The 139,737-nt window shown below is 31.0% G+C and overlaps 4 protein-coding genes across 6 annotated transcripts; all 4 read right to left on the bottom strand.

Moving 5' to 3' along the window:
* Positions 1 to 22,043: 22,043 nt before the first annotated feature.
* LOC136969510 (vertebrate ancient opsin-like) lies at positions 22,044 to 39,705 on the bottom strand. Of its 2 annotated transcripts, none has more exons than XM_067263684.1 (4): positions 39,337 to 39,705; positions 30,245 to 30,573; positions 22,330 to 22,566; positions 22,044 to 22,256 (listed from the first exon to the last, which is right to left on the bottom strand). In XM_067263684.1, exons 1-4 carry the CDS (start codon positions 39,644 to 39,646, stop codon positions 22,077 to 22,079), a joined length of 1,056 nt encoding a protein of 351 aa, XP_067119785.1. In that variant the 5' UTR covers positions 39,647 to 39,705; the 3' UTR covers positions 22,044 to 22,076. The 2 variants fall into 2 exon arrangements, with proteins under 2 accessions (XP_067119785.1, XP_067119786.1); XM_067263685.1 differs by lacking the exon at positions 39,337 to 39,705 and adding an exon at positions 35,752 to 35,843.
* A 4,312-nt stretch (positions 39,706 to 44,017) lies between these two features.
* LOC136969509 (uncharacterized) lies at positions 44,018 to 46,011 on the bottom strand. The gene is made up of 2 exons (XM_067263683.1): positions 45,785 to 46,011; positions 44,018 to 45,491 (listed from the first exon to the last, which is right to left on the bottom strand). Exons 1-2 carry the CDS (start codon positions 45,969 to 45,971, stop codon positions 44,308 to 44,310), a joined length of 1,371 nt encoding a protein of 456 aa, XP_067119784.1. The 5' UTR covers positions 45,972 to 46,011; the 3' UTR covers positions 44,018 to 44,307.
* Positions 46,012 to 63,251: 17,240 nt separating this feature from the next.
* On the bottom strand, positions 63,252 to 102,427 carry yata (N-terminal kinase-like protein yata). Of its 2 annotated transcripts, XM_067263680.1 has the most exons (20): positions 102,303 to 102,427; positions 94,650 to 94,768; positions 94,474 to 94,533; positions 88,614 to 88,694; positions 88,285 to 88,407; positions 84,847 to 85,064; positions 84,669 to 84,759; positions 84,444 to 84,599; positions 84,189 to 84,347; positions 77,936 to 78,043; positions 77,747 to 77,860; positions 77,557 to 77,649; positions 72,251 to 72,313; positions 71,976 to 72,164; positions 67,538 to 67,613; positions 64,384 to 64,539; positions 64,195 to 64,310; positions 64,005 to 64,115; positions 63,822 to 63,933; positions 63,252 to 63,600 (listed from the first exon to the last, which is right to left on the bottom strand). In XM_067263680.1, exons 2-20 carry the CDS (start codon positions 94,761 to 94,763, stop codon positions 63,461 to 63,463), a joined length of 2,280 nt encoding a protein of 759 aa, XP_067119781.1. In that variant the 5' UTR covers positions 94,764 to 94,768; positions 102,303 to 102,427; the 3' UTR covers positions 63,252 to 63,460. The 2 variants fall into 2 exon arrangements, with proteins under 2 accessions (XP_067119781.1, XP_067119782.1); XM_067263681.1 differs by lacking the exon at positions 102,303 to 102,427 and having other exon boundaries at positions 94,650 to 94,787.
* Positions 102,428 to 110,333: 7,906 nt separating this feature from the next.
* LOC136969508 (cell division control protein 42 homolog) lies at positions 110,334 to 132,338 on the bottom strand. Its single transcript, XM_067263682.1, has 3 exons — positions 132,030 to 132,338; positions 117,982 to 118,040; positions 110,334 to 111,748 (listed from the first exon to the last, which is right to left on the bottom strand). The coding sequence occupies exons 1-3, from the start codon at positions 132,211 to 132,213 to the stop codon at positions 111,266 to 111,268; spliced, it is 726 nt and encodes a 241-aa protein (XP_067119783.1). The 5' UTR covers positions 132,214 to 132,338; the 3' UTR covers positions 110,334 to 111,265.
* Between the last annotated feature and the right edge of the window lie 7,399 nt (positions 132,339 to 139,737).

Below are 139,737 nucleotides of genomic sequence, written 5' to 3'. Positions count from 1 at the left end.
TTTTCAAAAGGTCTGTCAAATCATTTATATATTAATTTATATATTGATAATAACGACTGATGAGTCAACACGTTAAGGCTAAGAGTGTACGGTACATACACAATGTCACTTTTTACGGTCGGGGTTATTTAATATATAGCCTATACAGATATGTATGTGTGTTTATGTGTATACAAACACATGCAATTATTACAAAACATAAAAATAACTTTTAAACTGTTAATAAATCCCGTTTATTGTAATATAATAAACATTAATTCTACGAGAATTGATTTTATTTGTAAATTATTAATTGATATTAATATAATTTTTCATATATTCTATATTAAATTGACAGTACAGTAAATATTTAAAATGTTTATTTGCTCGAGATGCATTCAAAACTATTAATTAAATAATAATAATTATTATTTTATTTGAAATTAAATTAAACTTATAACAATTTTACGCTGTAGTAAATGATTATAATTGTTTTATTAACTTGTGACAAGAGAAACTGTAAAAGTACGCTTCTTCGATATATCGAATTTCACTCGATATAGCGTAAAACTTATCTAAATATTTGGTAATAAGTTATTTAATAATAAAATTTTGAATTTATAAAATTAAATTCTAGTTTTTGTTGTTGTTTAGCCTAGAAATTTCTAACAAAGTAATCTAAAAAGTAAATATTTTTTCATTTTAACTTTATTTCTGTAATCTTTTAAGGCCTAAGTACCACAACTCGTTTTGTAAAGGCTTAACAACGATTGTTAAAGCTAGAAATTAACAAGACTTATCCATGTACTGTAAGGTACAATTATAGCAGACAGATCCCACAGATTTTTGACAATAATCGCAGTTCGATCCCACAGATTTTACAATAATCAGAATATAATTATCGTCTCTCATCATAGCAGCTTAGCCTAAATGCTTAATCCTCGATAACAACCCGAAGAGTTCCCATGATTTTTGTCCAGATAATGATACTTCTCACATACTACAAAAACATACAGAATTGCGGTTATCCCCATTTGTACAGTACACAAGAACCGTTCGACAGTTGTATAGGCGCACAAAAACTCTCTACAGGAGGGTGAATCCGCAGTTTTGCCTCTATTTTTTAATCGCATGAAATATTCATATGCAACAGTATTATATGTAGATATTTTTTATTGTTGCTGCAGCCGCTGCAGTGTGTGTCGGTTTTTCATTCACCTATGTATGTCACCGAGTGGGTTTGTTAATAAAAATGCGACCAGAAGGGGATGGGTGGCCAAACTGTCAAAAGAAAGGTCGCCGTGTGTCAATAGTGTGCGTTCGCCGGAACTAAACTGTAGTCACGTTTTTAATTTACTTTACGATATTCTTAAGAAGCGCAAGAAACCAGGAGAATGCCACAAAATTCGCGGAACATTACTCACACGCGCTTCGTACACTTTCATAGCGAACTGCTCCTTTTGCTCCTTACAATGTCGTAATTTATGATATTACAACGTATATAAATAGCTGGCTCTTTAATTTTTTTTTATTTACAAAATCGAGGTTGAACAGGATAATACGGAGAGGAAAAAATGAAAAAATTATTCATAGATTTTTGTTGAAAGTGAATTTGAGTCTCCACCTAGTATCTTATCCTTTATACCTTCATAAATATCATTGTGAGCTTAAAATATACTTAAATAATAATAGTAGTAAGCCCGTAGCATAGGATTTGCTGCCCGCGGCATTAGGTTGAAAAAGAAAGTTAATTTTGATTAACAGGGTCGGGCTCGGTGCCGGCCATATAGGAAAATGGCATTGTTATTATCAACAATACTTTCTGTGGACAGTGCATTTGCACACGCCATATTACAAAGGAAGGCAAAGTTATGCTAAGTGCAGACTTTCGACTTTTGACAGGCGAGATGATCGATTACTCGACTGCAGGTAAGACAGGCGTTCTTCGACATGGCGTCGATGGAAACGCAATGATAAAGCATGGAGTAGATGCTGTGAACATGATTAATCTCCTGGAGAGATGAAAGAAAGTCTTGACAAAAGTTATCTGCTCCAGAGAGTGATTTGACCCGAGCCAACGTTGTCCACCTGCCGAGTTATGAAGGCCTAAAAGAAATCAAAGTATTTACCAACATTATCTCGCAATGTACAAGACAAATAGTCATCTATCTTAATAGCCCCCTTTGTCTCTGTCATTTAGAAATACGAATTTCTTTAAGAATTCTTTTGCTATTTATATATTTTAATCGGGGCGTGTTTGTAATAGAAAGAGTTGGCAACATTCTGGCTATTTGTAAATACCAGACAAAGTACGACTACTTCCACGAACGGCAACATTTTGTTGACACTTTATACCAACCTGCTAATTAGACGGTGCGTGTCGCCATTGATGTCTTTTGGGCAAAGAACCTAGGGTCGTGCTTTTTACTCGGTTTTCTAGATAATAAAAGTTTCGCCCCAACTTGCACTCCTTACAAGTCGAATGTCCAAACAGCTTGTATCTTGACAAAGGCTGTAATTTCCAACTAACAAAATGATTACCTGGCTACTCATTTCACGCATCTAGATATGTTTCTTAGGTGTGCTAAATGCTACTTTTGTTCGTTTACTAAGAGATACTCTACAAAATAAAATCTTTACTGCTTCCCTTCTAGAAAAATAGATAAATTTCTTAACAGACTCTTACGACCCTCAATAATAGGAGTCAAAATGCTCTACGCAGCTTTGACCCAACAGATTAAAAAAAATAGTATATAACTCTAGTTTTAAACTCTTGTAGTTATATGAAGCTCATAATCAAATGAATTGTAAGATTATGGAAAATTTGAATTGTATAATCAGTTAAATGAACTAATGTATTAATTAATATCTTGTCTATTTTGTACTCTAATTGTTCGTATCGGTCTTGAAGTTGAATTGATAGGCCGTATCCGTGACGTGATTTTTACGAATTTATCATTGAAAATTTATAAAATATATTGTAACATTTGATAATAATAAGACAAAGTTTTGGTTATCTGTAAGTAATGAAGGTATGTTGTGTCACATCCTTACACATGTAGTTATAGGAAAAGCAATAAAAAATCCAAATACCTGATGACGGAGTCAAGGTAGGGTAGAAAAAGGATAAATCTTCCAACCACCAAAAAAGACACCGGTTTTGTAACCCAGTGTCTGGATGGAAATTACATTAGAGAAAAGAGAGCAACTGCCATTTACGACTCTTTCCTTTGTCCCTGCGTTATAAATCTCGAGCAAGGGGGACTTCTAACACTTCTTTCCCCTTGAGTCAAACGAGAGGCACTGGCACAAACTCGGATGTTTTAAACATTATCGAAAGTGCGATGTGTCCGAACGGGGAAAAAAGGTAACAATTTACCGTTTAAAATGAAAAAATAAATATATAATTATTTATAAGAGCCATTTTGAAAGTCTCGATTCATCGTGGTCGAGGTCAATGTTCTTTTGACTCGTCGGAAAGAAGAAAAAACAAAATGGTTACCAATTTGGGATGTTGGGAGGTGGGAATGTCAGTTGTCAAAATGAGGCATCTTAACCTATCTCGTAGGGGGGTTGTTAGTATGCCAAACCAGATGGTGCAAGCCACGTGTGAAGAGCGTATGTGAGATGGATGTTATCATTTAGCATGTGCCAGAAAATGGGAGGTTCAACTTTTATGTGATTCTAACAAGATGGCAACAGATGATAAGCTAAAGAATTGTTGACTAAAAACACTAACGTGCTTAAAATGCACTTCTTTTTTATGATAATTAAACGCTTGGTTGAGTGTATATATGTTTAAAATAGATATAAATTAGCGAAAAACTTCATTTCTGAACGGTAATTAGAACGGCGTGGTGTAAAATGCCGTATCGATAAGGAGCAACCCATCCTTTTCTCGCTGCTACAAAACAAGCAGCGTGGTTTTATAGTCGTATGTCAGGGATTCGGGGCATCATAAAAGACGAAAAAATACCTGAGTGGTGGCCCCTGCAGGAATACAAGCCATAGGGAATAAGAGGAATGTGGATCGTCTGAGATTTCGCACACTTGTCTCCCTCTCTGACAGATTACTATCGGTTCGGTCCTTGATACTATCACAGTTATTATTCTGTTGTTCACAGATAAATGGCGTTTATTGCTCCATGCGTTGTTCTTACAAGTGTTGCTACACGACTTTTCGGTAGCTCTGATAAAACACCACAAGACGAAAGTCAGATAAGCACTCGACCAACCTAAATTTAATATTCTATCTCGCCAACTTTCGATTTAAAAAACCCTTGTTTATTATATTTACATATGTTACAATTATTGTTACAATGTTAATTTTAGAAGCGATTTAATATTAATCAGATAGATAGGAGAGATTTTAAATAAAGTATGGCCGATTGTTCGGGTGCAGATGGTAACAGATGGTTAGTGTCAATACATCTCCAGACACAATAGCAAGAGGGAATATTAACATTTGAATCGTCCATTTATGTATTATTATCTCCCCCTTCTTATTGACTAGCTGCAACAAATTGTTCTTTTGGTAGAATATCTGGCGATGAATCATCTACAGATCTAACTTATGCGTCTACTTAAACACATTTACACAATCCGAATCGAATTTTTCAATTTTCTCGAGAGTTTATTTAATAATAGTATTTGGAATTCGATCAAACCTTACCTTTGCTGATGGAAAAACTCTGATAGATGCATCAATATGCTAACGATGGATGTTGTGTTGGCAATAGACTGCTCTTCGCTATCACATCAGCGGACTGGTTCGGTAATAAAGTTATGTATTACCTCATAACGCAGCCGAGGATAAGAATTTCGAGAGCACTTCACTCTCTACCAAACAATGACTGTAAAGCAATTCAATTTGCTTGGACTGAATCAAGAGATCTCTTGGTTGGGTGAAATCGTCGAAAATCTCAATGCGACAACATCAAAAGTTAAAGAATATATCAAATAATTAAAATAAACAATTAAAATATCAAAAAAATATTTACAAAATGCAATTAATCAGTAACATTTATTAATGGAACAAAAAAGTCGTGCAGATGTTAAACGATTTCGTATTAAATCAAATGCGAGTCATGCAGGAGAAAAAAATAAAATTATGATCCATAATAACGATTTCTTTTGAAATAGCAAAGATAGGTCTATCCAGATTTTTAAATTGGACTTTCATCGAGTGTTGTTCATTAAATAAAGACATTGTGCCAGCAGAGGCCAGAATAATCATCTGAATCGTTATGTCAGCTGTAATTAATGGACGATTCGTTATAAATACGACGAAGACAATCGCACCAAGTTTATATCAGTGATATGTCATAGATTAATCATCATGCAACAGAAGGAGAAACAAATGAATATGATAGATGGACGCCCTGACAGCTTAAGAAGTAAATTCTTTACTATCAAATACAAGAAATTGTGTTTGTCCTGTTATGCAACGACAGTATTCCGATGATTACACGAATTGCTATTATGCTTTTAAAAAGAATTTAAATTCGCTAGTCATAGTAAACAATGTAATTTCAATAATATTCGTCATTAGTAAAACTTGCATAACCGATACAATTTTTCTTATAGATTTGATTCCTAACAGAAACCACTTACGTTTCCTTTTTAGCCAAATAATTACGAAGGCGTAACTCATTTAACATCTTAACCTTAACTCGAACTTAAGAGGATCAAAAAATCGACAATAACGCAGCGGGAGCCATGACTAAGTCGTGGTGCCAATGTTTTGTTTCCAACATCTTAATTAAAGTGATGGTGTAGTCTTCATCACCTTAGCGTGTCTGTCACAGTGGGGTGGTGGAATGGGTGTGGATTGTGTCCTCCACCACTCGTTGCTAACCCCTCGCTCTTATGATTAATGGTGAGACCCGTACCTTACCTTCTATAATTGCCAGCTAACAAAACTACTTTGATGAGGGTTGCGAGACCTTAAGGCCATCCCCCTCATCCATCAACTCAGGTTGAGGCGAAATGACAACAGCTACCTGATGCTTCACACTCCGACGAAACAACTTTTTACTAGCAAATGTACCAACCGTTGAAAAACCATAGAAAAAAATGACCTCCAAAATATATATTAAGAACGGAAATTTTAGGAGAGTCACCTGGCAACTCTGCGATAGTTTAAGTTTTCGGACGTGTCATTCATTTACATTCCATATATCCTTTCTAGTTATGGATAATTGCAATATGATAAAGAAAGAGGCGCGAGAGGGTAGCGATACGCGCCACACCTAGATTCAAACTTGTGCCGTTCTTTATAATAACAAATTGAATATTAATTGTGTAATAAAATCACATTAATCGATTTTAGTATTAGGGAGAGAGGTAGATGCCTGAGATTATGCGTTCTGCATGCCAAATTAGCCACCGTATGCCGAAAGACCGCCTACAGGCCAGAGAGGGGCGTGTGCTGCGTCTTATCTCTCACCACCGCAACCTCCCCAAAGGTATTGGTTAAATTAAACCTAAAATTACTAATAAAAATAAAAATAACTCTTTGTACGCTACAAATATTATCTCGTCTCTAGAAAAACAAGTCGAGGAAAATCTTTCGTTTCGATTCTTCCTGATTCTATCGGACGGATGGCTTGTTCCTGCTTAACCTTCGAAGATCGGCGCCGATAAACAGTGTTGCACCCGCTTCCTACATTAAAAAAAGGAGAAGAAACTTTTATATTTGAAACAGAAAGATTAAAAGAGCAGTGGCGATGGTAACCATCTTTGAGCATCAGGTTTTATACTTTTAAAACGATAATTAGTCCGAGCTTAATAGTGATTGAGTTAGGAGCAGAAATATACTAATAAGCAAACTGGTCGGTTAATTAGATTAAGGTTGAAAGCGAAGCTTTGCCATCTTCTCGGCAAGAAACGACTAACTCAGCATTCGACATGATGCTGAGATCTGCGAGTTCTGGTCAAGTGCTCTTCAGGGCTTACCGACGCATGTAGTCGAAATAAAAAACAAGGGCCCATTCGGTCACAGATTCATAGTTGATTAACTCTAAAGAGATCGAAAGACGGTCAGTCCGCTCGGATTTCCCAGACTTTTCTTCTCTACAATTTAATTATTTGGGTAGTATTTTGTAAAAGACGAAAATTCCAACATTTCTCTCTCTCATTTTTTCTATATTTATGCATTTTCCAATTTCTCTTATTTATAATAAAAAATTGGACTGGAGATCTCTTCAACGCTGTTGTATCTTCTTAGTTATATCCTACAATTCATTTTATACTTAAAATTACACGAATATAATATCGTCAATAATTTAAAAAATATATAAAATCTGTTCTGTTATAGTAAGGAAATAATAAATATTTTTATTTTGTCCAATTTAAGACGAATATACAAAGGCATCTGGTCTGTAAATAGGAGCAGTGAAAAATTAACATTGTGATAAGGTTTATCATCACCAAATCTTCTAAAGTTAAAAAACCTAACTATGATTTATAATTGCTATTCTGTAAATATATAAGAATACATCAAATATAAACTTAACTTACGTAATTCGCAATAAGTTGTGTTTTATACTGGCTACAATACAATTACAGTATAGGTAAGTAGGCCTATGTATTTTAATCACATTAAGCTAAGTAGGATTATACATTATTTTTTAATAAATATAAAATAAATGGCTCTTTTTTCCGTAAGCTACGTCATATTATCTTATTGTTTACCGAGAGATTAATGATTGTTAAAATTAGTGAAAAATATTTTGAAATTAAAATGGCAATAACGCGGGTAGGTTAAACGATATTAATTAAAGTTCTGGTGTTGTATCTTTTATAAAGCGGGGATAAATGATTTCTTGACCTCTCACATATTGTATATTTACATTAGAATAGATCCACATCTAGCTGACGGATTAATTTGCGAAAAGCGACATAACCGTCTTCTCTAAGGTAGATAAAGTAATTATATTTTTCTCCTCTCGCCTCCTGCTTTAATAGGCATAAACAAATCTAACAGCCTAATATCGTTTATAAATGCATAAATGACAGCATCCTCTACTGAAAATATTTCTGCCGGTGATATATATAAAGTCAAAGACCGCATAAAACATTTTTTTCCTAAAGCCGGGCATTCTATTCTCACATAGAGTCCAGCTTACGAATTGCTACCAATAGGATTTCTTTTTTTTTCCTCTTCAGTCGGCTTTTTAGTCACAGTACGTGCTGTAGAGAGAATACCGCAGCCTGTGCAGAGTTTGCCGTGCTGTTAACATGACTTATTGGGCGAACATAAGATCTGTAGGTCAGGGACAGGATCACTTAGCCCTATTGTTCAACTACTGCGCTGCTTGTCACACATCTCTGCCGTCCTAACGAATCGCGGAGGGGTGAAAGGTCAAAGCAAGGACATATCTAACCCTGTCCTCTTATCTCACAGAAAAGAAGAGCATTCCCTCCCCTCCCGATCACAATACTCCCGTTTTCTAGCATTCGCCAACTGAAACTGCCTTCAATAATGGTGCTGCATGACAACGAGTTCATTAAAGGACACACTTGTTTGACCCGACGGACACAAACCGGTCTTGCGGCCACACACAAATCTGGGTGGTATGACGGCTCTGTGCTTTTAAGTCACGATCCCTATTTTGATTGTTACGTCTTGCTCTTTTTTCTTCTCTGACTTCACACTAATCGATAATTACCCCAGTTTCAAACTTCCCTCGTTACGTTTTTCTTCGTCTGTTCGAGGCTTTCGAATCTAGTTTAATATTCAAAATCTACGAAAAAGTCGAATTCGAATTGGGTAAAGTCACTACTTATCGATTTAATAATCGTTTAAGCGCATAAGTATTGATTCGACTAACACATTTATATCTGGAATAAGTGAAACAATGATTTTCTCTTATGCCTAATGACTTTCCTCAAGTTAGAGTTTTCACCAAAAAAGACATAGTTAAGCTTAAAACCCGTTTAAAAATAATCAGTGTATTGTTACATTGTATAATTTTACATAAATTTAGTTCATACGTAGTGTAATTGACGTAGGAAATAATAAAAGCTTAAGAAGTTACAGAATTTTATAATTCAAATTTTGTTAGAATCATAATAAACAGAAGATTCATATAAAGTAGTTGTTAAAAAAAAAAAAAAAAAAAAAAACAGCGCATTTTATACGTGATGAGAAAAGCAAAATGGCTTTTTAACACTTTCAATTAGACGACTAATTGAATTAACAAATCTGACAAAAGCGATTAATATTCATTCAAGGGCTTTGATACCGAGAGTGTTATCTACTCCTCCATTAAGAGCTCTCTTCCTTTCACCTCCTTCCATTAACTTTGAAAATAAAGAATTAATTATCCAAAACAGCGTGAATACAAATTATTTATGTTTTCTAATAAAAATTCGATATAAAAATCAACAAGTTATTAATTTATTATCTGACTAAAGAGGCGAGCAACCCGCAGATTGTAAATGGACGAGGAAGCGCTGGACGTGCCTATATCAATGATAATATAAAGAAGATAAATCGGTTGATGCAACCATAAATAAAATGATTGATGCATTTAGATTACGACCGATGCTATCTACTCTTTAATACGTGTTTGTAATAAATATGTAAGAACAATAGAACTAGTCCCACCTTAGTGATTATACTGTCACCACTACAGAAACCCCTTTTATCCATTTAGAAAAGAAGGAAGTCAATATTTATCTCTTCGAAACAGAGTAACATGTGATGAAGTGAATAACACAGATCAACATCCTTCTCCCTGTTACTTTCATTAGTCGTAATCACTGCCGACCAGAGAGGAATTGCTGAATTGCACTGAGATTTAAACCCATGGATTAAAATCTAACGAGCTACATAAGCCGCTTAAGATACGCGGAAAGAACTCTATATTCAGTAACGCACATTAATGATTTGTATATTTTATAAACACTAACTGCAGCCGGTCTTTATGAGCACTTTTTTCTTCTTTGATGTTATAAGACAAAGCTGCGAACTGTGATTCCTCTCAGCAATCTTCCATCGACCGCCCGCTGTAGAAACAGGTGGAGATGGATATAAATGCCACTGGCTCCCGTATTTATTGCCCACTTACAACACTAACCCTCCTTCTATCCTCTAGCCATGTTTTAGCACCAGGAGGCTACCAATCAAAGCCTACTTACTTGGTTTCGGTTTCATTTAATGGCATTTTATACTTGGCACACATCATTTTATTTTTAACTGATCGATCGATTGATAATAACTATATAGAATATATTTTTCATTCATTTATTTACCTTATTTCCATTAAAATTATTAAGTATATTTATAAATTTTATCGTCTTAAATAATAAAAAATAAATCAAATACTAACAACAATAACAATTTAAATTAGACATAAGAATTCGGTTTCGTACATTAAATACACATCGTGACATCTGGTGGAAGGAAAATCAAATATTATCCGAAAACAACCTAATGAATAATTTAAGGTGCTCTGGGGTCTCCGGGATCGAATCCGGACGGGTCGAAAAACCCCAGGAATTTTTGGGGGAGACTATGTCCCATCATGGACCCATAATGGGCTTGCTAAAATGGGCCCACAGGACGGAGAGTAAAAAAAAAATCTTTTATTATATATTTTAATTGTGCTTTTATAATAGACTTTTACATATAGAATTAGGGATGAGTCCCCTTCTAGATTTGTTCCTGTTGCCCCTTAAGATTTTTTTTTTTTTTATAGCTGTAAGGAACTTCGTTAATGAGTGGGGCAATGTGGAATAATACTGTATAAGCAAACGCCTTCAGAAATCATTAATACGATAAGTTCTGGAAACCATCAACAGGTGGAAGCACTTTGCAGACGGTACAGTCATGCTAATCCGAACTAATTGACACCAGTGATAGTTCGAATTGACGGAGATGTAATGCTTACGCTTTGAGGCCATTGTTTTTACTGTTGTAAGATACTTTACGACAGCAAATAGAGATTAAAACTGTTGTTACGTCAAACCTATAAATTCCCACTGACCGTCCTTCCTTAATCTCGAGAACGAAATTAGATAGATGAATGTTAAGACCAGATATAGAAAGCGTAAGGGCAGGAAACTACGATTAACCAGGTTTAGAGAGGAAGTCACGTGAATTGAACTCATACATTTCCCCCTGAATGAAGTTACATATATGACCGGCACGACTCTTGTTATCAGGAAAAGTATGATGTACAGGGGCAAGCCGCTCCTAATTTGAAGTGGAGAGAATATATTTTATATTAAATAAATTAAAAATATGATTAAAAATTGCTTGTTAGGGGATAGAAATATACTGTCTTAAGACATTTCTAATTACATGTAAAATTTAAAATAATTAATTTTGTTTTTACAAGCAGAAAATCCGTGAATGCTTCATATCACCACATCCTAGAATATATCTTTAAAATAATGTTTATATTTTAATAATTTTATAAATACTTTTAAACTTTGTTACATTTTAAAGTTTTTTTCGGTTGATTTAGTTTATTTTAAGTAATTGCTAAAGCAGTAAAAGTTATAGGCTAAATGTTATTTATTTAATTAGACGAATAAAAAATCTCCCTTCTAAGATTTGCTCCTGGATATTCTCCGTTGTATAGAATATTAAATAAGCTGATTAAGAACAGTTTTATTAAACAAAAAGAGCTGATAAATATATAGTTTTAGCTTTAAATTGATCCCTCTTAGTTTTTTTAAATTTCCATGCTCTTCGGATAAGTTCATTCTAATAGTTTAGATCTTTTTTTAAAATAATATAAGAAATTTATATATATATATATATAATATATATATTATATATAGGATCTCTCAAAAAGAATGCTACCATTTTAAATTACTGTCAATTATTATCTGAGAACTATGCGATATACACCAATCGATGGAGTAACTGTCCGAGTTTCTTCTCCCTTATGAATTAGAATGGCTTGTTGTCTACTGCCTATGGAAAGAGCCTTAAACAAAACAAGAATGGCGACTCCGCAAAATGAGTAATCTGCAGAAGATGCATATTTCTGTAGCTTCACAGTTGCAGGAGCCGTGGAATTGTAGAATTGTGGCTGCTGCGAGTGGATATGCTGTAGCGAGTTTAGGAAGAATTTCGAGTATCGGTTAGATGTGTAACGAGTGACACGAGGTGCACATCTAAAACATTGAAAAACTGTCCAAGTTTTTCAATGTTTTAATGTACTGCACATTACAATGTTCTCAGATAATAATTAATCGTGTTTAACAAGAAGAGATAAGTATCGTTGAAAATCGAGACCAGATATGGAAAGCTAAGTGGGCGGATGCCCCAATTAACTATATAAGAACTTCCGTTATTGGCCGATAGTTACGTGATTTTTAAAATTAAAATATGATTAAAAACTGCAACCTGGCATTGTGACGATGTTAAAATAAGTAACTGCTCGTTTATTTCCATACTATTATTTAATTAAAACAGTTATACATCTCTGTTTGTGCGTGTTATAACCGTGCAATTCAATGGTTGCACCATAAGATTTAATCCAATATTATAATCATAGCAAATAGGAGAATTATATCCTGAACATTTTCTCTTGTTCTACTTAATATATGATGAGAATATATTAATTATACTAGTTTTTGGTTTATCAAAAGATTCCTGGCAGTCCAAGAAAACCACATTTGACATCATATTCATATGAACGATGGAATTTCATAATTTTTAAAAATTTCTTTTTAAGTTTATAATCCTAAAATAACATTTAGAATTTCTAAACACCGTTCTAAAGTGCTCAAGTACCATGCACCACATTAAAATTCGTAAGTTTATTAAGGATGAAGCTTTTATTATTTTGATTATAGAACCTAAACACAATGTCCTATTATTATATGTACTAGAATTTAAATTTTATATACTTTCATTAAGTATATATGAAAATTTTCCATGTATACAGTGAATGGAGAAAATCTACCAATACTTTCGAATTTTAATGCTTTCAGAGACTGAGTTTTTGATGTAAAAACATGTGTTTATTTTATACAAGAATGTGTTGAATTATTTAGTTTTTAAAAGCTTTACATTATAAAAACCGGGAGAATTTGTAATGATTATAAAAGTGAATGCTTTGATAATAATCATCGCCAATCAGTGATTTCTGCAGTTACGTGTGAGAAGAAATTAGCATCTGCTTGACTACTGACGGGTTAACATAGAAAATCACTCTGTTCCGAAGAGTTTTTCCGTTTAATTCAGGTTCCGTTTTAGACAGGTTTTACTGTATATAACTCTTTTCTTTAAACTTGTTATTGTAATTGTTTTATATTGTTATTTGTTCGATTTATTTTATTTTATATAAAAATGACTTAAATAACCATTTTCTTTTACTTTTTAAATCGATAGTCTCTTGAATAAAATATATGCTTTCAGGCATATAGGCTATATTTATTTCAAATTGAATTTACGGATTTAAGAATCGTATCGAACATTAAGGAATTTGCTTATTACACAGATAATTAGCCGAAATTATCCGAGAAAAATTACAACTTTGATGTAATTTACTATCTTCTTAGCGGAGGAAACCCTTCAGAAGCGGAAACTTCAAATACTTTTTTAGTAAAACGATTACATTAGCATTGCCTGGATGCTTTTAAAAGTTTAATAAATGTAATTAATATATTTAAAATTACATATATAACTATCAAATAGAAATTATTTGTACAATATTGAAAGACTTGGAAAATTTACCATTTTCATTTCTCTTAGATTGATGAGGACGTCAAAATTGGCTTCAAAAATATAGTAATGTATTGATTGTTAGTCTTCATTTAAAAGAGTTTAGATTACGTTAGAATAGTCTATAAGACAAATCTATTTGTGTGTGTCGAAAGCCTGACAATCTCTAAATTTTTCTGTAAAACGATAATATAAAGCCAAACGCCATTTTGAAGAACAGCATAAACGTATTATTTAATAGTACCGAAGAATTTTTGACACACGACCCTCTTTATCTTCTCACCTCTTTGACCTTTAACTACCAAAATTTAATAGCATCGATTTCCCTAATACATAAACCTCCTTGCAAAATTTCAGAAATTTTCGATAAATAACACGGGAGTTATTAAACTTCAAACAGGGTGAACAAAATTACAATACTAAAGGATTGCCTTATTTTCTTCCAATATTATAAATGCTACTTTACTCTCAAATTTTACGTGAGTTAAACAACTTTTTAACTTATATTTACAAGCGAGAATATAAAGTAAGCTTTATAAAATTAAATTTAACTGTAATTAGCGAAGGAATTGGCAAGAATTTCTGCACGGCACTTGAACACACAACGTTAAAGGGAGACTACGAAGGAAGTCCGATGATTTTCAATCGTAATATCAAAGAGTTAGAAAATAAGGCAAAACCCTTATTTTAGGAGATAGAAGTGAGTTTTTTCTTTATAATCGTAAATACCAAACAAAATTTTCATTCAGTCTCGCCTCTACTGGAGATAATGATTCCCTGTCCACTCTATAGTTTCTTTTCTTTGACTTATACCTCTAAAATGTAATAGCATCAATGCCTTGTATAAAAGTATTCTTAGTAAATTTCAAAATTTTAAAATACAGGCCAACACACGTATATAAATATCCATAGAATTCTTCCCTTTCTTTTTAAATTTTGGGTTCAGAGGTCACAAAACGTCGAGATTTGTGGAGGGTCAAAGTTAGCATTACTCCAATACTTTCCCGTGTTTATAAGGAACCGAAACCAATTAATGTAATAGGATACGTTTAACAAAATATTTCAATTTTAGTTAACAAATCAGAGGAGGGACAATTGTAATTTTAAATTTCAGAAACGGGAAGATTTTAATCTAGTAAAGCGCTCTTGTTTCGAATAAACAATCGAGTTCGAATTATCGAGAGAATTTTACATTGATTTAAATAGGAATCAGACGGGGACTAGCAACCAATTCGAATTACACGAGTTCGAATTAACGACAGATATTTAATTCTCTCAAATTTATTTTATTACTTTTGAAATGAAATATATAATTGAAAGAGCAAGTAAATACGTTTCGTTTCTAAATATTTGAAATAAAGATTTATATATCAACTAGATAGAAACTTCGTATCAATCTCTCTTCCAGAGATTGTGAGTCAGTCCAAAGTCTTCTCAAATCTGTTCGAGAAAACACTTACAGTATTCTATCTCACTGTGGATGATCTCGACGGTTGCAATGGATTTCAGCCTGGAAATCTGTACAAAACAGCAACGTTTCTGATTACATATACTAACAATTGTTTGCAAGTTAAGCATCATAATGCAAACTGCATATTCATCTGCATTAATCGGATCAAAAGTCAGCGCTCGAAAAGAATCCGTGGCGTCCTGTCACCACGAAATTGGTAACGATAAGATTATACCTGATGCTTTCATGTTAACTACAAAATTACAAGCCTCATATATAAGATCTAGCTTTAAATCACGTTCAGTTCAAAAATTGTCGTCGCTGTAATACCGGTGTTTTTCTACCCTTAAGTTATTTTCACATTCTAATCTAAATTCTTTATAGAAAAGAATGTGATTGAATATAATTCTTCCCCTTAATGGCTATCATTCTCTCGCAAAAATAGAAGTGATGGAATAAGGCAATCTAACGTTTGTTCGAGCTGCCAAAAGAGTGTGCATCTTGTGATGACTTTCTGTAGCAAACTGCCCCGTATTTAGGTGTTGCACACGTGAATAAAACCAGGAAAGTCTACTTTGTCGATCCGCTGGTCAGGTACTCAATGGTTTTATCCACTCGGCTATTGATAGATGTAAAAGAGAAACAGGATGGGGGTGAGAATCTAATTATGCTCTTCTTCTATACGACGACTACATTTTCTTATCCTGTGATAAATTATTTAAGATTCACTTGAACTGTTCGTAATCTATATATTTTATAATTTTTTAAGGGTTATTTTTATCTAAAGAAATCATTTACTGTCTACCCCTTTCTAGTTCTATAATTGCCTCAATCAAGCGTATATATTTTATCTTTTGATACATTGAAAATTCTTAAAATGTATCTTAAAAAATTCAAAGATAAATGCTTGGACAATTCTTTTTTATACATTATTATTTTACGAAACTATTTTTATCTTCTAATGCTAACATAAATTGAAAATATTGTAAGTTATAGATTTTGAGTAGACCCATATTCATTTTCTTTATTCGAAACGTTTATATTAATATTTTCCTTAAAATTTAAAAGTTTCGGATGAATTTTATTAACATTTCAGTTAAGTAAATTTTATAAAACTATCAATTCTTTAAAAACTCTTTTTGTCCTGTGAGCACTAAAGAGGGCCCATAACTATCGTGATTTCAGCCAGGCCCACAGTGAAGGTAGCCGGGTGCAAGTTGTCTTACGGACAAAAGGGGCGATTGCTTCGGCCCTACCAACAGGAGGCCCCAAACCAACGTTTTATAAGAAAAATGTCTGAAGTCAACACTGTACTACATGGGGCCCTCTAATTCAAATTTGCCTGGGAAATTATACATTTATCAATAAAAGTAAGCAAATAATACACATATAAATAGTACATAAATCATATTCTACCCGAGGAAAGAACTTAAAATCCACACAGAAAAATGTCCTATTAGATGAAAATGAAATCCAAACTCAGCCTGGGTCGTACAGAGAAGGTTTTGGAAGCACTTGCCTCTGGGTCCATGGGGCTGGGGGCCCATCCGATTGGATTTTACACGATCGTGAAATGATCGCGTATAATGGAAAACTTGATAATGCGATGCAGTTCCGTATTCTCCTCCTGTTTTCCCCGTGACTGTGAAACAAGGTTAAGTATCCGAACACAGAGATAGTTTAATGAAAGAACACGAGAAGCAGATTTGAGTGCCTTTCGTAGTTTAGCTTTTTAAACTTTTTTTTTTTTAAATAAAAATACTGTAATTTATTACTGTAGAGTGCCTATTTTATGTGACAATATGTGCAATTTGAAAAACCGTACTGCTTGCGACAAAAAATTCCTGACCTGATAGAAATAAACCAATATCATATTCTACGTCAGAGTAGTAGAATGTGCTATTTTTATCAAGGTACAATGCCTGTGATAGACATAAAAAATTGTTTTTGTTGCAGTGTTATTATATACATGGAAATAATAAAATAGTTCAATATATTAAAAGATCTTTTAAAGATTTTATCATTTTGTTTTAAATAAAATACTTTTTCTACATACGCATATAATTTATTGTTTATTTAGTTTTAAACATTGAATTAATAAGTGATTTATCGATTTAAATTTTTAAATAAATTTAAACAGCGCTGAAAAAATTCTATCGATTTTCTTTTTCAGTTCATTTTTTTGCGTAAATAATTAATTATTTATTTGTATAAAAAAGACTAATTGGAATATATTAAAAATCACTAATACTTTCTATTTTATATTCATTTTAAATTGTATTGGGCTTAATTTCCTGTTATATATATATTTTAAATAAGTTGACAAGGATTAAACAACTGCGTAAACAGGTACAGAATACATTTTAGTATGTTTCCGTTTTGAACAGGTTATTTTTAAAACAGAAAATTGCTCCGTTTAGGCAGGTTCCGTTTTGGACAGGTTTCACTAAGTTCTCACTTAAAAGAACTTCAGATCCATCTTCCTGTAATTTTTAATAATTTTAATGGGATAATGTACTGTAGATATAACCAGTTTTATATATTAATCTTCTTCAATATCGGGTTTCTTATATTTTGCTTCGTAACTTCATTATTATTTTGAAAGAGTGTGATCATAATTAAAGGTTAGATACAGCACGATATTTAGAATTCTCTATAGAAAGAACTATTGGTAAATTAAAAAGTAAATTTAGTATACATACTGTCTGAATATGCGATTTCGATTTTCGGAAAACAAAAATTTTACTTTAAAATTCAGCCGCCAGAGAAAATTTTAGCGCTGCGATCTCCCCAATATGCATATTTCTACAGAGAGATTTGAATGTCTACTTTTTAAATATGATCACCCTGTAGGACAGTATAAAATTTTATTTATTTCTTATTATTCTGAGTATAGTTTAATGAGGTTTTAAAAAAAAACCGATTGGAATTCTATTTGGTTGGCTTTGGAAAAATAATACAAGTTGAATTAATATGTTAATCATTAATGAATGGTATGAGACGATAAAAAGTTGCTGTTTATCTTATTTTCAGCCTTCGACTTTTCATTTGATCTCCTCCAGTTTATGTTAAGAAAATTGTTCGGTGGTTTTTGCATTTACCGCACCATGATTGATCATCTAATCTATTAAAGTGTCTTTTCAAATGTTGTGGAGAAAGATAAACTATTTCAATCTGGACGTAAACACCATAAAGATGTATCATAGCTTAAACATGTCACACTCTACAATATTTTTGGGTTTTCCACCCTTTTATAGATATTTGTAAAATATGAAATGAAAATATTCTAGAAATCTATAAGCAATTTATCTAAAAATTTTAAAATATCAAACTCAATCTTACAGACGTTTATAAAAATTTCGTAAATTAATAACGAACCCCAGAAGCAAATATGATTCCTGACAAAATTATATTAGAATTTCCGTATTCTACGGAAAATATTGTTGAATATCATTAGTGTATTTCATTAATTCTTTTCTTATAGTCAAATTCCCTGAGCAATTCGTAGTATCTTAACGTTAAACCTCTCCCCATCGAACGATATCCTCTAATTGGATAAAGCTCTGTTTAGCGATATATACATATACTTTACTCGTAAAATACACAGTATTTTTCTTCCTCTAAAACAATAATAATGCAGTAAATTAAAATGTAATTAGTTTTAATTTATCGCTCTGGTTTTTGGAATTAAAATGTGGTAATCTCTTAACACAACGATTCTACCTGAAGTCAGTAGGCTTCAGTACAGACGAAAGCAGAGTTGCCAGATTTAGCGTGTTATGCTTAAAAGTATTTTTTACTTATAGAATTAGTGTAATTTTAAACACTAAACAATCCTTATAGGCCTATAATTTTTGGAGGAGTTCTGTTATGTTAAACTCGTTTAGCATAATACAGTTTTCTTACAAAGTGTACAGCGATATAAGGTAAAGCGGGAGAAAATATGAACACCTTAAGAGTAACGTCGATTTTCTCCAAAATTAAACGACTCTTTTTCATAAACTTATTTTCATACTGCAAACACTTGGGTACCATACTCCACTTTGCTTCTGAACTGCAGCAATTTTTCAAAAGGATTTTATTTGCTCATATTACCCGGGAATGGATTAAATAATTGTACTAAAATTGAATTTAAATTGTACTAAATTATACTAAATTGAATTTAAATTGTACTAAAATTCATAATTGAATTAAAAATAGTAATATGAGCAGTGCTTATATTACTATTTTTAATTCAAAAATGAACACACTTTGTTACAATTGTACTAAATATAAGCACTGCTCATATTACTATTTTTAATTCAAAAATGCAAACTTAAAAACAATAGAAACACAACCGAACTGAATGCATTATATCCTCTATGTCATAAGATTACTCTAACGTGTAGTTATTATATACAGTACTTATAATTTGTAAAGTTTGTATGCATTTTTTGCAAACATAATGTATTTGGGTTGGAGGAAACATCTGTGCACTCTTCGTGTGTTCATTTAGCTCATTTTTCACATCTTATCAATCCTCCTCGTGTTTCCTGTTCTTGAAAATAATTCTTTGCAGTAGCCTATAAACCTTCATTCTCAATGCTGAAGAGTGACGTGAGCAGATTTTTCTGTCAATTGGCATAGATAAACTTTAGCTGTGAACGTCGACAGATTTATTTTTAATCCAAAAGAACCAAAAATATCATACTACAGCTAATCTAGAGCACAATTCAAGTTTACAATTAGCGACTTGTTACGTATCTCGACAGATTCCTCTTACAGATTATCGCTGCAAAGCTTTTTCTTCTGATAAATGTATGCGACCACGTTGTTAAAAATGACACCGTGGAAGAGTCTTATATATATGGCACTTCTTATTCACGAATGTATGCTCATTTTCCCCGGTCTATCCTACGTCTTAGAGTCTCGAATTACCTTATTAATTAAAATAATTACAAAAAGTATTCTTCTTAAAAATATTATACTTTAGAATTAGTTTAGTGTTACTTTTCTTAGTTTTAGTTATATTTAGTTCATTTCTGCTTAGAAAGATTCGGGTTCTGGCCGATTTTAGATTTGGATGTTTAACATAAATACTGTAGAAATAATATGCGATAAAATCATTTAAATCATGTACTGAAAAGAGGCTAATAATTGTATATTTTTTCCGTTCTAACATTGTAGAATGAACTTATTTGTAGTCTGATAATAATTGAGGAAGGGGATACTTTTTAAAAAACTCTCGCTATAACAATAAATCTCTCAATGACAATTGTTTTCTTATTCTGCTAATATCGCTATACAGGAATTTACCTGTAAATAGATTATTTCAAGCGTTATCATTAATAGAATTATCATCATATATTTTTAAATTACTTAGATTTATAATTAATATGTAATATAGGGGAGACCGGGATAAGTTGTCACAAGGGGCATGTTGTCACAGTGCAAATATCTCCTATATAATCAAAACTGAATGATCACGTCATCTAGGAGTAGGTTCATTTACCGCTCGCCTACGTCATTACAAAATTCGAATAATATCCGTTGCATTGTTTTCCGTTAATTAGCAGTTAAAAGATTTACAGCAAGTCGCGTAAATTTCGATGCATCATGTCTTGTGCCGTTTGAAAACTTGCAATTAGTAAAAGGTGAGTAACAACTGTATTTCCTATTAGATAGGTCCTTAATGTATATATACATTACGAGGAATCGAATTTTCTATTTTGAAATTAAAAACTATGAACAGATTTGTTAAGGAAGTTCATTTGGCGCAACTTGTCACTAAGACTGACTCATCCGAAGAAAAAGAAAAGACCTTCTGTTTGGTTTGTGATGAGAGTTTGGTCTCACGAGCTATGTACAGATGTAAATCCATATTGTTTGTCACAACTGTGACTCTGAAGACAATATGTAAAGACTCGAAATACTTGTCTTTCGCAGAATAAATAATAGTAAATTATGAATCTATTTTCTTTATAGAATTGGCACGAGTAAATGTCATATTACGCATAATTTAACATAACCAAACTAAACTCATGAAATGTGAGAACTTAGACTACATATATCCTGTGACAACATACCCCTAGACGGGGTATGTTGTCACAGGGTGACACAGTTTCTAAAATAATTAATAACTATGACAAAAAAATTATTGAATGTTCATATATTTATTATAAACCAAATCAAAAGATATGTAGGTGTATACATTTTCACTTAAACCTAAATAAATTGATATTATAGACCCTAAAACTAGACACGTTCTAACCTAACCTAACCTATTCTAATAAATTACCAAATTATTAGTAATTTATTAGGGAATGGAATAGGTTAGGTTAGGTTAGCACGTGCGTCCTCGGGCCCACGAAAATTAAAAATTTGCATTTCTAATCGCAAATGCTATCGAGATTCCGGAAGTGCGGCCGTTGGGGTTCCCTATGTAAACTTTAACCGCAATGAGCGTACTTTCCACCGAAACGATGTTATATATTTCTATAAAAAATAATAATGTCCATAAAAATAAAGATTATATATATATATATATATATATATTATATTATATTCATCCTTTCTATTCTTAATGATTTTCTGTAAATTCTTCAGGAAGATCTAAATCATACTTGATGTCATTTAAGAATACAAGACCATAAACCACACCATAAGACTTAAATCAATGAATTTAATACTTCATACAAACCAGAAACCGAGATTAATAGTTTGATTTCTGGTTTTTATGAAGTATTAAATTGATTTAATTTGATTTAATTTTTTAACGGGTTAAAAATACTTTATAGTATGCTAAAAAGTCCATAATGCGCTAAACATATCCGTTTAATAATTTTCGATGGCATCAGTCATAGAATAATGCTAAATATTTTATATTTTAATGGAATTTCTCCAATATAAGGTAAGGGAAACATAAATTTCTTAAATTCTTATTTTTTTACTTAATTTTGTTTTATATTTAATATTTATTTAGACTTTGGAAGTGTCAATTTTGGCGGATTTCTTGGATTTAATCGGAACACTCGTTGCTACTGCTACAGTTGGCCTGATGCTATCCACTGTATAAAAATAATTAGTAGTTACAGAAAAATCTTCATTTCTCTCTGTTGTAGACCTTCTTTGAAACTTTTTCTTAAGAGCTTTATTAACCTGTAAAAATAAACTGTTAAACATTCGATAGATTAAAAAAAATTCTATAATTCTAAATTGTAAACATTTTTACTTGAGTATTTAGGAAGAAATACACAATTGGATTGTATATAACGCTAGTTTTGGCGAATATGGCCGGTGCTACTGACGCTATGGGACCTATGATGTGGGAATATCCTGTAGTTACCATTAACGATACCACTGCGTAAGGTGTCCAAGCAGTTAGAGTACAAACTACCATAGCTGCTGCCATCATTGTCACTCGTTGCTCAGCTTTTGCTTTCTTTTTATTCTTTATCATCTTTGGACCCTAAAAGGACAAATAATAATATATGGAACATTGTTATTTATCAATTTTATTACTTTAATTGCCCCCACACTGAATAACAAAATCAAAGAATAAATTAATAGTAAAATAAGTGTTTTGTTAAATAATAATTTAGTTTACAGCTTCACTTGTACAGTACGTGTCAGCCAAAATACTATTACACAGGTGAAACGGGTAGAATGTTAAGAGAGCATATAAGGGCTGTGAAGCGGGATTACACCACCTCAGCAGTCACCACATGCCGGAGGCGAGATTTCACTCGACAGCATCAAAATTCTTAAAAAAGGGAAAAATATTATTAAAAGAAAAGTTTTTAAACACGTTGAAATTATTAAAAATAAACGAAATTCACAGAATGAATTCAAACACTGGCTTGGTCATCAGTGAGATCTGGCAGCCACTACTACCGAAATAGAAGAGTCCAATGTAAGATGTTCTTCCTCTCCCACCCCATTTTAATTCACTGTATCGTATAAAGCATCAGACACTCTAACACTCTAACAAACATACAGTGAATATTTTTAGCCAGTTTTTATTGATTTTAGAGGTTTTAGTCAAAAAAAACTTTTTATACATTTTATTTATTTTTACAGGCATACCCTCTTATTAATTTTATAACATTTTATTATATTCTTTTATTTATTTCTTTATTTATTTTATAATATCTTTAATCACTGTAAATCAGGTATGCGAAATTGGTGCTATACGAAACAACGTGAAAGAAGGTAGTATAATATTTTAATCCTGTTGGCAAGCGTACCAAAAAGACGAGATAGGAACATTTGCATAATTTTTTGCCGATATACTTAATAAAATAAGACTGAAGAGGGGCATTAAACCCGAAATTCATATCGTTTCTAAATTATAGAAAATAAGCTTACTTTTTCCATAAAAAAAGAGAGTTCCTGTGTGAGTTGTTCACACAGCAACCTTGTAAGAAATACAACTATTTGAGAGAACAGTAAGTACTACGATTGTCGGTCGTTCAGCTGAGTTATATTATCTTTCGTCAACTCAGTTTTCATCCAGTACATTGGGCACGTTACCTGCTAAAGCGGTTTTAATACAGCTGGATAAGCAAACCAATGACATAGTTCGTTTCAAATGAAACGGACTTTGTCATTGGTTTGCTTATCCAACTGTATTAAATCCGCTTAAATAGACAATGTGCCCATTAACTTCGCATTAAATGACAATGATTTCTTGATCCGAATTATTCTTCTGGCTCGAAATATCGGATGGTGTAATAACTTCTTTAAAAATAAATATTATAAAAGACAATCCTCAAACATTGATAAGCAGGAACGTATTGAAATTTCCACTAAATATTGTCAGTTTAAGCTCTAAAACAACATTTTATCAACCGACATTATAAAAAGGGAGATTTATTGATTGTAGATGAATTGTGTTTAGTTTTAAATTAATGTTTTTAGTTTATGTGTCCTATTATTTTAAAACTGAGACTACTTAAAGATACACATCGGTTATTATACTGTGATCAATGGAATAGCCAATAGTTAAGTCTAGTAGATGCTAACAAACAAACTTAAATTACAATAGTCATAAATGTTTTTGTTTTATTAAAACAAACGTTTATAGAACAAAAAAATCAATAAAACAACAATTAAAAATCGATAGAAGATTCAATATTACTGAATCTGAATCCCCTTAGATATGCCAGTGCCATTGCTTATGTTTTCTATAGACTTTCGCTTGGCATTTAACACTTTAAGATTGGTAAGGAAAATTGTCGAGACTTCAGTTTACAAGAAATTATAATTGTAATTTTGATCTTTGAGGATTTCGAAACGTCAAGATATTGCCTTGTTGATATTTTTATCCGTTGGGACTTGGGAGTTTTAAACTGTCGTCGTTTTAATTTATGAGATTTCGAAGAGATTCCTGTACACAAGGGAAAACCAATGTAATAAAACTGTTTGAAATATCCGATATTACGTTTTAAGTGAATAATCGTAAATATTCTAATAAAATTACAAAAAGGACTATTTTAATCTATTATAATTTTTGTGTTACTACACAATTATACTTTTAGGGCTTATCAAACTGACTAATTTGACAAGAGGAGTTTATTAATTAATCATATAGCCTACACACCCATTTACATAGAGGGGCTATTATACAGCCCGAAATGCATTTTAGATTGGTAATTGTCGTATTTTGCGACATATAAGATGCAACGTTTGTCCAAAAAAAAAATAATCAAAAAATTACGATCGCCTATAGCAGTGATTCTCAAAGTGGGGGTCGCGCCCCCCCAAGGGGGTCGTGAATAATATTTGTGGGGTCGCTGAAAAATTGATGCCAGATCAATTTTTTCAAATATTTTATAAATTTAGTATGGATTCATGTTTAGAAATAATAGAAATAAAAAATGTATAAAATAATTTTTACTTAAATAAATTGCACATATAAATAATAAAAATAATATAAATATTTAAATACGAGCCTAACCCCTCCCTGCGGGATGTTTTTCGACACATACTTATTCTTCGGGGGTCCTTTGAAATTTTTAAGTGCAGAAGGGGGGTCGCAGTCCAAAAAGTTTGAGAAACACTGGCCTATAGGATAATGAATTTCCCAAACCTTTCCCAGGCCTTCTTTAGGCTATAATATATCCTCTACCTAGCCTAACACTTGAATAGAAATGTAATTATTTAATTGAACATATTATTATTATTCCATTACAGTGGTGCATCATATAACGTACTTAATCCGTTCCAGGTGCACGTCCGTTAAGTGAAACGTCCGTTATACGAAACGCATTTTCCCATAGAAATACGTGTTAAAACATCTAATTCGTTCCGCAGCATAAAATAACCGTACTGTATCATAAAAAATGAACGTGGGGTGCGTTCTTTTATTCCTCCGCGTAACTCTGCGCGAGCGACATAAGTTTAAAAATTCCTGCGGAACGCGTTCCTAAATTCCGGTGGGAGTGCGCGCCGTCGAACGGCAAAAACGGCCGCTTGTAGCAGTAGTCTACGGTGGAAAGCAACATGGCGTCCTCCATGGCTCAGATAGTTTCGTTTCGGGGTCCATTATGTGGTTTTATGAATGAAAATTCAGAAGTTGTGAAAGCGCAAGTTAGTGCACGCGGTGATGTAAGTGTCTTTACGATTTTTTTCGAATGGTAGCCGGCATTCTAATTTTTTTCGTGGCTATTTTGAATGCTCTTTCAACAAATAATCCATTTTATGGTTAAATTTTACAATTGGGACCCTTCTTTTGCCTTTAAAAGCTCATATTTTAGAATTATAGATTCCTCCATCACGATACTATCGATAGTGCGAGCGCTGCCATCTTTCTTTCACCGTCGTTCCTAAATGCCCACAAACAGCAGCGCACTCCCGTAGTAGCGGAGACGCAGATCGACCGCTATTAAAGAACGCACCCATGGAGCAGTCATCAATTATGCCGGAAAGTCCGTTGTTCGCAGCCAGTCCGTGGCTCGAGTCACGTAACGGCCAAATAGAAAGTCTGTTGTTCGCAGCGTCCGTTATTCGAGGCGTACAGTACGTTATACGAGGCACCACTGTATTTAGAAAGGACTTATTGTAACTGTTAGTTAGATAACGCGAGACGATTATCGATCGATCGATCGTCATACGCATCCAACTATTCGAAGTTAAGCAGTAACTTTTTCACAACACTTACACGTGTTACTACTGTATTTATATATGTCATATCTTGCCACAGTTACCTTATGATGCGGATGGCTTAAACGCACTACTTTTTCTTAAATATTCTGTGCCAAGATGGGGAGCATCTTTACTTCCTCTGACGTAGTGTATATGTCGGGTAGCCTAATACCTGGTGCATAGGACATTGTCTCAATTTTGCTCTAAAATATTAATTCCGGATCCCTTTCCACTAAGAGGTCCGAAAGATAATGTTCATGGAGGCTGAAGATCAATGACAGTGAAATAGGAAACAGGAATAATGACATTGAAACCTCTGAAGTAGATAAAAGTAATGAAATATTGCTGCAATGATTTTCCAAATTTTTAATGCAAATTGTTAATATTGGTATACAAATAAAATTGATAATAAAAGAACGACTTATATTCGGGTTCTAATCTTTTTAAACAGCAAGGATTCCAAAATTCGAAGTCGACTATACAATTAGGGATTATAGGGATTTATAGATCTGCAATTTCATAATTGAAGACCTATAAATCCCTACTGTCGCCCGTCTTTTTGTCTGTCCGTCCTTTCTTAATCTCGAGAACAGTGTTAGAGAAATGAAAGTCAGAGATCAGATATGGAAAACTTATGAGCAGGAGGCCCTTCCGGTCTAGACTGGAAGTCACGTGAATTCAGTTCAAAACTTTTTCCCTGAATAGAGCATGAATAAAGAGAAACCCCATTGAAATATTTAAAAATCGAAAAGTTAAATCTAGTAATAGTGAAATAAATACCTGAATAATATTACATAATTAATTATAGGTTTCAATTATCGAATTATCTTTGGTATTTTAAACTATGAATAATTAAAAAATATCGGCGTGTATAAAAAGATATTTTGTTTAAAGAAAAAACATTTCTTAGCGGTTAAAATTAGCAATTCGTTTGTTTCTAATTTATTCCAATAGAATTAAGGTTTTATACGATTGTAATTTATTTAGATTCGTTTTAAATATTCTGATTACACTATAAATAATTTATTTCTAAAAGTTTTATATAAACAATTTAAGGATAAATAAGATAAAGACTTGAGAAACAAGTATAAAGAATTTACAAGAGAAATAAAAGACGAAAGAATAACAATTGTAAGGAATATTTTCGGTAGAATTTAATTCAAATTCATATTCGTTTTATCATTGATATATTAATTATCAACGGCTTTTCCGATATTGTAGTAAATAAGCTGTGATTCTCCTCCTCAGTGATAATAAATAGTGATTCTTCTCCTCAGGGATGATAAATTGTGATTATCACTGAAGAGGCTGAAGCATCGTCACTTTGGGAAAAACATTTGATACATAACTTATAATCGTATGATGAAGTGTAAGAATTAAAATAATCCATAATTGGGGTTAATTAAAACATTAAAATAACACTCTAAGGGTTATTTGAGTGTTTTAATCACCTCTGAAGGCAGAAGAGGCTTATAGTTTTATATATTTTAAAATTTTTCGAAATTGTTAGAAACAAAACTCATAATAATCTCCATTTATTGATATTTTCACAAACAATATTGAAAAATCGATTTATGATGTCAGTATAAGAGAAGTTCGAAGTGACATTTTACGCAGGAATTGAATCTGTCACTACAGTTTCTCTGTAGTTCTATACAACTGCAATATTTTGCTACCAGATATAACTAAATTGTTATTCTCTCTCATTAAAGTCTGTCAAGTTAATATACCGAATAAAATTCAATCAGATATATTTAAAATGGATATTTAAATAAATTATAATTCGGTTGGAAGCTTACTGATATTTTAAATTTATTCCGTTAATAATATTCAAATTCCAAAGAAATTTATATAAAGAAGACAATTTTGAAGAGATATTTTTGAATATTTTTCTTCTTTAAATGCATATTTTCAGATGTTTATGTCCAAATGTCCATTTATACGTGTCAAATTTTACCCGTCATTTCTAATCAATAAATTCTAATATTAAAATATGGAAATATACAATCGTCTTAAAATTACTTTTATATGTTAATATGAAAATATTTTATTATCTTTATATATCTCGTTTATTTATTATTTTATGTAATCAGAGAATTTTTCTGATTTTAATATGATTTTTGATACTCTAACGCTTCGTTTCCCATCATTAGAAACCAGAAACAGAATCATTAAAAAAATTTGTTTCAGTTGTTATTCCGTTTCTGTTTTATATTCACTACAGCAGGAATAGAACACAGAATTTCTTAGCGAACTCTCACGACTAATAACAAGAATAATAATTAACAAAAATGACGTCCACCAGTGGCCAAGCTGTTCCGTTCCCTGAATAGCTGGGTTCGCACCTCGCCAGGAGTTTTCTCCACGTCTGTAACCCCTGAATAGGGGCCAGTTACCTTTAAAAAGACCTCCCGAAAGGCATCCCCCTAGGCAGATCGTCCAAGTGTTACGTTGCCACAACTTAATAAAACAATCAAACAATTGTAATCTATAATCAGAAACAGTGGACATTACAAAACGAGAGAAAATAATGAAATATATTCTTATCAAAGGATCCGTTTTCTGCATTATATTGTCCAAATCTATCAAAATCTGAGTGAGTAAATTACTGTATGTGCCCTTAAAATGATCTGATGTTTCTCTTATTACAAAAAAAATTCAATTTCGTAGTCGTAAATTTTGCAGAAAGCACACACAATTTGTTTCTTACAATATTTTAAAATTAATACTAGGAAAAAAACGAAACGAGCAATTGTTTGTAAAATATGAAGATATTAGTTTAATTATTTGAAATAGATTCTAGATTATTTATATATATTATATATTCTGGTTATAGGGAAAAATCACATAATCAGAAGCTATACAGTCCTGGAAAATCTATATTTTTTTTGTAATATTTTGCTACGAATATTACTACGCGATATTTACTATATATTCGAGTCAAATACAGCAAAAACAATTTCCGGATATAACCGCATTCTGGATTTTCAACAAGTATTATATAACTAGAAATTCTTTCGTCAAGCATAACGGATACTTTTGATGAGAAAGTAGAGATTGAAGAATTGAGCAGAGTAGAGATTTCAAGAAATCAAATAGCGTTGCTAATATTTCTACAAATTAAGTAATTTATACGTTGTGATGCTGTTTCTGTAGCCCTTGACAAAGCCCTTCTTACTCGACGTTGCTCGAGTCGCACTTCACGACCTTCAGGGACCTCAGTTGTTCTTATTCTTTTAGACCTGACCAACTTTACTCTTATAAAACAAAGATGAATTGTATGTACTGTACGTTATTCAAATGAGCGATACTTCCGATTGGATTGAGGAAGGACAGAGACAGTGAGAATTTATAGTTCTACAGAAATTGCAGCCAAATGATTTACAACGAAAGGTTTTGTTTGGTGTTTTTTTATTCCGAATATTTTCGTAACGTATTACAGAAATAACAAATGAAATTATGGAAATTCAAAGAACTTCATTACAATTTCTGTTAAGAAAGACAGGTTCGTGTTTTATCTCAATCTTTCTAAAGACTCGGAGATAGGACACGGAAACTATTCTTTAACACTATTGATAATAATCGATTCAAGCTTGGTAATAGAAATCTATATTATAGGCCTATATCGGTCTACTCTACCAAAATTGGTTCCAAATTATATTACAGAAAAGGAAAATTATTTTAGCTCTACCTTTAAAAGAAAATGTTTTAACTTACGTACAGACTGTGAGACATTTATGTAAATAAATATAATTCCTCAATACACTGATGATATTTCTAATATAATTTGCTCTAAAAGCTAATTAAATTGGAGTATACGAAATATACGAAATTGATTTTCAGCATCGTTAATCTATCGAAATATTTATAGTAATTAAATTATATTTTTATTAATGAAATTCCGTAAAATAATCGATTAAGAATAAGGTAAAAGTAATACAATTACATTTTTGTTTTGAATTTAAAATACCCAAAATAAGATGATCGATCGGTATACTCACCTTACAAACAATGTATATGACTTTGCCGTAACAAGATGCCATGATCAGGATGGGTGCGAAGTAACCCAGAATGAAGATATAAATGATGTAGGAGGTATTGGTTACAGATTTCGTTTCCCAGTCCACAGAGCAAGCTATACCCGGTGTTTCTAGTGTATATCTATTCCAGCCGAAGAGAGGAGGTAAACTCATACTCAGTGCATAAATCCAAATGCACACGATGCACGCTACAGCTTTTTCTTTAGTTAGACCCGCTGACTGATAATGTCTAGAGAGGATTACGTATCTTTCCACAGCTATTACTGTCACCGTTCCCACCGCTGTCATTCCTGTTTCAAGAAAACAGTTCGTTACCATTATTTAATTTACAATCGTTACAGCTCGTCCGTTATCTTCAGCTCGATTAAATTCTCCACGACGTAGACTAAGTAATTATTTATTAATAATTATTGTAATTTCGGTAATTTCCGAAGAATCAAATGCTATACGTATCGTTCTTCATATTCTAAGAACTGTGAAACATTTGATTAATGAAATTTCGTTTTTACTTTCCCGGTTGTTATATTTCACAGAGGGAAAGTATGGCGATCGGTTAAAAATGACCCCCCCCCAAATTTTTGGACTCGAGGGACTTTGAAACGTCGAGAAATGCAAGAAAATTCGGGGGTAACTTCTGTATGTGTAGACGTTAGTGTGTTTGGGGGGGACACGATTTTGTTTACCCTGTTTGAAGCTTAATAACTCGTGTGCTTTACGTCAAAATTTTCTGAAATTTTGTAAGGGGGTTTGATTGTTAGGGAGATTGATGCTATTAAATTTTGGTGGTTAAAGGTCCAGGGGGTGGGGGATAATGGAGATCGTGTGTATCTCCAGTAGGTCGGACTTAAAAACGCTTTTACTCGTTATTAGCATTTATAAATTTTTATAAAACCCGTATTTACCTTCAAAATTAAGCTGTTTGCTATTTTATAATAGTTTAAAATATAAAAAAGTTTTTAATAATAAAATATCGTAACAGATGGCGCCAGCAAATGTTGTCGGGAAAGTTAACCAACTCATCGCTGAATTATTTTTTATAAATGAACATATCGTTAAGTTTTTAATACTTCCAAACTTTCGTCCATTAGATTTCTTCGGTATTTATTTTAATAAAATTAATCGACCAAAATAAAACGAATTTTACTAACGATTAAAAACGGAATGCTCGTCGTTATAACATCAAAAATTAATTTTTTTTTTTATAAATTTCGCTGAACTTTCAGGAAACCTTCGATCTTTTTCGGTGGAAAGTTTCCTGCTGTTCTGAATCTGCCATTCTTCCATCTCTGTATTATTTACACATATCGGGATCGATACAATTTATTTATAAACTTTTATATGTCAAAGTTAAATTATATTTTTAACACAAAAAATTAATAATAAACTCATAAATTAATGATACCGTCGGGCTTATTGATCGCATTACGAACTGTGTTATCTTATTAATAATTTTTATACGTGTTATTAATTTGTGTTGAGTAATTGTGGCTATGTAATTTACCGTATATCTCGGCGGATAAGACGACCTTCAGATAAGACAATGTATAAATTTTCGTCAAAGTTTTATAGTTTTAGCATATATCTGTCCTATAAGACGACGCCGGATTTTCGGGGCCATTTTTTATGGTTCAACTATCGTCTTATCCGCCGAGATATTATACGTTATATTAATAATACAGTCTTGTCTCTAATGTTATTTAATTGTTATCTAATGTTTTATTTCGTTTATATAAATTCGGATAATTTTGAAATAAATCCTTGCATATCGATTGCTTCCATTCAAAAATATTAGTTGATTAGTTTGAAGAATTTAATTTTCTGCTACATTTTTCTTAAAATGATAAATTATAAAGTTTATAACTATAAGTTTTTATATAATTGTAATAAAAATTAGTTTGAAATGTGTATAAGCTTATACTCTCTTCTCGAACTGCACTTACAAAAAATAACTACACTTTACCAACCTTTAACATGCAGGACACTCAAAGGTTTCATTAACGCGCACATGCCTCCACACGAATACAGCATAAAACAGCCGCCAGAATTGCTCCAGAAAATGAAAAATTTGAAATTAAAAGAAAAAAAGGGTTAAATTTACCTATGGTAGTCAAAATGGCGGCTCATCTCTGATTCAAGGAAACATAAGAAAGAAAACAGTGGGGACGCACGTTCTAACCTAACCTAACCTATTCTAATAAATTACCATAATTATTACCAATCAAATTATTAGAATAGGTTAGGTAGGTTAGAACGTGCGTCCCCACTGTTTCCCTTCTTCTGTTTGCTGGAATTAGAGACGAGCCGCCATTTTGACTATCATAGGTAAATTTAATCGAAAAAAGTTATATGACAGTACTAGATTTCAAGCCTTTATACCCCTCAATTAAACTTGAGCCATGCTTTTGTCATCTGAGAGACTTCTTATTCAACAAAATCGGAAATACGACAAAGATAAGAAAGGAGATACTGTAACTGGCACATCTAGCTACATATACGTCAGTCTTCAATTTTAACGATATAACATACACTCAACATAGAGGAGTGGCAATGGGAAGTCCCGTATCCGGGCATTATGTGAGATGGTACTAAGGACATTAGGGAATTCCATCTTAAAGAAATATGAAATGCGTATGCTATTATATGCACGATATGTCGACGACGTCTTGATCATATGGAAAGAAAAACCAAACATACAACAATTTTTCAGAGACGTCGACGATAGCAAGTATGGCCTAGAGCTCGAGCTAAAACGACAGAACGATCAAAAGATACACTTCCTAGGTATATCAATAGAAGTAGAAAAAGAAGGGAAAATCAATACTAAAGTTTACAGAAAGCCGACTTATAATCCGTTGTTAATACCATGGACCTCCCACGATCCAGAAAGTTATAAACTGGCAGCTTTCGGGGCACTTATAAAAAGAGCGTACACACATTGCAGCAAAGTGCAGGACAGACGTAAAGAATTAGAACACATCAAAAAGCTAGCATGGCATGTCGAAGTTAATCAGAATAAAATAAAGGCCTTAATCAATAAAACAAGACAAGACGATAACGAAGGTAATGAAAGGTTGAAGAGTAGAAGAATACACAGTAATGGAATACATAGCACCCTTAACCAACATTTACAAAGAAATAGGAGCAGCTACTAACAAAAAGATAGTCTTTAAAAGGAATCCAACAGTATACCAGATGCTACGTACGAACAAGGAACCTATAGACCAGAATCTTATTCCTGGAATTACAGAACGCCCAGAGGCAGCAAAAAGAACTCTATATGTAAATATCCACATGTAAATAAAAAGCATTGTTATCGAACTTTTTATATTTAACATCATTTACTTTATGTATTGAATTCTTGTGGAACAGCATTGAATTCAATGCTGACTCTTAAATTATTTACATTTTATATTGAAAACGTAAGACTCGTTTTTAACAAATTAAAAAAGAACTTTTATATTTATTTTATCTTCAGTAGTTTGTTCGAAACTGAAAGAGGTAAACCCATTAAAAAGTTTATATAACGGCTCCTTCGAATAATTTAATTCCACTTTTTACACATGTTCTTTGAATGTTTTTAAATGCAAAAATCCTAGATTTTTAAAGAAATTTTTTAAAAAAAGATTGAACAAATTAATATTTATATTTTATAAGACTTAAAATTATTTCGAATTTTATTTATTCCAATCGATTGCTCCATCAACACACTAAAAACCTTTTTTTATATCCCAGTTCGAATAGCTTTAGATAAAAACTAACGTCTTCGTCAGGCTATCGAACAGTATAAAATTCGAACAACGTGTTTAAAATTATTTAAAAATTAAAAACTAATTTTCTCCGTACATGCTACTGAAGTGATAAAAATATTGTTACATCCCCACAAATAAATAATACGACGTATTTGCTGGTGTAGAAACGTTAGCAACATGCTAGTGTTGTTTACGCTTTTTCTCATAGCACCACTTCCATGCATACGAAATATTGGCGGCATCTTTCGCATTAATACAGTTTCCGGCCAGGCCGGCTTTGTATATTTCCAACGCTTTAAGGTTGCGAAGGTGTTGAACCTGATCTGACATTTTTACCAATTTGGCCCTATGGAGGTCGGCTAGTTGCCTATGCCACAGACCCTGTGGCATAGGCAACTAGGGGTTTTGATTGCTCCATTTATTTACTCCATTATATTTTGAATTTACATTAATAAATGTGATTTAAATTTAAAATTAATTCAGTATTAAGCTAAATTATTTGTCTTACTATCAAAATGAATGTTTAGTTTTAAATTGAAGGTACAAAATTTTTAACATTTGTTTAACATACAAATTAACGTTAAAAATTTCAGTCTGCTTTATTTTTTTTAGATTTATGTAGATTATGATATAGAAATGTCTCCTATTACCACAATAAAACAAAATGGTGGCCATATCGGTTATTCATAAATTTAATCCGAATCAAGTCGAACCAAAAACAATTGTGGTAAATCTTTTTGCACAGAAAGTGATTAATATGGCTCGCGTTTGCCACATGCTGCATAACGATTACTCACGCTGTTATAACGTCGTTTATCGGCTCTGTCGGGAGCAAAGTCAACGAACATCTTCACGCTCCTACAGTGTTCTTGGTGGAGGCTAACGGAATTATATTCTATAGGATTTAGATCCAGACATCCTGCTGGCCATTCCGTGCAACGAATATTTCCACTGTCAAGAAAGTCATTGACGAGTGCAACCTTTCATTATCGTCCAAGAAAGCGAAATCTGCACCATAACCAGTGGCGGATTAATTATCACCCTAGCCTCTACGCAGCGCAATAGTAAGGCTCCCCTAACGTAACCCTTTTTTGAATAGAGTAAAATGATTTTAAGATAGGTTAAATAACATATCAATAAATTTTTTTTGTTGTTTTGCTCTCGGACCCCTAGGTTTTAGCCTGCTCAGTATAATGGTTAATCTGCCACTATACTCGTACACGGCACTTTGAAAAATTTTAACAAAGGGGGTTCCGAAATGTCGTCTTTGCGTCTTCTTGCAGTAATGGTATCCCTGGTAAAAACGTGGAGTTCAGTGCGATCATTAATCATTATGATACCACCTCTTACAAACTAATCTTTTTCCACCATGTTATAGCTGATTATCCGCTCTGTAAGATTCTAATCCGACGAGAATCATTCTGTGGATTAATTCATAAATAGGAGTCCAGGTATAGAAAATTATACGTATGTTTTGGATACAATACATCGAATACAAGTAATAATAAATAAATTTAATGTGAAATATATCAGCATGTATTCCGTGCGAAGTAAGGGAGGAATTCTTAAAGTAAAGAGCTCGATTTTCGAATTCTGAACTGTACCTTAATACAAGAATTGAATAGGATCCTAAAGCAATAAACTGTTTGGTTCTATCTGCTTCCGTTTCTAGAATTTTTACAAAAAGATTTTCCCATAGGAAAAGCATTAAATTCTTACCGTCGACTGCTGGAATAACCATAAAGGTTACGATTAGCTTTAAGATGGATTGTCTTAAATAACTTATAAATTGCCTTTAATGTTTCAATTCTCGAATATTTTATTGTTATTTAGAGCACTAAAAGGTTTTAGATCAATACAACTATCAATATTAATAGCAAAAACATATTTAATCTTTCTTCTAAAGCATACATCCATTTACGAGAAACTTTGCACTTTTTTTATTAAATTTTATCATCTAAAATAAAGTTGCAGGATTAAAAATTTAGAATTTATTCAATTTTTTAATGCTAAAGCGGCAATACTTTTAGAATAATATAGAAAGGACAGAATAATATTCTGTTCTTTCTATATTATTATAATAATATTCTAATAATATTCTGTTCTTTCTATATTCATTTTATAACGGAAAGAACAGAATAATATTCTGTTCTTTCCGTTATAAAATGTAATGTTTATGTCATTAACTGCATATTCTTCCATTTTTATACACGCAGAACATAATATTCTATTGAAATTTAATGTTATCTTATTGGACAATTTGACTTTAATTAATAAAATTAAATATAATACATATTAAAAATCAAAGAGCTCGGTTCTTATAATTTGTATTTCGAATTTAAATTAAGCATGAATTCATAATTAGATAAAGTGTCTAATTAAGTAAATGAATCGGTTTTAAGAAGATAATTATTGTAATCAATTAATTAATTACCACAATTAAGTTTTTTTTAAATAATTATGTCAAATATCATAATTACGAAATTTCATCTCGCATTTTTCGTTACATAATTAACTTAAAAAGAACACGATGATTAAATGATTAGTGATTTTAATTAATTAACTAATTATTAAGTAATTAGCACATTTTATGAAAAACTCCAGAATCCTATTTATTTTTTCTCTATTAGATTTATTGTTTTTATCTTTTATCCATTGATAAATATAGATAAAACTAGCTGCTTGTGCCGGGTACTGCTCAAGCTTTCGAGGGGGCGAAAGATTGATAAGGTTGAATTTAGAGAGGGTGATCAAAACAATGGTGTTAGTAACTAAAATGTACATTTATTGACCTCAGTATTTTCAATAATTAAACTGTAAAACACGAAAAAATCGCTTGGAATAAAGTTAACAGGAGGTGGGACCCCGACCTATCTCTGACCCCTGTTTGTCCCATTGTACCTCGGCATCATCTACGGGATAAGAGCTTTAATTTGATACCTGAACCGTATTTTTAGCCCCAGCCGTTTACTCGGACAAACTGAAACCGAAATTAATATATAGTTTTATTATTTTTATACTCTTAAGCAGCCTTTTCTTTATTTTCTCGTCTTCAATTCTTATAGATTTTCTAATAAATGCTCAGACGTCATAAGAAGAAGCTTTCATGCTAGAATTAATAATTTTAATTGATCTCGGGAGAATAAAATACTTAAAAAACTAATAAAATAGTTTCAATTATTTATAAAACTTAAAAAGAAATTAATAGAAAGTGTGTCGTATATTTTATAAAATAGAATTTTACTCGCCATTGAACTTGAAGCAATTAGACTATTTACTCGAGGTAATATCCGCGATATATGTCTCTGTCAGTTCTCGTAGATTACTTCAACTAGAAATTTAATCCTGTACAAGTTTATTAAGTACTCTAGACAAGTTTTTCCCCATTGACATTGAATTTCTGATACTCGATATCAAATTTCAACGTCAAGAACGATGGCAAAAATACTTTTATACCTTTCCTAAAATCGATACCTTTTTACTTATTTAAAACAATTACAATTTAAATTAATATTCCACATTAAATGTTTAAATTATTGTAATTATCAGTACAATTAAAAGACTTGTCAATTGACTCATTACTTAGCCGAATAGATACATTCAATTTATTAAATCTTTAATTGAATTTTAGTTTTGTAAATGGCTTTATAATTCACTTTTTAATATCCAAGTACTAAATTTTAGGGATTTCTTTCAGAAAATACTTGAATAATTTAATAATTTCATCACTGAACGTAATAAAACTTATCGCATTTTGAATATTATCATCAATTATTATTTTAATGTTAATTAATTTAATCCCTGTCTTTTGTTCTTCAAGATTTATAATTATCACTTTATTTTCAGTATTATTCCATTAATGCTTAATTAATAAGGCTGTATACAATTTATTGTATTATTTCTAAGCGATAAATCATCGTATTAATCTATTGTTTTCGGTTATAATGGCATATGAAATATTTATTTATTTAAAAAATGTTTGTATTCGAATATATATGAAATACGATACTGACATAGTTAAATTAAATTAAATTCGTTAATTAGACTTTTAAACAAACTTTTAACCTTATTTTCGTTTCGGTCACAGTGAAATTTTTTATGAAATTTCAACGTTATTTAAGCGGAAAATTTAATAAAAATTCTCGGTAGTCGCCAATTAAAATATTTCGTGTAGATCCCTGGATGCATATTTTTCGAATTATTCTAAAATATTACCTTTTCCCAACAGAAAAATACTGTAATAAAGTCGATAAATATTTAAATATATTTCTCTTAAAACGAAAAAAATGAATATAACTCAGTAACGAGATGTTAAAAAGAACACAAAATTTAGAGTTTTACTTTATTTTTTTCTTTAAAATTTAAAGAACGATGTTAGTGGTAATTACAATTATTAGGATATTAAAATGCCAAATCATATAATTAATGTAAATAAAATAAAAGTAGAATAAACAATCTTTAAATCGTATTTTATATCAAAGATTCGAAAGATGTTTTGTTCAGAGGCAGCGTTAATTTAGCCAAACTTTTGTAAAACAAATTGTAAATTAAATCTTTTATAATTGAAATTTTAATAGAAAACTACAGATTTGTATTTTATTTTTTTTTTAAATCGATTTCTAAAGCAATCATTCTAAGACACGCGTGAATTAGGGTGTTGATAACGGAGGTTATCCCTCCCTCCTCCTGGATCTGCCATTTTAAAACAAATATGTTTATTTTTGCGAATGATTGAGTAGTAAATCGATAGGCAATCTTATTAATATTAGTTCAGGTAACGAAAAGTTAAAAAGATAATAATATTAATAAATAATAAATAGTTGAAAAGTAACCTCTACGTATAACAAAATTCGAATATTCTCCGATGGATAGAATTTGATTTATTCATTAAATAAACGGATTATATTTTCATAAAATTCAAATTTGAAATAAAAAAATCTGTTTACGTATTTAAAATTCCTTTAAATTAAATGCATCGTCCGCGGAGAAGACTAATCAATTATTTAATTTAATACGGTTAATAGTTTTAACTAAATTTCTAAAACTTTTAATAATATAATTTATATTAAATTTTCTTAACGTTCATAATATTTATAAAACTTTTTAAATTTTAAATCTTCCCGACTCGTTTATCTCCAATCATCTGAAAGAAATTACGAGAAAAACATTAAATAATGACGGAGAATCGGTCTCGTTACAGCTAAACGACGACAAGTTAAGCTTCGATTTTCTGTCCGACGTGGTGAAAAATATTATTAAAACTCGTCAAAACCTTCAGTGGAAAGTTAGAAATGGTCGACTCACCTGTTAATGTCATAAAAAAGCCATAAGAGTAGCAGAGAAATTGTCCAAAAGGCCATCTCTGATTGAGCGCAGCTACAAAAGACAAAGGAGTTCCCAAAGCGGATATACTCAAATCACTCAAACTGAGATTCAACAGGATCCCATTCATCGGAGTTCTCAAACATCGATTGGAAACGATGGCTAAAATGGCAAGAAAGTTATTAAAACATCCGAAGAACCATACGAGAAAGAGGAACGATGCTGCTATATAGAAACCAGAAGGGGAGAGCGAATCGGAGTTGGTGTAGTTGGGATGATAACTGATGTTCATGCTGCTCAGTTGGAGAAGCGAATGTGTGGATATTGAGGTTTACTCCATGTTATAATAGTGGTGGCGCTTGTCTCAAATTCCCATATCGATTTCTATGCATTATTATGAGCACTCATTATTCTAATACAGCATTTGATCATCTGTTCGTCTGTAAATCATTAAAGTTCATTTTAATTACGTGTAATTATTTTAATTAGGAAAACTTTAATTAGTATCAGAATTAAGTTCTCTTTAAATATGTTTTCTAATCCAAATCTTCCGTATTACGAATTTTATTTGCGCAATAAAGCTGACGACACAAGCGAATTTCCCGTCTTTTCGGTTTGTTTAATGTAATTGAATTAATAATAGAGTTATCCTATTTTGAAAATAAAAACAATTTTTTGTGAAATAAAAAAAACAAACTGTCAATATCAGATATTCCTGAAGCTGTTTTACTCAATTTTTTTATTTATTTCGCCTTAAGGTTTTCTGGAGTGTTCTTGATTAAAAATATAAATGTATCAATTCTGTATGGTCTTATCCTTTGTTATATATCATTAAGATATTTAGACGATGATAGAATTTTTAAACACATTCTTCTAATTAATTTTGCTGTTGTTTTTCTATTTTAAAGTAAGTAATAATATATTTTCTCACAAATTTCCATCGTAAATTGCTAATAAGTGAATGCGTTAAGTTTTAACTTTAAAATTAATTCTATTCAGATTATTTTACTTTTTAAATATTATCAAACGTAAATTTATCTTCACTTATTATGGCAATTTTTAATCATATTTTAATTCGTTTAATTTAAAATATACGCTCCCCACCTCAAATTATCAGTGTCTTGCCTCAGGGGGAAATGTTTGAATTCAATTTACGTGACTTCTGGTCTAAACTGGTAGTTCTCGTAGTTAATCGGGACCATCTCCTGCCCCAAAACCGTCCATGCCTGGCTCTACTTTCTCCTATCTAACTCCATTCTCGAGATTAAGGAAGGACGAACAGACAGTCACGACAGTGGGAATTTGTCTACAAATTTTTTTTTTTTTTCCAAATTGTAGCCCAATAAAAAGTAACTTATAAACAAATTTAAGGTGTAAAAGAATAATTTTATCTTACTCAAATGTATTAATTCATTAAGAAAAGTCGATGATGATTCTTCTCATTCTGTACGATCTTACACGATTTTTTAAAGATTATCTAGAAAAATTGTATTATCTTTAATCAGTTTGGATAATCTATTAAAAATTACTATGTTGCAGTATTTCGATTGACTTAATTATTGTTAAAACCAGATCATAAGATTATATTTAAGGTGTCCGATACAAAAAGCCATCAAGCAAAGATTCAGAAAGGACGAAAAATCGATATTTAAAGGTGAACTCTCCCAAAGAACGGATAAAGAAACGACGGACGAACAACGAAAGGCAGAGAAAAGTAATGAGAAGACACCCAAAGGATACATAAAGATAACGGACCGACACTCGAACGTACACAACGATAATTGATTTGGCATCGATGATCAAACATATTATTGTCGACGTAAATCCACAAAATTAAAAGAAATTTCGCTAGTTTACCTTGTTTTTATAAAAACAGTATTCCCAAAAATAGCCTATGTTAAAAGGAGCAAAAATTTTTAATTTGTTTAATTTAAAATGTATGATCTGAATCTCAAATTATTAGTGTCTTGCCTCTGTACATCATACTTTTCCTGCCTGTCATCTACGTTCTGTGGGAAATTTTTGAATTGAAATCACATGACTTCCGCTCTATACCCGAAGTTTCTATATAGTTAAACGGGACTTCCTGCCCCTAAGCTTTCCATATCTGGTCTCGATTGTCGTCTATGTAATAGGGGAAAAAAGTGATCACGTGACATAGGTGTCGCGCATATCGATGCGGTTGTAAACAAGCTGTTCCGTTCGAAGGATAGCTTACTTTATAATAATGGAAGAACGAAAATATTTTTTAGGAAGGTTAACAACGGTACAATTAAAGGAAGAATTAAAAAAGTACAATGCCAAGTTAGCTGGTAGAAAAGCCGATTTAATAGAAAGGTAAGTTAAAATAATCTACATCTATATTTTTATCGTTAATTATTACATTTATAATTTCAAGTCCTTATAACTATTACATGATAAGGTAACTTACCAGTAGATGAAAGTTTTAAGGATAAGATTTCACAAAATGCACATTTTTCGTCGATAAAAACATTTAAAGATCAGTAAAGTTCTCATTGATTCCTTTCACATTTGCCTAACCAAAACATAAGGTCAAAACTTTAAAATGAAGTTTTTTCCTCTTGGAATATGGTCATGTACTGAACCTGATATATTATAACCAGTTTATACCAGTATCTGAAATGTTAAATGTACCAATAGGTTATCACTGTAATTTAGAACAACAATCGACACAAACAAAACTACTTTCTATGAAGTTCTAAGACAATATAAGAGATATATATCTGAATCTTTTACCAAGAGAAAACAATTTTTGGAGTAATTAAAATAAATATAATCAAAATGTCTTTTTTATTGGTCACAAGTCTTCTTACTTGTTTCAATAATTTAATGCAATAAGACTAATTTCTTCACCAATAAACTTTTTGTACAAGTGAATTTTTGCCCATTTTCTTTTACTAAATCTGGCATACACTATATATATATGCCATATTTAGGTGCTTGTCAATACTGTTCAGTTACCTTATACTGTTTATTTTTATATTATATGTAATATATTAAGGTAAGAATATAATATATAATAATAATTTTTGCCTTTCCTGTCAATGTGACAGAAAAAACTGAATAAAATATTGGTGATCATATGTTAACTAGTTATTAAACTTGTTTACAATAATTTTCAGGTTACTGGCATATGAGAGGAATCAGGAAACTCATAATTTTTCTATATCCTGTGATAGCTCTCCTGAACTCAAACTTCCTGATTCATCTGAATATAAGGATCTCTCTCCAAGTTTACAAATACCAGTTTTGACTATAGATACAATTGATGCCTACATGGAGATGTCAGATCAAAGAATGCCACTGTCTGCTGTGCAGATGTATTTTAATGAATTCTTATTAACAATAAGAGGAACAAAAGAAAAAAAATTTTCATATTTTAAAGGTAATGTAAAATCTGAATTAACCAAGGGGAACACATATTATACAGATTTAGTAATTACAGATGATGGGGATATAGAAAATGCAATATGTGAATGTACAGCAGGCAAAGGGCCTAAAGCATATTGCAAACATGTATGTGTAACACTATTGGCAATAGAAGAATACGGAAGAACAGGCAATTATAAGTGTCACAAAACATGCACTCAGGTTCTGCAAACATTCCATCAGCCTACCCGCCAACATAAAGGTTCCCCAATTAAGGCTAGTGAGCTTCCATTTCATTTATTTAAGAAGAGAGGAATGAAAAGGAAACGATTGGACATGAAATTTGACCCCAGACCATCTGGCAGTTCAATCTCTGATTATACAAACTTTGTTATTAATTTGGCAATGAACATGCAAAGTGGTTGTGCAATACCGATATTACAATTAAGGCAACCAGCAAACATGAGGGCTTTAGAGTCAGATCATGATTATTGCAAAAGCACAATGTCCGAAATGTTTTTAAAAGCTTTACATGTAACTGAAGCAAGTAGGGAGTACATAGAACATTTGGAAAAAGAGACCCGATTACAACGAAAAAGTGCAGTTTGGAAGAAGGAACATTTGTTGCGTTTGACATCTTCAAACTTTGGAAAAGTTTGTAAATTAAAATCAGCAGACAGACTAAAATTGTGTGACTCGTTACTGTCAAGTAGGCCAATAAAAAGTAAGGCAATTTCTCATGGCTTAAGGTATGAAAAAGAAGCAATTGAAGCATATTCTTCTTTTGAAAATACTCCTGTGAAAGAATGTGGCATGTTTCTTCATCCAAAATACCCATTCTTAGCTGCAAGTCCAGATGGGCTAGTGGATGATGATAAAATATTAGAAGTTAAATGTCCTTACTCCAGTTTTAAACTTCCTGTGAATGTGCAAAATGTACCATATTTGGAATGTACTGATGACAAAATTACTTTAAAACGGAATCATGATTATTTTTATCAAATCCAAGGTCAATTAGCAGTGACAAATAGACAAGTTGCTCACCTGTTTATTTACACAAAAAGTGACTTCAAAGTTTTTATCATTCCAAGAGATGATAAATTTATTGCAGACATGACTGAAACACTAATTATGTTTTTCCATGAGCATTTTAAGCCAGCTCTTTTAAAAAAGATGTTCTATAAACATTAAGTTTATAAAATAATTGAGCTAATTGTTATTTTTATTTTACAATTTGAGTTTATGTAAAATTTTTCTAGATGGTAAATTTTTTAAATAATAAAAAGAGATTTTGTTTTAAAGATTAAAATTTTTTATTTGCTTACAAATTTACAAACATTTATTCAACTATAGTACAAATTTTAAAACCACTATATTACTTTGAATTGAAGTTCCATAATGAAGACCTTACTGTGTATGCTAGTATACATTCTTAATCTTAGAATTTATAAGCAGACAAAAATTTAAAAATACTATAAATGGAAAACTTAAATTAGGCTAGGGTCTAGAATGAAAAAAACATTATATACAGAATTAATAGAGCTAGACTAACAGTGAAACAAATTAAGCATCTCTGCCAACAATGCATGGTCTAAAATTGCATAACATAAAACATATAAATATAATTTCACTGCCAAGTTTGGTTACTGTCGGATGCATGTGTTGCCTCAAAATCTTATATGTACGAGCCATTCCTATAATACGTTCAATATGTATTCTTTTACTAGATATTTTTCTGTCTCGAGATAACAAACTGCTGCTCAGCTGTGCTTTTCCTCTCATAAAAGTGGGTGTATTTACCACAACATCTTTAGTAATTAGCAAGTCCTGAATGTTAAAACCTCTATCAGCCATTACACAGTCTTTTGCCTCTGTTATTTTACACAGTGAAGACCTTTCTGCAATCTGTCGATCACTTGCAGAACCACCATAGGCTTCTGAAACAAAACTTACTAGACCACCTGGTGTGCAACCTACAACTGCTTTTAATGTGTTGTCATTTTTATATGACGACCACGTAGCCTGCTGTGCAACAGGATTTTTTGGTTTGCTTATTTTGCATTCTAGAGAATCAATGATAACTCTAGTATTTGGAAATTTCATTTTAAAATCTCTAGGCATGTATGTATCAACAAGAGATCTTTCACTCCATATATCCAACTCTCGCCATTGTAAATACATGAAATTGATCCAAGTAATGAAAACGTTTCGTACTGTTTCTTCAGATACACTAAACATCCTACTCAACTCAAAATTTGCTGTATTCAATCTTAATTTTATTAAAGTCAAGAACAACTGGTTTGGCACTGCAAGTGTTACAACCTGAAACTTGTAATATTTTAAGCTGTATGCTGCTGGTCCCAAACTTTGTAGTACAAAATTGAAAGAATTGTAGTTCTCTAACCCAGTATAGTAATGTATAGCATTGTTGTCAAACTCAAATCTTTCAACTGACATTGGGACTTCAAAAGTATGGGTCTGTGTAGTTACACAGACCATAGTGCTTGCCACATTATTTTCAATAAGACAAGTAGCCTTTTCCTCCTCCTCATCTATTATTACTTCTCCTCCTATTTCTAATGTACCAGTATCCATTATATAGCATGCATCATGATTATCTTGAACTTTGCGTTCACGGTTTTCTCTTCTTGCTCGTCTGCTCGCAACCGAAGGTGCCTCTTTTTTAGACCAAAGAAATACATTTGGTACAGCATCAGCCTTCAGTTGTCTCTTTGCTGGGATGTTTCCTAATAAAGTAAAATAAATCTATTTATTTTTCATTTAGCATAAAGAATTAACAATTAAATCCATGGTACTATATATATTTTTTATCCTTTGTTAACTTAGCATTAATGCTATGTAAGTGCTCAAAACTAGCCTCTACTGTTAGGGCTTATCACGCCTAGATATTAAAACTAAACAGAGACTTTTGATGTAAACATCAAGTATTTTTCAAGCGAGGTGTTTGAAGCTTCTTAATTGCTAATAGCTTGAAAAAAATATTGTACAGTTATTATAATTCTTTAAATAATGTGCTTACCAAAGATATTAATCTCCTTATACTGATCAGGTGTGAAGTGATTTTTACACACGAGACTGGATGAAGTTGGTTTCCAATTTGCTCTTTTAACGGCGTGAATCCATTTCTTTCGCAATGCTGGATTTTTTGGAAACTTGTGACCACCACTATTAGAACAATGTGGTACACAGCACCACGTACTTGGCATTTTTGAAACTTAAAATATTTATTAGATTTTCGTTTAAAGAAAAAACAAATGGTACTTTACAACCGACAACGTATCGCTTAGTCTGTTTACGACCTCATCGATACTAGCGCCGCGTGCGGAGTAGATTTCACTTTTTTCCCCTATTCCGTTCTTGAGATTAATTTCCCAAAATAGTCAATTATTTCGCATAAAAAATTGTTATCTGCTGAATCAAAGCTTGAATTCAAACAGAAAATAGTTTGTTTCCTTTAATGATGTCACAATGTTCTTATAAAATAACTAGACAACATATATTACAAACGAAAAAAGTGTTTAGCGAGCTTTTCACTTACTGATTCATGTAATTTTAATATATTTTTTTTAGATTACAGACTCCACAACAACATAAACCAGTCAAATATATTTTAATTTTAAAGCTTTGCATTGACAATAATATTATTTTTAGGGAATTGATGTGGATTTCGGCGTCAATAATTGTTTTTTATGATGCTCGGGCTACAATTTGGCCTATAAATTTCTACTATCGTCCTCTACCTGTCCTTCCTTAATCTCGAGAACGGAGTTAGATAGATGAAACACAAGCCCAGATATAGAAACCTTAGAGGAAAGGAAGTTCCGATTAATTATATACGAACTTCTAATAAATACCGGAAGTTATGTTATTTCAATTCAAAATTTCCCCCCAAAAGGAGTTGGATAGATAACCGGCACGACTATATTGCTAACAGGAAAAGTATGATGTACAGGGGCAAGCCACTACTAATTTGAGGTGGAGAGCATATATATTTTAAGTTAAATAACTTAAAAATATGATTAAAAATTGCGGCTCGACATTGTGACGATGTCACAATAAAATAATTGTTCGTTGGAAAATAAATTCTTTAGACGTTTGTTAGCCGTTCGTTTGTCTGCCCTTCGTCCAAGAGAAATTTTCGAATATTCTCAGTAGGATATTTTCCATTATTTTATTGATATATTATTTATGATTTTCGGTTTATATTTAATATATATATTTTTTTTCATTGATTTGAAAATATAAATTGATGAAAGATAGCATTGGGTGCATTATTTTATATTTTCGTGAACGTTTCCTGTATCGATTAAGAAGTAAACTTGTAAAGCAGTTAAGCCGTAAATTTAATTATAAAATCCAGAGCAAATCACTAATCATTATCTCTAACTGAATTGAACTTATAACATTTACTCGACGATCTCAGAAGGAACGAAAGAATTTATTTTTAGTCACTTAACTTCCAATAAAAATGATTGAAAATTTATCTTCCAAGAAGTAAAGCTTATCCGGAAAATTCATAATTTAAAAAAATTAAAACAAATAATTTAAAATTTCTTTTTAATTGAATCTTCGTTCGAATGAATTTTAGCTGTTTAATGCATTTTCTTTTACAATATCACATTTATGTTGTCATTTTTAAATTTTATTTTCTTTAATTTTGTTTTTATACGAATCGATAATGGAATTTATTTTATTCTTTCTTTCATCTTCGGAGATTTAATAAAAAATTTTTAAACATTTCTTTATAGTAGATATTCTGAATAAGTTCCCTATCAACTAAATTTATTTATAAAATATTCAACCATAAAAATGTATAAAGTTGATGTATTTCTTATTCTTATTCCTCGTAGAATTTAAGGAACCATTTAAAAACAGGATATGAGAATGGGGAAAAGGAGTTGATACAACAAATTCTGCGTTTTTATTGGAGTTTCCCTGATCTTCAAAAGATCGGGGAAACTCCAATAAAAGGCATTGTCTCTCTTCAAAAGGTATTGTCTTTTCAAAATCATCAATATGCAAACTTCCTTTAATGAAAATCAGATTGAGTTCATGATGAGTGCCTGAGGATGTGAATACATTTATTTGCCCAAAGTGCGAAGGACATTGAATGGGCCTTGAATTTCAATCGCGGTCCTCGTTTGGAACAGTAATAAAAAGGCCCAATACGAAGGTTTTTTTTCTTAAAAGTCTTTCAGTCATTTGCTGAATAATAATACTAACCACTGTTTTGTTTACACACGGTTTAATAAATACAAGTATCTGCTTTAATCGTTGTAACGCCACCTTACTTTCCCTTATACCTTTTTAGTGTATTAAGCGAACATTATTTAGGCAACGTACAACCGTCCAGGGAACGGAACCGCTTGGCCACTGATGGGCCTCGATTCTTAATCATACTAAGGAATAATACACAGCATGGAGGTGCTGAACGTTACATTATTTTATTAATTACACTTATAACGTATAGGTACAGTGACATAAACAGTACAGTTCTCTATGCAACACTTTAGAAACAAAAATGAATCATTATGTTATCCCAGAGTTTCGACCTTTGTAAACATTCATACCCCCTTTGAATATCGTAACCATTACCTGTATATACTTACCCACCCACCCACCCATATATGTGTTACATAATTTATGGACAGCTCCTTATTTATTTATTTAATAATAATTTCTGCATAAAACCATGTCTTTTGGCAAGAACTACAGAGTGCATCCCCATTAATATAAAAACATAAACTACATAAACGTAAATAGCCTACACAAAAAACTAGTTACAGAATAAACAAATATAAAATTAATTTATTGAAGTCAAAAATTATAATTATTTTCTGGAAAATCAATTATAAGTACGAAAGAAAATAATTACACTGTAGTCTGCTGCTGTATTCTATACTACAATTGAATTCTACTTGAGTTATTTGGATTTAATCTTACATCATTATTAATCATAATATAATCTTGATAATAGATTAATAATTTCCATTTCTCGAATTATCGATATTGTTTCCAAATGAACGTATTCTGTCGAATTGTAAATACAGTATTAAAGTAATTTGTTCTATTTATATCGAACCGAGTTTTGAAGTACGAGTAAAACTTTCGGCTTTATTTTATTGAAATTATATAAATAGAATAGCTTAATATAAACATTTTAAAATGCTTCTAAACTGATAACAATAACCGACTGATAACAAAGAGAGGATAAGTGAATAAGGCAACAATTAGTGAAAATTCTGATTTTATTGATTTTGATATTAAACAGGACACGTTAAATCACTTATAAAAAAAATCAAGCGATGTGTTGCGTAACTTTCCCGGCTGTTATGAAATTTTATTTAAAAAAATAACTTTTACAGTATATCTTTAATTATAATAAATAAAATTGTGTGTGGCGCCATCTGTTATGAGATTTTGTTATAAAAATTTTTTAATTATTGTAAAATGGCAAAAAGCTTAATTTTAAGGTTAGAGACGAGTTTTTGAGCGGACTTTTTTGAGATTAACTAAAGATGTATTCTTTACATCAGCTTGATCTATAACAGATTCATCTCTCTGAGAGCATCCTTTTATTTTTAAATGATTTTGTGTTGTTCTATTATTTCGAAGACAAAGAAAACAACAGTATTTGATAAAAATCACTCTAAAGTCCAAGTAACAGCACTATAACCTTTAAGTCTCCACATGTATGTATTTTAACATTAAGTTTCTGCATCAAGTATCTTTAAATTCCGTAAGATAATAACTCAAAAACCTTACGTGGCAGAGAATTTTTAACTTCATTTTCGTGTTCAGCGCATAGGAATTAACAAAAATAAATAAATAAGGGTCGATTTACACACAACAGTGACGTGCCAGCACAGTGCAGTAAGCATCGATAAATATCACACATAGGTAATCAGAATTTCATGTACGACACTTGTATGATCGACAGAATACAGATCACGTGTCGTAGATGAAACTCTGATTGGCTATGTGTGATATTTATCGATGTTTATGCACCAAACGGTCACTGTGCCGACACGTGACTGTTGTGTGTAAATCGACCCTTAAATACCTTTCCCCCAGTCGCAAAATGGCTGTAAACTAGTGTATTCGTGGACTATTGATTTAACACTTCCTTTCCCGCAATCCGTATTGATAAAAATTATTTCTTCTTCCTCTCTTCAGGCTACAAAATTTTTTCAAATATATATAAATATCTCTTTAAAATTATATATAAAAACCCCAAATTTTTAGAAAAAAAACAATAAGCATAAACCTTACGATACATTAATTCAACAGTTTCTTTGCTATCCTGTCTTGTTTGTACATTATTTTTCATACTTAATTATGACGTCGTACCATACGTCATTGCTCTCTACTCTTATTTAAATTAAAGTTATTCTCAGAATGAATTATTGCGACATGTTATTTGAATCTTCTCAAATATATAGAATCGTTCCCCCATACACACAGAAAAAATACCCGAATTCTTTTGCATTTTTCGACCTTTTAAGGTTCCCTGATTCCAAAAATGTAAAAATATAGAGGGTCATTTTTTGACCGCTCCGCCCTCTGTTATAAATAACAGCCAGGAAAATGAAAAGTAACGCAATTAAATGGAATAAAATGTATAGCCAGATACGCAGATGATATTCTAATAATTTATGATAAAAATATTAAAGCAGAGTCAAAAATTATAAAATTCGCTGAATTAGACCAGGATTTAAAATTTGAACACGAATTAGAAAATAACAATAGAATTAATTACTTAGATATAACAATTTTAAGATTAGAAAATAGTGTAAAATTTAGAACATATGAAAAAAATGTAATGTGAAAAAACAATTATAAATCTACTGTTTATTATAAATAAAAAAGGGAATAATTTTATTGCAGCTTTAATCAAAATCTGGAAAAAGACCGTTTAAAAGGCAGATTAAAAGAACAAAGTCAACGGAAGTAGAAACTTTTAGTTAACCACTTAAGTCCTTATTATGTGCAATTATTTATTGTGATGATGTCACAATGCCGGTCTGCAATTTTTTTAGATATCGATGCACAATGTACAGTACTTGACTTTTGTAGTGTCTCGCCTCTCTACACCATGCTTTTCCGGTTAACAAACGAGTCACGCCGGTCATCTATCTAATTCTGTTCTGGAGAAAATCTTTACTGAAATAACCGTTTACGTTATTTCAATTCAAAATGAAATACAGTTAAACGGGTCTCTGGCTCCTAAGCTTTACAAATCTTGTCACGACTTTCATATATCTAACTCAGTTCTCTTAAGGAAGAACTTATTAAATTGCAGTCCAATTAGATAATTTTTGAAATATCGATGTCGTGTAAAATTTCATAACGTTTATGTAGTTTTTTTTTTTAAGTCAATGTATTGAGTACACCTCAACTGTCATGGCCACCGTCCGTACGTCAATACACTTCACCTGAGTAACTGGTTTAGCCCTGTATGTTATTGTATCTCGTTAACTCAACTGATTTGATGTAAAATGTCTCCAAGTCAGAAAATTGTTTTCACATTGAACACATCCAAGTCAATCAGTCTGTGTCCAGAATTACTTGAAGATGGACGTACAGATACTAATTCAACAATAATTATTCGTCAATCGGTCAATTATAAAGAAGAAAAACAACAAAACAAAAAGTATTTTGGGTTTATCCTATAAATACTACAAGACCTACTTTTGAGGTAATTCAGTCACTTGTTTTCGCATTTATTAGATAATCCGAACTAATTTTTCAACTATTTTCGAATTAGCCCAAATTTATTTTTTAAATTAAAAAAAGATCTTATATTTGAAAAAATGCGGAAATAAAATACAAATTACAGAATATAAATTTTACCAGAAAAATGATTAGCAGTTTATCTCAGGTAAGGAAAATCACACTGCAATAAAATCAGATACTTTACCTAATTATTTTGTAATTATGTAATCGTTTATTTAATACTTAATCAAAGATATACAGTAAAATTGAATACGTATAATTATTGGCTGGTTCTGTGTCATAAATAGTTTATTTCGAATGTACTGTACACTGCCGGCTAAACATGTACAGTACTTGGAACATTGTAAAGTGAAGCGGCAACTGACAGACGATTAAGATTAAAATAGCAACGTATATACGGTGACGAAAAACAAAGGTTAGTAAGAGTCTACCTCTTCCTTTTCAGGCAGTTAGAAACAGGAGAATTATTCACAACTTTTGTCTTCATTACATGTATCATTACATGACAAGTGATGTAATGATACTAATTAGCATTTGTAAATATTTAAACTGATAATTTCAGTATCATTAGTGTATTAGTTAAATAAATATAATATTACTTATGACTTGCGTTTAATTCTCTGTCTATATTTCTCCAAATACCAGCAATAAAATATCGATCTCGATGTTTGGAATGCTCGAGATTGTAGATTCTGTACTAATACAATTAAATCTTCCACAGTCCTGTTTTAAAAAAACACAGAATACATCTTTTTCTAGTGTTGACTGATCAAAACTGATCTAAAAACTCGGCCGAGTCACGACCAGTTTTGATTTGACGTGACGTGCTCGACTGGACGTGACACGTTTTGTGTCAAACCAAATTGTCACATTCCCTTTATCTTCAATGACAACTCAGTCGATTGAATGCACTTGACTGACTTGGTGTAAAATGGCCCTTATACTTATTTATTACCAAGTATATATTTGAATACGAAGAGACTTATTTGTTTTCACGTTATAGAATCGTGTAGGTTCGAACGTAGAAATAAAAATTAATATTTCTAAAATGTGTTTTCTTTGGATAAAAGTCTTTTATATTTTATATTGTTAAAATCTTTAAAAAAATAAAATAAAAGATATAAGTAAATTTGAATTCAAATTTTAAAAAATCCAGCAACGAGTTACGTAACTTTGCCGGCGAAAAAATTGTGTGCGACTCCATCTGTTATGAAATCTTATTTAAAAAAAAACATATATTATTAATTATTATAAAATGGTTAGAATATTCGCTTTGAGGGTAGAAATGAGTTTTATTTTTAGAAAAAATTGCTAATAACGAATAAAATCTTAATTAAGTCCGACCCAACTTGAGATATGACACGTGATTCCTTATATTTTCCCATCCCCTTTAACCGCCGAAATTTAATAGCATCAATCTCCCTAATACGGTTTGTGTATTAGGGAGATTGCAAAATTTCAGAAAGTTTTTACAAAAATCACAAGAATTATTAAACTTTAACAAAAGAGTCCCCACACAAGCGTCTAGTTGCAGTAATCACATTGGCTGAAACCGAGTGTAGCGCCTCTAGGGAAATATATTGAACGAATTCGTAACCAATAAGGCAAATTAACACTGGTTAACACAAACTTAGGAAAGAAGCTACGCTTTGTTTTATTCAAATAAAAATTTATGCTTTAATAACTCATATTGAAACTTGTAAAATGTTTTAATATAAAATTGTATTTTTCATAAATAATGGATTTTAAATATGAGTTTATTATAATTTCATGTATTGAATTAATGATAAATTGATTAAAAATAATAATTTTTCTGGAAATTCATAATTCTAAAGTTATTTTATTAGATAAAAAAAAATCATTTACTGTATCAAATGTGAGAGTTAATTTGAAATTTTGACTATTTAATACTGAAAATATTACATTACTACTAAAGAAATACAAATTTATTAAATACATTTATTATAACACAATAACATTATGGCACAATAACACTATATAATCATCAATAGAATACATATTGTAGGCCTATAATCTAGGCCCTAAGTTATAGGCCTATATGGTAATCTGCAATTTGCAACAACCAACAGAAAAAATTAAAATCAAGGAATAAATTGAAGGAAATTTAACACTGTTTCAATGAGCTGAGCTGAGGACAAAATAATAATAAAAAAACACAGTATAAAATTTAAAAAAATTACAGGCATGAGATTATTGTATATCAGTGCTTTTCAACGTTTTAGGTGATGTGACACCGATGAAGTATGTAAGAAATCATAACATACTTCAACGAAAGAAATCAGACTTTCATATATCAATATTATGAAGTAAAATAATACACATTTGCAATATTCATTTTCAATTTTAATGATTAACATAAATGCTTATTTAAAAACAATATTCTATTTATGTTTTACAAAAGATAGCTTTGTACAATAAATGTAGTTACGGGGTTTAACATTTGGTTTTAAAATTCCTTGATACTCCTTTTGGAGCTGTCATATTTTCCCCAGACTTTCGATATTTGTAAGCTCGATGACAATTACAGGTACTCCTCACTTTACGACCTATCTGCTTAACGACCACTCGCACTTACGACCAATCGAGTTTCGATCTGCAATTCGGGGAATCCCCTTTCTCAACTTGAGTGTCGGTCAGTGGCGCATGGTGGCATGAGCACTAAGCGTACTATAATAGTCTTTTTATGAATAAATTTGAAGTTTGTTGCATACTTTGGATAATTTTACAACGATCCTGTATTCCCGGCGCAAACTCCTCGCTTATCGGCCAATTCGCTTAACGACGTAGTCGTCGGAACGGAACTCGGTCGTAAAGTGAGGAGTACCTGTATATTGTAAAAGACTATTGCAATATAGTTATTTCTGCTGATATGTTTAGCGCTCTCTATTATGTAGTAGCATAATCACTGGTTACATTATAACATAAATCGCCAGAAATGTACTCTTTTAATTATTCACATCGTGAATAATTAAAAACATATTAGAAATCCAAAAATGAGTGACCAAAAGTACGATAGTGGTGGTGATAAGATTCTAGTACCGATGTTACTAAAAAAAGAAATATGAACAATTCTACAAACACGAGTGGGAAGCCCTGCCAGAGTTCAAAGAGTGGTTAACCCAAAGTAAAAAAGGACGATAATTTGCACCGCAAGCCTTGTGGCAAAGACATAAACATTTCAAGTGGAAAAGACACTTTACTTAACATAGTGTCCGGAAATTTCACATAAAAAGACTGGAGACAATTTCAAGTAAACAAGTTTCGATGATGAAAACTTTTGCTATATCCGGATCGAGGAAAAAGCAATTGGAGGCATCAATTAAAGAAGGTACGTTTTTGTGACAGTTAAAAAATAAAAAATTAAACTAATTGATTCGTTACTGTTTTATATTTAGTATTACTAATGTTATTTGTTATTCAGGGGAAATACGCCTTTCAGCATTCGTAGCAGAGTACAACCTGCCTTTCTTGGTCATGGAGCATTTGCCGAAATGAATTATGAACATTTGTCCCGACTCAAAAATTACTCAAGGATTGGCATGCAGCAGAACCAAAACAACAGCCATTATGAAGTACGTTACTGGTAACGAGAGTTTTCTTCAGGTTTGAGAAGATTTACGAAATAAGAAATTTTCCCTTATCGTGGATGGATCAACGGATCGGAACACAATAAAACACTTATGCTTAGTTGTAAGGTATTTAAAAAATGAGGTTATTCAAGATAGTTTTTTTGGTCTTGTTAAATCAAGCGCTTCTGATGCAACTACCTTATATAATCACATTGCTGAAATGTTTAACCACAATAATATTCTCTACGAAAACAATTTGATAGGGTTTGCATCCGATGAGCTAATGTTATGATGGGAAGTCACCATTCTTTGATGACACTATAAAAAATGACATACCTAATTTATATGTTATAAAATGTATATGCCATTCGGTTCACTTGTGCGCATCATATGCGTGTCACAAATTCCTTAGGTACGTCGAAGATCTCTGCCGCGATATTTACAATTATTTTAATTCTAGCCCAAAAAGAGTTTGTGAATTCAGCCGATTTCAGCAATTTTGCAATATTAAGACCCACAAAATTCTATATCCTTCGAAAACCAGATGGCTTTCGGTTCATGGTGAGGTAATTCGAATCTTAGAACAGTACGCTGCTCTATAACTATATTTTACTGATGCTGTCAACAGTAATGACGTCCTTGCTGCAAATGATATACTGCAGAAATTGAATGATTCAGTTTCAAAATTATTTCTAGAATTTTTGAATTATGTGTTGCCTCTATTCAATATTTTAAATATAGAAATGCAATCCGAGTCCCCAAAATTGCATGTTTTGCATGATAATGTTTGCCTCGTTTTGAAAACAACTTACGATTGCTTCCTTCAAAGAAATTATATAACAACCACTCCAATCCAAAGTATTGATTTTAAAAATCCAAGAAATTATTTTGCTATAGAAAACGTGTATTTTGGAGCAAAAGTCGTCGCTTCAATGACGCAACTGAACCTTACGGATGAACGCATTACATTTTTTCGACTACGTCGTTTGGATTTTTACATTGAAGGTTGCACCCAAATTACTGCTAGACTTCCTCTTTAAAACAACTCTATAAAATTTTAGTTTTTTGAACCCAACCGCTGGTAAAAGCGGAATTATACATACAGTTACAGGTGTTGCCTTGTTATTTCCTAATCTCATAACTGATCGCGAGCTTCAAAATTTAGATTCCGAATGGAGACTACTAAGAAATAATCAAGAAATACAGTCGTTTAGCAATGATGTGCAAGTTTTCTGGCGAAATATTAAAACTATTACTCTGGGCGATGAAACACTTGTTTTTCCAGTGTTGACTCGTTTTGTTGAGAATATCTTGTGTCTGCCTCATTCTTCAGCTAATACGGAAAGAGTATTTTCGTCAATAAATCTGTTTGAAACGAAACAAAGAAATAAACTGAGCTCTGAAACAATCACTGGCTTACTTCTTACTAAACTATTAATTGGAAAAAATTACTGTTACGATTTTCTTGTAAAAGATAATTTAATTTCAAAAATAACAAATAGTTTTAAAAAACATACAAAGGAAGATATTGAATAATAATAATTATTATTATTATTATTAATATCCGAAAAATAAGACAAAATGTACTGTACCTACTTAATTAAAAGCGGCCGGATGGCCGAGCGGTAAAGGTGGCAGACTACCGCTCTGGGGGACCCGAGATCGAATCCGAACGGGTCGAGAAATCCCAGGAATTTTTCGGGGGGTGGTCCGTTCGGCTATGTCGGGCCCCGTCCCTCACCACCCGGTCGCCCCATTGTGGGTCTGGCCGAACCCATAATGGGCCTACTAAAAGAGGCCCTCTTAGTGCCCACAGGGCGGAAAGAGTTAAAAAAAAAACCTACTTAATTAGTAAATTATTATTTTTTACGTAAGTGTTCTGTGTTAGTTTTTTTTTGTTTTTTTATTGTTTTATAGTTTATAATAAAATAAATGACGAAAAAAGCACGTTATTGTTTATGCGCAACCCTCTTTCTGCCACAAAAAGTCGATCTACCGAAAACTACCGAAAATCGCCTAAGGAATCTACCGATGGCAAGCATATCGGCGTGGCAACAGTAGCTACAATGCTCATTGGTGAAGCTATAGTGTAGAACAAGGGTGGGCAACCTTTTTTATAACATGGGCCAGAATAAATTTTACGTGTCTTCCGCGGGCCGTAGTAGTTAATTGACGCCTTCTTGTGACCTGTAATTTTTTTAGTCTGCAAATATGAAATAAATAAAAAAAAAGAAGTTAATTACTACATTTATTTCTCTTATCGTTTTCGAAAAATTACAAAGATTTAATAGTTATTTTTCCAATTTAATAAATCTATTAAAGTTCTCACGGGCCGTAGCTGGCCCGCGGGCGGGGGGTTGCCCACCGTTGGTGTAGAATAACATTTACTTAAGTTCAACACACTATTACAAATAATACATTTTTCTACTCTTCTAGGTTTTTCTCTGTACTGTCGAATACATGTTACCATTTCAAATCATTTAATTCAAATCAGATTTAATCATTCACTTCGAGATAAAATACAGCAATTAAATTTAAATGTTGTGCATTGTCGAACGTTTAAAGTCTAAATTCGATTAAATACTTCGAATTTGATAGTTAGAAATCGAATTTCTTAGTTTAAAAGTCAAATAATTAGTTTTATTCCATTAATCTGAATTACTCTGCCTGCATTTCGACACAAGCAGAATAATTCAGTTCCCAGAGCTAACATAAACTCGTGAAATCCGCAAATATCCGCGAATTTTTCTCGAAAGATTGCAAACATCCGCCGATAGAAAAACTATCGAATAGTTTTGGATCGGAGGTCACCCCGATTGTCAGCAATCTGATGGGAAAGTTGACACACAGGTGTCAGAAAATGCGTTGTTGTCCCTTTCCCACGACAATCGAATAAAAAAAGCACGAGCCCTCGGAAGCTCAGGGTCATCCAAAGGAAGTTATACTTGTCAATGTGATACATTCGTCTCCCGGCTCAACGAAAGAAGACAGATCACGGCTTCGAACTTCCATACAGCTCGCCATATCGTCTAGGACTACGATTCCAACGAACTGATCGACGCATATCGTTCGTTTCCTCATACAGGTATTTTGTTAGCGAATTGTGAACTCTCTCTCTCTCCAGCAACGGGAATAGGCTTAGTCTAGAGCGGCCCTTTGTATATATATTCAGTATTTAATCGCATTTAACCGAGTTAGCTTTGTAGACCTTCTGTATGTTAACTTTAGACATTAATAAATGCTTAGTTATTTTATTTCGCCTGTCTCCTGTCACTCCCAACCATCTGTTGACTTGCTCACCTCCATCGCCATTCGATAAAAGACAAAGTGGGCGAGTTTTACCAATTCGACGTGTAAGTGGCAATTAGGGTATTGACCCTGTCTCCTCGTATTCTCACACTTAGATACATTTTACAACCCTTTTGTTTCCGTCCAAAACGCAACACCAAAGATTGACAGGCGCTAATCAATCTTTCTTCCTTAGAACCAGTGTTACCGAAATTTTTTGATTGTCGGGCCAAATTCGAAGAGTTGCCATCTCGAAAAAAGAAATCAATTGTATTCAGGGCAGCCGAGAGACTAAGCTGGAAATTTTTCCCGGCCCCAGAGAAAATTTAAGGGCTCCTAGTAATTCCTTACTGAATACTTTCTTGAAAAAATACTAATCTACACATTTCAATTCTAAACATTGTTTCCTGCCCATAAGCAATAAGAATATCTGTTTAATTTGCACTCTTCGTTGTTTCACAAATAACTTTCACGACAATTTATACCCGGACATCGCTGGGCTTACCTGCTAGTATTTGATTAATTTGGATTAAACGTGGTAATAAAATGCTGTGTGCATAATAAAAGTGATTTTACTATAAAAATTAAGGCAACGGTGTGCCATTTAATATCGTTTAAAGATAAAAAGAAAAAAAAAAATACTAAAATCTGTTTAAAATGGAGGCCTGCCGAAACGGAAAAAATTTCAATACTATTTCCTCATTGTTTCTACAAATTATTTCTTCCATTTCACGTGTTTCTCGTGTATTCTTAATTTCTTAAAAACGTTTGAAAAACCGTCATCTATCACAGTTTCTCTCAACCGAAAGTCACGTAACTCCTTTGAAATGTGGCTCCTTTGAGCCACAGGCCAAAATGGGCAATTATGGGCAGGGAAGAAGTGACAATTGCCCATGAAATTTCTAAGGTTTCTCTACCGATCGACTTCGATCCTGAGTCCCCTAAAAGGGAACTGACGCTTTAACTGCCTCGACAATCCGGCTGGCTGTAGATTTGTATACGGAGCAATTATAATATTTATTTCTACTGTAATATAAAATGCATTTTATATAAAAATAGCGATAGAACTTAAGACAAACGATTTTAAACCCATTAAAATTTAGTCAAATGTTTCCGAATTTGTGAATTATGACTGTAAATTATATTAAAACGTTAATAATAATTTAAAAAACTAAAATTATTTTTAAAGATCTAAAACAAGGAATTATTTCTTTACAATAAAAAATCCGCAATTTTGCCAAAATAATTGCGCTTCTACTAGTAATTAATGGACAATTAGGAACACGAATTTCATACGAATAGACAAACAGTCGGTCTGTAGAAAAGAAACTTAATTCTTTCACGTAGTAACATTGTTTCATGATCAATAATAATACTCAAGAAACTTTCCACTTCTGGTCCAAGCAATGAAAAATTCGGATCATTTGTGCTCCGATTAGTTAATATTTTATTAAATGTAATAAATTATCTGTACTACAACAAACAATTTTTAATTTTATATATTGTAAAATTCTATTAATAAATAAAATAAGGACGGTCAGATGACCAAAACTGTTAAGGCGTTAGCCAAACCCAAGATCGAACATTAATTAGCATTAATTAATGTTCGATTAGAACATTAATTAATTAATTAAACCCAAGATCTGAGCATTAATCCCAGGAATTTTTCGGGGTTTCGAAGATATGTCGGGTCCCTCGCCATCCGGCTGGGCTTACCCGTAATAGGTATGATTAAAGACTCTCTTAGTGCCTTCAGGGCTACAAAGATCCATCAGATTGCTGATGGATCTTAACTTCAAAAGATACAGTATATTAATAATTATAACCACATGATATTGCTATGGAGATTCAGCCAGTTTGCCGGCTAAATCCTATGGAATCTGATGGTGTGTGTCCTTTCTTAGCATAATATTAATATATGGTTATAGTCAGGGCCAGCGCTACCATTTAGGCAAACTAGGCGACCTCCTACGACGCAAGCCATGAAGGGCGCGCAAAACTTCAAGCTATGCTTTATTCACACTTTTCTAAAATACAAAATCAAGTGGTTATATATGGTTTAGGTATTGATTCTTTTTCCTTATCCCTCACACATCACACTTTTACTATTAAACTCTTGGTTCTCTTTTGTTCCTTACCTAAATGATTTGAACTTACCGGTATTTAAAATTCAGTTAAGATAAATATTTTAAAACGTTAATTCATTTTTAAAAAGTATTGAAATTTAATAACAGAGAATTTTCAAATTAATTAAAAACTATACCTATTAATTAATTTAACCTGAAAGATAATTTTATTTCGTTTAATGTCGGTTAGAACCATTTTAGTTTGTGTGTATTCGGCATTTTCCAAACAATGTGTGGGGAAAGTGGGAATTTTCGAGGAATGATATGGGGAAAAAGGGAAAGAATTCGTCTGACATGTGGGAACATGGCCGGTCCCAGGCTAGGTTAGTAAGCTCCTGAAACAAAAAAATATTTCTGAAAAATATTTATTTATTATTGTTGTTGTTTCAGGCGCTTACTAATGCGTCTTTCAATATCTCCATAAGTTGTTCCAAGTATGGAGCGATTGAATCAGGTGATTTCATTTCATTTTCAATGATAAATTATTAAAAATTAATTTATTTTAATGATTTTTCGAATTTTAGCGTCCAAAATGAATTAACGATAAATTAAATAACAACAACGCGTGAGTAAAACTTCTTAAAATATACTTATGCTCAACAATATTCCAAAACAGGTTAACAGATTTGGCAAGTTTCAATCGAACACGAGGAACTTTACACTAGATTTACAGGAACTGGTAAAAAATTTTGCAAAATTGAAGAAAAATTTGATTTTCATATATCATATACATTGTAATTATTAATAAAGCATACAAAAATAATTTTTATATATCTTTAAAATTTCATTTAAAAAAAATGCAACTTTTGAAACAAGGGGCACACTTGTAAGCTTTGCCTAGGGCGCAAAATAACCTGGCACCGGCACTGATTATAGTTCTAAATTCAAATACTTCTGGAAATCAAGATCCTCCAGAAACTTTTCCTCCATTAAATACGTAGCTGCTTTTGTTTAAATTAAACAAAAAACAAATAAAAAAAAAACCTGAAAACTAAAGGATTTTTAGCGTGACTTTCCTGGTATCAGTTTAATATTGAAGCCGCTAACTAGTTATTTGGCGAGTGTAACTGTGCACACGGAACCTCAATTTTTTTAATAATATAAAACTATTTCTAGAAACAGTAGTTTAAAAGCCATTAAATAACCATCTCTCCTGATATTACGGTATAAATACAAAGCGCTTATTCTATTTTGACCATACATTTGCTTTAATTTCGTATTATCCTACATCACCGTGAATGGTGTTCACTAAATCAAATGCTTATATTTTCATATCGCGTTAAAGTGGAACCACCTCCGGTAACATGGAGGCACGAATTCTTCGATCACGTAACCAAAGGCCTGTGATTGGAACAGGCGGACTGATTACAAAGAAGCAATTTCAAAATTACGAGATAAGCCAGTGATGACTTTGGCGTTTTCAACTGGATTTGATTTTTTAAGACAAGCATCTAAATTTTGAAATTCCTGTTAGTGTTAAATATTAAATCGGTGAAAATTTTTACTTTCTAAATAGTTTTGGATCTACAAGGGCGGTTAGTCAATCAATTCCGAAAAATTTGAAACATTGTGTGCAAATATAGTAGTTCGTCCGTAACACTCAACTGTTTTTCGTTCGTGTGGCGTAAAGTTCGTGAGGGCGAAATCACGCTTTTCGTGCAAAACAGGTTATTCATTTGTAGAATTTCTAATTATTTGACTAGTTAACAGCGCAGAAAATATCCGACATGTTCTCGTCGACGTGTAATTCGCCATCGTACTTTAGATTTCATATTTTTCCTTCTGTTTTTCGATAAGGGACACACTCAAACGTTGACACTAAATATAAAAAGATTTTAATAATGAGCAATAAAATATGAAAATTTAATTTGATAACAAAGTTTTATTAATTTATGAATTTCAAACGGGAATTATAAAAGATAACTTTTATTAAAATTACATCCATTTAAGTTGTAATTTATATTCAAATTTCTCAAAAAAATAAATTTATTTCTTTTACTTGTCCATAATTATTAATTCTCTTACATTTTGTCATTATTCTGACAGTTAAAAATGTAATTAGTGACCTGTCAGCTTCCGTTGTTGTTATTAATTCGACATAAAGTAAAATATAATGATGAATTAAAGAATTAACTTATTTACGTTATTAAATAAAAATAAGTAATTACTTTCTCCTAAGAAAGCAATTACTTATTTTTATTAAATTTAAACTTATATTTCGGATAATTAATTAAAAACGATCGGAATTTATATGTAAGCTATTTTAAATTAACATTTTAATCTGTAAACAAAAAATACTTTTCAAAATATTTAGCAATTAGGCCTATATCAAAGTTTTATATTATTACATAATAAATTAAAAATTTTAAATATATGATTTTCCAATTAAAACTCTATTAAATAATCTTAAAACTTTTGATGTGACAAAACCAATACCTCTGTTGTCTATCCATGACTTATAAATAATACTGATACGAATTATTTTCTAATTTAAAAATATTTCATCTTTCATTTTACAAATTAGGGTTTACCTAAAAAAGAAAAAGGGGAGAGAATTTAGCAAACATTAAAAGCATCTTGTAATTCAATGAGAAACTTTTATACAGCAGATTCTGTATGTATTTATTTCTAATTGGTTGCTGTGTTTCTGAGGTCTTCTTAAGTTGATGAACATACCTTTAAATCCAACAGAAAAGCTACAGTTTTCATAAAATTAAGTTTTTAAGACAACATTAAACTTTACTCGTTTAAAAAATAAAAACCTTCTTTAATATACATTAAATTCCTGTAGTCATTAATAATATAAATTATCAAAGAGAAACTTCAAATAAAATATACACAGATACACAACTGAACTGGATTTTCCAGACAATGATTTGACCACTGTGCATTTGGAAGTAGCCCATTGGAAACTTAATTATGATGGCACCATTATTACATGGGATATGTTTATTTTCAGGAAACTTTTTGAGCTCCAAGTTTCATTGGACCACTGGAGGACTGTTTTCTCTTCTGTCTTTCTTGCATTGCTTTCTCTCTTTGTTGTCTACGTTCTTCCTTTCTTCTTTTCATTTCTTCATTTTTATCATTATTTGCTAAAAAATAAAACTTTTATAATTCTGATTCTACATTTGCAATGAAAATTTTAAAATCAAACTATCAGAAATAGCAAATAACAAATTTAATATTTTTCTACTTCGTATGACTTTCAGTCCTATTTTCTGTGTATTATAAAAAAAAATCAAAATTTATTTACTCAAAATCATTTTTTAAAATTAAAATCAGAATTATTTATAAAGCATATGTATATAATTACTTGTCTTTATTGGTTCTTGAGACCAACTTTCCCATGAATTGTCATCTTTACTGAAGTAATCTTTCAGTTCTTTATCTTTTCCAGATACTTCTTTCTCAACTGACATTTCCGACTGCAGGAAAATTTATATTCATTTATCAAAGATAGTTATAATTTAAAATTTATTAAAACTTATAAACATACTTTGAAGTTATTATCTTCAGATTTAATTTCGAAACTATCCCAGTCATCACATTCCCATCCTTCTAACTGATCATTCTCAGATGATAGTGGTTTATCAATGTTTGATTCACTCTAAAAATATATTTAAATTTCTTAATAATCAAAATTAAGTTAAAACAATTTATAAGCATATATTAATATATATATATACTTCTATATTTCCCCATTCGGTCTCATTCCATGCATCCTCATAATCAGAAGGTGTATCACTCGTATCCATATTAAGTTTTGTTTGATCATTGGAAGTGTCAGAAACAATTTTATTATCTGAAATTATTTATTAGATAAATAAAACATTAAAAAATTCAAAACTTTAAAGTATTATATTTATAATGAATACCTAATTTTTCATTCTGTTCAATTTGTTCACTGGAACCAGGCTGAGAAGGTGTATAGGATCGATAAAATTTAGATGTCAGAGAACTGACTGCCCAACCTGCCCATTTCATAGCTGATGCGGAGGTAGAAACTGTTTGCTCAGAATTCAATTCTTCTTCTGTTGAAATATATAATCAAAATATTTAATTATTTTTAGAATAGCTAAATGTTAGAAAATAATTGATAGACGAAATGTCAAAGTGAATGCAAATTCCAATTTATTAACTGCAATAATAAAATAATTTCTACATCCTAATATTAAGAGGTATAATATTTTAGTAAAGTTACAAACTTGGGATGGAATTTATACAGATAAAAAAAATAATAATATGGCACTTGTTACTTGATGTAAGAAATTTCAATAGTACATGCTAAATGTACTATTGAAATGCTGTACCAACAAAATTGAGTGTGTTGAAATTAAATCAAATAGCATTACATAAGATACTTTATATGATGAGTTATAATTGCATGGTAAAATAATATATTTTAACAGTAAATATGATAATTATATTTTCTTTTCAATAAATTTCAATTTTTTCATCATTTCAACATCACCTGATTAGGAAATTATGGACTTGATTTCATACAATGACTATAGATAACTGAAATGTGTCAAACAGGTCTTACTTGTTGTAGTGATACAGAAGTTTATCTTATGAGAGAAAATATGTTTGAATTTCAGAAGAATGAAAAGATGTAAATAACAATCTAAAAATATTGGCAATTCATATTTAACTAATTGTAAAATTCAAAAACCAGAAATGATATTTAATGATCTTCAGTGTGAAGTCCTACATACATTAAATCTTTAAAATTTAAGAACAGGTAAGAACTTTTAGATTATATTTCCATTTAAAAATCAGGCAATTGAAATATCAAATTATATTTAAAAATAAGTAGCTGTCTGCTTTTACAACTTAACCGGTTCCAGGAAAACCATCAACAATTGTAAATTGGTTCTTAAGCATAGTTTGAACTATATAATACCACATGGTGGGGGGAAAATGGTTCTTAAACATTGACTTTCCAAAATCATAATTTATATCAATTGTAAAAGTGAGACAGTAATAAACTTTACTTTCTTCTTGACTTCCTGCTGGACAATCATAATTAGTCCATACTGGATGGTTATAATTAAAATTTCTATCATTTATTAAACATAATCTAATAAATGTATTAAGAATAAGAATTATGATGGAATTTGGAAAATATATTCTCCAGAACATGCAGAAAGCAATCTTTGCAGGGGAAAAAAATCAGTTAAATTTTTATCATAGAAAAAAATGACAGTTATATCTCTGAAAGAAATTTAAGATTCTCAATAAAATATATGATTAAAACTCAATATCCTATCTTGCTATCTTAATAAACAATTATAAACCTCAATGTTTTTTTATGAATTCACTGATTTAATTAAATGTAACATGTTATTTATTTGGACTATAAGAAAATTAAACTGAAAATGATTGTGTATTCCTACATTATAATACTACTACTTAATCTCAGTTTAAACCATTCCAAAATAAAGTAGAAAAAACAGATATCACTTCTCTTATTTTCAGGAATTATTACATCATTTAAACTGACATTTTTAAATAGTAAAAAAATTAAAGATGACAGCTTAAGTCAAAATTCATGAAATATTTACATTACTAATTTTTGCAATAATTTTGGCTAATTTCAATTGCATTTACATTGCATTAATTTTGTGAACTTGGTACTTGACATTATTAAAACATTAAGTTTAGTAAAGGTTCCATACTTAAAATGGTGACACATTAAAAAAGAGATAATCTTCCTTCTTCTGAACTCCAACAATGAACCTGGTATTGATTACCACTGATGTGTATTTGAACAGCCACACATGGCAAAACACATGGCTGCTTGAGCATACATCAATGGTGACTGCATGAAGCTTTTGTTAATTTTAAAATCTCCACCTATTCCCAAACTGAAGGCATGGCTCAGATTCAACAATATATAGATATAAATATCTTGATGGAGTGGCATTCTGGCAAATTGGCACTCAGGTGAATTCCAATCATTGCACCTGAAGTAGGCACACCCATGATTAAAACAACTAAATTATTTTTCTTTTATTTTTTACAAGTAGCCTAGATTAAATTCTATTGAAAATAATATTTTACGAGGCGTGTTTTTAAAGTAAGTACCGTTTTAATATAACGCCGCTGGAGCGCTGCAGTCGGCACTTAGTGTATGCGCGCTGTGTACCTACATCTGTTGGGAAGCCACAAATGCCATTACGGAGCCAGTCGACTGTGTTTACTGTTGTTTGCGTATTATTGAAATGCGGCCGCTCATTGAGAATCCCGCCGACTGCGAAGTGCGTGCCGTTATTCGTTTTCTCAGTGCTAAAGGCTCAAAAGCGGCTGAAATTCATCGCCAAATCAGTGAAGTTTATGGTGAAAGCGTTATGAGTGATGGAATGGTACGAAAATGGGTTAGGGCCTTTAGTAATGGCCGCACAAACATTCACGATGAGGAACGAAGTGGGCGACCTTCAGTCATTATCGACAATTTGATTGAAAAAGTGGACTGTAGACAGTCCACTTTTTCAATCGTGAATTGTCTGTTCTCTTTCACTAGAGTGAAAGAGAACAGACATCTGGCAGGGCAGCGCCATAACAATCACGACGAAGTCAAAACGACCGTTCTGCAGTGGTTGTCTCATCAGGCGGCAACATTCTTTGAGGATGGAATACAAAAGCTGGTCCCACGATATGATAAGTGTCTCAATATTAATGGGAATTATGTAGAAAAGTAGTGTAAAATATGGGCTTTCACATAAATAAAAGTTTTGTTAAAAATGTTTGCTTGTTTTTTTTTATATTTCAAAATGGTACTTACTTTAAAAACACGCCTCGTAATTAAAGTCTATGGCATATAATGATATTATATACCGTATTTTACGGACTATAAGACGCACCTGAATTTTGGAGGCAATTTTTTTAAAAAAAATACCTATAAGACGCTACGGACTATAAGACGCACCTGAATTTTGGAGGCAATTTTTCGAAGAAAAAAGTACGTCTTATAGTCTGTAAAATACGGTATTACTATATATAGTTTTCCAAAATAAAGTAAATGCTTACCCATTTGCTCTAATAGTGATGGATCTTCTGATACTTTTTCTAATTTATTTAAAAATCCTTTTATAGCTTTAAATGCCTAGAAATTACAATTATTTTCATTAAAAATACAGTATTATACAGTAAATTCTGCTTAATTGAGCCACCGGTTAATTGGGGAAGCCATTTATTTGGGCCAAAATGCAGAGAACAGAAACAAATCAATGTATTTAATGTAATGTGTTGCTTATTAAGACCTATTAGTCACTTATCTGGACAATGACAACTGTAATTGGACAGCAAACTATAAACAATGTGCCCCTAGTCACACCACAATTATGACAATTATCAAAAGTTGTGTAGCTGAATATGTTTAAAGTAGAAAATAATATTCTATAGATATTCTTTGCTAGACCTGAAAGGTTGGGACAGAGACAAAGCAATTTTGATTACGGAACAAAATGAGACAAAACTGTTGAAGACTTTAAAAGTCTAAGAAATTTGTGATTATGATGATGATGTGCTTAAGAAAGTGACTGAGCAGGGTGCTAGAAAACATATTGCTGAATTAAGACAATCAGAATTTGAAAAAATTGTAGACCTATAAATTCCCACTGTCGTCCATCTATCCGTCTGTCTTTCCTTAATTAATCTCAAGAATGGTGCATATAGAAAGCTTAGGGGTAGGAGACCCTGATTAACTATATACAAACTTCCAGTCTAGACTGAAAATCACATGAATTCAATTCAAAAGTTTTTTCCTGAATGGAGTTACATAATGACCAGCATGACTCTTATCAGGAAAAGTATGATGTACAGGGACAAGATACTACAGATTTGAGATAGAGAACATATATTTTAAATTGAATAAATTAAGAATATAATTAAACATAGCAGCCTGGAATTGTGACAAAGTCACAATAAATAATTGCTCATTTTTGATAAGTTATCATTCAAATACAACATTGACAAGTTAGTTAAAGCATTAGCAATCTGCTAAAATATATTAAGATGATTTTTGCCATACTACACTGGAGGGAAAAAGTCAAGTTACAAGTAGTTTTTGCCTCAACTTTTGAAATAAAGAACCAAAACATTTTGAAAATGTAGACACACATGCAAATTTACATGACGAATAAGAAAATAGAAAAATATCTTGTCAATATGCAAATTACGTACATTTAATTCAATCTTTAGTGGTTCGCTGGTTAGAATGCTCCTTTGACTTTGCTGTTTTTTGTAATCAAACTTTATTTAAACTGCTTTTTTTTAATTAAGGCATATTCATTAACATTCTAATGGCTTCTAGGCATTGTTTAGATGATTCTTTAAGATGGCATACTATTGGATGGATAAAAATGGGGCTTAGTCAAGCTGATGCAGCAAGGCGCCTAAAAGTTTCAAGAATGGTGGTTTCATGACTCTGGGAACAGTTTACAGTTAGAGGGGATACCTCCAGAATTCCCGTGGAAGGACATCCAAGAGTTACCACACCGCAAGCTGACCAGTTTTTGAAAGTAACTGCCAAATGCAATAGAGCAGGGGTGGCCAACAAGTCGATCGCAATCAACCGGTCAATTGCAAAGCCAATTTTGGTCGATCGCTCGCGATGTCTTTACTTTATGTGTTACACTTGTAATTGAACGCAACGCCGGTACATAACACGCAAGCGCGACAGTATGCATGCAGTTATGAGTCGACTCATAGAAAAACACAGCCATTTAGCTTGAATATTTGGTACTGTCATACGGTAGCTTCTTTTCTTTAGTACATGTATTAACAATATTATTACTATTTCTCCCATTATTATTAAGGTAATAAAATAAATTCCAAATCTGTCTTTATCTGTAGCTAATTCGAATTAATAAATATTGTTAATAATTACTCATGTTGTTTTAATTCCCCTGGATATGAGTTTTTTGGCCTGTTAAATAATTATGTTGTTTTTTACGTAGGTAGATATACAGAGTGTTTCAGTACGACGTGCACTCCCGCGATAGATAGATTAACAAAGAATAAATCTAAAAATCTTATATCATTCTTCCATGATAATCTTCAATCAAATTATCAGCCATACTGTACTTTTTCATATTTACAAACAAATAGTACCACAACTTATACATTGCAATTGATAAAAAAATTTAATTATATTTTAAGTTACTAAAAATCTATCTTGAAAGATTTCTTTAGGTACCGCCTGTACGGAATGAACTGGTAGCTGCAAATATCAAAAGTTGGGTCTGGAAATTTATTTTTTTATGAGCCTTATATCTCAAAACTTTAATAAGTGATTTAAAAAATATAAAAATAGTTTTGAATATATTTTGCTTATCTACCCATAGCTCGCGTGAGTGCACCTCGTACTGAAATACAGTGTATAAACATAGTATGTAATACACACCTCTCCCTCTCCACTTAGACTATGCCTATGACAACAAGTCGATCGCGACACATTTTTAAGATAAAAAGTAGATCTTATGTACACAAAAGTTGGCCACTCCTGCAATAGAGGACTAACACACAGGATGCTTGCTTCTGAGCTTGAATCAACCATAGGAAAAATAATTTCTGTCAGAACTGTATTCAGAAGGCTTGCTGCTGTTGGTCTTTATGCAAGACACCCAGTTGTGTGTATTCCATTGTCACCGTTCCACAAAAAAGTGCAATTCAATTGGAGTCATCAACATCAAGACTAGACAGAGCACAACTGGAGCAAAGTTCTCTTCACAGATGAATCCCGCTTTAGCCTACAGAGTGATTCTCGATGATGCTTTATCTGGAGAGAGGCTGGAACATGATATATGCCATCAAAAATAAGAGAAAAAGACAATTTTGGCAGAGGTGTGACAGTCTGGGCAGGCATCTCTCTCACTGGGTGCATCAAGCTCCATGTCTTTGAAGGAGGTTCCTTAACAGGTCAAAGGTATTGTGATGAGATCCTCGAGCATTATATTTGTCCAATGGCTCACACAGAAGCATGGATTTCGTTTTAATGGACGATAATGCTCGTCCCCACAGAGCAAACTTGGTGACTTGGTATCTTCAAGACGTTGGAATCCAAAGAAAGGACTGGCCATCCAGGTCTCCAGATTTGAACCCAATAGAGCATGCTTGGGATGCCCTCGGAAAATGGGTGGGAAGTCTCTGTCCCCCATCCAGAAACCTTGATAAGCTCGGGACTGCTCTCGAAAGAGAATGGACTTTAATTCCTAATGAACTGATCAATAACCTTGTAAAGAGTATGAGAAGCAGGTGTCTAGCATGTATTGCTGTAAAAGGTGGTCACGCACCCTATTGAGTGAATAAATTTATTATTTTAATAAAGTTTCTTATTTTAAATGAAGAATAAAAAAAAAAACACTTGTAACTTAACTTTTGCCTCCAGTGTATTTTTTCCAAGAGTATTTTACAATCAAATGTTTCAAATGCTTATTTTTTGGCTGATCATCACACTTTCCCTCTGTTATATATAACAGCCAGGAACGTAAAATTTTGTGAATATATGCTACATATTACATAATTGTTTAATGTTTGTTTATTCTTTTGTCTTATGTTTTATTTGCAGATTTCATCTTTTCCTGTTCAAAATAACAAAGGTTCAAATCATTTCTCCTCATACATTTTCATTTGTAATTCAAATAAATAAATAAATATTTCATGCAGGAAAGGAATGAAGATAATCCTTTATCTACTTTAGACATATGCACTGATTTTGTTCAGAAGTCAAAAAAAAAAAAAAAAAAAAAAAAAAAAAAAGACATCAGAGTTCCTTGATAAATTTTTCAAAACTTGTAATAAAAATAAACATTCTGTCTTTAATTAATTAATTTTTCAGTAGATACCTGCCCCATGGTAGGAGGTATCTACTGAAAGAGAGGGGGGGGTTTGTCAGATTATTGCGATAATATCCACATAATTGGGCCAAATGATCTATTCTCTGATGTGGTCCAATTAAGCAGAATCTAGTGTATTATTAAAAATCACACAATTGTTATTACAATATAACTAAAATTTATTATAAAATTTTAGTTATAAAAATAAATAATTTATAACAACAACTTATAATAAATTATATAAATTATATTAAGAGAAAGACTTACAAATTATTAAGACTGACTGTAACAATCTTCAACAGATGACAGGATTTAACTATGGAAAAATCCTTTTCAATAAATTCTTAAAAACTGAATTAGATAGAACCAAACAATTCATTGCATTAGAATTCTATTTAATTCTTCTGTTAACATCCAGTTCAGAATTTTGACAATCAAATTTGTTAAAGTTTCTGTAAACTTTCTACAACTTATCTTTCCTCTATAAAAATTTTAAAGAATTTTTTGAAAAGGATTTTCCCACTAAAAAAATTAAATTTTTGTTGTCATCTACTGGTGATTGTGTGCATAACCAAACAGCTTACAATCAACCTTAATATATAGTAATACTTTAACAACTAACACTTTACCTGATCTCTCACAGATTTATCTGGATCAACAACTAATTGACATAAAGCAGGAAGAACCTTTATTGCACAGTCATTTAATGTATAAAATCCTTGTGTGGCAGCAATGGCTAATATACCAGCAGTGCGAGCAGGCGGAAAAGGATCTCTCATTGCTCTGATGAAAGCTGGAACAAGTACTCTTTGCCTAGTCTGCGAGGCATTATTATTATTTTATATTAAACAATAATTATTAATAATATAACTGTTTCATTCTATTTAAATTTTCCAGCACCTACTTGTGGATGAAGATATATTGCAATTTTGCCCAGACAAACTGTTGTGTTTGTTCTAATTCCACCCTGAAAATTAGTATAAAAGGAAAAATGAAAATATTTCATTTATTAAGATTTTAAAATATACAATTTTATAAAAGCATAAACATTTTAAATTTTGTTTATAAAATAATTTATAAACAATTAAGTTATTCTTTTTTTGCCTTTAATATTAAATATATGTAGAATTTATTCGAATATAAAGTTGAACTGTTTTTAAAATCTACTAAACTGCTGAACTTAAATTGTTATTGATTTATTTTTTAAAATCTAGCAACAGATTTATAATATACAATGTTCAACAAAATTCAATATAGTGTGTTATAAGTAGAAATTTACAGAGTAAATCCAGAAATTTTAGACATAACAGTAACAGCATACGTTAAAATCATTTAATATCTGCTATTATACCATGTTTATGATTACTGCTGTAAAAAGTAGCAGTGAATATTCAATCTGTATTTATAATTCATTTTGCATGTGTAATTGTAATTGGTGGAAACTGCCTAAGTTCACTTTCCATTTCTACCAATGCACTATCAGTATTGCATTGTGCAGCCAAGGAATGCTCAGCCGTGTTTCATCGGCTAAGCTTATCAGATTCTGTAGCTTGGCAGCTAATAAGAAAATTGCAAGTGGTCAAACTTAACAAGCCATTGCACATACTGTTGCATATCACAGAATATCATTAGAGACTTTAGAGTAGATTCCAAAGTATAGGATTGGTACAAAAAGGTTGTAGATGAATAACTACTTCAAGAGAGGATAGTAGGAAGAGGACAACTTGTATTAACACAAACCATTAGCCATCATCTTCATGAAGCAGAACTTTGTCCTGTGTGTCCAATGTTAACAAATAATCAATGCAAAGCTTAAAGACAATGAGCTATAGAACATAGACAGTGGGATACTGAGCAATGATAATCTGTCCTGTCCACAGTAGAGTCAAAATTCAGCATACAGCCAGATAATCAATGAATTCTAGATGGTGTGAGAGGAACCAACAATAATCCTTTCCTTCTACAAGAGTGGGATCTATTTTGTGGAAGAGGAATTTTGATTTGGACAGATTGGTGGTTGTATAGACTTCTAAATAATCAGAAATGGCTCACTGATGGCAGTAAATTACAGGGTAGAAACCATACCTTAAGCTGCCTAAATTTTCTTCTTATGGATGATAATGTGCATCCACATACAGCACAGTCGATTACAGATATGCTAAAAGTGTGGAATGGACAGACTTCTATGCATTCCACAGACTCTTCTTTTGCCATAGTTCAGTAGATTTAAATCCAAATGAGCATTCTTGGGACATGCTGGGAAGATTAATTGCTGCCCATCAACTGAGTTGGATTATAATTTCCTATCAATTGGATTATGACCTTCAACAGGAGTGGATAAAAATGCCACAAAAATTCCTTCATATTTTCATTTTATAAATGCCATACAAACATCGGATGATTATAACAGATCACAAGAATCATATATACTACAGATGTTTTTCCTTTCATCATCACCTCTAAACCTAATTTATAGTTAAGTCAAACCAAATGATCTGCAAAATTATTGGGCTATTATATGGCAATATTAATGATTAGAAACTAGATAATTTAGAAAATCATTTGGTTTGAATTAACTACAGATAGTTTGGTTTGTTTTTCTTTCTTTGTCTGTCCTTTAATATCAGAAATCTTTTGCTCATCCTTGACAAGTCTCCAGGTATATATAAATTTAAATAAATGTAAGTTTTTAAGACTTGTATCTCATATCAAGTTTCTTATCATCTTCTTGGGAAAAATTCATATGCAACAAAAGCAAACCTATGGGTTTGCTTTTGTTACATATAAATTTTCCCCAAATATCATATTACATTATCCCAATTTTGTTGAGCAATGTAGTTTCATTTTTTAAATGTTCTATACATATTAAGTTTTAGAATAAAATTCATATTTCACTATAAATAAAATAATGTTACTCACAAAAACTTTTAACTGATGTGTAACACACTTATCAAGCACTACAAATGTTTTCAAAACCCCTCCTGAGTTCTTCTTCAGGTAAAAAACTAGCTAGAACGATTTTTGAAGGTGAAAAAAGGAACCAAATCAAGAGACGAACAGCATCAAACGTCAAATTCTTTTACATAAGAGTGAACGTTATTTACCTGAAGAAAAACCCAGGAGGGGTTTTGAAAACGTTTGTAGTGCTTGATAAGTGTGTTACACACCAGTTAAAGGTTTTTGTGAGTAACATTGTTTTATACACCCTGGTGTGCAGTTGTTCTTTATAAATAAAATAATTTGATGATTCACATATTTGATAACTACATTCTTCTTTTGAATGAATTTTACCCAATTAATTGATTGTTTAAATATGCTTCAACATCTCTAATGATTAACAACTGTTGTCTGGAAACACCAACTTGTATAGAAATTTCTTTATCAACTATTCAAAACATTTATTTCCAATTAAATGGACCCAATGCTTCTACAGAAAATGATCTTTCATAGCTTCAACATAATTAATTATATACACAAATATAAGAAAATACAAATAATTATACATATATAAGGGTTTATTGATAAAATAAGGTCTCCTACAACAGCATTATATGAAGTATGGGAATAGAAACACACACAGTCACAAGTATCTAATCTCTTTAGTGAGTTTTGTGATTTTATGAACTGCGGATGGTGCAAACAACGGAATGAAGGACTGAAGCAAAGTTTAATTTTTGTTAAAAGTTGTAATTATATTTATTATATTATTAAACATAAATTACCGTTGGCCATGTTAAATTTATTTTTAATTTTACTTAATATCTAATCTCTGTGTACGCAATATCAATTCATTATGATGCATCATTACACAACAATCAAATATTAACTCATCTTTCTTATTCATACAAAGAAGAAATAATCCAGCAAAGGAAAACACAATCAATTTAATAAAATATTGTAATCAGTCAATTAAGAGCACTAAAGAAACATATTTGCAATGCAAAGTCAGAAAGAACCATCTTTTTCTTGCACCATAACAATATAAGACCACACTGCAATAAGAAAACAGAAGACATTAAAGAACTTCATGTTACAGATTATTCTATAACCTCCTTTGACCTGGTTTGACCATCAGACTTCTGGTTGTTCCCAAAATTGAAGGAAGTGTTGAAAGGTCAATGCTTTTCTACAGATGCCAAAGTTCAAGCTGCTATATGGGAATGAATCAAGAAAAAAAACCAGAAAGTTTTTCTTCGTGCACAGAATGAAAACTGGGTTGGATGTTTGGAAAAATGTGTTACTCTAAATGGTTATTATGTTAAAAAATTAACATGTGATTAAAATAATTTTTACTACTTTTTTAAAACTGATCACATTATTCTAATTTTATAAAAATGGAGACCTTATTTAGCAATGTACCCTCCTCTTTTGTTATATTTTAGAACATGTATATAAAATATGTAATTTATAAAAAAAAAGTTTAAAAATTAAACTGAAAAATTAGTACAGTAGAGCATCAATTATCCGACTTAATTGGAGACTGGGGTTGGTCGGATAACCGAAAAGTATGGAAAAATACATTATTAGTATAGTGTATTAAGCCTGGTTTAAATACTAGCCTCCCTTTCATGGCCGAGCCAGTGCTGCCAGCTAAAACATGCAAAAATTTAACAAAAATAATATTAAAGTAGCCAAGACATAACCAAATATTGTAGCGCCACATCACTAGCGGACATTTGAATTTGCCGACTAGAACGCGGTCGGTTAACCGAATAAGTTGGTTAATCGGGGGTCGGATAATCAATGCTCTACTGTATTTTGAAATTATCTATCATTTTTCATTTGTAATCTATTTTTAAATTATAAAACTCATTTGCACAAACTTTGCTTTTTTAATATGGTAATATAAACTTATAACTAGTCTAACTTTTCATTATCTACTACAGCACATTAAATCCTCTACTATATATTCTACTAATTTAAACTATAAATAATTAATTGAGCATCAAACACAAGACCGTGTTATTTATTAAACACTTGGCACTTTTCCACTTCTATTAGTTGAGACGAGATTTTATTTCACTCGTTTCGGGCATTTCGCCCCTCTTCAGTCAACTAATAAAACAATATACAACATTTCAAGTAATATAACACACACTAACAGATACCACAAAAATTAATTTAAAACGTACCGTTAGTTCCTCGAACTCAAGGGTGCGCGTGCATAGCACAATTTGGACCTCAAAGTTACAGCAACAAATGTAAATGTTCTACGTACGGCTAATTAAATTGTAAAATTTCTTTTAAAATATATAAACATACAGGCTTATTTTATACATATTGGTATATTAAACATATTCGGTATCTTACTTTTTTAAAATCGAACGCAATAGATCTTTAATCTTCTTTTTACTAACTTTTTTCTTTTCTTCATTGGTGTTTTATCTTGACATAAAGCAATAAACGTTTGGACCTGGTTGCTTTATGTCAAGATAAAACACCAATGAAGAAAAGAAAAAAGTTAGTAAAAAGAAGATTAAAGATCTATTGCGTTCGATTTTAAAAAAGTAAGATACCGAATATGTTTAATATACCAATATGTATAAAATAAGCCTGTATGTTTATATATTTTAAAAGAAATTTTACAATTTAATTAGCCGTACGTAGAACATTTACATTTGTTGCTGTAACTTTGAGGTCCAAATTGTGCTATGCACGCGCACCCTTGAGTTCGAGGAACTAACGGTACGTTTTAAATTAATTTTTGTGGTATCTGTTAGTGTGTGTTATATTACTTGAAATGTTGTATATTGTTTTATTAGTTGACTGAAGAGGGGCGAAATGCCCGAAACGAGTGAAATAAAATCTCGTCTCAACTAATAGAAGTGGAAAAGTGCCAAGTGTTTAATAAATAACACGGTCTTGTGTTTGATGCTCAACATATAAGAAAACACGGTTTCAAGAATACCTAAATTATAAATAATTAGTTCTATTACATACTCAAGCATTACTATGGAATTTAAAAATTTAGTTTCAGAATGCATATTAATTAAATCACATTTGAAGATTTCATGCATTCTGATTAAGCTTGTTTTATTCATATAATTCAAATATTGAACTAAATGAATGATAATTAAGGTTTTCTGTATTTATATAAATATAACAGTTATAGTGGTAAACAAAACTATTATTCTATTACATAAAAATCAAAAAATAATTTTAAATCACTTAATATTTATTTATTAAGAAAATAAATGTCATCTTTACAACCTGACTATCTCTAGACTGCAAACGTGCAAAATGCTTCAGGACTTCTTCATTGAGATTATAATAATTCAATTTTGATGCCATGTGTAACATGCACTGTTTAATAAAAAAAAATTTATAATTTATAAAATATAAAACTCATTAACAATCTAAAAAGCATTTATTTTTAATTAAAGTAATTATATAATTTTACTTTTATTGTCTGTTCTCTAATTGTCGGATTTGTATCCATAAACCCTTGAGCCACTTGTGGAAATATCTGATCATTAACCACAGATGGTTGAATATGATGAATGAATTGATCCATCTGTAAAAAATTTTATAGCCATATGCAATAATTTAAATATTCTAAAATATTGCAAGATATGATATATTACATTACCTGTTGTAAAAGACGAGCCCTTGTTGCCCTATCTTTACAACTAAATAATTTGACAATACAAGGTACTATTCTCTGTTGATATTCATTATCATCCAATGACTTTGCTAACTGTAAATTCAAAACATTACATTTAATTAATAGTTGCAATAACATGTTATGCTTTTCCTGAAAATTTCACTAAACATGCTATTTTTCAATGACAACTAGATTCTTGTCAGCAATTAAACACAGTAATGTACAACATAAGTAGATATTCTTTGCTATACTTTAATCTCTGTATATAATTAATTATAAAATAGAATAGCAGATAATGTCTGCTTATTTTGCATGTATGTACGTATGCATGCATACATACATGCAAAATAAGTTGACATTATTTGCCTTATATATATAAAATAATAATTCTATATTAAACTATATTAAAATAATCCATTTGCATTAATCAATGAATTTCACTTTGTTCTTTACAGAATTAAATTAAAATTTACAGTAATATTTAAAAAATGTAAGGTTTATTCTATGAAGGTCCATATTTAAATATCTATCATTGTACATGTGGAAAATAAAAAATAAAAAAGGGGAAAAATCACATATAGCTGTAATATCTTAAATCATAAATGAACAATTATTATGACATTGTCACAATGCTGAGCCACAATTTTTCATCATATTTTTAATTTAAATAAATTAGTACAACATAAGTAGGTAATTTGAGGTGGAGAGCATATATTTTAAATTAAATAATTTAAAATATATGCTCTCCACCTCAAATTAGAAGTGTCTTGTCTCCATACATCATACTTTTCCTGTTAGCAATAGAATCATGCCTGTCATCTATCTAACTACTTTCAGGGAAAAGTTTTGAATTGAAATAACATGACTTCCGGTTTACATTGGAAGTTTGTATATAATTAATCAGGGCCTCATACCCCTAAGCTTTCCATATCTGGTCTTGACTAGCATGTATCTAACTCCGTTTCAAGATTAAGAAACAACAGATACAGATGACAGTGGGACAGGTCTATAATTTTTTCAAATTGCAACCCAAAAAGTGTAGAATGTAATTTTCTAAAAAATATTTTAAGGAGCTTAAAAGTTTATTTAAATGACTGAGTATAGAAGAGGTGTATGCAACAAATTTTGAATTTTTCAGCCAAGATCGATTTTTCTATTCTCAGACTGTCTTTCATCATATTCTGTTACATTATTGACTATAGATTTATCACTTTAATTATATAACATTATAAAAAACTTGCATTAACACATTCAACTGATAGGAAACATGCAAAGGAGGCATACACAACATTGTAAGATTAAGGACACCATAGATAAGATTGTTACAGAAATTCAAGAAAATTTGTCTGAAATTGTAATATTAAAATATTGTGTATCGATTTAAAAAATGTGCTAGAAATGAAGAGGAAGGGGCTAGGAATAAAAAAAAGAACATAGTGAGGTATTCTGGATGAGAAAGAATATATGGTGAAGACTAAGGTAGGAAAAATATAAAGAAATTAGAACACTGTTGCAGTAAATGTATAGAATTGCAAAGAGATTATATGTCAAAGAATAAAAATTATAGTTTTTAAATTATTAAATTGTTTATATTCAATAGTACAAACTTTTCAGTCCTCTCTTGTATAAGAATATAAACCTTCAATATAAATATGAAGGTTTCCATTGATTAGATGTAGAATTTTGTCTCAAAGCTATAGATAATTTGAGTTTTAGATAATTCAAACTCTAGAATTTCTCTGGTGTTTGAATTAAAAAAATTTTAGCTGTAATAAAAAAAAGATGAAATTAATATAGAAATTCAAATATTTGCAGTTTTTTAAGAAAATGTGTGAATAAATTTAGTTTACAAATTGTAATGGTGCAAGGAGGAAAATTATTATTCTTTTAAAATTATCTATTGATTTCTGATTCAACTAAACATATAAATTGTATTCTGTATTTACTGAATATTATAATGTATATATTTAACAGTGGCGTGCTGTCATTGGAAGTGATGGAAGCGCAGATTCCACCTTCCAATGATTTTCCCTTGTATTTTATAAAATATAAATTTTCATATTTTAACGTACTTTGCATTAATTTAAATTAATATTTTATTATAACTGCATTATGTATTTTTTACAAATTTCTATACTACATGTGAAAAAAATGATAAGATTGCTATTGTATATTCGAATAATTCAGTGGCAAAAGGAGTGTCGAAACCGGGTCAGTTTCCAATCAGCCAGATTATATAGGCATTGGCACATGTGGTTTACAGAGCACCAACCTCACTTTAGCTGGTAGAAGCAACACATGCATAAAGCATCTAATTTTATATCCCAGACCGGTTCTCAGCTGTTAGCCGCCTGCCTGTCAACTTCCAAGCAGCCAGATTATAGGCATTGGCGCATGCGCTTTACAGAGCACCAACGTCACCCGGTTTAGCTGGTGGATGCTTCACACATAAAGCTTCTAATTTTATATCCTGGACCGGTTGTGGGCTGTTAGCCGCCTGCTAGATATTCGGCCGCCCTCGCCCGATTATGTGAATCATGAGTAGACTAGATCAACGGCGGGAAACCCCCGGCCCGCGGGCCAGCTACGCAGCGCCGGATTAAGCCTTTAGCGGGCCCTAGACAAAATTTAAATTGAGGCCCCATTTAAATAAGTTGCTTCTAAACAAATCTTAAATAATGTCACTTAAAACTTTTATTAATAATAGAGAATACAAACACTAATAAAATAATAATTGTACAACAAAAGAGTTTCTGGTACAACGAAAAATGTATATAATTTTAGCCATTAATCAGCCTTTAAAATATTTAAATTTTTTGTTTTTGGATTTTCATTTCAGAAAATTGATCAATCTAGCCGTTTGAGTGTGTCTCTTTCTTTAGTAAGCATTGTTAATTAAAGACAGCCTTTCCTGTCCTATCGAATTTCTTAAATAATATTTAACTCGTTTGAAAACAGAGAAAGATTCTGCACTGAAGCCGGGCCCCTCCGAATTACAAGCCCTAGACATTTGTCTAATTTGTCTATTGGTTAATCTGGCCCTGCAGCTACGGCTCGCAGAAAGTTTCTATCCAGCCCGCGAGATCTTTAATAGATTATTAAATTGGAAAAATAACTAATTAATAGTTATTTTTCCAATTCTTTGTAATTTTCGAAAACGATAAGAGAAATAAATGTAGTAATTAACTTTTTATTTATTTATTTCATATTTGCAGACTAAAAAAATTACGAGTCACAAGAAGGCGTCAATTAACTACTACGACCCGCGGAAAAAACGTAAAATTTATTCTGGTCCATGTTATAAAAAAGGTTGCCCACCCTAGACTAGATTTATAACTTAACCCAACTGATAGGAATTTACTGGTATGTTTTTATGATAGTTCTGTATAGTTGACAGGAGTTTTAAAAAAATCCATTAAAATATTTGATATATTTATTCTGCGTTTATTCCGCTCTCCCATCTTATATTACTTATGGATTTCAATGTTAAACCGGTGATATTACGATTTAGTATGTCCCATCTGTAAGGGGATGCAGAAAAAACGTGTACAATTCTAGTACAGTGTTAAAAAATTAACTGTTACTTTAGCAGCATCGTTTACAACCAAATTTAATGAATGAGACGTACAATGGTACAAAAAAAGCTCTAGAATTTATTTTCCTTAAATTTACGATTTATGTATCAGTTGTCATAAAAATTTCTTTCCACTTCTTTCTCCAAGACTACAGATATTCAAGTACAAAGTAACCGGTTTCGACTTATTTCTACTTAAGAAGTAGTTGAATAATTAAGCGATTAGGGAATTAGAAACATAAATAAAACCCTGATGAAAGAGCCGAAATTTTACTTAAACAGAAGCTTAACCGAACCAATCTCTTGCCGAGTACAGTGGGGTCTGATCTCTTCGTAATATTAGATGTAATAAAGACAGAAATTTTTCCAGTTCAACGAGAGTGACCGAAAAACTGTAAATTTTGGAAATTTCCGTGAACACTTGGTCCTAAAACGAATTAGAAAATGAACGACGGACAATCTGTCAAGTTTAACATATTTAGATTTTTACAGCTATGGTGAGAAACGTTTAAAATCTACAACAACCCTGTGGCGTCCTTTGAGGTATACTAGTGATGCGACAAAAGAGGCATTTGACATTGACCGGTATCGGCACCCTCGGGATTTGACACGCACACACTTACCTGGACCGTCTCTGATTCTGTTCATTAGCCACTCGTAGGGAGCTATTTCACTAAGTGGATTGTTTTAAGATTTAAAAAGTAAAGAATATTTTGTTATTTTTATGTACGTTTCTTCACAAAGTTATATTTAATTATAAGTTTCCTTAAAAGTATATTCATACAATTGAAGAATTTTTTGTACTAGGTAGGTATATTCATCACATATTTTGTTTTACCAAGTAAGTTTTTCTGTAATTTTAATTTTAGCCCTCATATCGTGGCTAGTGATTCAAAAATTTATTTTAAAATTTTTGGCTTGAGACCATATAATGAAAAAGAAAACATTATTAAAAGAGAAAGACCAATGCCTAAATTAAATATAAATACGTCGACAAAAAAATTTCGACATTTTGACGATAAAATTTATGACAAATGACGATTTTTTCGTAAAATTGAAGCAATTTGGAAATCAAAGCAGAATAGAATTTAACATTGGTAGACAATATAAAATAAATATTGAAAATTATAACAAGATACCATATTTTACGGACTAAAAGACGCTATGGACTATAAGGCGCACCTTAATTTTTAAACAATTTAAAAAAAAAAAATACCTATAAGACGCTACGAACTATTGGAGGCAATTTTTCGAAGAAAAAAGTGCGTCTTATAGTCCGTAAAATACGGTAATTACGATTAATAGATATATCTAAATTAATAGATGTTATATGTTTTTTCTCAAAGCAAGAATTGGCATTTAGAGGGCATAGGGAATTTATTGAATCTAATAACAGAGGTAATTATATTGAACTTTCTTATTTATTAAGTACATCAGATAATCTATTAAAAATACATTTAAAGAAGTATACAGTTTTTACTGGCTTATCGAACAAACGAATACGAACGGGCCCTGACGCGCAATTAATTGATTGCCCTGTAAGTCGGCTTCTTACAGAAACACAGCTTCCCTATCATCAAATGTCACGGCACGCCACTGATATTTAAGCACAACATTTTCATAAAAAAATTAAAATTTGTAAAGAATTAATCCTTATTTGATAATAGGAATCTGAAAATAGTAAACATTGTATATAAACATACTTTTTTATCCCAAAATATATACAGTGAAACCTGGGTTTAGCAGACAAAACATCCAGTCCTAACATAACAATATGACCATAAATGTATTTTACTTTAATTAAGCAGACACTGCCTTGTGCAGTGTCTGCTTAATTAAAGTAAAATACATGCAGACAGTGGATAAAAATCCCCTAACCTTCTTATTCAGCAAAACCTCCATTAATAAGACAATACAAACAATACAATGGATTACATGATTCCCATAAATGTCAATTTAAAAAAGTCATGCTTATCTTCTGTGTCACGATTTTATAGAAATAACTCTATATCCTTAAACTTGTATGATGAAATTTTCACACAGTACTCTGACACTCTGCATCAAACATTGGTATATTGGCAACAGCATTTCTCTCTTGCACAATGGAATGAAATTAAGAAACTTGGAAAATATCGAAGAACAGACTAAGAGAAATGGAATAAATCAAATAAAACATATGTTAGGAAAATTGACAAAAATCCTACTTAAGAAGCTTAGATAGCATAATTTATATAATCAGTATTAGATAGCATCATTTGCCTAGCTTACACAATATTAATAGTTATCATTCCACTCCAATCTTTTCTAGATTTCTCTAAATTAACTAATTGTTAATTTTGAATTATTAAATTTAGTACAAAATGGCATTTTTGTACTAATTTTTACAATTTTAAAGCCAAACAATTCATGTAAAAATAACTAATTTTGATAATTTGATAAGTTTGGATTTGTTCTTATTATATATATATATGGCAATTTTTGTCAGATACCAGAGTTAAGCAGCTAGTTTCCAGTTTGGAGGGTTTGCTAAGCCCAGGTTCTACTTTATAGCTTTTTTTTTTTTATATTTAAAATAACAGGAGATGTAAGACATCTATTTTCAAAGTAAAAGTATTTATATATTTAAGTATTAAATAAATTTGCCAAAAGATTATTTAAACTTACTTTAAACAGAGGTACTAAAACTGCTGAGCCTGCATTTCCAAATTCAAAGGCATTTAACAATTGGTTTAAAATTTTATATTTACAAATGTCTGGAGGAAAAGTATCTAATAAGCTAACTAAAACATTTAAAAAATGATTCATTTCATTTGTATCTTTAATCTGGAAGAGAAAAATGCATATATTTAATATTTCAAATAATTAATATATATTATTTCACAAATTGTATTAAATGTAGTTAAATATTTTAAATTTTACCTGAATTTCTTCTAGAAAAAGCATTGTATCTACAAATTTATTCTTCATAAAGCCACCTTTAATACAACATTTATTAAGAAAAGATGAAGGATTTAATCTAGATGATGGATTAGCAGATACCAATTCACAATAAAGTGAAGTAATGTTGTTTGGCATCTATTATTTAAAAATATTAATTAAGACAAAGTAGAAAATTATTTACAGTAATTTAAAACTTTCCTATACCTTTTTAAGACATTTTAAATCAGACTGTTTTGTTAAAGGTCCATTAAAAGCTTCCCATATTAAACAACCTAATCCCCAACTATCTGCAGCCCTATAAATTTTTTTTCCACATTCAATATAAAAATTATATAATAAAAAAATTTGAAATTCAAAAAAATAAAACATCAATATCATGTACCATTTTGGAATATCTTTATTACATGGCTGACTTTTTACTTCTGGAGGATTATACACTTCTTGAGTAAATAACAACTTAGAAGGAGACTTTTGGTTTGCTGAACATACATAATCTAATCCTCCAAGACGCCATTCTCCAGCTCGATCAACAAATACTGAAGACATACAAATATAGTTGTGAAGAAGATTACAATCATTATTTAGAAAGCACAGCCCTTTCTGGAAATTAGTAAAACATTTTTACTGTATTTTATATTGTAATTCATAATTTTTAAAAATCTTACACTATAAATTTATTCTTAAATCATAATCATCATAATTATTTTTAAGAAAATAAACACAGTCAAACCTTGGTTTATGAACTTAATTTGTTCCTAAAAATTGTTCGGAAACAGATTTGTTATCAAACTGAAACAAATTTTCCCATACAAAACAATGTAAGATGAATTAATCTGTTCCTGATCCCAAAACAAAATCTTTTTTATACCATTTTAGCTGTATTTCATGAATAAAAATGCCTACAAATGCAATACTATATTATCTATATCTGTTTTATATATATATTAAAAGCAAAATGTTTTGTCACTGTAAACCAAAACTAACACTTTACAAAAAGTGCTATAAATAGAGACTCAACTCTGCCTGGATGAAATATAACCAAATCAATCAAGACAGACAACAAGTACTTAATATTTTGGAAAGTGTGGATAATGTTTCAATGGCTTTGATTTAAACTTTTATTTTTATTTAAATTAATTAATTTTGAGTTTATTTTAAATTTTAGTTTCTGTTTCAGTGTATAAACCAGAGTTTTAATTATTACTTTATTATTTTTAATTTTAATTAACTGGCTACCTAGTATTAATAAACATTATTATAATATATAATAGGGATTGGCAACCTGTGGCATGCAGAACAATTTTCAGTGGCACTCTGATTAAATAAAAATATAGTAAAAATTATGTTTTAATTATTAATTGCACATTTAAATGAAAACCATAGTTCGGTGTAGGCCATGATACATTAAAAACAAATCTCTTGCTTGTATATTTATATTAGTGTATGTGTTTATGCTCTGTGTCACCATCTACAAGTTGTGCGTGCACCTCACATGTAAGAACATAATTCAATTAACAACTTAACTTCAAAATTATATATTTTTTAAGTCCATTATAACCAGACCAATTTTGATAACATGTACAGGGTGAGTTTTTTATATTGAGACAATGAAATAACTTAATTGGATCTCATTATTTTGGAAAAAGGTGTAGACAAAAGTTGTAGGGTTTCGAAGGGGCAATCAATTGGTGACCTTGGATGTGACCTTGACATTGACTTTCAAGGTCATTTGAAGGTCAAGTCTGTTTTTTCAATGGAAATACATATTTTTTTTATCCCGGCAACAAAAAGAGCAGGAAATTTCACAATCAGATATACCCTTGACCTTAAGGTCTAGGTCAAAGGTCAAGATTATTTTAAGGTTAAAATTAAAAGCTTTTTCTAATGGGAAACCATACTTTTTATAACTTTTGTCTAAACCTTTTTCTAAAATAATGAGATCCAATTAAGTTATTTCATTGTCTTAATATAAAAAACTCACCCTGTATAACAAAATTGGTAGAATCATGTCAGTATCTGGAATAACACTATAACTTAGGTTTTGCATTCTGCACGATACCTCTGAAAGGTTGCCGTCCTGATATATAATATATTAATAAATTTTTGTTATTTAATTAGAGTTAAGCACCTTTAAATATGAATTATTAAACATCATTTATATTACACAAATGTCAATTAATGCAGTTTTTATTAATTAATTTTATTTAAATTGAATTGTGACATGTATTGAAAACTGAAAGTAATATCTTACCTGCATGTGCATTGAAATCTAATTTGAATAACAATGTCATTGATGGTTTGTGTTGTGAGGTCTAATGATGTGAGGCGAACCTCGGTGCCACTAGTCCTGTCATTGATTGGTCAGGCCATCAACTTTCTTTAACATAAGAAGTTGACTATTAATGGCTGGCTCTGTCAAGTAACTTGTTTGGAAACAAAGTTATCATATGACAACCAGAGCAAATATCATGATCAAAATTTTGTTCATAAACAGAGTTGTTCATAACCCAAAGTTTGACTGTATATCAAATAATAACCAAACTAATTAATCTGTAAATTTCATTTCAAAGATGTAGAACATTTTATATTTTACTTTCAAATTTAAAACATTATGTATATCTTTATCAAACTATTTTCTAGCTAACTAAAAATTAATTTTAAATGAATTTCTCATTATTTGTGATAACTTTAATAAGTCCATAATAATTTGTCATTTTAATTTAGTAAATAAATTTTATAACGTCTAAAGAAACCAAGTTATTCTATACAATATATCAATATGATGATTTATTATACCTTTATTAATTTACCTTAAAAGTGAGATTTAATTTTATACAAAATAAAAAAGTTAAATAATAAACAATTTATGTTTAAAATTTTAACTCAATTAAATATACAGTATATTCTAAATTTAAACTGTGTTAATCCAATTAGTAGATTTGAAATAATAGCAATAATTAAAACAGCTAACTTCAATGCCAACCCATAGAGACATTCAGTATAAATTTTTATATAAAATTAATTTTAAATTTTAATAGAGCATTATAAAAAACAAAGAAAAATTATATTCAAAAAGACAGATAGAATTATGATGTCATGAAATCAAAACTTGCCATTAAAAAAACTAAATCCTGAAGATCAAGACATTAAATGCATCTGACAATTTTTTGTCTTGCTATATTTTACACATTCATGATTAATTGCTTGATATTTATATCTTAAAAATTTTTCATTTTATTATTTAATTGTTATGTATTACTTTTCTGCAATATGGGTACTTATTTTTCATTTTTGGAAGTATTTCTATATAATGTTCAATAAAAATTTGCATAAAAATAAAAAATTCCATTAACAAATTTTTAAAGGACAGCCTTTTATGACTCTTTTAATTTGGTTATTTATCTTACTCTTTATCTAAGATGTGAGGGAAAAATGACACCAAGGAACATTTAGGGAAGGGAAATGTCATTGGGCTCCTTCTGATCAGTCCCTTCCAGTACAGGAAACTAATGCATAGAAAGAATAGGATTTGGAGGACTAAATTACTTTATTTACATAAAATAAACAAAGAAAAAAAATATATATATACAAAATTTTAAGTTCAAGAGAAAGATAATATGCATAAATATGAATGCAATATCAAGCAATTAATCATGAAAGTGTAAAATATAACAAGACAAAAAATTGTCAGATGCATTCAAATTAAAAAATATTTAGAAATGTATTTTTGCATACAAAAAGTACCATTACGTTATTTTGTTCTGATTTTTTTATATATTTGAATTCACATTTAACTTAGGTTTTTAAAAACCTAACTTACTGTTATTTGATATAATCCCCAAGAAATTGCTAATTTTTTCTGATCATTGTTCATAGTTGTATTTGCAAGATGCATTTCCAAAGATTCCACATATTCTGTGACTAGGTATATTAATTTGTCAGTCTGCAAGAGATTATTATTATTATTACAAAGATTGTAATTGCTACATATCTACATGTAAGACAAATTCATTTCTAGCATTTATACATAAGTACAAATTGAACAAAAACTTAAATTATTAAATATTGAAATGATTTACAACTCAAAATGAATTCTAATTTATATACTACAATTTAATAAAAATTAATTGGTTATAAAAAATATCAAACCTCTAAACTGTCTACAAAAGTTAATATATTTGGATGCCTTAATGTCTTTAAACATTTCACTGAAGCTTTAGCAGTTTCTAACTGAAAAAAAGTAAAAAAAAAAAAAACTTATAACATATACAAATTTTTATTATATAAAAGTGAAAATTATAAATAAATAATTATATATAATTTTTATGATTATGCAATAATCATAAAAATGTTAAGTGCATAAAATCTGTGTGTATCTATGTATATTTTTGATTTGGTATATAGAGATAACATAAATTTTTGTGACAAAAAAAAAAAAAAAGCTAGTAAGACTAAAATCAATTATTTGATGACTATATTGAACTATACTTCTACATATATCAGTGTTATAACTGGTACTCATATTGATTTACTTATATAATGATAATTTTGATAATTTTAAATTTTGTAAATTAAAAAAAAATTACTGATATAATGTTTAAATTATTGGGTTATTGGTCTATTATATATAAAAAAAATATATATTATAATGACACTCATTATTTTATTATTATACTTGTTGTTATGACTATTATATATATTATTTTAATAAATTTTTCAGAAAAACTCATTGTAGACCTACATTTTATCACATGCTGATATAAAATTCAAAATATGATTTATATTATATATACTGTGTAATATATGCTTGTATGTTTTTATAGAAAAATTGTTATAAAAATTTATGATTTTTAATATAACAAATAGAAATTTGAAATTATAAAATATAATAAACAAACTTATAAATTGTAAAATTCTGTATTATTTGGAACAATTTAACAACAACAGTACAAGTATAACCAAGATTATCAGTACTGACAAATAAATATAAAATGTAAAATGACAATTCTCATATAATAAGTTTTTATTAGTTGCACTAACAAATTAATAGATCATCATCATATATAGTACATACTTTGTCAAAATATAAATGCTGCTGAATTTGAAAAAATATAAAAATCTTTCTATATAAAATGAAATGAATGCTTCATTATTTTAAAAAGAAAAAAACTTAAATCACAATAATTATTCTTTGATTTTTATTGTTTAATTCATGCTCTTCGTATATGTTGTCATAAAACTTTCATATTGTTTATACTAAAAGTTTTATGACTATGTATGATGAATAATAAATTTTTTATATATTTTGTCTTAGTCTGATACAATTTGTTGTCTAACTAAACATAATTAAGTTGAAGATAAACAATCCTCACTGAATGTTTTCTTTACTCAACCACATCCTTGGATTTACACTTATAATTTATGTATATTATAATATACAGCAAAATCTGATTTATGAATTCCCCATACTGGAAAGTTCTCTAATTAAAGAAACGGCAGGGGTCCTGGCCACTGTCCATATAAAACATGCACAATTCACAATCCCTACAATAAAGTTTTGGATCATTTCTATTTGACACACTTATTACCAAAGTTGAGTTGGCAAAATTAGAGATAATAACCCTAGAATTGACAATTTTCAGTATTCAAGATAATTCCTGTGCCAATTGTTGTTAATTGTGTGTAACATACTGCATGCCAATTGTCAAGTTAATGCGCTCTCTCATTTTTCTGACAGATTTCTGAAGTCTAGGCCTACTTTGACACCCAGTCAAAACACGGGTTTCAAACACCTTGCTTTTCAAACAATTTGGTTTATAAACAAAATTTTGAGCTCATTTTTGTCCCAGTTGCCAAACAAGCTACTTAGCAGAGCCAGCCACTGATGGTTAGCTTCCTATACTTCCTAGGTTAAAGAATGATGATTGCTCAACCAATCAATGACAGGACTACCAATTCAGAAGTTAGTGGCACCAAAAATGTCTTGTCATGATATAAATCATCAATGATGTTGCTATTGAAATTACATTTCAATGCACATGCAGGAAAGATACTATTTCCGTTTTCTGGTATACACCATAGTCAAATTTAAGTCAAATTAATTAATAAAAACCGCATTAATTGGCATTCAAGAATTCGTGTTAAATATGCTTAAGTTAAGTTAAATGACAAAAATTTATTAACATAATATTATATATTATAATATTAATATGTAATATTTATTAATACTAGGGAGTCAGTTAATTAAAACTAAAAATAATAATTAAAACTGGTCTTAACACCAAAACTGAAACTAGAACTGAAATTTAAAATCAAATCAAATCAATTGAAACATAATATTTTGGATGGTGTGGATAAAGTACGTGTCTATCTTGATTGATTTGGTTATATTTCATCCAGAAAGTCAGAGTTGAGTCTCTATTTATACCATTTCTTTGTAAAGTGTTAGTTTCAGTTGGAGGTGACGGAATATTTTGCTTTTAATATATACAGGGTGGGGCATAAGTAACACCCTTTTTAATTTCTATTAGTTTCTATTGCAAAAATTTATGTTTTAATTTTATATGAAATTATTTTAGATATATCTTATAATGTATCTTTTCTTTATTGTTTAAATTTCCTTATCTATTTTTATTTCAGATATTTGATATGGCCATGAGATTAACAAAGGAACAGAGAGTGAAAGCAGTTCAACTTTATTACCAGAATAATAAAAATGGTGCTAAAGCCGCTCGATTGTTATCAGCTGAATTTAACATTCTGCAGGTGCAGAGTCAAAATATCACAAGCTTAGTTAGAAAATTTGAAACCACAGGAAGTGTAAGTGATACTCGGAGATTAGGCAGGCCAGTTTCTGCAACAAGTGTAGAAAAGTCCAATGAACTACAAGAATCATTGTTGTGTACTCCTCAAAAATCCAGTAGATGTCTTTCTTCAGAGTTAGGTATCAGTAAAAGGAGTGTTTGCAGAATATTGAAGAAACTTAAGATGAGACCTTACATCACACGTGTGCTTCAAAGTTTACATGATGGAGATCAAGATTATAGTTTCACCAGATCACCAGACCTAATAACCAGACTTTTTTTGTGGGATGTATTGAAGGATCAGGTTTACAGCCTCAAACCAAAAACAATCCCTAAATTAAAACAAGTAATTGCAGAGAAATGTTCTGTAATTATCGCAGAAATGTGTCAAAAAGTTTGTAGAAGTGTTGCTAGTAGAGTTCAGCATTGTATTGAATATGAAGGGAAACATTTTCAGCATGTCCATTAATATTAAATCATTGTATTTGTTGTTGTATTTTGTTGTTGTATTTATGTAATTTTTGTTCAATAAAATTTAAAATTTTTTAAAATTTCAAAAGGGCGTTACTTATGCCCCACCCTGTATATATATAGAATAAATATAGATATAGATAAAATAATATTATATTGCCTGTATAGGCAATTTTATGCATAAAATACAGCTGAAAAGGTTTTGTTTTGAGGATTAGAAATGAATTAATTCATTTTATATTATTTCTTACGGAAAAATTTGTTTGGTTTTTGAACAACTTTTAGGAACTTAAGTTCAAAACCCTAGGTTTGAATGTATCTCAGGTTAGTCACAATACTGATTTCTCATTCCTTTTACCACACATCATCCTAAATAAAAAACTGGCAGGCAACAGTTCAGAATACATCACCAACAAGCATTTTGTCTATCTCCCTACAAACTATTGCTTGGTAGCTTGTTTTGTAGACTAGCAACAACCTCTAATGACAAAAATCACAGTACAAATGCACGCCTTTTTGTGGCCTATAGCACATGCTCCTTTCTTGCAAACTTTCAAATGTGCATGAGTGGTGTCATTTGTTGCCTGAAAAATCAAAGTTCTTGGATCCTAGAGGCGTCAAATGGACCACCTACTTTCCATCAAAAGATATGATGTAGAGTGATATTGAGTCAATGACTGGCAATTGATGGCCATCAAGCAAACAATGATCAAACTAAATTGCTTTGACCCATTTGTTTCAATACTGCCTAGTTTGTGCCAACCTTAAGAACTATCAAAACTAAACATGATACTGCATGTGCAATTGCAAGTTATGAAGGAAAAAAAAATATCCAACTGTAATAAAGCTGGAATTTTTTCAGTCTCTTACCTGATAAGACACTTTCTGTCAAAGGAAAAAAGTGTCACGAAAAGAAAAAGAGGAAAGAAAAAATTTCAATACTGTTTGGTGCAAATGGCAATGGCTCCAAAAAGTTAGAACCTGTTGATAAATATTCCAAGTCATATTACTTCAAGAACATCCCATGTTTTTCTTGCTGTTAATAAAGCAATAAAAAGGCCTGGACGACTAGAGCAAATTTCAGGGAATAGTTAAAACCATTTGACTCAAAGATAGGTGGAAACAGAAAAATTAATCTTTTTCTCGATTGCAAAAATGAACAGAGTGGATTTAAAGAACGTGAAGAAATTGATTTAAGAATTTTCTAATTAACAGTGTGAAAATTTTGGTCTGTTGAAATTTGATAATTAAGAGTTTTGTTGTAATATAGTCCACACACAATGAGCTAGCTTCTCTAGTTCTCTTTTCAGCTGTATACTGGCACTATAATACAGTAGTCTATTTAGAAGATTTCATTTTTTATAGAAGGGTCTTAGTAGGACAGAGAATTCACTGAGTTCGGCATTATAAATGTTTTTTTATCACAAGTACTTTCGACAAATATAAACTTGTTGAAAGTACTTTCAATAAAAAAGCATTTATAACACTGAACCCAGTGAATTCTCCATCCTACTATACAATATTTGGCGTAAGTATTAATCTATAGCAGGGCTTCTTAATGTTTTTTATTCACGACCCCATTTATGATTGTGATTTTTTTCGCAACCCCCCCCCCCAAAAAAAATAAAATAAAGATATATAAATATTTTGCAATATATATATGAAATACAATGAAAATATACATATATATTGAAGATATATACAAATTTGCAAAAACAATAATGGTGTACTACCACAGTTCACTCTTGTGTTACAATGGAACAGAGACAACTGAATACACTGAAAAGCAACAACACTACACTAGTTCACACTATAACCAGTGTTGCTGAATCGTCGTCTCGCTGCACCAGAAGTGACACAAAGTGCAACTCACAAAACCTACGACACAAAGCATGCCATTTTCAAACTCACAAATTATTTTCAATATTTTGCATTAAAATCTCATAACCCCAAGATTTTGCTAAGCGACCCCAAATGGGGTCGTGACCCATAGTTTAAGAAGCCCTGATCTATAGTATACTAGAAGCATCTTCTAAATAGGAGAGTTATTGCATTTAACATTATGTTTCTGACTTTACTTCTGGCTCACCAGTGTCCAATTGTATAAAACTACTGAATACGGATAGTTGGTTGTGGGTTTGTGCCTCATCAATGGTCACATGGAGTTTTCTAGATTTTCTTTATGTCTATAACACCTAAGTAGGATCTAGTTTCCCCTAGAAAGTTCTGTCAAGAAGTATCCCCCCTCTTGGAAGATTGCTCATGTGTTGTGTTGCCGTATACTGTACAACCAATCCAATATTCCATACTATTCCAATAAATCCATTAAACTATAATTCATTTTTAAATATTACTAAATGATTGCTTTCTTGAAATCAAAGTAGAAACATGAGTAATAAAACAAGCAAATATTTAAATCAACCTGTAAAAAGTAGAGTGTTCTAAATACTGCAGCACTTCATATATCAAAAAGGAAATTAAACAGGCCAACTCATCAGACAAGATTTAAATAGGATAAATATAATATTTTTGAAAAATCACTTCAAAGAATAGCATAAAACTATATCCAGATATTTTGTGTATGCAAGTAATAAAAACTCAGGTATTAGGTACAAAAATTTCTCCACCACTCAAAACTATTCAAGTGTTATTTTCAAAGATAAAATAAACATATAATCAATAATGTACTTTCAAAAAAAAAAAAAATTATTTAAGAATTAAAATTAATGGCTTACCCAATTTTCACTACCAGGTTTCAGTTCAAACAAGAAAATTGATACAAGTTCTGATGTTCCCTAATTTGAAATATACATTCAAGAATTATTTCAATAAATCTTAATTTAATTAAAACAGCAAGAAAATAATCATTTTTATTATATATTCTTCTTTAATTAGAATGAAAAGAACATACTTTTTTCTTGCCTTTATACAACTGCCATATTGATTTATCGTCAAAACCATTAATTTTTTCTCCAATATCATATGCAAAATCTTTTACAGGATCTCTTGAAAAAAATGACCACATGTCACCTGTAATTAAAATTACAATTACACAAAGTATTTATAGAAGAGCTTCTTTCTTTTATTATAATTTTAAATATTTATATTCACCTAGCGATTATTTTTATATTTGAATTGAAATTTGTAAATGAAATAAAAACAATTCTTATCATTTTAATATTTCATTCATTAAAATTTGAATTTTCTACAATAAATCAAATCAATGTTTTTTGCCTGTAATAAAAAATGTTTCCTATTACAGGATTAATTTTATTTCAATAGACAATTTTTTATCCACATTATTTGTTTTTCTATCAAATATCTTACACACAGACAAATTTACGACAAGGCATATCATTCTAATTTTTACATATAAATTATTATATTAACTTATTATACTGCATTCTTTTTATAAACAAAATTCTGCTAAGTAGCTATGTTATTTTATGTAGTGCTGAAATATTTTGTTAATATTATGAAATATAATCCATTTATGAAACTGTAACAAGTGTTTCATTTTACTTCATTACTCCATGGATCTTTTTAGTAGGTAAATAATTAATAAAATAAACATATAAATACAAAATACATATTATTCATATAACAACATATAGATAAAAACAAATTACAAAATTTCATTCTGCAAATCTGTGTGAAGTCTGGTCTACAAGCAACGTTTTATCAAATGTTTTGTCTGTTTAGTCAAAATGTTATAAACTCCTCATTTCTAATAACTATGTTTTGTCTGAATGCTTTAGCTCAGGACTATGTTTACCTATCTTTGCAGTATGTATGCCTTATGAGATAAAAAAAATGCCCTGTACTGTATGCAAAAGGTGGTGGAGAAAGTGGTTACTTAAAAAGACAGATATTCTCTATTTTACTGGAAAATTATTTATGTTATTATATTATCATTACATCTCTATTTTTCTATAAATCAGTTTTTCTCTACATCCAGAGGAGAAGACGACGCTCCATTGTCTTCATTGTTTGACGAACTGTAGTTTTACATCTTGTAAAGCTAAGCTGAAATGTGAGATGAAATTCTGGATTCCAGCTGACAGCTGAGCTGTACCTCAGCTCTGCTCATTTGGTAGAACTCTAATTTCTAGGTCTGCAATTTGAAAATATTGTAGATCTATAAATTTCCACTGTTGTCCACCCATCCATCTGTCTTTCCTTAATCTTGAGAACAGTCAGAGAGATATGGAAACCTTAGGGGCAGGAGGCCCCAATTAACTATTTATGAACTTCCAATGCATACTGAAAGTCATGTTATTTCAATTCAAAAATTTTTCTCCAAAAGCAGTTAATGGGTGACTGGCACAACTCTATTGTTAAAGGAAAAGTATGATGTACAGGGGCAAGCCACTACTAATTTGAGATGGAGAACATATTTTAAATTAAATTAATTAAAAATATGATTAAAAATTGCAGTCTGGCATTGTGACGATGTCACAATAAATAATTGTTCATTTGCATTAAAAATTTATTATCATAATATTTTAATACAGTAATAAATTTTTAATGCCTACAACTGCTTTTAACCAGTTTGCTTGGATACTAAATACGTGACATCCAAGCTATGTTCTTTAATGCCTCCTTATTTGAAGTTTTTAATTGTATTAATACAACTGTTAGTGTGACATCCAAGCTAAGTATTTAGTATACCTAACAGGATGAATACCAGAAATCGAATGTTCTTCTTTTCTATGTTAAATCTGCAAAAACTATGGCATAAGCTGCATGCCCAACTAGTCTTTCTGCTCAAGTGTAGAGCACACAATATACTTCCTAAAGTGCATTACCATCAACTACAAGGCTTTTCCTTCGTGTCTACGAGGTGCTCTGAAACGAATGGAAAAATCTCCCCTCTTGAAACTAATTAAAGTAAAATGCAAATATTTGGCTGATGTTAAACTTAAATTATATGTTGCCCACCTGCAATTTGCCAAAACCTGTGACCCGACCGCCCTCTACGACCAACTTGGAAACCTGCACAGTATTGCGTTGAGATTTGCCCGAGATGAAAGAGCTAGACTTAACAAAAAATTCAAGTGGCTCTTTAGGGCAGCACGCAGGCAACAAAATCCAGCACAGCCAATCCAATTTCACAACTATATGGGGGAGATTGTTCCATCCCGAATTTCCAAGATACTGCAACAGGGGTCCAGGTATATCCCTCCGCCACAAGACATGAATGCTGCTAAAATGGTTCCAGTCACTCTTGCAGCGACCAGATTTCCACAAATGAAGCTCTCAATCATCTCGACGCTTGCCTCGGTGAGACAAATTTCCGTTCGTACAAAATACTGTCCTTGTGATCACTCTGGAAGATGTTACTTGTCAACATCCAGCACAAGGCTCCTAATTTCAGACAAAGACAAGAAATTTGTCCTATGCAGGGAGGAAGACTTCTTATGCAGGGCCAAGGACTTTCTTAACCAATCACACGCTGTCATCTTACCGGAAGACCCAACCCCATCTGTCTTAAGAAAAACAATGATGATAATCATGCTTCCGGGCGTTACTTCTGTCCTTTTGGGATGCCATGACCCCCCATTCAATGTTACTTGCCATAGGCTTTTCTTTGAAGCCAAAACTCACAAAGAGGGATCTCTTATTGACTAAAGGCCATTAAGGCCTTTAGTCAATAAGAGGTCCCACCCCACCTACTTCCTAAAAAAAGCACCTGCTAAGCTGCTGGGTGGGCTTCTTCCTTCCTCCTCCCTAGTCACAACCTCCTCTGTCACAGCTAAGGCAACATTATGCGCTACACTGGGTGGCTTTTCACCAGATACCTAGACCTTCTATAAGATAAAGATGTACTTACTTTTACTAATAAATTCTTATAACTTAAAATAATTTCTTGGTACATTTTTATAATTAAATTTACTTACAAATCAGACAATTTATAAGAAAATAATTTATATTTAATTAATCTAAATCTGAACACTTAAAATAGATGTTATTGTTAAGTGAATAAAATATACATAATTTACTTTTTTCCAATATAGTAGGATCTTGTTTTATGCAGGATTGTTATATGAGGTGGACAAAAAGTCCATAAAAACTTTAAACATTCATAAAAAAATGAAAGAATTACTCAAAATAAATGCAGTTTGTATGGCAAGTATTGTCAGCATGAGAATTTTGTTAATGGGAAAAAATTAGTTTCAAAAATCATCTGACATACAAAAGATTGGCACTGATATACAAAAGACAATGAACAGATGTACAAACAACAATGAAAATGACTTTCAGTATGATTTCTGATTGTGGGAATATTTAAATTTGAGTATTTTGATCAGGTCCTTCCACATTGTTGGAATTGAAAAATGCTGTTTGTTGTGAGGTAACATTTATCCATCCATCCAGATAGACATGCTGCACTCCGCAGGTATTGGTGTAGTCAAGGGCGTCGCCAGAGGGGGGGCAGAGGGGCAGTTGCCCCTCCATAGACATGCAAAAAAAATTATTTAAATGCTAAGTCATTTATTGCCCAATTTATAATTCCCGCGCGAAAAACCAAAGATGATTATGTTTTAATTAAAATAATCTTCTTAAGCTTCTTAAAATTTATGAATCGTTTTTATTTTACCTACATACAATTCATATCCTCTATCAATTTATATCAGCTTGCCCCTTCCTGGCCTATTGGCTGGCGACGCCCTTGGGTGTAGTTACATGGCTAAATTGTGTCATACCCTGTGGTGGAGGCCATATCAAATACTTGTCTAATATAAACACATTGGAAGTTATTTTCATTGTTTGCATTTCTTTTGTATGTCAACACCACCTAGCAGTGACTTCTGGAACTAATGTTTTTCCCATGAACAAAAACTCCTTACTGCTAACAATACTTATCACACAAGTTATATTTCATTCTGATAATTCTTCCACATTTTATGAATGCTTAAAGTTTTAATGGACTTTTTTCCCAGCCTGTATATAAAATGATGTTTTTGCAGATGGCAAATACATGTAGTTATGTTAATACACTCCTAGTGTCCTGAATTTGACTCTTAAAGTTAGTAAGCCATACTTCTCTACCTTCTAATACAGTATTCCAAACAAAGACATCTATTGAAGGCTTACTTAATGGTGAATACCCTGGTTTGTATGCATTTTTCTCCAATCTAATCATTTTCATATTTCTCCAATAGTGTACTCAAACAATAAACCAAGCCTGAATTACCTCTTTATAACCAAATGATAATGCTTAATTCACTATTGGAATTATCATTTGATTATCAACAGAAAACTAATAATGAATCCAGCATTCATATTTACAATAATTGGATTCATAGTTGTAATAAGTTACAGAGCACAGACAAAGATGTAAAAAGGTGTATAAGAGAAAACCTACATACACCCCATGGTTTATACCATGGAACTCCCATGACCCTGTATCATATAAGCTAGCAGCTTTCCGAGCACTAGTGACAAGAGCGTACATGCACTGCAGCAAGTTGCAAGATAGAAACGAAGAGTTGAAATATATCAATACGTTGGCTAAGCAATTCGGGGTGTACAGCAAGGCTTTCTCTAACTACAAACCACCAAACAACAAAAAACAAAATAGAAGAAAAACAGACGAGTGTACAATCATGGAATACAGAGCGCAACTAAATAATGTATACAAAAGAATAGGAGTGGCTACAAACAAAAAAATAGTATACAAAAGGAACCCGACAATATATCAGCTGCTAAGAGCTGACAAAGACGAGTCGAACCTAGACCTCATTCCAGGAGTGTACAAAATCCCGGTAATAGATAATAGATGACAGAACGAACTATACTACATGGTAGCAACAGGAAGATCCCTTAAAGAAAGACTAACCGAGCACCAAAGAGATATAAGACTCGAACAACCTAACACCGCCCTTGCAACATATATACTAGCAGACCAACAAGAAGTAAAGGCAGATTGGGATAAAGCAAAGCTCATACAAAAAGTATACAGCAAAAAACATCTAAAGTATGCAGAAGCATGGAATATCTTCAAAACCAGTTACAAAGGGCAGGCCATTAACTTCAGGGAAGCCAGCAAGATCTCATCGGCATGGAGAAACAGCGTGTTGTAAGGAAGAATAGGTAGCGGCAGATAAGAAAACCAGCTACAGCAGATATTTATACGAAACGATATTTGGTTCACAATTGTAGTACAGTAGAGAGTCGTTAATCGGAACCCCGGTAATCGGAACGATTTTCAGTCGGACTGTGTCGTGCTGAATCGAACATTTTTGATACTAGATTTACTTCTAAAGTATAATTTTCATGTTTTTTATATTTTTCAATATATTTATTTTGTTTGTACAAAATGAAGAAATAATTTTTAACGATACAATAGCCTCGATTATTATTATAAAAATTTTTGTTAGGCTTAAAATCGACGAAAATTCAACACGAAGCAACACGCAACGGAGAATAATTTGAACATCGGACAGATTAATATATTTATTCATACATAATCGGTAATCAGAACAAATCACTAATCTGTACAACCCCAGTCCCCAATTGATTCCGATTTTCGACTCTCTACTGTAAACATAGTAACAGGCAAGGAAATTCATGTACAGCAGCGATTTACAAGAATCATATGGGTGTTATACAAGTATAGTAGGTATAATAATGGATAAGCAGGTGAATCAGTTAAGTTATTGTGATAGATATCACAAATGAAGAGCTGGCATGAGTATTAGGATATATGTTTATATTCATTTTTATAAGTTTTTCTTCATTTTTATAAGTTTATGGTTTGTAAATCTTTGTGTAATGGTTTGTAACGGTTCTTGAAAAAGGTTATTAAAAATAACCGAAAACGTTTGAATGATAGCAAAAAACGGCTGTGTGTAAAAAGGTGTATAAGAGTCTGTGCTGTAAATTAACGCAGTCTTAGAAGAGTGTAAAGTAATAAGTTACACTGCACCTTTATTCCAGCAATTGATTTTTTTCAATGCTGATGTTTTCAACTTTATTTAAAGTTTTTTCTTCAGGCTAATAGAACTATGTTTTTGAAAGCTTTATTAGCCTGAAGAAAAACTTTAAATAAGATTGAAAATGTTAACATTGATAAAAATTAATTGCTGGAGTAAAGGTGTCATGTAACTTATTATGAATCCAGCATTATTTGATTATTAGTAGGGTACTTGTTACATAGTAATAATATCCCAAATGGTTCCAGATGACCATTTAGAATAAACCACAAATTTACATAGAAAAATGTTTTATTTGTATTACCTGCAGAGAGACAGTTCTTGTGTAGAATAAGACTATATTATATGTTAAATATCAAACATTTTTAAAATCTGTTTTTGTATTTTGTTTATTAATTTTTTATATGATAATCTTTAACTGATATTTTTGTAAAATTTAAAATTCTAATTACAGTTTTGATAAATTTCAAAATTTACGTGTAATATGAATTTTACAAAAATATTAATTAAATATTTAACCAATAATTTCATTAAATGAACAGTTTTTTAGTTAACTAGCTTCAACTTCATATTCTAAACATGCATTTGAATGTCCTAAAGAATTACAATTTCAAAAGCAATATATTTCAAATAAGAATATAAGATGTATAAAATATTTTAAAGTTTATCATTTAACAAAATCAAAATTTACAAACTCAAAAGCTTTTTAAAATATCAATGATATACTAAATGCATAATGCCTAAATTTCATATCAAATAAAAACAAGTAAAGTAATATAAAATATTAATATATAGTATCATCATCAATTCTTAGAAATCCAATGATAAAAGTAAACTGCATTAAATGTATGAATACGGTGAATGCAGTAGTCATAGTGATTTTTTAATCAATCAATTTTCCCCTTTTTTTTCTCCTCTCTGTTTTCGCCTGTGGCCACTGACGGGGTCTTTTTACCAAGCCAAGTTGATTTGACCAGGCCCACAACGGGGCAGCTACGTAACAAGAGACTGGATCCAACTTACCCAGGACGAATCACTCCCAAGGGTTTTCTTGACCCACATGGATTCATTCCTGGCTCTGCTAGAGCAGTATACTGACAACTTAACCACTCAAGGTTATAGTCAATTTGTTTAAAAAGCAACAGCTGCTTTAACACTTGTGTTATATCTTTTAAATGAACTGTCGATAAATAAGTATTTGGAAAACATTAGTAGTGTACCAGCATTACAAAATAAGTACATTTAAAGAAAATAATATGGTTTTTGATATATGTAGAAAAGATGAGAATTAGAGTTAAGTATTTGAATAGATAACATTCAACCTTCAATATGTAATATATGATAATTGTTCACATTCTATTGAGTTATACTTCATTCTGTTATGTTTACTCTTTAGCTGTTCAATAAAATGACCATGGAATGTTGTTTTATCAGAGTATGTTATCAATTAGCCATTAAAAAATAAAAGATAATTTAATGTCATCCATATGACTTCATTAATTTGGATATAACTTTAATAAGATTGTTTGTGTTATTAAATCTATTAATACAACGTATTTATTATTTTAAAAAATCAAAGAAATTAAAATAATACATATAATTAATTTACAGCAACGTCAACTTACTTTAAAAAATAATTTCTTTCTACTGTCTACTGTAAACAGTCATAAACATCTGAAAATTGTTCAACCAAACGTTAGTGTTGATGACGCCCTCTAAACATTCAATAAAATGAAAATTAAGGTATTTATAAATTTAACAATTATAATTCATTTATTAAAGATTATTAATGGCTAATGAATATATAATTTAAAAATAATATATATATATAAAATCATGATTTTTAAATTAAAAAAAAATTTCTTTTTGATGTTTCATTTGAAAATAATTATTGAAATAATTTCATTTTCTAAAATCTTTCAATGTTTAAAAATGTTTCCTCGGCAAATAACAAGAAAAAGTTCATAAATATGAAAAATTTTGTATAATAAGTCTTGTCAGCCGTGTATATACGGGGTTGACTTTTTTTTTTTTACTTCTTTCCACCCTGTGGGCACTAAGAGGACCTCTTCTAGAAGGCCCATTATGGGTTCGGCCAGGCCCACAATGGGGCGACCGGGTGGTGAGGGACGGGGCCCGATATATCCGAACGGACCACCCCCCGAAAAATTCCTGGGGATTATTCGACCCGTTCGGATTCGTTCCCGGGTCCCCCAGAGCGGTAGGCTGCCACCTTGACCGCTCGGCCATCCGGCCGATACGGGGTTAACTGTGTACAGAGGTTTGTTTGTTTTGTTAAATTACGAAACCGCAACACATGGGTGATCTGCCTAGGGCAGGGGTGGCGAACCTTTCTGAGCCTGCGTGCCTTAAAGTAAGTACACTTAGCTTTAAAGATGTTTACGTGTGCCAAAGTTTTAGACTTCAAATAACAATATTTAAAGAAAAACGAATATGCTTTAATTAGAATAAATGTACAAAAAGCTTATTGAAAAAAGGATGATTGAAAAAGACAGATGATCAATCGAAATCGTATATACGTTACGTGCCAGATGAATTCTCTATACGTGCCACTTTGGGCACGCGTGCCATAGGTTCGCCATCCCTGGCCTAGAGAATGCCTTTTGGGAGGTCTTTTAAGGGTAATTGGCCCCTATTCAGGCATTACAGACGTGGAGAAAACCCGGAAAACTTCACGTCCTGTTCACGTGACTAGCCCGCCCTGGCGAGGCGCGAACCCAAGACTGAACTACCACTATTCAGAGAACGGAACTGCTTGGCCACTGGTGGGCCAGGTACAGAGGTCAACTGGTCCGTTGCTTTCCATTAGTTCTCGTATTTAAATTTTCTTTATTTGTTTACTGTCATTGATTTCATCTAGAAGGCCCAAGTTACTGATGTAATATGGCCGCCATCAGACATACTGAGTAGATTCTATTGGGGAATAATGAAAATCTGCGGTAAGTGTAAAATTTTAGTTCATCTTGACTTACTATTTTCGAACTCAGTGCTAAACTTATTTCTGGTGTTTGTGTTTAAGCTCTGATAACTGAATATGAGATAAACGCACCAACGTTTTTGGGACACATTTCTTTGAAGAAAGTTATAGTGGGGTTAAGTGAGCCAAGACGTAGTTGGGTATAAGTGGATCGGTTCAGTTAACATAGATACCATGGTTACTAGATAAACTGGTTTGGGAGCAGAGCAGAATTTCCTGCCTAGAACAACTTTTGCTCACAAGCGTCTAGACCTAGCGAGCATTAGTTATAAATTATGGCGCTACGGCGAACAGCGCCAATGGCGGAACTCCATTTGTGATATTTTCTGATCACAGTTACAAATTATGAAATCGCTTGCGTGTCGCGTTGGTTACGGCAACACGACACGTGAGCGATCTGCCGACGGGAATGCATCCCCAGAAGACTTATGTAAAGCTGGCCCCTATTTAGGTGTTACTAACGTGAAGAAAACCCGGAAAACTCCACATGACCAGCCCGTTGGCCATGCCCAAACCCACGACAAACTAATTACCGGTGTTCTGTGGTTTTATCCATTCAGACACTTATTAATTTAAGAAAGTAACGTTCAGAAATGAAAAAATTCGAGTGGCAAGTGCTATATTCTATCTGTCGCAGTAATTAAGTGAATGCAATATACATTTTTAAAAAATTATATTTTACTTTATTATTTTGTAAAATTTTTGTCAATAGATGGCGCTCCGTGTAAATCAGCAAATTGAATGTTGATAGAAATTAGTTGATTTACAGAAATTCAATAAATATTTTGGGGTGGGATGTACGACATTATCTAAGTTGGAAGTATATAAACGTAACCTACGAGATTCACAGCAATTGATCGAACGGCCTAGGAATGTATAGCGAACAAACAAACATCTTCATTTATAAAAAAGAAAAGATTATCTGTCATGAATTTTTAATTTAAGTGTAATCGTGACTTGACAATGAATACTGACAAGAACTTTTACAAAAACAAACTTTATTTTTCGCAAGCAAACATGCAATGGCTCAGTATCAAGTAGTACTGTATCAGGAGGTCAGTCTTGTAAACTGAAGATTCAAGGTTCAAAAATATTTTTATATAGTAATTAATTTATTTCGGATGGAGAAATAATATAAAATTTTAATTGAATATATAATTTAGAATTAAAAATAATTGTAAAATCATTGACTAATTGACGAAAGATGTGTTCCTAACGAAGGGCATAAATTTTGCTTCAATTTTCAACGTGGGAACTTTCTTTAGAAGTGTTTTTTGCTTTCTCTTTTTGTTCGTATTGCTCGTTAATTAATATAAAGTATCCGTATTCATCTATTTTTATGCTGTAAAGAATCCGTGCGTTATTAAACAGAAAATATTTTTCGGTTCGGTGCAGAAGCAAAGAAACAGTTTTATCTATAGAGAAGAGAATTGCCGACAATTACATTTGGTTATTAGAATTTTATTTATTTCTGATATACAAGCTTAAAACTTCATTGAACGCACGTAATATACTAAAACTATTTAAAATTTAAATTTTTAACGAATGTAAAATGTATAAAAAGTTTGACGTAATTTTGAAAATTGTGTATTTCAAAAATTCTAAATACAGTAGAGCATCGATTATCCGACCCCAATCAACCGTCACATCGGTTAACCGACCACGTTCTAGTCGGCAAATTCAAATTGTCCGCTAGTGATGTGGCGCTACAATATTTGGTTATGTCTTGGCTACTTTAATATTATTTTTGTTAAATTTTTGCATGTTTTAGCTGGCAGCACTGGCTCGACCATGAAAGGGAGGCCAGTATTTAAACCAAGCTTAATTTTCAATTTTTCTTTATTTTTGTATTTATTTTGTGCAAAATAAAGAAATAATTTTTAACGATACAATAGCGACAATTATTATTTTAAAAAAAATTTATTAGGCTTAACGTCGATGAAAATTCAACGCGAAGTAGGTTAACAGCGATATACTAATACAGTAGAGACTCGTTAATCGGAATCCCGGTAATCGGAACGATTTTCAGTCGGACTGTGTCGTGCTGAATCGAACGTTTTTGATACTAGATTTACTTCTAAAGTATAATTTTCATGTTTTTATATTCTTCAATATATTTATTTTGTTTGTACAAAATGCAGAAATAATTTTTAACGATACGATAGCCTCGATTATTATTATAAAAATTTTCGTTAGGCTTAAAATCGACGAAAATTCAACACGAAGCGACACGCAACGGAGAATAATTTGAACATCGGACAGATTAATATATTTATTCGTACTGTACATAATCGGTAATCGGAACAAATCACTAATCTGAACAACCCGTCCCCAATTGATTCCGATTTTCGGTTCTCTACTGTATATTATACTAATAATATATTTTTTCATACTTTTCGGTTATCCGTTTTTTCAGTTATCCGACCAACCCGAGTCCCCAATTGAGTCGGATAACGACGCTCTACTGTAATACTAAATTAATGAATAATTTTTTTTCAAAATTAAAAAAAAAAGTAAGAATAAAAAGTATATTTATGAATTTCGATAACTTTTCACAAATATTTTCCAGTAATTTCCTATTTTAAATACGATTTCATCTATTTTTATATCTGAAACCATTAATGATTTTTAGATAATTCAACATTTAATGTTAAATATTATACAGTAAAACATTTCTTTTATCTAAAACGCCACTTACGATTACAAAATTTCAAAATAAATGAGTAATAATTGAAATTACATTTATCGTTACATGAAATAATATATTATTAACTAGCAGATAGGCCCGGCGTTGCTCGGGCAAAAGTAATGATAGCGAAGATTAAGATTATTACGTTATAGTCACAGAAGAAAAACAGTAATTTCATCAACAAACTAAATATTTTTAATAAAAGGTCGAATTTGAAAATCGAATATTGTAATATTGTTCGATTTTCACGACGTGTTCTGATTATATCGTTCGATTTTCATCGAATGTTCTAAAGAAGAAAAGTCGAGAAAAACCGAATTAATCTGTTTAAATTTGAAAATCGAATATGTTCTAACATATTACTTTTTTTTTTCCTCCAGCGCCCGTAAATCTTGCACGTCGCCTTCTCTTGTTCTCCATTGTTACTTAACACTTCTATTGATACTTAACACTTCCATTGTTGATGGAAGTGTTAAGCCTTAATCCTATCCCTCTCCCCGTGGGGAGAAATTTCGAAAAATCCCTTCTTAGTGTGCGTTTTTGTGACGTACCGTAACTATGTACCAAATTTCAACTTTCAACTCTTAACCGTTTGGGCTCTTAACATTTCCATTGTTACGTAACACTTCCATTGTTGACACTTCCATTATTACTTCATACTTCCATTGTTGCTTCACACTTCCATTGTGGATGGAAGTGTTAAGACTTAATCCTGTCCCTCTACCCCGTGGGGAGGAATTTTGAAAAATCCCTTCTTAGTGTGCGTTCTCGTGACGTACCCTAACTGCGTACCAAATTTCAACTTTCAACTCCTAACCGTTTGGGCTCTGTGCTGATTATTATTATTATTATTATCAACTCGTCTCGATTATATATATAGATTAAAGGGTGAATATTTATCATCTGAGATTTAAAAAAAAAAGACTCTTATACACAAGTATTATAGACATACACCAACCAGGACTTGGATTCAAATTTCTTTCTTTTATTTCAGAAAACTATGGTGAAATCTCAGCTGTCCTTTAGCATAATTTCATATACAGGGTGATTCACTAGTGCATTCAGTAGTTACTTCTGAAAGTCGTTGGAGATATGAAAATGGGACTAATTACGAAGTTTATACAGCAGACGGGGGACAATTTTAGTGACCTTGGATGACAAAATCAGCGGTTTTTCAGATACAGAAAACAATAGTTTTTTAAATTTTAAGTGGTGTTTTTGAGTCATTATATGAATTACACGCGACAAAAATTGCACGCGCCTTTTGTATTATGTCGCATTTTCTTAAACCTAACGGTTTTTAAGATTCCGGATAGTTTCTGCTAAAAATCTTATTTCTTTTTCCCAAAATTTGCTATGCTGGGAACTAAGTTTATCAGTTTTCGTTCTTTATCTTATCGTATCAGGTAGTTGGACAAGCAGCCTTTGAATAAATTGAATTGTTACTTTTTCAAAGGGACGGAGTATCTTTTTCATTTTTGTGTATTTATTTGTTTCCTTTATTTTCATGAAAACGAATTATTCAAATGGAGAATCATTTGATATGTTGATGGGCTTTGTTTTTGTTAAGTTATGGCAACGCATTACTTGGGCGATCTGCCTAGAGGGATGCCTTCTTTTTAAGGGTAACTGGCCCCTATTTAGGCGTTACAAACGTGGAGAAAACCCGGAAAACTCCACGTGGTCAGCCTGTCCGGGCGAGGCGCGAACCCACGCCTCAGGGAATGGAAACGCTTGGCCACTGGTGGGCCGATGTACAGTACTTTAAGTACGTCACCAAAATTATTCACGATCTGCAAATCTTTGTCAGTCTTTTTGGGGACGAATGAATGAAATGGTTTATTTTCAGCGTCCTTCTACTGAAAACATAAAAATCAGAATTTCGGAAAGTTTTCGTAAGATTAGTAGAGGTGAATTACGAAATGTATAAAACGCCATTCCTAGAAGCATAAATGCCTGTATATGCCAAGAGGTTTTTTTTTAAAAAACTTTTCGCTTCGTGGGCACTAAGAGGCCCTCTTTTAGCAAGCCCATTATAAGTTCGGCCAGGTCCACAATGGGGCGGCCGGATGGTGAGGGACGGTGCTCGACATATCCGGACGGACAACCCCGCGAAAAACTCCTGTGGATTTTTCGACCCGTCCGGATGCGAACCCGGGTCCCCCAGAGCAGTAGGCTGCCACTTTGACCGCTTAGTCATCAGGCCGTCTACATCAAGAGGGTAGTGTTTGGTACAAATGACGACACTTCAGGGCAAATGTAGAAAGATCAATTTCATTCTCCCAAGTGATTATAATACGTTTTTATAAAACTTAAAGCCATAAATGTATGAATTGAACAATTTCCATACTATTAGGCCTACATAAATTTCAATTACCTTATAACAAAACATGTTTAATTATAAATTTAAATAATGACATTTCGATTTATTATTAACTCACTCTGAGCATTAATATCGAAATAGACACGAATTTATAAATTTTATACTTTGTTCACACAAGCATCACGAAGTCATTGACCCATTTCCGGCGCCAAAGAAAGGAAACACTCATTTTATGACGCAAAACAACATCATTAATTCAATGTTTTCGTTGTTTATAAACATAAAATATTGTTATACTATTTTTAAATCAAGGAAAATGTAAATACAAGTTCTTTTATTACTTATTTTCAGTATTGAAAATAAACAAAAATGAAAACAATTAATCTTCTAACAAAAATGTATCGAGTCTATCTTCTGGACAAATTTTCAATTATTAATAAATACATAATATATTTGGAACTTCAGTAAAAGTTAGATTTGTTTTTACAAAATGGAGAAAACTACTCAATGTAAATAATAAAAAAAAGATTTTATCAAAAAAATAAACAATAAGTGTCAAAAATTCTTTAAAAAATACTCGTAGAATGCGAAGGTTGGTTTGTTTATATTAATATCAGTTTTCGCTTAAACTTCCTCGTTGATGAGGTAAAGTCGGAAAACTGCTGCTAAATACTTACAGTATATTTCGAATCTAAAAATATACTGTACTGATAAAAACGTTTTCTAATGAGAAGTAACAACGAAGAAAGAACGAAAGAAAACCGTAACAAGTCAGCGAACTGCTTTACCCAGAAAAACGAAGCCTTGCAGATTTACAAAAAGTTACATTTACTAAATTTGTATAGAAAATTCTCTTAAAGGCATTTAATTAGGCTTCTTCCTATTTTAACACTATGTTTTTTTATTAATATATATTACTGAAAAACGAGTGGGAGTCCATAAAATTCAAACACATTTACGAAATATTTTAGAAATTCCTTTTCCAGAATAAAGCTTTCTTTGGAATTTTTTAAATGAAAAGAATCGGTTAATTTTTGTGTGCAGTCAAAAATTTAAGTGATTTATACTGAATATTTAAAATGGTTGATAACACTTGTATTTAGTAAACTGTAAATTTGTCAACAACAAAAATATGCTATTAGATATGTAATATTGTAATTATCTTATCATTTTGTGATTACTGCTTATTATAATTAACATAGTTTTTATCTTGAAATGCAATAATAAATTATAATAATCTTCAAATTAACACAAGTATTTGGAAAAATAGATGACAATGTTTAATATAAGCTATTTTGCAAAAGCATTCATTTTCTACAAAATTAAATTATCTTATAAATGAAAAAAATTAACATAGTAAAATTTTATTTCAAACAAAAAAAAAAGTCATATCAAATATTAAACATAAATCATGATTGTTTAGTCATTTTAGTGAATCATATTTGCTTTCTTGCTGAGCAACATGTTTCACTAAATATGGAATACTTAATCTACAAATTAATATATTTTGATAAATCTAATATTGTTTTTAAATATTCATGTTGAATGGCTGGAGAATATTTATTGACTTTCACAAAAAAAAAATTATACATATATTTACTTAAACTTCTGAATATTTTTTCCATCTTTGAAGATATGAAAAAAACTAGAAAGTGGGACAAAAGTTTATTCCAGAATTTTTATAAATACATTACTGTAATACAGTTTAATAAGATCTCAGAATGTTGAGATTTGTCATAGAATACAATTATTTGAAATCATATTCACAAAATTCCATACTTACTATTTTAAGATTAACAAAAATAATCTGAAATGTCACATGGAACAGTTACTTATTGAACATAAGACATTCAAATTTAACTGTTAACGACTTACCTTTTGACAACAAACAATTAGTAATTAAATTTAAAAATTATACTATATAAATTGCTCTAAGAAAAACATTTTAGTTTTATATTTCAACTAAATTTATAACAAAGTTAAGGAACAAATCAAATCTTTGGATTAAGTTTTTGTAGAATACAAATAAATTTTTAATTTATCAATAGATTTCATAGACACCATGGCTTCAACTTACCATAGTAGTATATCAAGCATAATATATATAATATATTAACTATATTTTAATTTCTGTAAACTATTATAATTGAGTTCTATTACAGTCGACTAGATATTATTAACATGAGTAACAACTTCGTAGTTTAATATTTAAATCTGAGTATATGGAACATTCTGTAGTCAGCTCATTCAACAGTGCAGACAATTAGAATTTATTTTACACTATATAGTAGTATTGTAAACAATTTACAGAATATAAAAATTAAATCCAAGTAAACATTTCATATATTTTTATATAATCTAAAAATACTACATTTCATGCAAATTGTTGACTTAAATATATATATTTTTCTATTGATCAGTTTCATTCTAATAAAGTATTCACATCTTGATTAAAATTAAAATCACATGTAAAAAGTACTTCACAAGACAAATTTGTATAAATTTATAAGGCTAAATTTACTATAAATTATTTTTCCATTCAAATAGCAGCAATATATACAAAATAAATTTGTGTAAATCAGAAAAAACAGCAAAATTTTTTCCATCCCCTTTTTTTCCCTAAATTAAGACCTACTGTAGTCATTAATTTATTATCACATGACACTTTTTGTGGTGTATTATCCTGCATGGCAGTGTCAGATTTCTGATACCTCAGAGCTGTTAGAAGAGCTGTATCAAATACTTCTTTAAGATTTTTTTGGGTTAAAGCTGAACATTCGATGTAAGTTACTGCATCAATCTGTTGAGCTAATTGTTTCGCTTCGGATTCTCTGACAGGTTGTTTGTTATAATTGGCAAGTTCTATTAATACTTTGACATCATTGCGCAGATCACATTGAGTACCAATGAGCAATATTGGCGACGTAGGACAATATCTACGTATTTCTGGAAGCCATTTCTTTGTTACGTTGAAAAATGACGTAGGACACACTATATTAAAACACAATAAAAAAACATGTGTCTGTGGATAGCACAGAGTACGAAGTGAATTAAAATCATCCTGAAAATATAAAAATTTTTTAAAACATATCAAACAAAAACTCAATTGTGATAGTAATGAGTTATAAATAAACAAGTAAGACTAATTATGTTTACATATTCTAAATCCAAATGATGATCTGCTTTCTAATGTATAAACTATAAATGTCAAATTTGTGAAAGTTACTTTCTGCATTTTCAACACATCTGTCAAAATTAACAATACTTATAAACTGTTAGAACATATCTTTTTTTTCTTCAAAACACATCATCAATTTATCAATAACTACTTTAAATAATTGATAATTTGATAACTTATTGTAAAAAACTCAGAAATAACACTAATTCATGAAAAATTTTGTCTAGAATTAAAAATACTTTTATTGTTTCTTCCAAATTGTAATTATTATATATGTCACAGGGATATGATAAACGTGGAGATTTGGTGAAATTCCTAAGGGAGATGATCAATTTACTGAAGATGTTAAAATGACAATTCTATAGAGTCATTTCCCTAAAAAAAATAAATGATTTGATCAAATATCTGTACTATTTTAGTGAAAAGATAAAATAAACATGCAATATGTGGAAATAGTGTAAAAGAAGAAGAATATGGATCAAAAATTTTATGCTACTTATGCCAAAAAAAAAAATTATAGATCAAAGGGAACATGTCTAAAAATATCAGTTGAAAAAAAAATGGAAGTTTTTTCATTGAAGAAATTTAAGGATGTGTTAGTGAATTCCACAGTTTTGGTTGATGTACTGTACCTAAGATAGATAGAGGTCCATTAGATGGAAATAATATTACAGGAATAGTATTAGATAAAAAAAATGGTTTATACCAAATTGGTACTTCAGCTGGCATTATAAAAGATTGGCTTCCTAGAAACGCTCCTCAAATAACTACAATCACATTTACAGAAACCGTCCCACCGATAAAGCTAAGTTTGCGAGAAATTGCTGGAAAATTATCTTTATTCGGAGGTCAAGGGTTTAAGAAATATTCCTGTGAAAAATCCAAGGTACAATGCAAAACAAATAGATGTGCCTGTAAAAAAAATAATGTCCTCTGTAACTCCAGGTGCCACAAATTTACAATGTGTTTCAATAAAAATAAACAAACTTGGCATTATCTCTATCTTTTCATATAAGTACTTCTTACTTTGTTGATTTGATTTTTGTCATTTCACGAAACCAGTTTAGATTTGATCAAATCACTTCATTTAATTAGGGAAATGTCAATATCAAACCTTTATTTTAACATCTGCAGTAAATTGATCATCTCCCTTAGGAATTTGACCAAATCCCCACTTTTATCATATCTCTGCAACATTATACACACACATAATATATATATATATATATATATATGTTACTTATATAGTCCTTGGCTATTTTCATTAATTTCTGTATTAATTGAAATATTTTAAGCGTAAGTAAATTTGTTTGTATTTATCATAATTTCCTATGTATAATCAGCAAAATCGCCAGAACATACAATTTGAGAGCAGGTGCAGGCTGACTTTTAAGACAGGTAACTCATAGTAAATTATAGTAGTTACTTAAGTTATTTGCTTAATTATTTCTATTATCTGTAAGTTTTGGAAGTTTATTTTGTTAGCTCTCGGCAGCTATCTCAACACTTTCAATTTTAGTGACTAGTTCACATAATCAGATTTATATATCAAAATTGGTTAGTAGTTAATCATCATAATAAACGACTGGATCAGTTAAGACTGAATTATTATAACTAAAATCTAGATTTTAATCTCAATTGTCTTTACTTTTAAATAACTACAAATATTTTTCATTTTATTCCTATTTTTTCTTTTTATTTCCATAATATAAATAATAGATGTAAAATAGTTTTTTCAAATCAAACAAGTATTTTTATTAAATGAAAACTTTCAGCTTCTTCAAAATCATCTTCAATTCAACAATCTTAATTTGGATTAAATAAAATACTGATAAACTCATACAGAATTTAAATAAATCAAATTTTATAAAGCCTATATCAATAAGAGTTCCTTGTGTGATAAGTTACTGAAAAAAAGTCAAATTTTATATTTTGATACAAAATTTACATAATTATAGAATTTGGATCCAGCAGAATTTCCTTGCAAGTGTAAAAGTTTACCTGACAATCTCTTAATACTTAAAAATGGATGACAGTAAAAATTTATATCATTTTGAAAATTCATAAGAATTTTACATTCAATTTGCAATGATGATAAAAAAAAAATTCAGTCAGATTTTGCCAGTAGTTTTGAGATTATTCATTCATCTCAAAGTCTTTTTTTTTTTTTGTTTGCATGATTGTTCTTCAACTTATTTTATATTTAAAATTTGTTAATAACTTCAGATAAAATTAAACATATAAATAAATATTTAACATACATTCAGTTATTGAGTTTACAATATTTGTGTTTTGTATAGAAAAACTTCTCTTTAGTGAAAAGTTTAATCCTAAAACATATTTTTAAATGATTAAATAATTTCTAATTTACCAATGAAAAATAAAAAGTCACTGGAAAAGATTAAACAACTTTTTTTTATATATAAAAAAAAAAAAAAACAAAAATTAATTCTCCAAATTCAATTGCATGTTTTAAATATATATATATAAACAATTTACATATGATAAAATTTTTATTAGATCCTTTATCATAAAAATCATTTCTACAGTATCTAAATTTGTATATTTAGGTATTTAGTCTTCAAAATAAAAATTTACTCCATTGTAACCATGTAATTTAAAGCAGAAAAAGAATGCAGGAAGTACATAGCAATTACAATCATTTTGAATCTTTGTGGTTGAATTAGTTTGAAAATTACTACTGTGTTATTACTTACATAAATAGCAGTCAAATGTTTCTTCCTAAACAATAGAATCCTTGAACTTTCAGAAATGGATGAGACAATTTAACTTTTAAAAAGACCAAATCATCTAACAGTCATATTGTCTACTGAAATATTTAATGATGCCAAACTGATATTGGAAACATGAAATTAGTTTCAAATTAAGAATTTGCACAAATATACTTTAATTTATAATACATTTTCTCATACTAATAGATAGTGACAAAAATTAAAAAATCTTTCATGTAAAAACTTGTTTCCATTTAAAATCAATATATAAAATGAAAAATTTTGTAAGCTGTTAATATTCAAAATTCTGTCAAATTTAATTCTGAAACACAAGTGCTTCAATCAAACAACATTCAGAGCTGTGTTCAATATCATTCTTGCTAAGTCTAGTTATACTATGATGACAGATTCCTTTCTAACAAATTCTTGACCCTGTCTTTACTAGAATTCTTAGTAATTCTGTCTGCATATCTTTTGTAAAGACATACTAGTAATGCTTGTTGCATTACTACAGTCAGTGCTACTCATAAATGATAGCTGAATGTATTAGTATATATACAGTCGAGTCCGCCTAAGTCGACACCCGGATAACTTGACACCATCAGTTAAGTAGTCAGTTTTCTGTGGTCCCAGCCGACTTACATAGGCATTAATGTTAAAAAACTCCGGTTTACTTGATACCGCCGTTTAACTCGTCACCACTGGATAAGTCGACATACTTTTGGTGTCCCACACTCCGATAAGTCGTCACCCCCTCCTGAAAAATGAATTCACTCCACACATGTGGTGCAAACTCTTTTTTTTTTTTTTTTTTAGGAGGGGGAACTCAATTTATTTATTAATATATAATTAATATATTTAATAATATAATAATATATTATTATTATTAATATATATTAATATATATATATATACACACACACACAAATAAAAATGCCTTAACATTTTGTGTGTTTTTATGTATAAAATAATAATAGATAAACAAAAAGAAAATATACAATCTACATCAACGTCACACCAGAATCCAATTTTGCATTTTCTCATGCCAGAGGCATTAAGAATCCTTAGACGTTACTTGTCAACAATTGACAATTGCAAAGATGATGTTTTCAAGGCATTCATGATCATTGAAAATGAAAGTTGAGACAGTTAAGTACTCAAAACAAACAACACTAAATGAATTTTTCAGTTTTTCATCTACAGAGTAATTGTAAATTGAGGACACAATGTATTGTAAGCCTGTATTACTGTATAACTACTGTATTTTATTAATTGTAGTTTTGTGGGTTTTTTTCCAACTTTGCTTTAGTCGTCACATTGAATAACTCGACACATTTCCTCTTCCCCTTGGGGTGTTGACTTATGCGGAGTTGACTGTATATAACAAATTTGTAATGTTTATAACAAATTAAATGATAATAAAATTACATTTACAATGAATAAAAACTTATTTTTACTTTTTCCAACATTTTAAAAACATGATCTGCTAAACCTGACTCAAAACACCATTCAGAAGTGATCAGAACAATTCTTTGTTCCTCCCTCCTAATCAGTTAAATTTCTTACTTTAGCATTTTGCATTGAAGCTTTGTAAGCAATCCAATAATTGAACACCTTATAACACAATTACTTCCCTCCCTCCTTCCTTTAAACAATTAATTTTTTTTCAAATATACTTAATAATGGAGAATATTGAAAAGATTTATTGCAACTATAAATTTCATAAGAATTACTTGCATTTGTATGTTTATACTATAAATTTGTCAAATAAATTGTTACTTAAAATTATTTCAGTTTTAATAAGCTAGCTTGCTAAACTACCTATTTCTAAATTTTCCATTTTATATGAATTGTTTGGTACAAGAACACTTAAAAAATTCTAGCTTCAAGAAGATTTAAAGAGATGTTTAGAGTTTTTTGTACAAAGAAGTATTGAGTAAATCTTAACCAAATTTGATATACATACTGTAAAAAAAAAAAAAAAAAATAAAAAAATTTACAATTCTTCAACACGTGAACAGTCATGGTGCTCACTTTCTATTTATACAAACATACAAAAACCCTGTATAAATAGAAAGTGAGCACCATGACAGATGCATGTAATATGCACATTAAGGAGACAGCAATGTTAAATTTCATCTTAGTGACTGAATTTTGAAGTAAATGTTATATCCCATACATCAGTTAAATGTGGAAGTCAAACTGCAACAACACTTTTTGCACAGAGTGATTAGCCAGTCATTTCCAATGTCATGGCATCAGTCCCCTAATAAACAAACCTCCCTGCAAAATTTCAGAAATTTTTGACAAAAAGCACAGGAGTTATTACATACAGAAAAAAAAACCCAAATTTTTTTGCATTTCTTGATGTTTCAAGGTGTCCTGAATCCAAAAATGTAAAAATCTGGGGGTTATTTTTTGACAGATTGCTATACTTTCACTCTGTTATATATAACAGTCAGGAAAGTAAAAATGCCTTAATGGAGCAAAGCTACCTTTATAATAAATGTGAGTACCTTCAAGCTGATTCACTCATCAGGTAAATTAAAAGAAAAAAACAATTTTGTCTACGTATTGCTTTTTGTGCTAACAAACAAAATAAAAAAAATTAATTAATATAAACGTCAGAAAAATAAAAGTGTTAATATCATATATTGGTTACAGTCCTACTTTTATACACTTCTACTTCCACTAGATAATGTTTCTATTTTTTCTTTTAAAACACATTTTTATGGCATGAAGTTTTAGAGCACCATATCAATTACATAATAACTTGCCATAATGTAGCATTTAAAATATGCAGTATTCAACTTTACAAATCAAGTTATAATACACAGCAATGTACTACAGACAGCTGAATTCTAGTATAATACTGTATATGCAATAAGAGTGTTAGCTTTGAAATAGTTAGATTCAAGTATAGATCAGAGTCTCAAATGTTTTTTATGGTTTCATCTGAATATGTTAAACCTTATCCTTCATCAAATAGTCATCTCCATTGTGGGGCTAGCTAAACCAATGATGGTAACATAAAAGATACTCTTAGCTTATATCTTTTCTGCAAAACAAAAATAGTATGAATTAAAAATTAAACAGAATGTAGCTATTCCAAAATGTGATTTTTCCAGAAATACATGCCTAACAATATTAACAAGACAACCAAATAGAATGTTCCAGAATTTTGAAACAATAAAGTAGATTACTCGTAAAATTACTAGTATATTTTTAAATCAGCAGATATTCAAACTGGCCTATATCAAAAACCGTGTAAACAAAAGGACCTACTCTACTGATTGTAGTTGTATATTAACTTCATAATTCTTATTTCTGTTATTTATACCCCCCATAAATTTACTAATATTTTTAAATTCATCAATTTCTTACCTGTCCAGCAGTGTCACATAACTGTAAGCAAACAGGCTGATTGTCAACTGTTACTATCACTGCAAATAAAAAATAAAATATTAAATTACATATTTCCTTTGAATCAATTATAAATAATTAACTAATTAAAAACAAAAAGGAAGGAACAAATATTCATAAGAACCAGTTTTCTTATGCCATAAAAAATAACCAGGTTGCAATCAAGCAAATTAGACAGATTGCAACAGATGCCATTTTGTGGGAGCGCTGATCTGATGCTGAATCACAGTTTGAAGCTTCTTATAAAATGTATGATGCCCTTTTTTATAGCTTGTACCCCCCTTTTGTACAGTCTGCAGGTGCTGTTGTTTATGTACAATCAAACCTCAGGTTTTGAATGCCTTGCTTTTAGAGCAATTTTGTTTACAAACAAATTTTGAATGTCTTATATGCCCTGGTTACTGTACAATAACTTGGTTGCTGGACAAGCTACGCAGCAAAAGCCATCCATAGATTAGAGAGACACAGATGGTCAACTCCACATACTTCCTGTGTTCAAGAAAGTTGATGGTCCGACCAATCAATGACAAGACTACAACCTTGTCAAAAGTATGGATTATTGTTCACTTTACAGTATGTCATTCAATAGTGTTTAGTTTAAAAAACAGACATTAAATTATTAATTCTTTTTAACAAAATTTACTTGCAATCTTGTGCATGTAACAACAGAAAAGAGATGAAAGCGATTATATAAAAATCTTAAGAAACAGCATGCCACTTTAGCAACATTAGACAAAAATATGGAATATAGTATTTACAGAGACATATGTATAGAATAAAGTAAATCAATATTGCATAAGACTGCCTTTGGCATTTATTACTGCTTTAATATGTCTCAGTATTGAAGCAAACTAACTTTTCACACACAGTCAAGATCATTTCAAAGTTGACAAACTCAAAAGTTCAAAAAACAGGCTATCATTAATTTTTACATATTGATAAGATGATTAACCTTAATTTTACTTTTAAGACTTAACTTTTTATTAAATCCATCAAAAAATTTTGAAGAAAATATTATGTGTGTTTTACAAATTGTAAATTTGTAAAAACACACATAATATTTCAAAGTTCAAAACTATTTCAAAGTTGACACGAAATAAAACATTCAGAAAGAGTCAAATCAAAACTTTGTTGGACCATCTTTGGCCTGAATTACATGAAGAAATCGACTTTGCATACTGTTAATTAATTTACAAATGATATCCTGCCCAATTTCTGACCAAACCTTAAATAATAATTCTTTGTACAATGATAAAGATTTTATATGGCTAAGAGGAATACAAAAGTATAATTTGTCCCACAGATGTTCTAATAAATTTAAGTCTGGTGAATGCAGTGGCCATTCAAGAACTTTGATATCATTTTCAATAAAATATTTTCTGAGAAGCAATGCTGTATGTTGGGGATCATTGTCTTGTTGAAAAACAAATTTATTTTCAATCCCCATTTTCCTTGCTGATGCCATTAAATTGTCTTTAAGTATCTGTTCATAATTTACTGCTTTCATGCAATCGTGAATTTGAACAATATTGCCCATTTCGAACTCCGAAAAACACCACCAAACCATTATCTAAGGAAAGGGTTTTATTGTTCCCACAGTTTTATTTTTATTAAATGCTTGATTTTTCTTTCTCCAAACAAATTTCCTTCTTTTAGCATGCTGCAACTCTTAACTCATCACTCCAAATAACACTCTTCCAAAACTCTAGGGGCTTGTCCATAAATTTTTTGGCAAAAGCTACTCTTTTCTTCTGTAACACTGCTGAAATAATTGGTTTTCTACGAGCCACTCTTCTATGGAAACTTTAAATTTATTCTTCTCTTAATAGTTGAAACACTGGCTTTAAGCTTAAGCTCTTCTTTTATTTCTTTAGCTGTTATAAAAGAGTTTTTGGTGGTCTCACAGAAAATCATGGCATTTTCTCTTGATGTTGTGGCCTTAGGGCAGTGTCCCCATGATAAATTTCTCACTGTATTGTTATTTAAATATTTTACCACTATTTTTCTGACTCCATGATATTTGATGCTTTTTGCAATAATAGAATGAGAATTGACATTTTTTCCGCTCATGTACAATCTGCACTCTTTCTTCAAGACTCAATTCTCTCTTCTTTAACATATTTTCTTACTGATACTAAAAAACTATTTAATTGACAACTCTGAAGTTAAATTTTGTGTTATAACCAATTTGAAATTAATTACTTACTGTATTTACAATGTTTTCTTTGTTGTCAACTTTCAATTGACACAATAATATTTTACTTGTCGCTCTTCAATTGTTTATTGGTGAAACAAACTAATCAGTTATCTATTGTTTTACACCAATTAACAAGGCTATAGCAATATGCAGAGTAGTTAACAGATCAGAAATGCATTTTTTTCCTTAAAATGTTAAAGAAAAACAATTTTTTCAGTTGTCAACTTTGAAATGATCTTGACTGTAAGTCTGCAGGTATTTCTGCCCAGCTGATTCGAATAGTACTCTTCAATTCAAACAATGAAGCCAGTTTCTTTTTCGAACCATTTTCTTCAAAATATTCTGCAAATTCTCTATTGGATTTAACTTTGGCTGTTTAGTGGTCAATCTAAATGTGAAATATTTTTGTTTTGGAACCATTGGCATACTGTTTTAGCATGGTGGGAAGATGCATTGTCAACTCGATAGATGAAGTCAGTCACCAAAGTGTTCCTCTGTTGATTTTAGCATAAAATTGTCTAAAATTTCCAAGTAAACCTCTACATTCACTGTATTATTGACAATTGCCAAATGTCCAGATCCTGCTGCAGTCATGGCACATCAAACCGTAACTCCATTTGGAAATTGTTAAAAAAATATTTTTTCAATTTTATTTGTTTCTTGTTTTACTCATTGTTTTAATTATACAGCTGAGAAATGGAGCTCCCAAAAATATGTAAAGTTTCAAGAACTTCTAGTCATGAAGATATTTGTCCTATACATTTAAAAAAAGTGTAAATAAGTAACTTTTTAATCTGAAAAAAACATTTTTATTTGGAATTTTATTATTTTATTTAATATTTATTGGATAATATCAAAAACAATTGAGAATGATTACTCTGAAAAGTGTTAAAAATGAAAATATTTGCATAATCAATATTTTAACTTTATTTATAGAATTTTCTCAAATGAAAAAAACCGTAAGATGAGATGCAATATTAATTAATTAGGTGGATATAATTAATCTGATTAGCTTCTCTTGTATCTTTCACGTCAACAAGTTTCAGATGTGATTTTTTAATGTAGGCCTAAATTGATTTAAATATAAAGACAACCTAAGATCTAATAAAATTGTTCAAAATGAAAGAAAATATACTGTATAATAAATTATTAAATACAATAACATCCAAATTTATTAAAAAAAAAAAAAAAAACACACACACAGAATGAATTCTCTTAACAAATTTTTCTCTCTTCTTACATTATTACATTACTACATTAAAACAAATATAAAAAATAACGATGAAAAATTAGTTTTGTTATAATATAAAAAAATATGTATTACAGGTTAAACTTTATAAAGATAACTTTATAGTAATGTATCATAAAAACAATAAAAATGCAAAAAAAACAGATATAAATTTGATTTTTTTCCCACAAACTATTATTCCAAAAATATAAAAGATAAACTAATTTTAATTGGATTACATGAACACAGTTTGTTTGAAATATATAGATATATATGTCAATTTTAAAGCAGAAAAAACTGATTGCACAATGCCAATAATTCATCCAAACTCATGCCATAATTATTTGGGCTAATATTATGCTATAATTAATAATTAGAAACTAAGTAATTTGGTACTAGAGGTAGACATTAGACATCATCTTTTGTCTAAATTAGTAATTATAGTAATTTATTAAATAATTTAGAACATTTTGGAAGAAAAGAACTAGACCAGAGTAGGACTTAACCTGCAGTCTCTGTTTACTGTGTGGTGCACCTGCCAGTTATGCCATCCAGACTCCAAGCAAGTCTTCGCTTCCAGAAGTATTTAAATTTAGATATAACCATTCATGGTTACTTACAGCACCGGCTGGGGGTGACTCCTACACCTACAGCCTATGTACGTATCCACTATGGCACACAGCCAGCTATCGCTTAATTACAATGAGAGTTTGGATCAGTATCTATACATCGGGCTTTGGGATGTTGATATGTAGGCAATAATTCATACAAGGAAACCTTTAATCCAGCACACTAACTTTATTAAAAGCTAAGATTTTCAACTTTTAAGAGTTCTTTTAAGAGAACTTTCAACTTTCAAATTTTAAGAGGCCATCCTCAGGCTATTTCAATTACATCAATGTTTTCAATGGAATGAAATCAGAGCTTCAAAATTTAAATTTATATGTAGATTATGGAATTATGGAATTTTGATTGGGAATTTCAAAAATGTTCTAATATTCTAATATGATGTTAAATAGAAAAGCAAGGTTGAGAACGTAAGCATTTCATAAAGTTAGTGTGCTACATTAAAGATTTTGTTGTGCAAATTACCATATCTCATTTATCATCAGAATAATCAATAAACTTTAATTATAATTTACTTCTCCCTAATTACATTGATTTGATTGCACTCAATTTATAAAATACTTTTTATTCATTATATTATCATACTTATATGTTTAAAGTATTTTAAATAATGTTTAATTACACTAATCAAATGTAATTTTCTTTATATATAATTGATTAATTAATGTAGTTTTCATAAAAATGGAAATTTAGTATCTTTTTTATATGCCATTATTTTAACAATCATAAAAATTATTAATATGTAAATTCTGTCTTATTAAATTATATACAAAAACATCCAGACACACTGTAAAATAGACTTCTAACTCCAAACCAAAACAGTGCTTATTTCGATATAAATTCTTTCACTAACGTTTTCGAATCCCAGGTTCTTCCTCAGGTGAACAAAAAACGGACAAAATATTTGATGGAACAAATCTTTTTTGAATGACTTCTGAAACGGAACATTCTAAGGAAACTCGCACCATCCTCGTCATTTGCACATGCGCAGCTGATAGAAATATAACTTTTGCCTTATCATGTATCATAAACAAGGGTTTGCCAGGCTATCGATAATAATACTTCATCTTTACTGTTGATACATTTTTCTTCTCGTGCTGCTTTAAGTATATATATTGCTTCCATCCAGCATAAATGGTGTGGTTGCTGCATCATGTATATTATCTTGGCCTCATTAAAAAATGGTTGTATATCAGGGTCTGTGGCATACTGTGCCAATGCGATTGTATGTCTGTTATGTAAGATGTCCGCTTTGTGCCCTTTAATCCTCATTTCCAACAATCTTTTTGTGGATCCCACATATATTAAATCTTTATCCCATCTATGATCTCTCATAGGGATGGTGTACACTAGCTAACTTGTCATGTTGTGGAGTATCCTTTCCATTACTCAGCATTCTAAAAATAGTGGGACATCATCTAAAGATTATGGTGACATGTTTTCTCCTGGTGATCTCTTTGTACAGTTTCTCTAAGTACGGATTATAAGTAATCGGTATTCTGTCTTTATGAATGATATCTTCTTGCCCTCGTGCTTGTGGTTGTTCCACTCATTGGGGACGAAGTGTTTTCTTGGATAGCGCAGCTATCAGGTTACCATATCCATGGTGTTCGGCAATAGTATTAATCGTGTTGATTTCTGTTGTAAGTGCCTTAATTGTATTAATCGTGTTGAAATTATATCGAAATAAGCGGTTTTGGTTTGGAGTTAGAAGTAAGTCTGATATTAAATTATATTTTCATTTTTAATACAAGGTCCATTATAATCAAAACTATAGTGGCGTGCTGTCATTGGAAGCAGAGGAAATGCCGCTTCCCTTGTATTTTCTAAAAAATAAATACATATTGTGAGATTATTTTCATATAATTAAAATTAATATTTTATTATAACCGCATTGTGTATCTTATTACAAATTTCTATACTACATGTGAAAAAAATGATAAGATTGGTATTGTATATTCGAATATTAGTGGCAGAATGGAAGTGCTGTATTGTCAGCTTCCAAACAGCCAGATTATACTCATTCGCGCATGCGCTTTACAGAGCACCAACCTCACCCAGTTTTGCTGGTGGAAGCTACACACACATAATGCTTCCAATTCTATCCAGGACCGGTCCTAGGCTGTTAGCCGCCTGCCTGCTAGATATTTGGCCACCCTCGCCCAATTATGTGAATCATGAGTAGATTTATAACTTAACCCAACTGATAAGAATTTACTGGTATGATGTTTTTATGATAGTTCCGTATAGTTGACAGGAGTTTAAAAAAAATCCATTAAAATATTTGATATTTTTATTCTGCTCTCCCATCTTATATTACTTACGGATTTCAATGTTAAACCAGTGATATTACGATTTCTTATGTCCCAGCTATAAGAGTATGTAGAAAAAAAATGTACAAATCTTGTACAATGTTAAAAAATTAAACTATTACTTTGGCAGCATCATTTACAACTAAATTTAATGAAAAATGCATAAGGTACAAAAAAAGCTGTAGAATTTATTTTCCTTAAATTTACGATTTATGTATCCATTGTCATAAAAATTTGTCTTTCCACTTTTTCCCAAGACTACAAATATTCAAGTACAAAGTAACTGGTTTCAACTTATTTCTACTTTAGTTAAATAATTAAGAAATTGGGGAATTGGGGACATAAATAAAACCCTGCCGAAAGAGCCGGAATTTTACTTACACAAAAGCTTAACCAAACCAATCTCTAGCTGAGTACAGTGTAGACTGATTTCTTCATAATATTAGATAATAAAGACAGAAACTTTTCCAGTTCAATGAGAGTGACCGAAAAGTTGTAAATTTTGGAAATTTCCGTAGACCCTGGTCCTAAAACAAATTAGTTAAAAAACAAATGACAAACAATCTATTAAGTTTAACATGTTTAAATTTTTATAGCTATGGCGAAAAATGTTTAAAATGTACAACAACCTTGTCGCATCCTTAGAGGTATACGAGTGATGCAACAAAAGAGGCATTTGACATTAACCGGTATTGGCACCCTCAGGATTTGGCAGCGCATGCATGCACCTACCAGGACTGTCTGTGATTCCATCCATTAGTCACTCGTAGGGAGCTATTTGACTAAGTGGATTGTTTTAGTATTTAAAAAGTAAAAAAGATTTTATGTTATTTTTATGTACGTTTCTTTACAAAGCTATATTGAATTATAGTTTTCTTTAAAAGTATATTCATACAATTGAAGAATATTTTGTACCAGGTATGAGTATGTACTGTACTGTTCATCCACCACACATTTTATTTCACCAAGTTTTTGTTATTTTATTTATAATTTTAGCCCTTATATCATGGCTAGTGATTCAGAATGTAATTGTGATATTAAAAATACATTTAGAGAAGTCTACGGTTTTTACTGGCTTATCAAACAAACAATACGAATGGAACCAAGATCATCACCGACGCGTAATTAACTGATTGCCCCTGGAAGTCGGCTTCTAACAGAAACACAGCTTCCCTATCATCAAATGTCAGGGCACACCACTGCAAAACTAAGGAAAAATGTTCTAATTATAGGATTAATTTGTTTACAAAATAGAATAATTTATGAGTATAGCACATTATATGTTTAAAAATGTCAATTAAGCTGATCCTTATTATTAAATAATTAATATAAAAAAGGTAATGTCTTAATTATACTTCTAAAAGTATTTTTATCATTTTCTTTCCTCTTAAATAAAGATACTTAAATGTCATGTTGCTTTCTATTTTGCATAATTTTTTTTATTCTCATTTCTGCTCTTAATTCAAAAAACAATAGAATTTGAATATGAATAAATATACATTTAAAAATAATAAACATTTATAAATATTATAAATATACATTAAAATAAACAACATAAATATATAACTTATAAACACATAAACATAACACAACAACTTAAAAATATAACTTTATAAATATACATTTTAATTAAAAATTTTAAAATTTGTCATAAGATTTGAATGAATATACAGTAGAGCATCGATTATCCAAATACCAATCAACCGAAACATCGGTTAACCGAAAGAGTCCATTGGCATATTCAAATTCCGCTCATGCTGTAGCACTGCAGCTCTCCTTCTCCCTGCCAACCTAAACTGTAGACCTACTTTAATGTACTTCTTTATGTAAGATATGTATTTCTAAGACATGTGATACAAAATATATGGTCACCTTGAACCTCCATCAAATGTTGCCTGCCCTAGGCTGTTCTTTCAGCCCAAAACGCATAAAAAGAACTGGCCATTACGACCTTTAGTAAACAAAAGGTCACATCCAACTTACCACCTGGAAAAAGCCCTGGCAAAATTTCTACGAGAGCTGCTTCTGGAGTCACCATTTGTCACTCCCTCCCCCATAGACGCCAAGACCACCATCAAAGCCAACATCACAAGAGCAAACATCAACACCTGCACCTTCTACAAAATGGACGTGGGATCTCTATACCCTTCCGTCCCCACATTTGAAGCCGTAATGCTAGCCAATGCTATGCTCCTTAAGAAAGGTCTCACAGTTCAGCAGGTACTAGATATTCGTGAAGCATTGATCTTCGTCACTGAAAACAATTATTTCCGCTTCAACCAGAAAATCTATCTCCAGAAACAGGGTATCCCTATGGGCTCCCCTCTCTCTGCAGTCTTGGCCGAGCTCATCATGAGGGACGTGGAGCAAAAAACTTTCAATGCACCGCTCACTATTTGCTACCCTCTATTATACCTACGCTATGTTGACGACATCCTAGTAGTATGGGGAAATTCAGAGGAAGAATTCATCCGATTTATGCAGCGATTATCAAGCGTTTATCCCACCATCAAATTCACTTGGGAAAAGGAGCAGAACCAAACAATAACATTTCTGGATATGCGGATACAGAAATCGCCGGAAGGACCACGGTTTGCGGTACACCACAAGTCCGACATGATTCCCCACATCACTCCAGCTGACGCCTTCCAACCATCGCGGTATATCAATGCCGCCATAGCAGCTCTCATCAGAAGGGCGATACCGCTTCCCTCATCGCAGGACCTAACAAACGATGAATTGGAAATCATACGAACGGCAGTACATCACGCTGGGTTTACAGGCGCCAAATTTACGCATGTACTGCGTAGAGTGAACGACTCCATCCACCCGTTCACCACGCTACAAATAAAAAAGAAATGGCAATAGTACCGTCAACATTACCATATCTAGGAGCACAATCCATACTCATTAGCCATATATTCCGGCGGTACGGCTTCGTGCTCCCCTTGACCCCTCTACCCAGCCTACGCAGAAGTATATGCAACGACCGAGACAAAATCAGCGCATTAGAAAAATCGGGGGTCTACGTGGTGCCACTACAAAATATATACAGTACAGTTTTGTGCTTAATATATTTTTTTGTAAATGATCAGTCGAATTGTTTTGGATAATCAATGCTCTACTGTATATTCATCATAAAAGGTAATTCTTTGAAAAAAAGTTAGTTTACGTAACAAATTTAAATTATTAATAAAAATAACTGCAATCAATTAATATTTGTTTTCCAATATCATGATTCACAAATTGATATTAAAACAGTTTTTGCTTAGTAATTTCCTAGTAAGAAATACACATTACTGTTGTTTTACTATTGATTTATATATGTTACAATAAAACCCGTTTTTAGTGAAAACACGTTTTAACTAGTTGAAACTAGTTTTTACTGGATATCATTGTTAAAACTAGAATTTACTGCTAGTCAAAAATGAATTTGAGTTAAAACTAGTTTTAACTGGACAAAACAGGTTGACATCCAGTAAAAACTAGTTTCAACTAGTTAAAATGCATTTTCACTAAAAATGGGTTTTTACTGTAACATATATATATATATAAAACTGGTGTGTAAAAAAAATAAAATGGTTGTGTGTGGTTTACAAATATTGCCCAGTTATTATGAAAATTTGCACCTTTAATCATTCAGCAACAAATGTTTTAATAAATTAAAAACGTTTTTGATCGTTTTTAACGATCTTCTTCAGTTACAACTCAAATTAATAAAAGAACGATAAAATGGAACTAAATACGAAAATTAATAAATGCGCATGCGCAACTATAAATATATCGCGCATGACGCCTAAGATACATATATTACAGAATAAAAGAATAAAATTATATAACAAAAATACGTGGCCGCATCCCTTGTACGTTGTTATTGTTTATCTTTATAAAACGATTTCCATGCGGTTGATAAAGAGTCCGCGTCTCTATGATTGATACATCCCGTTTTTTCTTGGGCTTTATATATTTCTAGCTTTTCTAGATGTTTGATTGTATGTTTATTGCTCGTCGGCTTGATGATGGAAGCATGGTCCCACAATACCTCAATATCTCGTTGCCTGGCGTATGATGCTAGAACCGTGGTGTCTAGATTCTTATTAATCGAGTACTGGGGTTCTTTGATCCTTTGTTCTAAGTGTGGGATGCTGTGGGAGCTACTTTACAGCACTTAGAACAAAGGATCAAAGAACACCAGTACTCGATTAATAAGAATCTAGACACCACGGTTCTAGCATCATACGCCAGGCAACGAGATATTGAGGTATTGTGGGACCATGCTTCCATCATCAAGCCGACGAGCAATAAACATACAATCAAACATCTAGAAAAGCTAGAAATATATAAAGCCCAAGAAAAAACGGGATGTATCAATCATAGAGACGCGGACTCTTTATCAACCGCATGGAAATCGTTTTATAAAGATAAACAATAACAACGTACAAGGGATGCGGCAACGTATTTTTGTTATATAATTTTATTCTTTTATTCTGTAATATATGTATCTTAGGCGTCATGCGCGATATATTTATAGTTGCGCATGCGCATTTATTAATTTTCGTATTTAGTTCCATTTTATCGTTCTTTTATTAATTTGAGTTGTAACTGAAGAAGATCGTTAAAAACGATCGAAAACGTTTTTAATTTATTAAAACATTTGTTGCTGGATGATTAAAGGTGCAAATTTTCATATTAATTCTAATTTCCAGTAATTTAAAGTTGGTTTCTATTGCCCAGTTATGTTGTATGCATTCATAAAATGTTTATTTAATTTTAACATTTTGTTCATTTTGCAGTTAACTCTGCCAGTAAAAAGAAAAAGAAATTACAAGTTTTTAAAAACATTTTGAATTTCTAAAATTAATATGTACTATATGTTTGCATCTATATATTTATAAATATATATATGCTGTTCCTGATCAGGCAAATCAGGTTTGTTTTTTAATCAATCATCCTGGTTTGTATTATGTACCAAATATAAGTGTAAAAAAATTTTTTTATGTAGGATGTATGTCTGTTGTCTTTTTTGACCTTCTTTATATATAACCTGATAACACAAACATCAATTAGTTCAGATTAACAAGAGCATATATATCATAAATGACAATGAATATAAAAATTAGAAAGTTATAATTTCAGTACATTCACAAACAACTGATTAATTACTTAAACAATAATACAGACTATAGTCATCTTTATTAAATCAGTAAAAATCCAATTTAATAACTAAAACAATGTTTTTGGCCATTTTTATAGTCCTCAGGCTATTAAGCTAATTACAACCATCTTTTCAAATGCAATGGATCATCAAACATCCATATCATACAGAAATTCAAACTATTTATAATGCTGATCAATTGTAACATTTACATTAAGATTAATAAATTACACTTATAACTTTTAAGCATAAACAACAAGAGATTTTACATGCAATTACAACATCTAGGGTATTCATATAAAGATTTAGAAGCTCTTGAAACAATATTCTTGTCTAAAGTTCATTGATCTTTCCTGTTTTTTAATTTGTAAATTTCTACAGCTTCATATATTTAAGGTTATATTTTCTTGTTAAAAGGTATTATGATTTTTGCCTCTTCCCAGTTTATTGATTCCTCCAACATATACAGCTAAAGCTGTGGACGGTATCCCTTGTCTAATAGTGTAACATTCTCCTTAATCCTAGGCATCAATGAGCATACCATCACATCAATACAAAGATCCCAATCAAGGACCACAGACGTAATCAAAACAGTGTATTGGTGCAACGACTGAAAACCTTTGTCATACTTTACATTTTATTAAAATTAGTTTTTACTGGAAATTCAAGTTTGTTTTATTGAGTAATATATTTTACTTAATGAACTGAATTTTTAATTATGCATTTGAAATTAAAATTCAATTTTATAAAACATTTTATTTTAAACAAAACAATAAAAATATTGAATTCATATTCACAAAAATACTTTTATATAAATATTAATTTCACATCAAATTCAATTTGATGTATGGTTCATATTAAAATTCTATAAACATTAAATTTGTTTTAATGAATATTGTCAACATTTATGGCTAGTTACCCAAAACATTAAGTGTCATCTACTGTGTTATTACAAGTAAATAATGTAAGTGGATTTAAAATCACAGTAAAGATGCATAATAATAGATATGTACTTTATAATTTTGTATATCAAAAAGAAACATTTGTATTTATAAATAAAAATTAAACAGGATAAGTTTTACTATATTACTAATCACTATATAATTTCATTATTATTATTTTATCTATATTGAGATTAATATTTAAAGCAAGTTTTCCAAGTATGTTCATAACTGTGTAATAAATTATATATTTGGATTAAACAACTTGTGTTATAATTATATTAATGTATACTAGGGTGGTACTATGTATGTAAGTTGATGAGGGGTCTTTGTACCCAAAATGCATTCTTACTATAATTCAATTGTGGTTATTAAAGGCTACTTTTTGTAAAATCTAGTCTATTTATTCCAATCAGCCCTGATGTGATAAGCCCTCCAATTTATTAAAACTTATTCATTAGGTTAATTGATTTGATCCAAATTAAAGTCATGGGCTAGAAGCATTATTTATTATTATAAATTATATGTAATGAATTTATATATAAGCATTATAGCAGCTTGTTTATATATATATATATATATATATATATATATATATATATATATAAAATCAAATTTATAAGTACAATTACACAGTATTTAGATGCAAATCTGCACAAATAAATATTTCAAATAATATTGTATTTACAAGTGATTAATTTGTGCTGGAAATTGATTTCAGTCATTTTATTAATTATACCCAGTTTTGAGCAGTTGATTATAATTAACTTTACATATACAGTAATACCTTGGTTTTTGTTGACTTCAGTTATTGTCGGTTTTGGTTTTTTTCAGCATGCCCACATGACCTTGCTGCTAATTTTGCAAAGATAAAGGGTGACCCATGAGTTCCCCCTCTCTCTCCCCTCCTTGCCATCTCCCATACACCAAAAAGAGTTTTCAGAAAGGTTAATGCCATGTCAAATGTTCATTTATTCTTTACATTAGTTTTTTATATTCATTTTATATTAATTTCTTATTATTTTTAGTATTAAACACTATATTTATTCTGTATAAAATGTGTTTTTGGTATGTATTCGGGAACGTCTAGAACGAATTAATTGGATTTACATTGATTCATAGAAATAATTGTCTTGGTTTTTTCCGATTGTTTTTGGATGAATTATTGACGAAAGCAGACGTATTACCATACATACAATTTATTTTTAAAAAATACTTCCCAAATACTACTGCATAGTTCAGATATTTTAAAACTTTTTCGCAGACAATGAATTTCCTCTTATACATTTGACATACATATTAAGCTCTGCATATTTGAAGTCATTTAAATGAGCAAATTTAATCTGTAACTATTCTAACCGTGTTCTCAGTCATCTTTAGATGCATTAAAGTAACAAAGAACATTTGAATAATATAAATATCAAAGTGATAAACCTCTAAGCATATGTTTTATGATATTCACAAGTTAGTTGAGCTTTTCAACAATATTAAATTTGTAGATGTAAACATTCAACATTAGAGTTTATAGATAAATAGAAAACATAATTACCTGAATAATTATCAAAAGCGGTGGGAATATATTCGTTTGGGTAACCATTAGTGCTGTAACTAACGACAAGACTTGTCTTTCCAACACAACTATCACCTACGAGAACACATTTTACTTTCGTATGGCCTAACTCTGGTGTCTCTAATAATTTGCGCGCGCCTTTCTCGTCTGGTTCTAATGTCATCTCTAACCAATCTATCTACCATTATGCCGAGAATGACATTGCACGATTAAAATACTAAGCAAATGACATTTTCGTCGCCATTATCGTCACCGCCTGAGATAATGACGTCATAACTCGATGATGTCATCTACCAGGAAGTTAAAAAGTAAAATATTCAGGAAAATAACAACGTATTAATATTTATAATAATGAATCATTGTCTGTTTGATAAAGTCTGTTGGAAAATTTTTATATTTTCTCCTTGATGTGTATATTTTTGAAATTTTAATATATTTTAGCATAGACATCATAGATGACACTTTTTAAAAATTTTATCAATATATAAATAAAATTACTATTTCATATTTTAAAATTTTATTTCTAATATAATTTATGTAATAAATATATCATCGCTTTGCTTGATATAATCATTGAGATAATAATTAATATAAATTTAATTTTTATAAAGAAAAATCTATAAAATATTATATAATAAAAAATAATTTTCTGTGATATGTGTTGTAATTGTCCTTATAAAAATGGGATATACTATAGATTACTCTCTATGGAATTTCGGGATTTTGAGTATCTATCTGAACTCAGGAGACCGAAACGAGTTCAACAATACCCTACTTTTGGACTGGAGACGAAAAATAAGAAAGTTACCATACTTATTTAATGCTATCATGCAGACGGCACCGTAGTTGCTAGTGCCGCTATCTTGCGGTAGTCTGCAAACCGTTAAAAAAGCACTCTGAAAGGCAAGAAATTGCACGAACAGTCGAACGCCACTTCCTTTTTTTTCTTTTGTTCAAGAATTACCGTGAATCAATAACTAGTGACGTTAAACACTCGACGGCCTGCCGGAGGCCCCCCTCCGGGAGATCCGTCGGGAGCGCGAACAGTCGAACGCCACAGTGGAAAACTAAAATGACGTAGAATGCCTTGTGAAAGGCAAGAAATTGTAAATATGATAACTTTCTTATTTTTCGTCTCCGGTCCAAAAGTAGGGTACCGTTGAACTCGTCTCTTCTTCTTTCTTGGACAGGGTGTTTATATGGAGTTTATGGCACAGTTAGGCACTATACTCCGACGAGCTTGGTTTGATCGCTAGGCGACCGACGAGCCGGCCTAATAGAAGACGGTTTAACGTACGCGAGGGGAGATAGAATGCCTTCCGAGAGGACTTTTATGGGGAGCTGGCCCCTATTTAGGCGTTATCTGCAAGGAGAAAACCCGGAAAACTCCTAGCTGCCAGCCTGTCCGACCGGAGTGCGAACCCATGAACTCGTCTCGGTCTCCTGAGTTCAGATATATACTCAAAGTCCCGAAATTCCATAGGGGTAATCTATAGTATAGCCTAAAAATCTCGTTTTATTATTTTTGTTAAATTCGTATTAAAATAAAGAAATAATATATATTATAAATGGTCTAAATCTCATAATACTTGCATTCCTTTTTTTAAAATATGATTCAACTGCTTCAGCTTGTCGCTTTGAAAGAACCAGGTTTCCGACCGGCTCAAATCATCAGTAATTTTCACTAGTGGTTTTTTTTTAAACTCTTTCCGCTTTGTGGGCACTAAGAGGGCCTCTTTCCGCTTTGTGGGCACTAAGAGGGCCTCTTTAGTAGGCCCATTATGGGTTCGGCCAGGCCCACAATGGGGTGACCGGGTGGTGAGGGACGGGGCCCGACATATCCGAACGGACTACCCCCAAAAAATTCCTGGGGATTTCTCGACCCGTTCGGATTCGAACCCGGGTCCCCCAGAGCGGTAGGCTGCCGCCTTGACCGCTCGGCCATCCGGCCATTCGCTAGTGGTTTAACCCGGATATGTTAGATTTTATCTCTGCCCGACCCATTAAGAGTCTCGCCGAAATTATGATGGCCATGAGTAAAGACTCTTCCAGCCGATTGCAGAGACAACGTTTAGAGGCTGACGGCGGTTTACAGATCGGGTAGACCGCGGTTTAGAAAAATTTCATTGCAGAGGAGGCGTTTCTCGCTTGCCACAATGTAGACAGCGATTAGAAACAAGTTATTTGACCTACTTTCTAGACTCACTCAACAGCAAGTTTAGAGGGGTTTTTTAGTTTTGTTGGTGGAAAAGCTTAGATAAAAAATGGATATCGTTCCTTCGATAAATGTTGTAAACGGTACGAATCGACAAAATTATTCATTAATTAATTGCTTGGAGCAAAAATAACAAAATTAAATATGTACTTTAAATTTGTTATAAATGTTCAAATTTCGATATTCAAATGGGAGAAGACTTAAAACTGCAATTTATTTAAATTAGATGAATTTATTTACAATTCGAATATCGTGTCGGTTATAAAACGTTAATGCATTTCGGGGTTATTGTAGTTACAGAACGTTCTGTTAAACAAACGAGACAATTTTAATAATTATAGAAATCTTTTTATAGAAATAAAAAATATATATAATAGTAATAATAAAATATTTAAAATTATTTATTTTTACAGTTACGAAAGGTGACAGTAATACGATGTCGAAATAATTCGTCAAAAATCTATTCTGAAGACGAATTTCGAATTCGGTATAAATTTTCTAAATATAGATTTGTTCGTATTTTAAACCGTATTGGCGACGAAATTAAATATCGAAATAGAAAAGGGTCGTCATTAACTGCCGAACAATGGTTGTTGACGGCCTTAAGATTTTATTTCCGGAAGCTTTCGGAATATAGCTGGCGACCTTTTCTGACGTCACAAACGAATAACCCGATTGGCCGAACGACTCTTAAAACAGGGAAGTAATGGCCAAGAAAGTAAGAGCCAATGTTTTGCCGAAGTTCTTGTAGAGGGCATTTAGAAATAGACGCTCGTCGTCTTTGCAACGCATTTTAAACCGCGGTTCAGCCAGCCAACGTCTATAGGCCGTTCTGTTGTTAAACGTCGTTTAACGTAAACTCTGTCTCTGCAATCGGCTGTTCGAGTTTGCAAGGTGGAAAAAGCTTTACAAAAACTTAATCTTTTTAAAGAAAATACACATAAAAATGTTTTCTAAATGTATTAAAATTAAAAATTCTAATTTATCCTGAAATTTAGTAACTGATATAAAAAATTGTAAATGAACAAAAGACCAAATAGCCGAAGTGGTAAAGCCATCGGTCTGCCGCGATAGCGGACTCGAATTCCAGTCTGTCAGGACGAAAGTCAGGAAGAACCTTCGGAAAATTTTCATTAGTCTGTTCCGAATATGTCGGGCATCCTTCATCCTTATTGTGGACCTGATCGAATTTATAATGAGCTAGGAAAAACCTTCTTACTGCCCTCAAGGCGGAAAGAGTGAAAAATTATTGAGCATTCTATAAGAGAAATAAAAAATGGAAAAAGAAAAATTATTTCTGAATCTTATCTTCAAATGTTAATTAAAATTCAAATAATTGAATAAATGAATTACAGTAATCATTTAATAAAAATCTTATTTACAATATTCAGTTACTATTTAAGTCTTTTAAAATATTATAGGTTACGGTGATATGATATTTAATATACCATAATAAAACATAATATTACAGTATCTAATGTATAATATCCGGAATCATTGTAATAACAAAATGTTTAGTTTATTGTTAAAATTATTTTCGGTTATTTGGTTTCCATCGATTTAAAACGCTCAAGTTTTATAATTATGGTCTATTATAAATAATTTTTAGTTATTTTTATTAGCCCATTGAGCTTGAAAAACAGATTATGATTATACTATATTAAACAATTAATTTTTAAAATAACTATATTTCTATTAGATGCTAACATAGAGTTATGTTTTAATTTGATATCAAAAATAAATAAACTATTGCGACACGTAAAATTAAATTTCATTTTTTATAAACATTATCACTTAACGGAATATCCAATTAGGAATATTTACGAATTACGATGCATTATTGATTTATTGATGAATAATAGCTATATTACGATTAACAATGAATGTTTTAAATTTAACAAACCAAATGTCGTCGTAAGAAAAAAGTTGTAGTTATTTTGTTGCGGAACTTAAATCATTACAAGTTATTAAACTAAAAATAAAAAAATAAAAGTAACCGATATGATATAAAATTTATTTAATTTAATACTGGTGTACTTTAATTAATACTTAATACCTAAATTCACCCACTTTTGAAGATAATAGTTCAAAGTATTGACAAATACATCACAGTATTGCATTTTGAGTTCGCATTATCCTACGGGCAAAAAGGAGAATTGCCTTGGGCCTCCACCAACAAGGGACCCAAAACTAATCTTTTATAATATATAAATATATATAAATTTATATATTACTATTTATATAATTTATTATATATTATTTATATATTTTTATAAATATATAAATATATATATATATATAAATGTATATATATTTCCCCAAAAAAATTTCCTCAAAGAAAAATGTCTGAAGTCAACACTGCACTGTACAGTACATGAGGTCAACTATTACAAATTCGCCTAGGCCTTATGAAGCTATAACGCGCGACTGTTTTGAGTAGCCTATTTAACTATTTTATTGGTCTATTTTTACGAATTTTAACATTTTCCAACCGATTACTTAATGGTGAATAGTATATTGCTATCGAAATTTAAACGACCTACCAGTGTCCAAGCGGTTCCGTTTCCTGAACACTGGTAGTTAGGTCGTGGGTTCCCGCCTTGCCAAGACGGCTGGCCACGTGGAGTTTACCGGGTTTTCTCCACGTCTGTAACGCCTGAATAAGGAAAGACCTCCCGGAAGGCAATTCCCCCTAGGCAGATCGTCCAAGTCGTAACTTAACTATCTAAATTATTTATTTATTGGTTTTAAAGAGAAAGCTACAATTTTGTGACTTTTTAAAATAAAATTTTAAACCTGTCTATGAAAATAAACACCAGAAGGCTGTTCATCCTCATCTTCAAAGACTTCGTTGTATATTTGAGAATTTGTTTGACCATCCCACGAATCTATTATTAATAAAATCTTTTCTTACAGATGGCTGTAATATTTCAATTAGGAAGTCTATAAAAATCTACATTACATTAAAAAATATAAAATGTGATTATAATGAGAGCAGATGAGCCCGGCGGTGCTCGGGCTAAAAATAACAACAGCAAAGATTAGGATTATTAGATTATTTCGTACTCTAACCCTTCAACTATATTAAATTATAGTATTTGATTTATATTTATAAAGGTGAGAGGTTATCACACCGAGTGCCCAATCTAACACATTTTTAAAATTCTCTAAATTGTGTAGCCTACAGTAGAGGAATAAAGAATTTTTAAAATGTGTTAGATTGGGCACTCGGTATGATAAACCCTTACGTAAAATAACCTTTACAGTTATATAGCCGATCTTAACCGTTTTCACCGGATGCAAGAATTCGGTCTCCCCCTCTTCCGAAGCTAATTAAAGAATTTCTAGATGGGTCTAAAAATATGTTCGATTTCCCGCAAAAACCACATCTAAAATAGTACAGTAGAAGCCGAGTTCTTCAGGGCAACTTAACCCTCTCCTCTCCCCCGCGGGGAAAATTTCCAAAAATCTCTTCGTAATGTGCATTCTCACGACGTACCCTGAGTACCAAATTTCAGCTTTCAACTCCTAATCGTTTGGGCTCTGAGCTTATTATTATTATCAACCCATCTCGATTATATTATAAGTACTGTACAGTACTTTCTAAAAGTGGAGTGATCAACGTAAAACACAGTACAGTATATATTTTCAATGATTTTTAAAACTGTACATAACAAATTAAAAAAGATAAGATTAAAACCATTAAAAAAAACCTCGTATACAGGGATCCAGCTTAAACTATTCACGTATGACGCTTCAACTAATTACGCTACGCCAGAAGTTCGTAAAACATTCTTAGTACCACTTCTTAGTACCCACAGGGCGGAAAAAGTTTAAAAAACTTTTAATTTATTATAATTATTTCGGAGAAAAGTGTTATTTTCTATCTCTGTAATAGCGAATGGAGAAACTTAGCCATATCGTAAAAAATAAATACAGAAATGTTTTATTCCTTCATAGAAATAAGAAAAATTGTCTTTACAGAGATTTAAAATTTAAACATTAAATTTCAGAATAGAATCTTATATTTTTAAAATCTGTTTATTATTGTATTTTTACGTTAAAACTAGCGCTAAACATATAAACATATATAAAAATAGTCGGATAGCAGAGACGATTAAGGCGTGTATTTCCTCTCGGAGCGAATCGGTTTCAGAATTTTCCTTCATAGTGTCGGAAGGACAAAAATAGTTTATATACAGCATGTAAAGATACAAATAATTTTTTCAATTTATATTAAAGTCAAATCAGAAACTAAAAGAAAACAATAGAAAGTATGTATATAGGTGTAGTTATAATTATAAAATACAAATTTGACAAAATAGACAAAACGGTGATAAAGGAAATTTTCAAATAAACTTAAATGTAAACAAACAATAAATATTGTTTATGTACATCTTCTCAAGTAAAAAACAGAAAATTACTTTATAATTATAAATTATATCAAGTTTTAGCATATTTTATGTTGAAATATTTCGAACGGCAAAGAGCTAACGATCGAAGCAAATAGGTTTACAAGTTAGTAAATTATATTACATATTTGAAACGAAACAACGGTCGCTGTTGAGTTTTTTATTTAAAATAAAAATATGCTGAAGTACTTTGATATAATTTATATATACGCTAATGTCCACAAAATAAGCATAACCAGCGGCCGGATGGCCGAGCGGTCAAGTGGTCAAGGTTAGCAGCCTGCCGCCCTGGGGAACCCGGGATCGAATCCGGAGGGGTCGAAAAAATCCCCAGGAATTTTTCGGGGGGTGGTGCATCCGCATATGTCGGTCCCCGTCCCTCACCACCCGGCCACCCTATTGTGGGCCTGGCCAAACCCATAATGGGCTTGCTATAAGAGGTCCTCTTAGTGCCCACAGGGCGGAAAGAGTTACCAAAAAAAAAAAAAATAAGCATAACCATTAATTCGGCCAATATCTCAGAAACTGCTAATCAGAACAGCATGAAACAAAATTAAAATACAGTACAAACAGAACATTATGTTCTTGACGTAATAAAACAATTGAAAAGCAGAATTTTAATCTAAACTACGTCAAACTGAAACAACAAGAAAAATATTAAGTATTACGTAAATCTTTCTGCGCAGAAAATGATTAATAGAGCGTGTGGTTGTCTTCTGCGCGTACACATGCTGCACAACGATTGTTCACGCTGATTAAAACATTGTTTATCAACTCTGCCGGGATCAAAGTTCATTCTTGAACAAGAGCATTTTGACGCTCCTGAATTGTTCTTAGTAGATGCTGACAGATGCAACTCGTCTCCTTAGAGTAGTGGTGCCCAAACTATAGCCCCGAGTCAAATCCAGCCTGCGAACATATTTGACACATTATTTATAAACGATAGAAATAGACTTATAATATTTGTGATTTATCTACCTACAACTTATACACATTTGGCCCAGCGACAGAAAACGTTGGGCACCACTGCCCTAGAGCATTCTATACATGTTTTATGGAT

The sequence above is a fragment of the Centruroides vittatus genome, unplaced genomic scaffold (genome assembly GCF_030686945.1).
Source record: "Centruroides vittatus isolate TY-2023 unplaced genomic scaffold, ASM3068694v2 contig_18, whole genome shotgun sequence".
Classification (NCBI taxonomy): Eukaryota; Metazoa; Arthropoda; class Arachnida; order Scorpiones; family Buthidae; genus Centruroides; species Centruroides vittatus.
The sequence above is the reverse complement of the archived record's forward strand: the minus strand, read 5'-3'. Positions and strand labels throughout refer to the sequence as shown.

Coding starts and splice junctions, on each gene's coding strand:
- LOC136969508 (XM_067263682.1), bottom strand. CDS start 132,213: ATGACATTAGAACCAGACGAGAAAGGCGCGCGCAAATTATTAGAGACA. Junction 118,041..132,029: donor CGCTTTTGATAATTATTCAG/GTAATTATGTTT, acceptor TTTTATTTGCAG/TGATAGTAACAGTTGACAAT. Junction 111,749..117,981: donor TATGTGACACTGCTGGACAG/GTAAGAAATTGA, acceptor TTATATTTTCAG/GATGATTTTAATTCACTTCG.
- LOC136969509 (XM_067263683.1), bottom strand. CDS start 45,971: ATGCCAAGTACGTGGTGCTGTGTACCACATTGTTCTAATAGTGGTGGT. Junction 45,492..45,784: donor TAAGGAGATTAATATCTTTG/GTAAGCACATTA, acceptor TTACTTTATTAG/GAAACATCCCAGCAAAGAGA.
- yata (XM_067263680.1), bottom strand. CDS start 94,763: ATGTGGTCATTTTTTTCAAGAGATCCTGTAAAAGATTTTGCATATGAT. Junction 72,165..72,250: donor CAATATATCTTCATCCACAA/GTAGGTGCTGGA, acceptor AATGCCTCGCAG/ACTAGGCAAAGAGTACTTGT. Junction 64,116..64,194: donor CCGAATGGGGAAATATAGAA/GTATATATATAT, acceptor ATATATTTTTAG/AGTGAATCAAACATTGATAA.
- LOC136969510 (XM_067263684.1), bottom strand. CDS start 39,646: ATGAACATCAGTTATCATCCCAACTACACCAACTCCGATTCGCTCTCC. Junction 30,574..39,336: donor CTTTTTTATGACATTAACAG/GTGAGTCGACCA, acceptor TTCTTGAAACAG/GAATGACAGCGGTGGGAACG. Junction 22,257..22,329: donor ATTTCTTCCTAAATACTCAA/GTAAAAATGTTT, acceptor TTATTTTTACAG/GTTAATAAAGCTCTTAAGAA.